Raw genomic sequence first — 144179 nt, forward strand, 5'->3', positions numbered from 1 at the left:
CCACCTCCTCCTCTTCTTCTTCCTCCATTGCCTCTTCTTGTGCTTTGTCCTCGGAACCAGCAGTGCTCCGTAGGTGTTCAAGTGGCTACGCAAGTACTCAAGCCAAAAGATGCCATGCGGTGCTTGAGCTGGTGTGCTTGGGGGACAGGAGCCACACTGGGGCAGAGATTCTGTCAGCTCTGCAGGGGCAGGTTCAGAGGTGGTTGATGCCACACCAACTTAAGGCAGGAATGGTGGTTTGCGACACTGGCACCAACCTCCTCTCTGCCCTCTGACAGGGACAACTGACCCATGTGCCCTGTTTGGCTCACGTCCTTAACTTGGTGGTGCAGCGGTTCTTGGGCAGGTACCCGGGCTTACAGAATGTCCTGAGGCAGGCCAGGAAAGTCTGTGTGCATTTCCGCCAGTCATATAATGCCAGTGCTCGGCTGGCAGACCTCCAAAAGGAATTTAACCTGCCCAAGAACTGCCTAATCTGTGACATGCCCACCAGGTTGAAATCAACGTTGGCCATGCTGCAGCAGCTGCACACGCAGCAGAGGGCCATCAATGAGTACCTGTGCAACTATGGCACCAGGACAGGGTCAGGGGAGCTTGTTTTTTTCCCCACCCCAGTGGGCCATGATCAGGGATGCATGCACTGTCCTGTCACCATTTGAGGAGGCCACGAGGATGGTGAGCAGTGACAGTGCATGCATCAGTGACACTGTCCCCCTTGTCCACCTGTTGGAGCACACGCTGCATGGAATAATGGACAGGGCACTTGAGGCAGAACAGAGGCAGGAAGAGGAGGACTTCCTTAGCTTTCAGGGCCCCCTTTATCCAGACAGTGTTCCTGCGTGCCCGCCAATCACACAGGAAGAGGACGAGGAGGAGGAGGATTGTGTCAGCATGGCGGTGGAGCCTGGCACTCAGCAACAGCAGCAGTCTTTAAGGGATCATTTACAGTCCCAAGAAACCCACTGACTTGTACGTGGCTCGGAGGAGGTGACTGGATCATGTCGTCCTTAGTGACCCAGAGGACTCCGGACTGAATGCCTCAGCAAATCTATGCTGCATGGCCTCCCTGATCCTGCAAAGCCTGCGGAACGATCCTCGTATTTGTGGTATCAAGGAGGGGGATCGTTACTGGCTGGAAACCTTCCTTGATCCATGTTACAAGGGTAAGGTTGCGGACCTTATCTTGCCATCGCAGAGAGAGCAGAGGATGAAACATCTTTGGGAGGCCTTGCAGAAAGGTCTGTGCAATGCATTCCCGTAGACTGGGAGGTTACAAACTCCTGTTCCTGGACAACGTGTTGCTGAGGCTTCGGTCAGTCAAAGAAGGAGCGGTGGAGAAGGTGGCCGTCTGACCGATGCGTTCAGACAATTTTTTAGTCCGCAGCCCCAAGGTATGATCGGTTCTATCAACCATCACCAGCGTCTGTTTTACATGGTGCAGGAATACCTAGGGGCAAGATCTGACTTGGACATCTTTCCCACCGAAAATCCGCTGGGTTACTGGGTCTTGAGGATGGATCACTGGCCAGAACTTGCACAGTATGCAATTGAGCTACTGGCCTGTCCTGCATCCAGCGTTCTTTCGGAACGCACATTCAGTGCTGCTGGAGGTTTTGTAACTGATCACAGGGTACGCCTGTCCACCGACTCGGTCGATCGACTGACCTTCATAAAAATGAATCAGTCTTGGATCACCACCAGATACCAAGCACCTTATGCTGATGTAACCAAATACATTTTTTTGAAATGTCAGATCCCTTCAAGACTGCCTATGCTGATGCTGAGTGACTATCCTGTTATGCTGAGTGACTATCCTCTTCCTCCTCAATGATCATGCTGATAGCTTGTAAGAATATTTTTGTTTTTGGGCGCTGCCACCAGTGGCTAAGGCCCAATTTTTCAGCCCCTGTTTAACAGGGGCGTGTAATTACAATTTATAATGCAATTCTTTGCAGGAGGGCTCATTCCTGCACTCCAATAGAGTATCTGTGAGGGGTTGCAGTGTTGTGGCACCAGCACCAGTGCCTAAGGCCCAATTTTTCAGCCGGGGCGTGTAATTACAATTTTTGATGCAATTCTTTGCAGCAGGGCTCGTTCCTGCATTCCAACTAGAGTATCTGTGAGGGGTTACAGTGTTGTGGCACCAGCACCAGTGTCTAAGGCCCAATTTTTCAGCCCCTGTTCAACAGGGGCGTGTAATTACAATTTTTGATGCAATTCTTTGCAGCAGGGCTAGTTTCTGCGCTCCAACTAGAGTATCTGTGAAGGGTTGCAGTGTTGTGGCACCAGCACCAGTGCCTAAGGCCCAATTTTTCTGTCCCTGTTCAACAGGGACATGTAATTACAATTCTTGATCTGATATTTCACAGCAGGGCCCGTTCCAGCGCCCACCAAGAGTAACTGTGAGGACTTACAGTGTTGTGGCACCAGCACCACCACCATCACCAAAGGCCCAATTTTTCTGCCCCTGTTCAACAGGGGCATGTAATTACAATTCCTGATCTAATACTTCACAGCAGGGCCCTGTGAGGGCTTACAGTGTTGTGGCAACATCAACACCTAAGGTCACAATTTCTGCAGAGTATATAGGGCAGGTGTCAGGAAATGTTCCATCTGCTGGTAATATCTGTTATTTGGCATGCAGTACTGAGGTCCACCAGCAGGTGTCTCCTGGCAGTTTGGAACTGTCAGGAGAGCTTTTCCCTGTTAATATTATGTCATCTTTGGGCCGCAGTACTGGCGTCCACCAGCAGATGGATCCTGGCAGTATGGAGCAGGTATTCCCCTCTGCAGACAGGTGTCACCTGACGCTAATTAGCAGAGCTGCAGTATAAATACCCGGCAATTGCACACTTATGTTGCCCTGGTATTGTCCTTGAGCCCTAACCTGCATCCTGTTACCCTGATTCCTGATCTTGTAGCCTGAACCTGAAGCCCGATTCCTGGAACCTGGAACCTGTTGATCCTGTTTCCTGTCCGTTACCTGGACCCTGAACCCTGGACTCTGGACTCTGGACTCTGAGCCTTGTACCTGACCCGTCCCTCCTGTGATCCATCCATCCTCTCTTGTCCTGTTTATCTCCCTTCCCAGCTACTGATTCCCTGTTTATGACCCCGGCCTGGCTTGACTACGATTCTGGTACACCCTCTTGCTACATATGCTGGTTGGTTTTATATCACTGATTATTTGGTTGTTCACTCTGTATTGGTGGTGTGTTCACATATGCATTTTCCTTAATAAACTTACTTTCACCTATTTATGTCTGGTTCACTCTGTCGCAGTCACACAGTTCTGGTTACATCTGGTTTATGACAGCAGGCCCCTACTTTCAAACAATCAACTTACAAATGACTCCTACTTGCAAATGGAAGGAGACAACAGGAAGTGAGATGAAATCTACCTCCAGGAAGGGAAATTCTCTCCTGTAAGAGTTAATATGGGAAAAACGTTTCTCCTTTCCACTGATGATTTATCACCAATCCTTGTTTCACTAAAAACCCCAAATGTTCTAAAAACATTTGTCATTGGGACAGAAAGTGAGGTGAAATCTTCTGAAGAGGAGCACAGACAGCAAAACAAATGTCACAGGGGTGATAACCTTTCCCTATGTTTTCCAAAAAGCTTAAAATTGATTTTTTGGCTGGAGCTAAACACGTTACAAATGTACCAGTTCAAAATTACAAACAGATTCTATTTAACAACAAACCTACAGTCCCTGTCTTGTTTGCACCGCCTGTATACTGCTGTTCAGAGTATACAGGGCCTGGTGGCCCCACGCCTTTCCTTTTTTTAATTTGGGTGCGGGGTTCCCTTTAGTATCCATACAGGACCTAAAAGGCCTGGTAATGGACTGGGGGGCACCCATGCCGTTTGTCTCACTGATTTTCATCCCTATTACCGGGATCCGACATTACATTAAAGCCGTAAGCAGTTTTAAATTACTTTTATTCCTTTAAAAATGTCAGTTTGTTGGAGGGACTGTTCTAAGCATGGGAAACACACGCCACTTTACAGGCATACTATAGACACCCCCCAGGTACGATATTTAAATTAATATTTCACTTTTTTTTCACTTTAAGCATCATTAAAATCAATGCTCCCGAAAAAACGTACATTTTTAAAACATTTTTTTTGCATTGATACATGTCCCCTGGGGCAGGACCCAGGTCCCTAAACCCTTTTTAGGACAATACCATACAAATTAGCCATTAAAATTAGCACTTTTGATTTTGAACGTTCGAATCCCGTAGACTTCAATGGGGTTCTAACGTTCGTGCAAATTTTCGGTCCGTTCGCAGGTTCTGGTGCGAACCGAACCGGGGGTGTTCGGTTCATCCCTATTCAGGAACTACAATTCCCATCATGCCCAGTCATGTTTGTGAAGATAAAGCTGGAGGTCCGTAGTTTGGAGATCCCTGCTCTAGATAGTCCACACTTGTTCTCACAAGTCCACACTTGTTCACTCCACACTACCTCATAGTTACCTTCTGACTCATTCCTGCTGCTTTTCAAGCCTTCTATGCAGTTGGGTTAACCCTTTCAGGACCTGTAATCAGAGATTCAAGGCCCTTCTCCACCCAAAGTCTCTTTGAGCCTCTAAATTCTGGGTCCCAAATGAGCACTTATTAATCCTGAGAGATCTGCCAGCCAGTCCTCTCCTCTCCAATTGGACTACCCAGGAACCCCTCACCCTTCCTGAATGAGAACCCCTGAGTACTCAACAATATCTTCAAACATCCCCTCAAAGAGACCACAACCCATATAGTGAGGAAATATACTTGGCATCCAGAAGCCGTTCCTGGAATACTCTACAATACAAACAATAGCTATTTCATAGTACACTAATATTTGCTGTCTCCCTAGAACCAGGATTTGGCATGTGGTGGAGGGGGGAGTGCTATGAATGACCCAGCTGTCTTGGTTCTGTCTTGGTTGGAACCATTGACAGAATGGAAGTTGGGCCATGGAAGATGCAGGATCCTTAAGAATCAATTTAAAGAACTAGGCTGCAAGTTGAAAGGAGCTAAAAGTTTGGAATATTGCTTGTGCCATGCACTGGGGAGAGGGAAGATTAGAAAACTGACAATATGGCTAAAGACCTGGTGTAAGAGGAAAGTGTTTGTTTGTTTTTGAGCAATGTGCTGACTTTTCATTGGGGTACAACATACACTATATTGTCAAACGTTTTGGGACACTTGCCTTGTTACACGTGAACTTTAATAGCATCCCAGTCTTAGTCCGTAGGGTTCAATATTGAGTTGGTCCATCCTTTGCAGCTATAACAGCTTCAGCTTTAACAAGGTTTAGGAGTGTGTCTATGGGAATGTTTGACCATTCTTCCAGAAGCACATTTGTGAGGTCAGGCAATGATTTTGGATGAGAAGGCCTGATTTGCAGTCTTCGCTCAAATTAATCCCAAAGGTGTTCTATTAGGTTGAGGTCACGTTCCTACACCCAAAACTCACCCATCCATGTCTTTATGGACTTTTCTTTGTGCATTGGTGCAAATCATTTGGTGGAACGGGGATTATGCTGTGGGGTTGTTTTTCAGGGGTTGGGCTTGGCCCCTTAGTTTCAGTGAAGGGAACTCTTGAGGCATCAGCATACCAAGACATTTTGGATAGTTTCATGCTCCCAACTTTGTGAGAACAGTCTGGGGATGGCCCCTTCCTGTTCCAACATGACTGTGCACAAAGCATTGTCCATAAAGACCATGCATGAAGGTAAAAAACCTTGTGTGTAGCAGCTCAGGAGCGCGCCTGCTTGGTGCCCCCACAACAAGCTGCCTGCTGTGGGGGCAAATGGCAGGAGGGAGGGACCAGGAGCACCAGCAAGGGACCTGAGAAGAGCAGGATCTGGACTGCTCTGTGCAAAACTACTGCACAGAGCAAGTAAGTATAACATGTTTGATATTTTAATGTGGAAAAAAAACAAGGGTTTAGTCACACTTTAAACAGACTCTGTCTGACCCAAGATGACTGCCATTGTCACATGGGGCAACAGCATCCAACCAGACTGCTTCCCCAGTAACCCAGGAAACCATAGAAGAATCAGGTTCCTCCTGACTTCCTCTCCAACTGCGGTTGAGCACCCCCTGCAGTGAAAGAAACAAACTGCACCTGCTTACTGGTGCACACAGAATCTAGTGCAGCTGTGCATAGTAATCAGCTTTTAGATTTTATTGTCAAAGCTTAAATGAACAAGCTGAAGTTAGTTGCTGATTAGTTACTATGCACAGCTGTGTGCACCAGTTTTAGTAAATCTCCTCCATTGAGTTACCCATTAACGTGCATAATGTTAAGACAACCCATTCATTTTATTAGAACATGTGACATTTTTTTCCCGTGGTTCTTTCTTCTGTAATCTTCTGTAATCTGACTTTATAGTCTTTCTTTTTTCTACTAAAATCACTATTAATAGCAGTTGTTCTTTAATAGACATTAGACTAGAATGTTTGAAATTCTTCAGTTTCGTCTCTGTTTTCCCTTTTTTCTATTTTCCTTCATAAAGAATGCATTTTCTGTTCTTTTATTACAGCTAGTCCTTATTTTCTGAGCTATTAAGTATTCTTTATCTTTCATATTTACTTGTTCTTTACATTTTGTGACCTAATCCTATTTCTGCTTGTTCATTTTAAATATTTTGCTTTATTAGATATTTCTGCTTATTAGATATTCTTTCACAAAAACAAGATATTCTGTATGCTTTTGTTTTTTTTCATAATCTTTATTTTCATTTTAAAATTTTAAACAGATTAACATCACAATAAGGTAACATTAATGGGGGGGTGAAGGGGAAGGGGGAGGGGGGAGGGGGGAAGGAGCGAGGGAGGGAGGGGAGACAAAAGGGAGGGGGTACATTTTACTTGGTCCGTGTGCAGACAACCGTGTCAACCAGGAGGCATATCTACATTTGGTCTATATGGACAGGCCTCCCTTCCAAACTGGAAAGGGGTAGGGTGTTCGTAAGCTATAAATCCAGAGTCCTTGTATACATGGCTCCCACATTACAAACATCATAGGTTAACTCGGAGTACCTGGGTCGGTCAAAAACTTGGTGACGGTCCAGGTAGCTCAAAAGGCGGATACTGGGTATCCTGGGGTTGTAACACAGCAAAAAACACATAACCAATAAGAGAGAGGGGAGAAAAGGAGTAGTAGGATAGGAAGGCTAGGGGAGGAGGAAGAAGCATGTGTAATGAGTCTCACCGGTTTTGCTGATGCCTACTTTTAAGTAGAGCCTGTAGTTGTTGACAGAAGGTTCGGAAGGTTCACCTGAACAAGTCTCACAAAGGATGGATCTGCTAAAGCAAGAAGTGCAACATCTAGACTGGATGAGGCCATAGTTATGTCATGTACAGTGCCTTGCAAAAGTATTCACCCCTCTTGGCATTTTTCGTGTTTTGTTGCCTCACAACCTGGAATTAACATGGATTGTTTGAGGATTTGCATCATTTAATTTACAGAACATGCCCACAACTTTGAAGATGTTTTTTTTTATTTATTATGAATCAAACAACAAACAGGACAAAATAACAGAAAAAGTCAATGTGCATAACTATTCACCCCCCTAAAGTCAATACTTTGTAGAGCCACCTTTTGTGGCTATCACAGCTCCAAGTCGCTTTGGATAAGTCTCTATGAGCTTGGCACATCTTACCACTGGGATTTTTGCCCATTCCTCCCTGCAAAACTGCTCCAGCTCCTTCAAGTTGGATGGTTTACGCTTGTGAACAGCAATCTTTTAGCCTGACCACAGATTTTCTATTGGATTGAGGTCTGGGCTTTGACTAGACCATTCCAACACATTTACATGTTTCCCCTTAAACCACTCAAGTGTTGCTTTAGCAGTGTGTTTGGGGTCATTTTCCTGCTGGAAGACAAACCTCTGTCTTAGCCTCAAATCACACACAGAGCGGTACAGGTTTTGTTCAAGAATATCCCTGTATTTAGCATCATCCATCTTTCCCTCAACTCTGACCAGTAGGGATGAGCCGAACACCCGGAATCAGAACCTGCAAACGGACCGAAAATTTGCACAAACATTAGAACCCCATTGATGTCTATGGGACTCGAATGTTCAAAATCAAAAGTGCTCATTTTAGAGGCTAATTTTCATGGTATTGTCCTAAAAAGGGTTTGGGGACCCGGGTCCTGCCCCAGGGGACGTGTATCAATGCAAAAAAACTTTTAAAAACTGCCGTTTTTTTGGGAGCAGTGATTTTAATGATGCTTAAAGTAACAAAAAAAAAAAAGGTGAAATATTTCTTTAAATATCGTACCTGGGGGGTATCTATAGTATGCCTGTAAAGTGGCGCGTGTTTCCCATGCTTAGAACAGTCTCTGCACAAAATGACATTTTTAAAGGAAAAAAAGTAATTTAAAACTGCTTGCGGCTTTAATGTAATGTCGGGTCCTGGCAATATGGATGAAAATCAGTGAGACAAACGGCATGGGTACCCTCCAGTCCATTACCAGGCCCTTTGGGTCCTGTATGGATATTAAGGGGAACCCCGCACCCAAATTAAAAAAAGGAAAGGCGTGGGGCCCCCAAGCCCTATATACTCTGAACAGCAGTATACAGGCGGTGCAAACAAGACAGGGACTGTAGGTTTGTTGTTAAGTAGAATCTGTTTGTCATTTTGAACTGGTACATTTTTAAAGTGTAGCTCCAGCCAAAAAATCTGTTTTTAAGCTTTTTGGAAAACATAGGGAAGTGTTATCACCCCTGTGACATTTGTTTTGCTGTCTGTGCTCCTCTTCAGAAGATTTCACCTCACTTTTTGTCCCAATGACAAATGTTTTTTGAAAATTTGGGGTTTTTAGTGAAACAAGGATTGGTGATAAAGCATCAGTGGAAAGGAGAAAAGTTTTTCCCATATTAACTCTTACAGGAGATAATTTCCCTTCCTATGGGGTAGATTTCATCTCACTTCCTGTTGTCTCCTTCCATTTACAAGTAGGAGTAGTTTGTAAGTTGGATGTTTGAAAGTAGGGGCCTGCCCTATATACTCAGCAGAAATTTGGGCCTTAGATGTTGTTGTGGCCTCAACACTGTAAGCCCTCACAGGGCCCTGCTGTGAAATATTAGGTCAAGAATTGTAATTACATGCCCCTGTTGAAAAGGGCCAGAAAAATTGGGCCTTTGGTGATGGTGGTGGTGGTGCTGGTGCCACAACTCTGTAAGTCCTCACAGTTACTCTTGGTGGGCGCTGGAATGGGCCCTGCTGTGAAATATTAGATCAAGAATTGTAATTACATGCCCCTGTTGAACAGGGGCTGAAAAATTGGGCCTTTGGTGGTGGTGTTGGTGCTGGTGCCACAACACTGTAAGTCCTCACAGTTAATCTTGGTGGGCACAGAAACGTGCCCTGCTGTGAAATATTCCATCAAGAATTGTAATTACATGCCCCTGTTGAACAGGGCCAGAAAAATTGGGCCTTTGGTGGTGGTGCTGGTGGCACAACACTGTAAGTCCTCACAGTTCATCTTGGTGGGCGCAGAAATGGGCCCTGCTGTGAAATATTCAATCAAGAATTTTAATTACATGTCCCTGTTGAACAGGGGCTGAAAAATTGGGCCTTTGGTGGTGGTGGTGGTTGTTGGTGCCACAACACTGTAAGTCCTCACAGTTAATCTTGGTGGGCGTAGAAATGGGCCCTGCTGTGAAATATTAGATCAAGAATTCTAATTACATGTTCCTGTAGAACAGGGGCTGAAAAATTGGGCCTTAGGCACTGGTGCTGGTGCCACAACACTGCAACCGCTCACAGATACTCTAGTTGGAACACAGGAACAAGCCCTGCTGCAAAAGAATTGCATCAAAAATTATAATTACACGCCCCTGTTAAACAAGGGCTGAAAAATTGGGCCTTAGGCACTGGTGCTGGTGCCACAACACTGCAACCCCTCACAGATACTCTAGTTGGAACGCAGGAATGAGCCCTGCTGAAAAGTATTGCATCAAAAATTATAATTACATGCCCCTGTTAAATAGGGGCTGAAAAATTGGGCCTTAGGCACTGGTGCTGGTGCCACAACACTGCAACCCCTCACAGAAACTCTAGTTGGAACGCAGGAACGAGCCCTGCTGCAAAGTATTGCATCAAAAATTGTAATTACACGCCCCTGTTAAACAGTAGCTGAAAAATTGGGCCTTAGGCACTGGTGGCGGCGCCCAGAACCAAAAATGTTCTTACAAGCTATCAGCATGATCATTGAGGAGGAAGAGGATAATTACTCAGCATAACAGGATAGTCACTCAGCATCAGCATAGGCAGTCTTTGAAGGGATCTGACATTTCAAAAAAAATTATTCAGTTACATCAGCATAAGGTGCTTGGTAGCTGGTGGTGATCCAAGACTGATTTATTTTTATGAAGGTCAGTCGATCGATCGAGTCGGTGGACAGACGCACCCTGTGATCGGTTACAAAGCCTCCAGCAGCACTGAATGTGCGTTCCGAAAGAACGCTGGATGCAGGACAGGCCAGGAGCTCAATTGCATACTGTGCAAGCTCTGGCCAGTGATCCATCCTCAAGACCCAGTAACCCAGAAGATTTTCGGTGGGAAAGGTGTCCAAGTCAGATCTTGCCCCTAGGTATTCCTGCACCATGTAAAACAGATGCTGGCGATGGTTGCTGGAACCGATCATACCTTGGGGCTGCGGACTAAAAAATTGTCTTAACGCATCGGTCAGACGGCCACCTTCTCCACCGCTCCTTCTTTGACTGACTGAAGCCTCAGCAACACGTTGTCCAGAAACAGGAGTTTGTAACCTCCCAGTCTCTGGGAACGCGTTGCACAGACCTTTCTGCAAGGCCTCCCAAAGATGTTTCATCCTCTGCTCCCTCTATGACGGCAAGATAAGGTCCAAAACCTTACCCTTGTAAAGGTGGATCAAGGAGGGTTGCCAGCCAGTATTGGTCCTTCTCCTTGATACCATGAACACGAGGATCCTTACGCAGGCTTTGCAGGATCAGGGAGGCCATGCAGTGTGGGTTTGCTGAGGCATTCGGTCCAGAGTCCTCTGGGTCACTAAGGATGACATGGTCCACAGCCACCTCCTCCCAGCCACGTACAAGTACATGTGTTTCTTGGGACTGATCCCTTAAAGACTGCTGCTGATGCTGAGTGCCAGGCTCTACTTCCATACTGACACAATCCTCCTCCTCTTCCTCATCCTCCTCATCCCCTTCCTGTGTGATCGGCGGGCATGCAGGAACACTGTCTGAATAAAGGGGGCCTTGAGAGCTAAGGAAGTCCTCCTCTTCCTGCCTCTGTTCTGCCTCAAGTGCCCTGTCCATTATTCCACGCAGCGTGTGCTCCAACAGGTGGACAAGGGGGACAGTGTCACTGATGCATGCACTGTCACTGCTCACCATCCTCGTGGCCTCCTCAAATGGTGACAGGACAGTGCATGCATCCCTGATCATGGCCCACTGGGGTGGGGAAAAAAAAACAAGCTCCCTTGACCCTGTCCTGGTGCCATAGTCGCACAGGTACTCATTGATGGCCCTCTTCTGTGTGTGCAGCCGCTGCAGCATGGGCAACGTTGAGTTCCACCTGGGGGGCATGTCACAGATTAGGCGGTTCTTGGGCAGGTTAAACTCCTTTTGGAGGTCTGCCAGCCGAGCACTGGCATTATATGACCGGTGGAAATGCACACAGACTTTCCTGGCCTGCCTCAGGATAAGCCCGGGTACCTGCCCAAGAACCGCTGCACCACCAAGTTAAGGACGTGAGCCAAACAGGGCACATGGGTCAGTTGTCCCTGTTGGAGGGAAGAGAGGAGGTTGGTGCATTGTCGCAAACCACCATTCCTGCCATAAGTTGGCATGGCTTCAACCACCTCTGAACCTGCCCCTGCAGAGCTGACAGAACCTCTGCCCCAGTGTGGCTCCTGTCCCCCAAGCACAGCAGCTCAAGCACCGCATGGCATCTTTTGGCCTGCGTACTTGCGTAGCCCCTTGAATGCTTACGGAGCACCGCTGGTTCCGAGGACAAAGCACAGGAAGAGGCCATGGAGGAAGAAGAAGAGGAGGGGGTGGAGGAGAGAGGTGTGTCACAATCATTAGTAGTGGCATTTTGGAGGCGTGGTGGCGGAACAACCTCCAACACTACTGCACCTTGTCCTGCATCCTTCCCAGCTGCCAGCAGAGTGACCCAATGCGCCGTGAAACTTATGTAACGTCCCTGTCCATGCCTGCTGGACCATGAGTCAGCGGTAATATGCACCTTACCACTGACCGCCCTGTCCAGTGAGGCCAAGACATTGCCTTGCACATGCCGATAGAGAGCCGGAATCACCTTCCGTGAGAAAAAGAGACGTTTGGGTACCTTCCACTGAGGAACCGCACATTCCACAAACTCACAGAAGGGGGCAGAGTCTACCAACTGAAAAGGTAGCAGTTGAAGTGCTAGCAATTTAGCCAAGCTAGCATTCAACCGCTAGGCATTTGGATGGCTGGGAGCGAACTTGTTTTGGCGGTGCAGCAGCTGGGGCAGGGAAATTTGCCTGGTACAATCTGACGTCGGTGTACAAAAAGCAGATTGCCCACAAGTACTTGGCTGTGACACACCTAATTCTACACCTTCATTCCTCTCAGTGCAGGTCTCAGAGAGGACTGAAGGTATAGTGGGGTTGGAGATCTCAGCTGATGAGGAGCAAGGAGAGGTCCTCTTTGTTCTTTGGTGTGGGTCTTTAAGATACGCTTGCCAATGAACTGCATGGCAGGTCAACATATGTCTGGTCAAGCATGTGGTTCCCAAGCGGGAGATGTTTTGGCCACGCAAGATACGCTTGAGACATATGTTGCAAATAGCAGTGGTGCGATCTGATGCACTCGTCTCAAAAAAGGCCCACACCAAAGAACTTTTAGAATAATGCACAGAGACAGCAGCGCCCTGCACATGCGGAGCTTTGGGGTGTGATGCAGTCACTGTGCTGCCCTTAGGCTGGCCCCTGAAGGGCATCCTGCTTCGTTGGTGATGTGCCTCCTCCTCCTCTCTCCTATCAGGCACCCACGTTGAGTCAGTGACCTCATCATCCCCTCCCTCCTCATCACTGGAGCAAACCTGGCAGTATGCTGCAGCAGGGGGAGCATGACTGCCAGATAGCTGTCCTTCTTAGGCACCCCCTCTGTCCGTACTCACGTTACTGCCTTCATCTAGCTCCGTATCATCATCAGAGCCTTCTAAATGCTGGGCATCCTCCTGGAGCATGTACCCAACACTGTGGTCAAACAGTTTGAGGGGCTCCTCAGGAGGACATGGTGGGGCTAGGGAAGGAGTAACTGATGATATTGAGCCAAGGGAAGAGGCCGCATTGGCAACTGCTTTGCCAGACAAAGTACCCTGAGCATTAGTGAGAGAGGATGAGGAGGATGAGGACGGCTTGGTCATCCACTCGACCAAGTCTTCCGCACGTTGCGGCTCAACACAGTCAGCTGCCAACGTACTGATGAGGATGCACCATCTCCACGACCAGCACTGTTGCCTCTAGACACAGAGTTTGCTTGCCCTCTTTTATTGGCTTGTGACTGTCTGCCTCTCCTTGTTGGCCTTCCAGACATACTAATGGCCTGTAGCTGCACTAAGCTGGGATATATATATATATATATATATATATATATATATATATATATATATATATATATATATATATATATACTGATACTGCAGCTAGCAAAATCAACTGCCTGCCTGTCGTATGAGAACACCACCAACCTTCTACAGGTATCTTTAGCTGAACACTGTGCAGAGGTCGCACTACACTAACGTGTAAATAATTTAGCTGCCTGCGGTAGTGATAAGATCAGGAAAACATCCACCAACCTTCTACAGGTAGCTTTAGCTGAACACCGTGCAGAGCTCGCAAAAAACTAACTTGTAGCTTATTTAGCTGCCTGCGGTAGTGATAGGATCAGGAAAACATCCACCAACCTTCTACAGGTAGCTTTAGCTGAACACCGTGCAGAGCTCGCAAAAAACTAACTTGTAGCTTATTTAGCTGCCTGCGGTAGTGATAGGATCAGGAAAACACCACCAACCTTCTACAGGTAGCTTTAGCTGAACACTGCAGAGCTCGCAAAAAACTAACTTGTAGCTTATTTAGCTGCCTGCGGTAGTGATAGGATAAGGAAAACACCACCAACCTTCTACAGGTAGCTTTAGCTGAACACTGTGCTGAGGTCGCACTACACTAACTTGTAGCTTATTTAGCTGCCTGCAGTAGTGATAGGATCAAGAAAACACCACCAACCTTCTACAGGTAGCTTTAGTTGAACACTGTGCAGAGGTCGCACTACACTAACTTGTAGTTTTAGCTGAACACTGTGAGGAGGACGCACTACACTAACTTGTAGCTTTAGTTTAACACTGTTTAGAGGATGCACTACACTAACTTGTAGCTTTAGCTGAACACTGTGAGCAGGACGCACTACACTAACTTGTAGCTTTAGCTGAACACTGTGCAGAGGTCGCACTACACTAACTTGTAGTTTTAGCTGAACATTGTGAGGAGGACGTACTACACTAACTTGTAGCTTTAGCTGAACACAGTGCAGAGGTCGCACTACACTAACTTTTAGTTTTAGCTGAGCACTGTGAGGAGGACGCACTATACTAACTTGTAGCTTATTTAGCTGCCTGCGGTAGTGATAGGATCAGGAAAACACCACCAACCTTCTACAGGTAGCTTTAGCTGAACACTGTGCAGAGCTCGCAAAAAACTAACTTGTAGCTTATTTAGCTGCCTGCGGTAGTGATAGGATCAGGAAAAAACCACCAACCTTCTACAGGTAGCTTTAGCTGAACACTGTGCTGAGCTTGCAAAAAACTAATTGTAGCTTATTTAGCTGCCTGCAGTAATGATAGGATCAGGAAAACACCACCAACCTTCTACAGGTAGCTTTAGCTGAACACTGTGCAGAGGTCGCACTACACTAACTTGTAGTTTTAGCTGAACACTGTGAGGAGGACGCACTACACTAACTTGTAGCTTTAGCTGAACACAGTGCAGAGGTCGCACTATACTAACTTGTAGTTTTAGCTGAACACTGTGAGGAGGATGCACTACCCTAACTTGTAGCTTTAGCTGAACACTGTGCACTACTCTAACTTGTAGCTTTAGCTGAACAGTGTTCAGAGGACGCACTACACTAACTTGTAGATTTAGCTGAACACTGTGCAGAGGTCTCACTAAACTAACTTGTAGCTTTAACTGAACACTGTGAGGAGGACGCACTACACTAACTGTAAATAGTCTAGCTGCCTGACTGTGGTACTAATAGGATCAAAAGAACACCAGCAATTTTCTTCAGGTAGCTGTAAATACTGTAACAAGACAAGCCTGCCTGTCAGTAGCAAGATAACAGGAACGGATCTAGCTAAACTGAACACAGTGTATATATATATATATATATATATATATATATATATATATATATATATATATATATATAAGCAACACCTGGGATGCATATATATACACAATACACTGTAAGTGCAGCTAACTCACTGTCCTGCCTAATCTATCTAACTTAAATCAAATGACACTGTCTCTCTGTCTATCTATCTCTCTCTCAACGCCAGAACACACACTACACAGGGCCGCCATGCAGACGGCCTTATATATTGTGGGGCGCGTACTAAATCCCCTGAGCTCATCCCTACTGACCAGTTTCCCAGTCCTGCCTGCTGAAAAACATCCCCACAGCATGATGCTGCCACCACCATGTTTCACTGTGAGGATGGTGTTTTGTGGGTAATGTGATGTGTTGGGTTTGCGCCAGACATAGGGGGGCATTTACTAAGATGAATGCACTGCGCTGGTTCAGACCTTAATTGGTGCGCTGGATAAATCCTTAATACAGCGTGTGAACCAGCGCAGACACAGGGGTACCTGCACGCAAGAATGGTTCTTGGTGAGGTACATCTCACGCTCGCTGCAATAGGAAAAATACTCTTCCTATTAAAGCAGCACGAGAAAAAACAATGTGGGTTCCCCCAGGGGCATACCAGGCCCTCCGTCTGGTATGGATTTTAAGGGGAACCCCCTACGTCGAAAAAACGGCGTGGGGTCCCCCAAAGTCCATACCAGACACTGATCCAAGCACGCAGCCTGGCCGGTCAGGAAAGGGGGTGGGGACGAGCGAGCGCCTCCCCTGAACCGTACCAGGCCACATGCCCTCAACATGGGTGATGGGTGCTTTGGGGAAGGGGGACACGCTGCTGCCCCCCCCACCAGAAAGCACCTTGTCCCCATGTTGATGAAGACAAGGGCCTCTTCCCGACAACCCTGGCCATTGGTTGTCGGGGTCTGCTGGCGGGGGGCTTATCGGAATCTGGGAGCCCCCTTTAATAAAGGGGCCCCCAGATCCTAGCCCCCCACCCTATGTGAATGAGTATGGGGTACATGGTACCCCTACCCATTCACCTAGGGAAAAAGTGTCAATAAAAAAACACACTGCACAGGTTTTTAAAGTAATTTATTAGACAGCTCTGGGGGTCTTCTTCCGGCTTCGGGGGTCTACTTCCAACTTCGGGGTCTTCTTCCGACTTCGGGGGTCTCTCAAGTTCTTCCCCACTGTCTCCAGCCTTTTCTCCCATTGTTCGACCTGTTCTCCGTGCTCTACAGGTCTTCTGCCGGGCTCCTCCTCTATCTTCTCCTCTTTTGCCGCTCTTTTGCTATAGCGGAGGAGCCCGGTCTGCTGTCTTCTGCCTTCTGCCCTCTTCTCTTCTTCTCTTCTTCCGATGTTGACACAATGCTCTCTCTGGCTGGAATGCTCTCTGACTTATATAGGCCCCGCCCTTTATGCCGTCACAGTCCCTGGGCATGCTGGGACTGTGATGTTTTAGGGGGCGTGGTCACCGGGTGATGTTGACCACACCCCCTAAAATGTCACTGTCCCAGCATGCCCAGGGACTGTGACGGCATAAGAGGGCGGGGTCACCACCTATATAAGTCAGAGCGGAGCGCTCAGAGAGCATTCCAGCCGGAGAGACCGTCGTGTCAACATCGGAAGAAAAGAAGAGGGAAGAAGGCAGAAGACAGCAGACCGGGCTCCTCCGCTAGCAAAAGAGCGGCAAAAGAGCAGAAGATAGCGGAGGAGCCCGGCAGAAGACTCGGAGAGCACAGAGAACAGGTCGAACAACGTGAGAAAAGGCCGGAGACAGTGGAGAAGAACCGGAAGAAGACCCCCAAAGCCAGAGCTGTCTAATAAATTACTTTAAAAACCTGTGCAGTGTGTTTTTTTTATTGACACTTTTTCCCTAGGTGAATTGGTAGGGGTACCATGTACCCCATACTCATTCACATAGGGTGGGGGGCCGGGATCTGGGGGCCTCCTTATTAAAGGGGGCTCTCGGATTCTGATAAGCCCCCCTGCCCGCAGACCCCGACAACCAACGGCCAGGGTTGTCGAGAAGCGGCCCTTGTCCTCATCAACATGGGAACAAGGTGCTTTGGGGTGGGGGGCGCAGAGCCCCCCCGCCCCAAAGCACCCATCCCCCCATTTTGAGGCTATGCGGCCTGGTATGGTTCAGGAGGGGGGGGCGCTCGCTCGCCCCTCCCTTTCCTGACCTGCCGGGCTGTGTGCTCGGATAAGGGCCTGGTATGGATTTTGGGGGGACCCCCACACTTTTTTTTTTTGAATTTTGGCATGGGGGTCCCCTCCGAATCCATACTAGACCCAAGGGCATGGTATGGACCTGGGGGGGGACCCCACGCTGTTTTTTTTCAAGAATTTTTTTTTTAACCGACATTTTTTTTTACATTGAGCGGGAAGTCAGCTGATGACTCAGAGGTTGTTAAGGACGCAGCGGCCGGTTTCCCGGCCCCCTTCTTAGCAACCAGCTATATACAGTGTAAAAAAAATAAATTAAAAAAAAGGTACTTGCATTTTGGATGCAGGTACATTAAAATCTATTACAAGCAAAACGCTACATTTTGCGGGAAAAAAGTCCCCGACCCTTTCTAAAAACACAGAGGCACAAAAATGCATTGATGTCAACATGTTCCATAGGAACCCATGTTAAAAAATTCCCATGCATTTCTGCAAAATGCATCAAAAAACGCATTAGTGTGAAAAGAGCCTAAGGCCCTTTTCACACTGGGGCGGGGGGGTGTCTGCGGTAAAGTGTTGATATTTTTAGCGCCGCTTTACTGTTGTTTTAGCGGCGTTATTCGGCTGCTAGCGGGGCGGTTTTAACTCCCCACGGGGCGGTTTTAACCCCTCTGTCAGCGGCCGAAAAGAGGTTAAATCCGCCTGCAAAACGCCACTGGATCGGCATTTTGCCAGCCATATCACAGCGCTGCCCCATTGATTTTAATGAGGAGGAGCAGTGAGTTCACCGCTCCAAAGAAGCTGCTGGCAGGACTTTTTGTGATGCCCTACCAGCGCACCGCTCCAGTGTGAAAGCCCTCACTGGAGTGAATGGAGCCACTTCTTTAGGGCGTTTTTCAGGCGCTATTTTTAGTGCTGTAGTGCCTAAAAACGCCCCAGTGTGAAAGGGGCCTAATAAAAGTCCTGCTAGCAGCATCTTTGGAGCGATGTATAAACCGCTCCTGCCCATTGAAACTAATGGGACAGCGCGGCTATACCACCAGCAAAACGCCGCTGTGGTGGCGTTTTGCGGGCGGATTTAACCCCTTTTCGGCCGATAGCCGGGGTTAAAACCGCCAGCGGCCGAATACTGCCGGTAAAACAGCGCAAAAAATAGCGAAGTTTTAACGCATGTGAAAGGGGCCTAAGGCTCCCCTCACATGAACGGACCTTATGGAGGGTCGGATGTCAGTGGTGACATGTCCGCTGACATCCGACCCACTCCAATCCTAAAAAGTTTAACGTAGGAAAAACCTATTTTTCCATCCATCTGCGGATCGGATCGGGTGACGACGGACTCTACGGTCCATCATCATCCAATCCCCCATAGCAAAGAGCGGCACTCTGACAGGTCTGTCCCTGCACAGTGTGCAGAGACAGACCTGTCATCTGCCTGCCCAGCGGGGATCGACGGAGCGATCCCCCGCTGAGCAGAGCGGGCTCCGTACACGGGGTACAAAGTCCCATCGTGTGTATGAGGCTTAAACACTAGAAATTCAAGTTTTCATATCTTTAAAGGTCACCATACACTGGCCAATCAGTTAGATCTTCCATAAATTAGATTCAGTGCAAGAACCGGTTTGATTTTTTACAATTAGAAGTAATTCTTCCAGTGCATCTTCCTATTACCGCTTTAGCCTAATGCTCTCTTTCCACTATTTCAACACCAAAGTTGCGTGATTTACAATGTGCTTTTTCAGCTTGTTTTCCACTATTGCAACTTGTCATGCCACTAGGGACTGAAAAGTTGCATCCCAAGTTCTACCCCATGATTTACAATGACTACCGTTCAGATGTCTGCAACTTCAAAGTAGTCCCTGCACTACTTTGGTCCCACTTTGATGCGACTTGAGGTCCATAGACCTCAAAAATACATAGGCATTGCTTCAAGTTTTGGCAAAAAGTTGGGGGAAACTTGTGGCAAAAAGCACGCAACTTTGGGCTTGCAATAGCAGAAACCGAGCCTTAATGCCGTGTCATGCAACAAATTCAAAACATCTGAGAAAAAGTCGCACTGAAGTTGGAACAAAGTACTGCAAGAACTTTTTTTGGAGTTGCGCCAAATAGAACGGGGGGAACATTGAAATACATGTGTTTTGACTTGTCCTGCGACTTCACATGTGTCACGTTGCACAACTCGCAGTAGTGGAGAGAGAGCCTAAGGCCACTTGGGACTGAAAAGTTGCATCACAAGTTGTACCCCATGATTTACAATGGGTACCGTTCATATGTGTGCGACTTGCTTATGCACATGCCATATACACAGCGGGCACACATCTTTATTACAGAAATCCATAGTTGGCATGGAAATTAACCACTTGCTTACTGGGCACTTAAACCCCCCTGCTGTCCTGACCAATTTTCAGTGCTGATCCATTTTGAATGACAATTGCGCGGTCATACTTAGCCAAATGTTTTTTATTTTTTTTTTAAGTTCCTACAAATAGAGCATTCTTTGGGTGGTATTTGATCACCTGTGTGTTTTTTTCTTTTGTTCAAACAAAAGAAAAGACAGATTATTAAAAATAATTTGGTATATTTTTGGATATTTTGATATTAAATTTTGCAAACAGGTAATTTTTCTCCTTCATTGATGTACGCTGATGAGGCGGCACTGATTGGTTACACTGATAGTCAGCACTGCTTGGGATCACTGATGGGCATTGATAGGTGGCACTGGAAGGGGGTACTCTTGGGCACAGATGAGGCAAGAATTGCCTCTTCGGGACCAATGTCCCTTGCACCTAAGCCGGTGATCAGCTTTTATTTCTATACTCATGCTGTCAGCGTAAGTAGAAAAAATAAACAGATCGGCCCTTACTTCGATCTGTGATCACCCGAGTCTCAGTGACTACGTCCTATGACAGCCTCCCAGAAATTCAGGTCCACGCTGTGGCTGTCGTTTGGCTATAGCACAGACACCAAGTGGTTAATAGAAAAACAGATGCAGATTTCTAGGACTGGCCAAAAATAATGTTTAGAGCAGGGGGTCTTCAAACTGCGGCCCGCCAGGTGTTCAGGAACTACAATTCCCATCATGCCTAGTCATGTCTGTGAATGTCAGAGTTTTACAATGCCTCATGGGATGTGTAGTTCTGCAACAGCTAGAGGGCCGTAGTTTGAGGATCCCTGGTTTAGAGTCAAAGGCAACTGATGACTTTCTATTAAAGGTCTAAATGGGCCATTAACATGCATCACAATTGAACTTAGGAATGTGTCTTTGCAAAGTTAAACTCATTAAAATCCTTTCTTATTTTTGCTTGGGGATAGACTGTAGAGGGATTATAAGTTTTGGGGGATGTCTACACCCCTGATCGGGTGAAGACACCTACCAAATTTTGCCAATTTCACATTCAAAATTATTCACTTCCTGTCACATAGCCAAACAGGAAGTGAGGGTAAAACCCTACCAATGTATGTCCTTGGGGACACACAGGTCAATCTAAATAGTTTCCCTATTCAGGAAATTGCACTCTAGCATTTTGCCATGTACATCCCAAATTATTATGTATCTTGGGGTTTATTTACTAAAAGGTAAATCCACTTTGCACTACAAGTGCATTTAGAAGTTCAGTTGCTGGAGATCCGAGGGGGACATGCAAGGAAAAGAAAAAAAAACAGCAACTTTCCCTCTACATGATTGGATGAAAAAAATCACCAGTGCTACCCTTCTGATTTTCATCAACTACACTTGTATTGCAGAAAGGATTTGCCTTTAATAAACCCCAAAATACCTAATAATTTGGGGTGTACGCAACAAAGTGCTAGAGTGCAATTTGCATAATGGGGCACTAGTTAGATTGACCTGTTTGTCCCCAAGGATAAATTAGGGTTTTACTCTCACTTCCTGTTTGGCTATGAGAGGAAATGAAGCCAATTTTAAGAAAAGGGACAAAGCCCAACTTTTAAAAAAATAAAATAAAAATCTTGATTTCCCTCAAATGTCCACAATTGGAAAAGGATTGGCTTCAGCTTGATTTTAGTTCAGTGCTTCTCAACCCTGTCCTCAAGTACCCCCCAACAGGCCATGTTTGCAGGTTTTCCTTCATCTTGCACAGGTGCTTTAAATCAAAGTCAATGGCTTTGTATTTTGGACAGCTATTTTAGAGAAGATAAAATTTCCTAAACATGTCCTGTCAGGGGGGGTACTTGAGGACTGAGGCTGAAAACCACTGCTCAAAAAGAAAATCGAATACTTACCACTCTGAAATGTTACTTTCCTGGTCACTATCCATGGCAGCATACACACAATCCATGCATGTGCTACCATGAAGGCACCAGGAAAGTGAAAAAAAAAAAAAAAAAAATGGGGAAAAAAAAAAAAAAAAAAAAAAAAAAACCCCCACACACACAGGACTTGGAAAAGAAGGAAAGCAAAATACACACGTTAATTTGAGACACTAACAGAATAAAGTTTGACCCATTTGCAGTGTAAATTAACAGGAGTTAAAAGGAGTGCACCCACAAATGGACATCTATTAAGGATTAAAACAACATTAGGCACAACATCTTGAGAAAGTTTCTTTTTTAAAAATAAGGCAGCACAGTTAAATCAAAGTGAACAATGTAAAAACAACAAAAATTGCCAACATAAAAAAGATTTCATGGCAAAATAACCACCACCCAAAAAAAAAAAACAGCAAACCAAAGTAACAAATAAATTGCATCTGTTTTGCAACAACATAACAAACAAAATACAAATAGAAAATACATGTGTTAGAAACTCGATAAGGACACCCAAATGTACTCTTTTGCTGTTCCCCCACCCACAATCTTGCCTCTTTTCAGGGCAAAGTAAAGATCACTATCTGCAAGCTTTATATAACATAGGTTTGTGTGCTAATGAGGCAATTGCAAACACATGGACAGTCCATTAAACATACAAAATGCAAGTTTGCCCAATGTAGAGACTGAACTTCAAAGTGGGTACACCTGTTAAGGATGTCCTTAAATTACTAACCCAAAAAACACACTCTGAGCATGCCCAGAAACATCCAAGTGCTGTTCACACACAAAAAGCACCACCCAAAAAAAAACAAAGTCCCTGAGCATGCTCAGAACAACCCAAATGCAGCTAGCACAAAATAAGCCACCCCACTGTCCAAAATTAAGCACATCATCCAGCATGCACCAAAATTACAGATGGGACAAAACACCCCCCAGTCCAAGGGGGAAACCATAGAGCCTAACGTGCAAAAGTTATACAACAAATATCACTGCAGTCTAAGGGAACTGACTTGGCAATTTTACTAGTCCCCACTTGGCTGGCTTATCTTCTTGGTTATTGGCCTTAAAATGAGTATGGGGCCCAGGTCCCACCCTAAGGGACATATATCAATGTCACCAATTGGACAACCCCAAAAATATTTTATGCATCAAAAATGCATGGAAATTCGGTTCTATGGTGTGCAATGGCATAGTTCACACCAGTGCTTGCCGTTCCAGTGCATTCCAGTTCCAGAAAAAAAAGTAGAACATGCTGCATTTTTTTTGCACTGGACTGTATTGAAAAGCTGTAAAACACATTAAAAACGTAATGGAACACACTTGTCCTTATTTAAGGTTAAGAAAAAAGAGTTGTGAAAAAAAGTACTGGACTGCATCAAAAACACACCAAAAATGCACTGGAACGCATCAAAAACGTGCATGCAGAAAAGAACCTGGAATGCATCCGGACTGCGTTTCTATGGTGTTAACTGGCCCTAAGGGCCCTAAGGGCAAGATCACACCATAGAAACGCAGTCTGGATGCGTTCCAGGTGCTTTTCTGCATGCATGTTTTTTATGCGTTCCAGTGCGTTTTTGGTGCATTTTTGATGCAGACCAGTGCTCCCCCCCCTCTTTTTCTTAACCTTAAGGCCTGATTCACACCTATGCATTTTTAGTGCTTTTTGCATTTTGCAGATCTGCACTACAGTCCATTTAACATGGTTTCCTATGGAACACGTTCTGTAGTGCAAATCTGCAAAATGCAAAAAGCACTAAAAATGCATAGGTGTGAATCAGGCCTAAATAAGGACAAGTGTGTTGCAGTGCGTTTTTGGTGCATTTAGGTGCGTTCCAGTGCGTTTTTGATGCATTTTACAGCATTCCAGTACAGTCCAGTGCATAAAAAATGCAGCATGTTAGACTTTTTTTTTTGGGAACTGGAAACGCACTGGAACTGCAAGCACTGGTGTGAACTATGCCACTGAAAACCATATAACCTACTTTCAATGCGTTTTTGATGCAGAAAAAAACGCACTGGACTGCATGTGGTGTGAACTGGCCCTTAAGGAATAAAAGTTATTTAAAACTACTCGCGGCTATAATGAAATGTCGGTCCGGCAATTAGGGATGAGCCGAACACACCCTGTTCGGTTCGCACCAGAACTTGCGAACAGGCAAAAAATGTGTTTGAACACATGAACACCGTTAAAGTCTATGGGACAAGAACATAAATAATCAAAAGTGCTCATTTTAAAGGCTTATATGTAGGGATGAGCTTCGAGTTCGAGTCAAAATCATGTTCGACTCGAACATCGGCTGTTCGCAAGTTCGCCGAACAGCGAACAATTTGGGTGTTCGCGGCAAATTCGAATGCTGCAAAGTTCATTGATAAAAACGGCATGGGAATTCCACACAGGGGAACCCCAAACCAAAATTGACCAAAAAATGACGTGGGGAGTCCCCCTAAATTCCATACCAGGCCCTTCAGGTCTGGTATGGATATTAAGGGGAACCCCGGCCAAAATTTTAAAAAAAAATGACGTGGGGGGTCCCCCTAAATTCCATACCAGGCCCTTCAGGTCTGGTATGGATATTAAGGGGAACCCCGCGCCAAAATTTTTTAAAAAAACGGCGTGGGGTCCCCCCAAAAATCCATACCAGACCCTTATCCGAGCACGCAACCTGGTAGGCCGCAGGAAAAGAGGGGGGGACGAGAGAGCGCACCCCCCTCCTGAACCGTACCAGGCCACATGCCCTCAACATTGGGAGGGTGCTTTGGGGTAGCCCCCAAAACACCTTGTCCCCATGTTGATGAGGACAAGGGCCTCATCCCCACAACCCTGGCCAGTGGTTGTGGGGGTCTGCGGGCGGGGAGCTTATCGGAATCTGGAAGCCCCCTTTAACAAGAGGACCCCCAGATCCCGGCCCTCCCCCCTGTGTGAAATGGTAAGGGGGTACTTTACCCCTACCCTTTCACTAAAAAACTGTCAAAAATGTTAAAAATGACAAGAGACAGTTTTTGACAATTCCTTTATTTAAATGCTTCTTCTTTCTTCTTTCTTCCTTCATCTTTTTCTTCTTCTGGTTCTTCTAGTTTTTCTGGTTCTTCTGGTTCTTCCTCCGGTGTTCTTGTCCAGCATCTCCCCCGCGGCATCTTCTTCCCTTTTTCTGCTCGGGCCGCTCTGCATCCATGGCATGGAGGGAGGCTCCCGCTCTTCTCTTCATCTTCTTCTCTTCTTCATCTTCTTCATCGTCTTCTCTTCTTCATCTTCTTCTCTTCTTCATCTTCTTCTCCGGGCCGCTCCACATCCATGGTGGCATGGAGAGAGGCTCCCGCTGTGTGACGCTTCTCCTCTTCTGACGGTTCTTAAATAACGGGGGAGGCAGGGCCACCCGGTGACCCCGCCCCCTTCTGATGCACGGGGACATGACGGGACTTCCGTGTGGCATTCCCCGTGACACCACAGGGAAGTCCCGTCAAGTCACCGTGCGTCAGAGGGGGGCGGGGTCATCGGGTGGCCCCGCCCCCGTTATTTAAGAACCGTCAGAAGAGGAGAAGCGTCACACAGCGGGAGCCTCCCTCCATGCCGTCATGGATGCGGAGCGGCCCGCAGAAGAAGATGAAGAAGAGAAGAAGATAAAGAAGAGAAGAAGATGAAGAGAAGAGCGGGAGCCTCCCTCCATGCCATGGATGCGGAGCGGCCCGAGGAGAAGAAGGGAAGAAAATGCCGCTAAGGAGATGCTGGATGAGAACACCGGAGGAAGAACCAGAAGAAGATGAAGGAAGATAGAAAAAAGAAGAAGCATTTAAACAAAGGAATTGTCAAAAACTGTCTCTTGTCATTTTTAACCTTTTTGACAGTTTTTTAGTGAAATTACCATCACACACAGGGGGGTGGCCGGGATCTGGGGGTCCCCTTGTTAAAGGGGGCTTCCAGATTCCGATAAGCCCCCCGCCCACAGACCCCCCACAACCACTGGCCAGGGTTGTGGGGATGAGGCCCTTGTCCTCATCAACATGGGGACAAGGTGTTTTGGGTGGCTACCCCAAAGCACCCTCCCAATGTTGAGGGAATGTGGCCTGGTACGGTTCAGGAGGGGGGCGCTCTCTCACCCCCTCCTTTTCCTGAGGCCTGCCAGGTTGTTTGCTCAGATAAGGGTCTGGTATGGATTTTTGGGGGGACCCCACGCCAATTTTTTTTTTTTGGCGTGGGGTTCCCCTTAATATCCATACCAGACCTGAAGGGCCTGGTATTGAATTTCGGGAGAACCCCACACATTTTTTTTTTCTGAACTGTGTTTGTTTTCTTAATGCTGTTTTTTTTTTTTTTTTTTAATTCATTATTTATATATATTTTTTAAATACAATAACAAAAGACAACCATTATTTAAAGGTATGTTTACAAAACATTGTCATAGTCAAAATACATTAATCCCCTTCTAAACTTATTACCCTCCCCCCTCCCGATCCCCCCCACCCCTTCCCCCTTCCTGCAGGTAGTTACAGCTGAGCTAGCCGGACTCTGTATATCCTTCCTAGCTTTCCCTAGACCCATACTCATAAGATTAACTTGTGATCTCCACTAGGTAACTCCAGGACCTCTTGAAGCTCCTCCACCCTGCCCATTTATCCATTCCAGCGACCCCCTCATCTGGCTCGTCTCCCGGATAATCCTCTATTCTATATTGTATATTTCGTTTATGCAAAGGAGCCAGTCCCGGGGATTGGGGCTCTCAGGCAGCAACCATTTCCTTTGTAACGAGCCCCTTTCTCGCTCGGTTCCACTCTCCCGACACTCCTCTGCAGCTATTGAATCAGACTGCAGATCGCAACATCTGATTGCTCGGTCATCCAATGCTCCGGGATTAGAATTACAGCTATGTGCCGTTCTAACCCAGTTGTGATAGCTCAGAACAAACACCAGGCAGGCTGTCACATCCTTGATATCTGTTTTTTAGCTGCATCTAATAATATGGGGACAATGGATGATTGGTACTGCTTAATAGGCTTCTCAGTTCCATGGAATAAACATATTCATGGATCATCTTCTACATATTCCTTAGTTATCGTGCCTAAATTTGTACACCCCCTCCAGCATCTATCCGTTTTATCTGGGTAGAATTTACTAAGTCTGTCTGGCGTGGCGTACCATCTTGCTAGACATTTGAAATTGGTCTCCGACCGCATAATATCGGCCGAGGATCCGTGTAGCATTTTCAAAATCCTCTCCACTGTGAATTTACTACATTGTGACCCCAACTCCCTTTCCCAATTCTTAATATATGGAGGTACAGCCAGTTCTTCCTTCGAAGACAGGATTTTGCAGAGATGGGAGACAATGTAGCCCGGTTTATCTCTCTTGCATAGCTGCTCTAGCGGCCTATACTCATCCTCTCCTCTAATTGGGTTCGGAAGTTTCTCAATAAACAGCGATTTTTTTCTCCCCTGCCCCAGTGGAGATAAGAAGCCCCCTGATATACGCTTTATGTGCTTCCCAAAGAATATATGGAGAAATATCTCCCGTGTCGTTGACTTTAAAAAATAAATTGATTTCATCCTGCACCTTGGCTGAAACTTGGGGCATACTAAGTAGACTTTCATTCAGCTTCCATGAAAATGGTTGTTTTTGCAACTCGGGAAACTTAACCCTCATAGTGACAGGGGAGTGATCTGATAACGATGTAATCTCTATTCTGGTGTCCACTACATAGTCCAGTAAACTGTGGTCTATCATGAAGTAATCCAGTCTTGAGTACGTCCCGTGCACAGGGGAGAAGAAGGTGAAATCTTTTGCTTTTGCAACCGCCACACATCCATTAGGTGGCATTAGTGCAGCTTTCTCCTAATCCTTCCTAATTGTACCTTACTTGTCTTGTACTATCTACAGAAGGTTCCATACAGAAATTAAAATCTCCCGCCAGTACCACCTCCCCCTCTTTAAACTCCGTCAATTTATCCAGAACCTGTTTTAAAAAGGCAATCGGGTTCCTATTCGGCCAGTACACATTTGCTAAAGTGAGCGTTTTACTCCCCACATTGCCCTTGAGGAAGAGATAGCGCCCCTCAGGGTCTGACATCCTATTTAATATAGAAAATTTTGACGTTTTAGAAAAACCAATTGCTACTCCTTTAGCTCTTCTGATGGGAGAATCACTATAAAACCAAAAGGGCAACTTTGGGGAGTACAGCTTAATATTTGAATCCAGGGTCAGATGGGTCTCCTGGAGAAATATTATGTCTGCTTGATAGCATTGCAGTTCCTTTAAAATTTTGTGTTTTTTACTCGGTGAGTTCAAGCCCTTCACATGATAAGATAGAAACTTTAATTCTGACATTATAGCTCCGAAAACATTTATCCAAACTCGTCCATCGTCCACTGTCCAGCTGTACCCCCCCTGCAGGATTTACTCCCCCCTCCCCCGCCCCCCCCCTCAGCCCTACAACGGCCTTAAGCCCGCTAGTATGGGACATACCGAGTCCCTACTGCAAGCTTCTTTTTTATTTTTTAAGTTTTGGGGGTGAGACTCCGAATGCAGCCACTGGTGTCCCCCCTGCCTCCTAAAACGGAGGCAGGGGGGCAGGGGGGGCAGGGGGGACAGGAGCGACAGAGACAGACCGTCCGGCCCAACATTACACCCTCTTCAGCTCCCCCCACCCAAAAGAAAAAAACTGCACCCACCCTCTGCTTATGTACCTGAAAAATTGAAAACCCCCACTCCCCCCCCCACAAACCCCTTAGATCTTTCAGTACAAACCATAGACCCCATTATAAAATCCCCTTCCCTACGGGGGGGGGGGAATCAGTCCCGCATTTCAAACAATGTTCAAAGTTCCTTGATATCTTCTCGGGGGCCCCCTTAATATGTAGTGGTCGGGGCAGGAATGCCTAACTTTTCGCAGAAGTCCTGAATCTCCTCCGGGAACCTCATCCTGATTGATCTGCCCTCCTTAGTCACTAGCAGGGATGTTGGAAACCCCCAACTATATTTTATATTGGCCCTTCTTAGTTGTTCCAGGAGCAGTCTAAGTTGCCTTCTCCGGACCAAGGTGCCTGCTGAGAGATCTGCAAAAATCTGTAGGTCTTTGTTTTCTAAACGGACTGGGGGGGACCCCGTAAATTGTTCCAAATCTTCTCTTTGTCCTCATATGAGTGAAATTTGACTATCACATCTCTGGGAACATCTTCCCTCAAATTAGGAGGTTTTCTGATCCTGTGTACCCTGTCAATCCTTAACGCCGCTTCATCATGTCTACCCAAGATTGGATTGAAATTTTTTTTTATCTTGATCACTAAATCTTCGTTTTATTGTTCAGGGAGAGATCTAATGTGCAGATTTTGTCGACGGCTTTGGTTTTCCTGTTCTTCCAGCTTGTATGACAGTATGTGGTAGTTGCTCTGCAATTTACTCATCTGCGATTTAAGCTCCGAAATCTCCTTAGCCTGGTTACCTGACGTCTCCTCCACCTCTTCAACTCTGCGCAACAGGAGACCCATGTCCGTCCACACATTTAGTATTTCTGACTTTATAGCGGTTTCAAGATTTGAGAACATTTCTGGCATTTCTGCCTTGGTGGGGAGTGAGACAGTATTTCTTTGGCCCTCCATCTCGCTCGTGGCGGCCACGGAGGGGGACGCTCCACACCGTAGCAAGAAGAGAGCGGAGTATCGCTCCAAGCCCGAGCCAATGCCGCCTGCAGTCGGAGTAATGCGAAGAGGCTCGTGCTTCTTATAAAGCCGACCTCCGCACCAGCCCGCGCTCACCTCGGGCTCCAGACCGACCTCCAATCCACCGCCAGCGTCAACTCCTCACGGGGGGTGCTCTTCCTTCACGTGGTGGAGCAGAGGCAGGGGGATCCAGGGCGTCTAACAGGCTCCTATCCACGAAGCGGCAGCGGGCTCCCACCCCGTGCCGTGCTTAAACTGCCTGGGCCATCCAGCCTGCCTCCAATCCCTCACTCCAGTGCCGCCAGCGGGCCCCCCCCCCCACACAGACGTCTCACGTCTGCCTCACCTCCCCCCTAGGTGTGTTCTAACTGTGAGGGGAAAGTACTGACTGGGGCTCTTAATGCTGTTTTTATCAATGAACTTGTATGTGTTTTGCCAGACCGACATTTCATTAGACCCACACGAAGTGAACCAGCGTTAAAAAAAACAAAAAAAAGTCTAGAGGTGCGCCAGTTCAACCTATGCAAATGCTTTTACGTTGCCTGACATTTACTTTTTTTTAATATTTTGTCGGCGCACTGAACTAAAGTATTTGAACAAGCGCAAATGCCGTTTGAGCATGCGCAGTGTATAAATTCACCTCCCGCAGTTTATGGTTCAATTAGTTTTTATTAATTTTAGACAGGTTTATAACAAAAGAAGAAATAACAACAAAATTAGAGACCTGACATGAAGTCACTTGGTTTACCCAGGTGCACAAATATATAAAATTCAGACTAGTGCAATCAATTGACCAAACATAGATCCTTTACATTGTTTCATTCTCTGTGGGTCCTGAGTATGAGATATTAGTCTGTAAGGCGTTGAATGCCCTGGTCTAGGAAGCCCCAATGGGGATCTTCTGCTTCCTTGGACTCAGGGCACTGTGCAGTAGGGATGAGCTTCGTGTTCGAGTCGAACCCATGTTCGACTCGAACATCGGCTGTTCGATCGTTCGTCAAATTGCGAACGATATGGGCCATTCGCGCCAAATTCGTGTGGCGCGTCACGGCCCATAATTCACTGCGGCATCGCAGTGCATTGCTTGCTGATGATTGGCCAAGCATGCACTATGACCCGCATGCTTGGCCAATCACAGCGCCGCCTTAACAGAGAGCCATAATTGGCCAAAGCCAAGGAGGCTTTGGCCAATTATGGCTCAGGGGATTTAGTACACGCCCCACACTATATAAGGCAGCCTGCGCGGCGGCCCTGTGCAGTGTGTTCCGGTGTGCTTAGAGAGAGAGAGAGACAGTGTCATTTCATTTGAGTTAGCTAGATTAGGCAGGACAGTCAGTCAGTTAGCTGCACTTAAAGTGTATTGTGTATATATATGCATCCCAGGTGTTGCATATATATATATATATACACTGTATTCAGTATAGCTAGATCCATTCCTGTTATCTTCTAGACTATTTACATTTAGTGCAGTGCGTCCTGGTCACAGTGTTCAGCTAGATCCGTTCCTGTTATATTCCTACTGACAGGCAGGCTTGTCTTGTTACAGCATTTTGAAGAAAATTACTGGTGTTCTTTTGATCCTATTAGTACCACAGTCAGGCAGCTAGACTATTTACATTTAGTGCAGTGCGTCCTGCTCACAGTGTTCAGCTATCTGTTATCTTCTTACTGACAGGCAGGCTTGTCTTGTTACAGTATTTTAAAGAAAATTACTGGTGTTCTTTTGATCCTATTAGTACCACAGTCAGGCAGCTAGACTATTTACAGTTAGTGCAGTGCGTCCTGCCCACAGTGTTCTGCTAAACCTACAAGTAAGTGGGGTGCGTCCTGCTCACAGTGTTCAGCTAAACCTACAAGTTAGTGGGGTGCGTCCACCTCACAGTGTTCAGCTAAACCTACAAGCTAGTGGGGTGCGTCCTGCTCACAGTGTTAAGCTAGATCCGTTTCTGTTATCTTCTTACTGACAGGCAGGCTTGTCTTGTTACAGTAAATACAGCTACCTGAAGAAAATTGCTGGTGTTCTTTTGATCCTATTAGTACCACAGTCAGGCAGCTAGACTATTTACAGTTAGTGCAGTGCGTCCTGCTCACAGTGTTCTGCTAAACCTACAAGTTAGTGGGGTGCGTCCTGCTCACAGTGTTCAGCTAAACCTACAAGTTAGTGGGGTGCGTCCACCTCACAGTGTTCAGCTAAACCTACAAGCTAGTGGGGTGCGTCCTGCTCACAGTGTTCAGCTAGATCCGTTCCTGTTATCTTCTTACTGACAGGCAGGCTTGTCTTGTTACAGTAAATACAGCTACCTGAAGAAAATTGCTGGTGTTCTTTTGATCCTATTAGTACCACAGTCAGGCAGCTAGACTATTTACAGTTAGTGCAGTGCGTCCTGCTCACAGTGTTCTGCTAAACCTACAAGTTAGTGGGGTGCGTCCTGCTCACAGTGTTCAGCTAAACCTACAAGTTAGTGGGGTGCGTCCACCTCACAGTGTTCAGCTAAACCTACAAGCTAGTGGGGTGCGTCCTGCTCACAATGTTCAGCTAGATCCGTTCCTGTTATCTTCTTACTGACAGGCAGGCTTGTCTTGTTACAGTAAATACAGCTACCTGAAGAAAATTGCTGGTGTTCTTTTGATCCTATTAGTACCACAGTCAGGCAGCTAGACTATTTACAGTTAGTGCAGTGCGTCCTGCTCACAGTGTTCTGCTAAACCTACAAGTTAGTGGGGTGCGTCCTGCTCACAGTGTTCAGCTAAACCTACAAGTTAGTGGGGTGCGTCCACCTCACAGTGTTCAGCTAAACCTACAAGCTAGTGGGGTGCGTCCTGCTCACAGTGTTCAGCTAGATCCGTTCCTGTTATCTTCTTACTGACAGGCAGGCTTGTCTTGTTACAGTATTTTAAAGAAAATTACTGATGTTCTTTTGATCCTATTAGTACCACAGTCAGACAGCTAGACTATTTACAGTTAGTGCAGTGCGTCCTGCTCACAGTGTTCTGCTAAACCTACAAGTTAGTGGGGTGCGTCCTGCTCACAGTGTTCAGCTAAACCTACAAGTTAGTGGGGTGCGTCCACCTCACAGTGTTCAGCTAAACCTACAAGCTAGTGGGGTGCGTCCTGCTCACAGTGTTCAGCTAGATCCGTTTCTGTTATCTTCTTACTGACAGGCAGGCTTGTCTTGTTACAGTAAATACAGCTACCTGAAGAAAATTGCTGGTGTTCTTTTGATCCTATTAGTACCACAGTCAGGCAGCTAGACTATTTACAGTTAGTGCAGTGCGTCCTGCTCACAGTGTTCTGCTAAACCTACAAGTTAGTGGGGTGCGTCCACCTCACAGTGTTCAGCTAAAGCTACCTGTAGAAGGTTGGTGGTGTTCTCATACTACAGGCAGGCAGTTGATTTTGCTAGCTGCAGTATCAGTACATATATATATATATATATATATATATATATATATATATATATATATCCCAGCTTAGTGCAGCTACAGGCCATTAGTATGTCTGGAAGGCCAAGAAGGAGAGGCAGACAGTCACAAGCCAATAAGAGAGGGCAAGCAGGCTCTGTGTCTAGTGCTGGTCGTGGAGACGGTGCATCCTCATCAGCACGTGGCCATGGGACACGCTTGGCCTTTTTTTCGGCAGCTGGCCATGTTGAGCCGCAACATGCGGAAGACTTGGTCGAGTGGATGACCAAGCCGTCCTCATCCTCCTCATCCTCTCTCACCCATGCCCAGGGTACTTTGTCTGGCAAAGCAGCGGCCTCTTCCCTCGGCTCAATGTCATCAGTGACTCCTTCCCTAGCCCCACCATGTCCTCCTGAGGAGTCCCTCGAACTGTTTGACCACAGTGTTGGGTACATGCTCCAGGAGGATGCCCAGCGTTTGGAAGGCTCTGATGATGATACTGAGCTCGATGAAGGCAGTAACACGAGCACGGACAGAGGGGGTGCCCAAGAAGGACAGCAATCTGGCAGTCATGCTCCCCCTGCTGCAGCATACTGCCAGGTTTGCTCCAGTGATGAGGAGGGAGGGGATGATGAGGTCACTGACTCAACGTGGGTGCCTGATAGGAGAGAGGAGGAGGAGGAGGAGGAGGAGGCGGCACATCACCAACGAGGCAGGATGCCCTCCAGGGGCCAGCCTAAGGGCAGCACATTGACTGCATCACACCCCAAAGCTCCACATGTGCAGGGCGCTGCAGTCTCTGCGCGTTATTCAAAAAGTTCTTTGGTGTGGGCCTTTTTTGAGACGAGTGCATCAGATCGCACCGCTGCTATTTGCAACATATGTCTCAAGCGTATCTCGCGTGGCCAAAACATCTCCCGCTTGGGTACCACATGCTTGACCAGACATATGTTGACCTGCCATGCAGTTCGTTGGCAAGCGTATCTAAAAGACCCACACCAAAGAACAAAGAGGACCTCTGCTTGCTCCTCATCAGCTGAGATTTCCAACCCCACTAGACCTTCAGTCCTCTCTGAGACCTGCACTGAGAGGAATGAAGGTGTAGAATTAGGTGTGTCACAGCCAAGTACTTGTGGGCAATCTGATTTTGGTACACCGATGTCAGATTGTACCAGGCAAATTTCCCTGCCCCAGCTGCTGCACCGCCGAAAGAAGTTTGCTCCCAGCCATCCACATGCCCAACGGTTGAATGCTAGCTTGGCAAAATTGCTAGCACTTCAACTGCTGCCTTTTCAGTTGGTAGACTCTGCCCCCTTCCGTGAGTTTGTGGAATGTGCAGTTCCTCAGTGGCAGGTACCCAAACGCCACTTTTTCTCACGGAAGGTGATTCCGGCTCTCTACCAGCATGTGGAAGGCAATGTCCATGCCTCGCTGGACAGGGCGGTCAGCGGTAAGGTGCATATTACCGCTGACTCATGGTCCAGCAGGCATGGACAGGGACGTTACCTAAGTTTCACCGCGCATTGGGTGACTCTGCTGGCAGCTGGGAAGGATGCAGGACAAGGTGCAGTAGTGTTGGAGGTTGTTCCGCCACCACGCCTCCAAAATGCTAATGATTGTGACACACCTCTCTCCTCCACCCCCTCCTCTTCTTCTTCCTCCATGGCCTCTTCCTCGGAACCAGCGGTGCTCCGTAGTTGTTCAAGGGGCTACGCAAGTACGCAGGCCAAAAGATGCCATGCGGTGCTTGAGCTGGTGTGCTTGGGGGACAGGAGCCACACTGGGGCAGAGGTTCTGTCAGCTCTGCAGGGGCAGGTTTGCGACAATGGCACCAACCTCCTCTCTGCCCTCCGACAGGGACAAATGACCCATGTGCCCTGTTTGGCTCTCGTCCTTAACTTGGTGGTGCAGCGGTTCTTGGGCAGGTACCCGGGCTTACAGGATGTCCTGAGGCAGGCCAGGAAAGTCTGTGTGCATTTCCGCCGGTCATATAATGCCAGTGCTCGGCTGACGGACCTCCAAAAGGAGTTTAACCTGCCCAAGAACCGCCTAATCTGTGACATGCCCACCAGGTGGAACTCAACGTTGGCCATGCTGCAGCGGCTGCACATGCAGCAGAGGGCCATCAATGAGTACCTGTGCGACTATGGCACCAGGACAGGATCAGGGGAGCTTGGTTTTTTTCCCCACGCCAGTGGGCCATGATCAGGGATGCATGCACTGTCCTGTCACCATTTGAGGAGGCCACGAGGATGGTGAGCAGTGACAGTGCATGCATCAGTGACACTGTCCCCCTTGTCCACCTGTTGGAGCACACGCTGCGTGGAATAATGGACAGGGCACTTGAGGCAGAACAGAGGCAGGAAGAGGAGGACTTCCTTAGCTCTCAAGGCCCCCTTTATCCAGACAGTGTTCCTGCGTGCCCGCCGATCACACAGGAAGAGGACGAGGAGGAAGAGGAGGAGGAGGAGGAGGAAGATTGTGTCAGTATGGAGGTGGAGCCTGGCACTCAGCATCAGCAGCAGTCTTTAAGGGATCAGTCCCAAGAAACACATGGACTTGTACGTGGCTGGGAGGAGGTGGCTGCGGACCATGTCGTCCTTAGTGACCCAGAGGACTCCGGACCGAATGCCTCAGCAAACCTACGCTGCATGGCCTCCCTGATCCTGCAAAGCCTGCGTAAGGATCCTCGTATTCGTGGTATCAAGGAGAAGGACCAATACTGGCTGGCAACCCTCCTTGATCCACGTTACAAGGGTAAGGTTGCGGACCTTATCTTGCCATCGCAGAGGGAGCAGAGGATGAAACATCTTCGGGAGGCCTTGCAGAAAGGTCTGTGCAACGCGTTCCCAGAGACTGGGAGGTTACAAACTCCTGTTTCTGGACAACGTGTTGCTGAGGCTTCGGTCAGTCAAAGAAGGAGTGGTGGAGAAGGTGGCCGTCTGACCGATGCGTTCAGACAATTTTTTGGTCCGCAGCCCCAAGGTATGATCGGTTCCAGCAACCATCGCCAGCGTCTGTTTTACATGGTGCAGGAATACCTAGGGGCAAGATCAGACTTGGACACCTTTCCCACCGAAAATCCTCTGGGTTACTGGGTCTTGAGGATGGATCACTGGCCAGAGCTTGCACAGTATGCAATTGAGCTACTGGCCTGTCCTGCATCCAGCGTTCTTTCAGAACGCACATTCAGTGCTGCTGGAGGCGTGGTAACCGATCACAGGGTGCGTCTGTCCACTGACTCGGTCGATCGACTGACCTTCATAAAAATGAATGAGTCTTGGATCACCACCAGCTACCAAGCACCTGATGCTGATGTAACCGAATAATTTTTTTTGAAATCTCAGATCCCTTCAAAGACTGCCTATGCTGATGCTGAGTGACTATCCCTGAGTAATTATCCTCTTCCTCCTCAATCATCACGCTGATAGCTTGTAAGAACATTTTTGGTTCTGGGTGCCACCACCAGTGCCTAAGGCACAATTTTTCAGCCCCTGTTTAACAGGGGCGTGTAATTACAATTTTTGATGTAATACTTTGCAGCAGGGCTCGTTCCTGCATTCCAACTAGAGTGTCTGTGAGGGGTTGCAGTGTTGTGGCACCAGCACCAGTGCCTAAGGCCCAATTTTTCAGCCCTTGTTTAACAGGGGCGTGTAATTACAATTTTTGATGCTATACTTTGCAGCAGGGCTCGTTCCTGCATTCCAACTAGAGTGTCTGTGAGGGGTTGCATTGTTGTGGCACCAGCACCAGTGCCTAAGGCCTAATTTTTCAGCTCCTGTTCAACAGGGGCATGTAATTACAATTCTTGATCTAATATTTCACAGCAGAGCCCTGTGAGGGCTTACAGTGTTGTGGCCACAGCAACACCTAAGGCCCAAATTTCTGCTGAGTATATAGGGCAGGACCCTACTTTCAAACAACTAACTTACAAACAACTCCTACTTGCAAACGGAAGGAGACAACAGGAAGTGAGAATAAATCTACCCCTAGGAAGGGAAATTCTCTCCTGTAAGAGTTAATATGGGAAAAACATTTCTCCTTTCCACTGATGCTTTCCAATCCATTGGGACAAAAAGTGAGGTGAAATCTTCTGAAGAGGAGGAAAGACAGCAAAACAAATGTCACAGGGGTGATAACCCTTCCCTATGTTTTCCAAAAAGCTTAAAAAAGATTTTTTGGCTGGAGCTAAACACGTTAAAAATGTACCCGTTCAAAATTACAAAGAGATTCTACTTAACAACAAACCTACAGCCTGTATACTGCTGTTCAGAGTATATAGGGCCTGGTGGCCCCACACCTTTCCTTATTTTAATTTGGGTGCGGGGTTCCCCTTAATATCCATACAAGACCCAAAGGGCCTGGTAATGGACTGGGGGGTACCCATGCCGTTTGTCTCACTGATTTTCATCCATATTGCCAGGACCCGACATTACATTAAACCCGCAAGCAGTTTTAAATGAGATTTTTTCCTTTAAAAATGACATTTGGTGCAGGGACTGTTCTAAACACGGGAAACACGCGTCACTTTACAGGCATACTATAGACACCCCTCAGGTACGATATTTAAAGGAATATTTCACTTTTTTTTTTTTTACTTTAAGCATCATTAAAATCACTGCTCCCGAAAAAACGGCCGTTTTTAAAAGTTTTTTTTGCATTGATACATGTCCCCTGGGGTAGGACCCAGGTCCCCAAACCCTTTTTAGGACAATACCATGCAAATTAGCCTTTAAAATGAGCACTTTTGATTTCGAACGTTCGAGTCCCATAGACGTCAATGGGGTTCTAACGTTCGTGCGAACTTTCGGTCCGTTCACAGGTTCTGGTGCGAACCGAACCGGGGGGTGTTCGGCTCATCCCTACTGTGCAGGATAACTAAGGAGAAAATGTGCAAACGTAACATCTGCCTTAAATTGCACATACTTGTAAAGTGTAAGGAGTGAAAGACAAAAATAATCCTCCACTGAGGGAGGGGCGGTTATTGAAATAGATTGCATTTGTATAGGTCTTGTAAAATCTGGAAAAAGAGGTTAGAAGTAAGAAGGGAAAAGAGAAAGAGGAAAGAACAGATATGTTCAGTAGGAGAACAAGAGAGGGGGGGGGAGACAGCGAACCTCGCTCTGTAAAACCAACCATGGGGTACAGCCCATGTTTTACTGGTATACCGTGTGTGACCATTAGGGGGGGTTCGTATTCTTCATTCTCTGTTTAAGTTTGTCTGAAGTGGAGTAATGCCTCCAGACACTCCAGATATATGAAAATTTAGCTTGCTTGTCCAAGACATTGGCCTGCATTTCCTCCATTAGCATTATATTATTTATTTCATTGACCCATTCCAATATAGAGGGGGAAGTGGTAGATTTCCAGTGTCTGGGAATAAGCTGTCTCCCTGCACTCATGAAAAACTTCAAAAGACTGTTTTTCTGTAATTTTACAGCTCCGGGAAAAATAGATAGGAGGGCAATGGTGGGAGAAGGCATCAGGGTTTTATCATAAATCTCTGAATAAATGTGAAAAATCTGCGTCCAAAATGGTAAAAGCCTATCGCATTCCCACCAGATGTGCAAATAAGTACCTTTCTTGGAGTTGCATCTCCAGCACGTGTCCGAATTGGCAGGGAACATCATCCTAAGTGTTGTGGGGACTCGGTACCACCTTGATAGGATTTTATAGTTCTTCTCCTGCATATAGCTCGAGATCGAGGTCTTGCTTGTGAAAAGAAAGGCCTTACTCCAGTCCGCCTCAGATATATCAATTCCAACCTCTGCTGACCATTTTGTTGTGTAAATAGGAAGGACATCGTGAATGTGTTCTAAGATTTGTTTGTGTATAAGTGATAATGGGTGTCTTGGGGTCTCCGGTAGGATGCAGAGTTGTTCAAATCCTGTTAAAGGTCTGTGAATTAGGCTAGAGTCGTGTAGTTGTTTGCAGTATTCGCTCAAGTGTCTACGGGTGAGCCAGGTCACTCTAGAGGTTGTATCTGGAAGAGCAGAAGCAAATGTACCTAAGGTGGGGTCCACAAATTGTCGTGCGGTGGGCCAAAGCTCTCTAAAATAGTTGTCTATGGAGTTTATGAAGTGGCCCTCCGGGAATTTAGGGTTATCAAACAAAGGGGTGAGTGGGCTGGGTTCCGAGGATAGAGCATAGGTAAGTTTCCTACGATACCAGATCGTCAAAGCGTCTCTTGTAAGGGGGGACAATGCCGCTATCGATTTAAATGAATGGTCGTGTCCCCAGAGAAGGGCTCTGAGATCGTATGTGGATAGGTCTTGCTCCACGAATGTGGTAGCCTTGGTCATAGGTCGAGGAAACCACTCAAGGATACGGGAGATTACTGTAGATGTATGATATAGCTCAAAGTCAGGTAAACCCAACCCACCTTTTGTAATGGGGGAGCTCAGAAGTTTATGTTTCAGCCTCGGGTGTCTGCTCTTCCAAACGAAACGGGTAGCCATTGATCTTAGGGAGCGGAAAAAGGCAGGGGGAAGGACTATAGGGAGGGCCTGAAACAAGTATAGGAGTTTGGGAAGGATGTCCATTTTTAGTGTATTGATACGGCCCATCCAGGATACCGCTAACTTCATTCGTTCTTCCATTAATTGTCTGAGTTTTAGGAGGAGGGGGCTAAAGTTCAGGGCGTAAATATCCGAAAAGTTTTTCGGGATGGCTGTACCTAGATAGGAAATGGAGTTCTGTTTCCATTGAAATGAAAAATTTGATTGGAGGGTTGAGAGTGTGGGTTGTGGTAAAGAAATGTTTAGGGCCTCAGTTTTGGAGATGTTTAATTTATAGTTACTAAAGCGACCGAATCTGTCTATCTCTGCTAGTATAGAAGGTATGGATATGTGGGGTTTGGTTACGTATAGGAGTAGGTCATCAGCGTAGAGAGAGAGTTTACAGTGAGATGAAGGGGTCTGGATGCCTTGTATGTTGGGATTCGATCTAATGGCTTGGGCGAGGTGTTCTATGACTAGGGCAAACAGGAGAGGGGAAAGGGGGCAACCCTGCCTGGTGCCGTTAGTGATCGTAAAGTTTTGTGATTGGGTGCCATTCACTAGGACAGTAGCAGAGGGTCCAGAGTAGAGTGCCATAATGCGTGCCAACATTTTCGGGCCAAGGCCTATTTGGGAGAGGGTGGATTGGAGAAAAGACCAACTGACCCTATCAAAGGCCTTCTCCGCGTCGCAAGAGAGAAGGCAGGTTGGTATGCGGTGGCGCTGGGCAAAAGTAATTAAGTGTATGGTCTTGGTGGTGTTGTCCCTGGCTTCTCGGCCCGGGTCAAAACCAACCTGATCTTTATGTATTAAATTTGGTAACAGGGGGGAGAGACGGTTAGCAAGTATTTTGGCATATAACTTTAAATCAATATTTAGGAGAGAAATCGGTCTGTAGTTGGAGCATATGGACGAGTCCTTTCCAGTCTTAGGGATGACCACTATTTGGGCTTGGAGGCTAGATGTGGAGAGGGCAATATTATCCTCTAGAGCGTTAAAAGCTTTCGCTAATAAAGGGGAGAGTTGTGTTGCAAAGAGTTTATAGAAACGAGAAGAGAACCCGTCGGGTCCAGGGCTCTTACCATTCTTGAGGTTTTTAATGACAGAGAGGAATTCCGTATCGGATAAGGGCTCCTCTAGGTCTTGTGAATCTGATGTGGGGAGAGTTGGGAGAGCTGTCTCTTGAATATAAGAAGCTAAGTCAGGCGGTGAGGATGAGGATAGCGGTATCTGGGGGGTAAGGTTATACAGTGCTGAGTAGTACTGGCGGAATTCTTCGGCAATAGCCGAATTCTGCCTGATTTTACCTTTAGTGGGAGAGTTTATGAATGGAATGGGCGTTCTCTTTTTGCGGGGTTGAAGGGTGGATGCGAGATGTCTACCGCACCTATTGGCTTGAGAATAATAAGTGAGTCTGCCTTTGTCCCTAGCTATGAGAGATTTCTCCGCGTAAATGCGCAGGAGGTCCCCCCTGGCATTGGTGAGGTCAAGGAGTGTCGAGTCAATGGGATTTTGTTTGTGCGATTCTTCTAGAGTGGCCATGGTAGTGAGAAGACGCTTCGTGTCTGCTATACGCGCGTGTTTAAGTCTGGAACCGTGTTGCATAAATTTACCCCTGAGCACACATTTAAAGGCTTCCCATTTCGTGAAAGGATTGGTGGGGTCGTGAGTGTGGTCTGTCACAAAGTGTTTAATAGTCTGTGTTATATCTTGAGAACATACCAGGTCGTTTAAGAGATTGTCATTCAATCTCCAGGACGAGTTTCGGTTGCGTGAAGGTGTGCGTCCCAAGCTAATGTGGATAGGGGCGTGGTCAGACCATAGAGAGATACCAATAGACGCGGACGGCGAGAAGTCTAATAGGGATTGTGAGATAAAGAGATAATCCAGTCTCCCGTAAGTGGCGTGTACGGGTGAGTAGAAGGTGTAATCTTTGGTGGAAGGGTGTAGCATACGCCATACGTCCACCAAAGATAAGTCAGATAGGAGGGTTCTGATTTTGGTCAGAGAGGTTGGAGAGATCGAGGACTTACCGGTTGAGGAGTCAAGACGAGGTATCAAGGTGGCATTCAGGTCCCCTCCCAGAATCATGTTGACTGTACCAAATCTTTTCAGACGGGCAATGACGGAGGTGAGGAATTGTTGCTGGTTCTGGTTAGGAGAATACACGTTAATAACAGTGTATATAACATTTTTGTATGACAGTTTGAGAAAAATATATCTGCCTAGCGGGTCGATATACGAGTCAAGCACACCTGGAGTAAAGGATGCGTGAAAGGCTATAGAAACCCCTTTAGATTTTGCTGAGGGATTGGAGCTATGAAACCAAGTGGGATATCTTTTATAAGGGATTTGCGGGATTTTGTCTGACCTAAAATGGGTTTCCTGTAAAAGTAGGATTTGAGTCTGTATTTTGTGGAAGTGAAAAAGAATTTGTCGTCTCTTCTCAGGAACATTAAGACCCCTGCAATTTAATGAGGAAATTTTCAAGGCGGTTTCTGATGCCATAAGAAAATTGTTCTAGTTGACGAAAAAAAACAGATAAGAGGGAGGTTTGCTGTCTTCATAGATGGAGAGTAGGGGGTTGGGGGAGGAGAAGGGGGACATCTGGTGGTGAGTAAAAGAAGAGAGTTGAAGTTGAGAGAATTGAAAGGGAAAAAGGAAAAGAGAAGAGAAAAAAGGAAAAAAGAAAAAAAGGGCCAATACGGCTTCACTAATGGTGTTGTCAGCAACGTATCAGCTAACACCCCGAGGGGCGCTGAATGACCTAAATGGGGGAACAGTGGTCAGCGCAGGGGGGAGCCCACACACGCCGGGCTATAGAGTGTGAGATAACAAAAGAAACATGATGGCTCTGTGTATTAACATAAACTGGTAACAATGAACATAACATTGCAGGGCCCTGCATGTCTAAATAAGCTAAAGACTGTACTGTTGACCTCCTAGGAGAGAATATCCCCAAAAGATTTCAGATTAAATGTATTGCATACAGGGCCTTTACTCCAGCAACAAGGGGGAAAGGGAGGGGGGGGGGGAGAGGGATGGGAGAGGATGGGACAATACATGGAGTTTGAAGCGCAGTATCTTTGTGACGGGACACCGCACGTCAAAGATATCAGGGAACATAATCTGTAATATAAATCCTACAGTAAGGAAGTAAAACATATTGTGTTAGTTATTCATATGTTCCAATTAAATTGTAACCGGGGACGCCGCCACCGATTAGGAACCTGTGGGAGAGATGGAAAAACAAAAAAAGGAGAATTGAGGAGAAAGTTCATCCTTCGGTCGTCGAAGAGAAGTCCGACTTGGGTCGTTTGTTCTTCTTCGAACGTTTCTGCCAACCTGGCGCGGCTTTGAAACCCGGAGTGGCGGCATGGAGGGGCCAATCTGGGATGGAAATCTGTGGCAGTTCAAAAGTTCCAAGAAACTTAGGTAGATCACCTAACGTGCGGAAAGTCGCAGATTTTCCTTCATGGGATGCAAACAGGTTGAAGGGGAAACCCCAGCGATACTTAATCTGCTTGGCTTGAAGGGCCCCGGTGAGAGGCTTCAGAGCTCGTCGCATGTCCAGGGTCAGTTTAGATATATCAGGGAGGAGAGACACTGGGGTTTTGTTGAAGTAGATGGCAGCTTAAGCACGTGCGGCTTGCATGAAGCGTCTTTAACTGCATAGAAGTGTACTCTGCAGATCACGTCTCTGGGGTGTTCCAGATTTGGCTTTTTAGGGCCTAGGGCTCTGTGGACCCGGTCTAGCTCCAGCGGGTCATCTTTATCTTTCTGAAGTAGGTCATTAAAGATGGCTGTGACAGCCGGTGCTAGGTCCTTGGTTTCAACCGATTCAGGCAGACCGCGTATGCGGATGTTGTTGCGTCTGGCCCTATTCTCTTGGTCATCCTGATGATACATCAATTGCTGTATCTGAAGAGTATGCTCATGTAGAATAATGTCATGCGTTTGTAAAGTGGTTGCAGTTTCCTCCATGGTGTGTTCTACCTCCTCAATTCTGTTAGTGATATCTCTGCGGAGCTCAGACATCTCTTGTTTATATGAGCGCTCTAAGCATTGCACGTAGGCCTCAAAATCATGTCTGGTGGGGAGTGCTTTGATATATGTTTCCATGTCCCATCCTGTGTAAGATCTGTGGGATTCAGGGGAATGGCAGGCTGAACGGGTGGATCCAGCTTCAGAATCAGGGGGAGATCGGGCCCTTTGCCTGGTTTTCATGTGTGGTGTGGAGCGCTGTGAAGCAGCTCCCTGTGAGGCAGCATGTGAGCCTGGGGTCCAGGCGGGCACCATCTTGGATGAGGGGGGGCCGGAGCAGTTGTGGCCCAAGTGTGTGAAGAACCGATCTATGTCCCCTTCAGGATGTGGATTGGGGGTTCGGTGCCTGTCTCCCCCACCCTTCCTCCCCATAACAGACCTGGATGGCGGTGCTGGGAAGCGCTGAGAGCCTCGTTTGTGCCGGCGTGTGCGGGAGCTCCTAAGGAGAGCGACTTACTCCTCCATGCGTCAGGCCACGCCCCCACCTCCCGCAGTTTAAATGTATTTGCCGGCACTGCCGGCTTGTTCCGAGAAAGTCACTTTCTCGTTCTATATTGGCCATATTTGTGATTTGGCCAGTTAGTACAATTCTTCCCCACATCACCCCACATCAACCCCATATTATTGCCACTTCCAGCTTGTTTAAATTTGAAGTTAAACATGCTGTGCACCAGGTCTATAGTGGAGTACAGATCACCTCTTCCCGTGCGCCGGGAAGAGAATAGTAAATGGGGGATCGCGCCGTGTTACCAGCACAAATGCTTTGTAAATACGAAAATGTCATTTGAGCATTGGTGTGCACAGCAAGTCATGGCGCAAATGCTTTGTAAATCAGCCACATAGTGTTTCTTTGATGGCCAAAAAGTTCAATTTTAGTCTCATCAGACCAGAGCACCTTCCTCCATACATTTTGGAAGTCTCCCACATGCCTTTTCGCAAACTCAAAACGTTCCATTTTGTTTTTTGCTGAAAGTAATGGCTTTCTTCTGGCCACTCTGCCATAAAGCCCAACTCTATGGAGCGTACGGCTTATTGTTGTCCTATGTACAGATACTCCAGTCTCTGCTGTGGAACTCTGCAGCTCCTCCAGGGTTACCTTAGGTCTCTGTGCTGCCTCTCTGATTAATGCCCTCCTTGCCCGGTCCGTGAGTTTTGGTGCGTGGCCGTCTCTTTGCAGGTTTGCTGTTGTGCCTTGTTCTTTCCATTTGATTATAATAGATTTGATGGTGCTCCTAGGGATCATCAAAGATTTGGATTTTTTTATACCCTAACCCCGACTTGTACTTCTCAAAAACATTGTCCCTTACTTGTTTGGAGAGTTCCTTGGTCTTCATGGCAGTGTTTGGTTAGTGGTGCCTCTTCCTTAGGCGTTGCATCCTCTGGGGCCTTTCAAAAGGGTGTGTATATGTAATGACAGGTCATGTGACACTTAGATTGCACACAGGTGGACATCATTTCACTAATTATGTGACTTCTGAAGGTAATTGGTTGCACCAGAGTTTTTTTATGGGCTTCATAACAAAGGGGGTGAATACATACGCACATGCCAATTTTCATTTTTTTTATTTCTGAAAAATAGTTTTATGTATATATTTTTCTAATTTTACTTCACTAACTTAGACTATTGTGTTCTGATCCATCACATATAATTCAGATTAAAAAAAGATTGAACTAAAGGCTATAATGTAACAAAATTGGTAAAAAGCCAAGGGGGTGAATACTTTTGCAAGGCACTGTACGTGGGTTCTCCAGGTTGCCCATGTAAGCTCAAATCGTTCACGGGTGTCTTGACAAGTGGCTAGCCAACTCTCTGCCTCCATGATCTCCCCCACCTTCCCCAACCAGTCCCGCTCGCTCTTCCAGTGTATTGGTATAAGGCGCTTTTCTGTATTAAGGAGGTGGGGGAGAGCACTTTGTTTATATTGAGACAGGGGCATGGGGGGGATGTGGAGCAGAAAATGTTTTGGTAGAGCCGGGATATCTATACCCAGGCTGAAATGTGTTTGCCAACTATGGCCCAAAACGGTGTTAACACAGGACACTCCCACCAAATGTGGAGGAATGTGCCTTTCATTCCACACCCCCTCCAGCACCTGTCAGAAGCGGTGGAGAAAATTCTAGCCAGGGTAGTGGGCACCCTGTACCATCTCCATAGGATTTTGTAGTTGTTTTCTTGGGTCTTAGAGTCTATTGAGCTCGAGTGAGTCAGGCGGTACAGATGATGGAGCTGATCCTCTGTGAATTTGTGTTGAAGGTCTTTTTCCCACTCTTTAATATAGAGGGGTTTGGGGCTGGGTGTAGCTGTCTCTAGCATCCTGTATAGTGCAGAGATCATATGGGGCAGTGGATCTGTAGTTGCCCACATACTTTCAAATTCTGTCAGCGTGGTTCTGATTCGTGCTTGTCTGTGACATTTGGCTATGAAGGTCTTTAATTGACGGTGTCTCCAAAAGTCAAAGGGGAAGCTACCGTATCGTTCTCACAAGATGGAGAGTGTCGTCACCGAACCCCCCTCCACAAATCTTGCCAGGCTAACAATCCCATCGCTCGTCCATGTTCCGAGGGAGGCTACCTGTTCCCACGGAGGAAACCACGGGTATCCGCTCACTGGTGACAGTGGGGATGTCTGTGGTGCCAGAGCTAAGCATGCGTTCATTCTGCCCCATATTTTCAGGGAGTGAACCGTCAGTGGGAAGACCGAGTCAGACTGTATGCTTTTTTTAATCGTCTTTTACTGTGCAATCGCTGTTTAGCTTTAGGACATGTGATTCAAGCTTGTGATTTGATGTGTCACATGGTTTTTACTTCTTGAGTCTTTTATAATAATAGATGAATATAGCCACACAGACATTGCTGTTTTCATCAGTTTTTTTTTCATTTTTAAATCAATATTTCTAGTTTCATTTTTTGACACGCTCTCTGATCATTTGACATCACCTCAGGAAATGAAGATATTAATTCCAGAATGAATACACAGAAGTTACATAATGGAATATTTGATCAAATTTCAGTATTTTATTGTCAAAATTTGACATAATAGCCTCAATTCAATATCACTTAATCTGAAATATAAAAATAATTATTTGAAAATGTATGTATTATTCTATAATTAATAAACACTGTTATATCCATTAAATATACGAATGAGCAAATTAGAAATGTGAAATTTTGCAATGCTAGCAAAATGATTTGGAGTCACTATGGAAGGTGTTATTACTATCCTTTCAAGATGAATACAATAGCCAGATCATCAGTGACTCTTTTCTTGACCTTATAATCATGTGTCTAAGTGTTGGAAACATTCCTTAGATATTTTGGTCAATATTGACATGATAAGATTATGCATTTGCTGCAGATTTGTCAGCTGCATATCCATGATGCAAATCTACCGGTGGTACATTATCATGCTGGAAGAAGCCATCAGAGATGGGTACACTGTAGTCATAAAGGGATGGACACGGTCAGCAACAATACTCCGGTAGGCATTTAAACGATTCTCAATTGGAACTAAGGGGCCCAAAGTGTGCCAAGAAAATACCCCCATACTATTACACCACTACCACCAGCCTGAATAATTTATACAAGGCAGGATCGATCCATGCTTTCATGTTGTTTACGCCAAATTCTGTCCCTACCATCTGAATGTCGCAGCTAAAATCGAGACTCATCAGACCAGGCAACATTTTTCCGATCTTCTGTTGTCCAATTTTGGTGAGCCTGTGCGAATTGTAGCCTCAGTTCCCTGTTCTTAGCTGACTGGAGTAGCACCCAGTGTGGTCTTTTACATCTACTTCAAGATGTGTTGTGCATTCAGATATGGTATTCTGCATACCTTGGTTGTAACAAGTGGTTAATGAGTTCCTGATGTCTTTCTGTCATCTCAAACCAGTCTGTCTATTCTCCTCAGACCAATAAGGCATTTTTGTCCACACAAGTGCCACTAATTGGATATTTTCTTTTTTTTCGGACCATTCTCTGTAATCCCTAATAATAGTGGGCCAAAAATCCCTTAAATGGCATAACTGGTGTGGACTTTACTCACTGGTAAGCTCTACACTAAGCTAAACAACCCCCAAATATTACACTTAATTGAAAATAACTTTCCAGGTGGTTGTGGATGCACCTTACAGGTAACTGAAATAATTTGACCAGTAGGAGTAGCGTGCAGTCAGAACAGATCTAAAAGCTATAGGAAATTGTACTCTTCAAGAAAATTAAGCTTAAGCCCTGAACTTTGTAAAAACTGTATAACAGTATTATAGTATAGATGATGTGCTTTTTCATATTATTGCAGCACCACACTGCTGTTGAATAAAATGTAAAAACAGAAAGCATCAAAACATTTCAACATTTCCTCCCCACATTCTTTGAATCCCCCTTTCCATATCTCTGTTTCCAATTATTCCCATAAAAATAAACATATAGACTTCAGGTATGTTGGAAGGAAACATGGATTTTTTCTAATGTCAGGTGTTTCTGAACCATGAAATCTGGTTACACTTACCCTGGATACTGTTGGGGGTCAGGCTGGCATGCCAGTAAAGCAGGTTTACCCAGCAGAGTGTGTGTCACTGAATGCATATCAGAAACTTCATCTGGAAAAAAGGATTCACGCATACCCCCTGGCAGTGGGATATGGGGACAGATGAGCTCTGCTTCAGACCACCTGGTGATGGGAAAATTAAAGGTGCCTAATTGCCTGGCCTGCACCCAGGACATGAAAGGCCAACTGTTGCTGGAGTGTCAGGACAATGTTCTTTGAGCAACAGGGTGAAAAGGACAAAATGTGCCATCCTATGAGCTATAAACAAATTCAGAAGTATAATTTTCAGGTCCTGCCCCTTTTACACCCTATTCCCAGCCAGGATATGGCCTATGCTGCACTTTAGAGGCAGCTACCCAGACACAATATTTTACTCAGAAACCATGCCAGCCTCCCACCAGCATGTTCAGAACTAAGGTATCTTTTTCCCTGGATCATGCTGTCAGTGTTAGGGTCCACATGACTACTCTCTCTAGTAAACATGCTTTCATATTGTGCAATGAGTATATTTGTCTGCCTTTTTTGGTGGAGTAATATACTCTATTGTTGATTTTTTTTATTATAAGCTACCTAGTGTATCTGATCAAAATGTACAATATATATTTTTTTTGCTTTATACAGGGCCAGCATAAAAATTAGCTGTCTATTTTATGCAAAATAAATACACTCCCAAGGTTTTTTTCCTTTTTTTAAAGCTGACTGCTGTTCTTCCGGTTCCAAATACAGACTACCAAATGTGCTTAAATACTGTCTATGGGGTTACTTAAATATTTTTGAACTGAAAAACTGCATGCAATCTGTCATTTTCACAATGCTGTAGAATGCTGTCTTTTCAGTATGTACAAGTGTCATTTATTTTAGCAGTCGCAAACAAATACTTTATTTGCCTGCATAAACAAAATGTTTTATCAAGTGAAACTTCCCACAAATGTATAGAAATGCAGTGTGTACCCTATTACTTCTATTTTAACATGAGAAATATAAGCTCAATATTTTGGGTGCTATCCACAGCTAATTAGGGATGTGGTTTAGCCAATGATATCTACAATAGATAGCAGAAATATAAAGTATGCTGTAAGTAGCATATTACTTACATTGCAATCCATATATTTAAAACTTGAACTAGCACAGGGAAAAGCTTTACACTGAGTTGCAAAACTTTATTTCAATCAACGTTTTGCCTTTAGATGGTGCACTTTTATGAAATTCACTTTGCCAGACTCAGAAATAACGGCTATTTTGTCCTCTTTCAGATATACAGAATTGTATGTCCGAGCATTTCCTAAAATCTCCTAAACTAGATGGTTTATATTATTTCATCCTCAAGCCAACCTGCTTATTTATTAGTGAGTTTATGAATCCTATCTCTATATTTGAGTTCATTCAGGACTGCAGTCTCTAAATCTTGGTTGCTTCTTTATGCATTGCCTTTGTAGTTTATTTGTACAATTGGTTGTTTGGTCCAAATTATCCTTGAATAAAAAACATTTGGCATTATCAGTCATATTTTCAATAATCGCCAATGGATTCCATCGTAAACTATAATATAACCCTATTAATTCATCATTAAATTAGTCATCTAAACCTAAATAAATTCAGGAATAATAAGAAGCCAATATTAAAAAAAAATAAAAAACTCCAAGCTGTGTGAACCGGATACAGTACTAAAGACTACCACAGGGACATATATATGGTGTCTATGGTGGCCCCCAGTGGGCAACCAAATAAATACAAGAAAAAATAATCATGCCCATCAATCCAAATTTTTTATATAATGTGCTCACACTTGTGCATGTAAAAGTGCCAAACATGTGGCTCTACACAGTGCTAATTCCCCCATATGCAGGCCCTCTGACTTCCAGATCCACATACAAGCCCACTGCTGTCATCTGTTAGCTCAGCTCAGAGTGTGGCCTGTCTGCCCCCACCTTGTGTGCAAGTGCATGGTTGAGCAGAGCTAACCAGCAAACATGTCATGTAATGAAAACATATGCTGGGGTGGGGATACAGGAAGCTAATTGTGCTGAACAAGAGCCTGACACCTGGGAGTGGTGAGATAGTAAGAACTGACTGTGCTCGCACTGATAGATGGTGGAACTGGCCAACATTATCAGAGTGCAAGGGGAATGCACTATATAATACGAGCACATTTATTGATGGTTTTGAGAATGTATTAAAATAAAAAAAAAAGGTTTTACACTATCAGATTTCTCTCTCTGTTTTATGATGATAATTATCCTGGAGTGAAAAAGCTGCTGCCTTGGATGTATTACCCCTTGGGGGAAAAGCATATTTTGACCATATTCTTTCCGGGGGGTTATGGTCATCTGGTGGCATTTACTGGAAATTATCCCTTTTGCTCCTGCAACAGCTGAATGTTGGTGGGAGGGAGAGGAGAAGAAGCCAGCCTTCAGCTGTTGCAAGAGGGAAAGGGGATCAGTTTCAGTAAATCCCTCACCAGCTTCTGTCCAGGTTCCAGGGTTGGTAAGGAAGGGACGCAATGTGCCTTTTACCTGCCTGCGTTTGACGGTTTCCCGACTCCGGGTATAAAAGTTAATGTGACAGGGAGGCTGTAAGTGCTCCCTGGAGCATGGACGAGGTCACCATTGCGGCCCCTGCAACCCCTCAAGCTCCACCCACAGATGTAGTCAGTGAACAATGTAGTGAGTGACAGCAACTTTCTGGCTGTATGCATTGCATTAGGGCACCCTTTATGCAGAAGACAAATTATGCAACCAATAGCAAGGGGCCTAGTAGCAAAGATTTTCTGTCCAGACCTTGACAACATATCAAAAAAGTTGCTGTAGTTAGTTTGGCGCAAGGTTACTAAATTATGCCTACATAAACATGACATGAAATTTGGATGCATTTTAGGATTGTTCTCTGATTTTATTCATTTGAACACAAAGAATGATCCAATCCTATACCTAGAGAACACAAAGAATACTTGCATTAGGTAATCTATATTTGGAAATATTCCCATTACAATAGTGGTGTGTGCAGTCTGCTTTGACATGTAATGAAGAGCAATACAATCAAGCAATGGACTGCAAACAACTTTGCTTTCCCCTGGGCACTTAAGCTAAACACTAAATCTAATGATCCTAACACAGAATCAATGACAGATCATAATATATCTTTGAACTAGAAGAGAATTTTTTCTTTGCTGTTTTTTTATTCCCTCTCCCATAATTCTTCCCTAGAGAGCCTCAATAAAAAGGCAATTACAATGTGCTTAGTAAAGACCCACAGTTCTAGGTATCAACCAGCATTTCCTGGATTTACAATTGTAATTTTATTTATTTATAGCATATGGCAATCCTAAGATCCATAATTAGTTAAAAACATGACTTTTTATCTGTATATATTATTGGCTTTGGGGATATCCTTTTCATGGTCTAAAACAAATTTGTTTTAGTTCAGCGTTGCATTTAGAAAGTTGATAAAATGACAATGATATTTATTTCCTTATTTAGGACACTTAAGAGTTTACAATTAATAAATATCTTTCATTCATGTTACATATACAGTATATTTACGCACATATACAGTTAAATATTTTAAAAAAGAGCTTTGAAACTGCCTAATCCATTCAAGTCATATAATACTTGTATGATGCATCTACTGTGGTACAAAGAAAAAAGACATTAGTATTATTAGGCAGTCAATATTCTGTGAAAATGATGTTTAGTCCAATTCGATCAAAGCCCGCATAGATACCGTAATTCGAATTTAGGCCAGTCCAGCAGGGATTTGGCCTGCATCTTTGGGCAGGCTGATTGTACTCAAGTCGATCCATCGATCTACTTGGGTACAACCAGCATGTTGGATTTGTTTTTTTTTTTCAAATATTTTATTTAAACCACCAAAAGGTGAGTCCAGGTCACCACAGGAACAATGTAAAACAAATACAGTACATACATTACAGTTGCACAGAATTAAGACAACATAAATCGGAAAGGTTTAAGGTGAAATATATGCAACAATGGCAGCGTACATTCCGTATGGGCAGCGTACATTCCGTATGTAGTCCCTAAAAAATAGTTTGTTTAGTAGCAAGTCCCAGACTCACCTTTATTATTTTCCATTATCTTAATTGTACAGGAAAAGGAGAAAAAAGGAGAGTAGGTTAGAGCAGCCGGAAGAAAAAAAAAGGGAAAGGATGAAAGAGAAGGAGGGTAGGTGAGGAAGGGGGGAATGGAGGGGGGTGGTGGGAGAGGGAGGGGTTCCTGGGTTGGAGGCCGCTAGGTAGCTATTCATAGAGCCACTCAATAGTCAAGGGCCAAGCAGAGTTAGACCTTCTTCAGAGAGAATAAACAAATTCCATAATCTCCACAGCTCAGAATATTTTTCTTGTTTATGTTGTGCTCAGAGTGTGAGATCTTCAAATTTATTGATCTCTTCCAATTTACTTAGCCAACAGTGGACAGTTGGGGGTGATGCTTCCTTCCATTTGAGAGGGATGCATGATTTAGCTCCATTCAGCAGATGCTCAATATTGAATTGTTATATTTTTTGCTGGAATAGATGTAGCATGTAGCAAGAAAAATGTTGGATCGTCTGGGACGTTATGGTCAGTGAATTTTTGAATAATAGGGCACTATCCTAGGACAGGACCAGAAAATGTGCAGCATCATACCTCCCTCCTCCTGGCATCTCCAGCAGAGATCGTGTCATGAAGATCCTGCCAGTAATCGGCGCTCCAGGCGGACTGGAACACAGCCACGGGCACTACCGCGCATGCGCGCACGTTCACGGGTGCTGTCACGCACGGGCACGCGCGCGCGCACTCCCGCTGGCGTCAGGCGGGCTATTTAAACCTGCCTGTCACACTCAATCCCCGCTGTCTGCTCTACAGTGTTCTGTGTGCCAAACCTGATCTGATCTGAATCCTTCTGTTATCTGACCCGGCTTCCTGTTGTGACTATCCAGTTATCTGCCTGCACCGACCCCTTGGCTTGCTTGACCATTCTCCTGTGTTATCCCTGGTACCTCTGCTGTCCGCCCAATACCAACCACCGGCTTGTTTGACCATTCCTTTGCCTGATACCAGTATCCAGTCTGTTACCTGCTGCTTGTTCCTGGTTCCAGTCCAGCGCTCCAGTATCCAGTCTGTTACCTGCTGCTTGTTCCTGGTTCCAGTCCAGTACTCCAGTATCCAGTCTGTTACCTGCTGCTTGTTCCTGGTTCCAGTCCAGCGCTCCAGTATCCAGTCTGTTACCTGTTGCTTGTTCCTGGTTCCGGCCCAGCGCTCCAGTATCCAGTCTGTTACCTGCTGCTTGTTCCTGGTTCCAGTCCAGTACTCCAGTATCCAGTCTGTTACCTGCTGCTTGTTCCTGGTTCCAGTCCAGCGCTCCAGTATCCAGTCTGTTACCTGTTGCTTGTTCCTGGTTCCAGCCCAGCGCTCCAGTATTCAGTCTGTTACCTGCTGCTTGTTCCTGGTTCCAGTCCAGCGCTCCAGTATCCAGTCTGTTACCTGCTGCTTATTCCTGGTTCCAGTCCAGCGCTCCAGTATCCAGTCTGTTACCTGCTGCTTGTTCCTGGTTCCAGTCCAGCGCTCCAGTATCCAGTCTGTTACCTGCTGCTTGTTCCTGGTTCCGGTCCAGCACTCCAGTCACTGCCTACTTACCTGCCATGGTTCCTGGTTCAGTCTGCATTCCAGTCTCCAATCTTCTCTTCAGCTCCTGGTTCCAGAGGTTTCCACCACTCCTGAACTTCTGGTGACTGTTGATCCTGCCAGGCACCCATACCACTCCTCACTCCTGTGTCCTCTGTCTCCAATCCAGAGGAACGAGAGTGGGAGCTGTAGGGGAGGTCTCTCTCTGCACTTCAGGCTCAAAACCTACCAGGTACGTGACAGATCGGCTACTTCGGTATAGAATTTTTGTAATTGCTGCGGGATATGGTACCACTGCGTCAGTACTTTATAATTGGTTTCCTGGATTTTTGTGCAGATGGATGACTTCAGCGAAAACCTACTAATGTTTTGTCTTTGGTCCGGTGAAAATGGACAATTCAGTTGCTTTTCCCATTTAACCATCCACGATAAATGCGGCTGTTCTATAGAAGTATTTAGTAGGCTATATGTTTTCCAGAGTACTTGTGGTAACACACCCTCATCTGTGCAGTATTCCTCAAAAGTGGTCAGTTGGCGACCGAATCTCCTTGGGTTTTGTAAAGAATTGAGAAAGTGGTGGAGTTGTAAGGCACTCCAAAATGGTAGGTAAAAGGAACCGGATGGGTCCATTAAAGAAGAGATGGAGGGCCAGTTCACTGATAGCAGGAAGTGTGATGTTCCGAAGCAATTGTTTTGTCCTAAAGTATTAAAATGATGGCCTTTTAGGCCCGGGAGGAGCCGGGGGTTTCTAAGAATAGGCATTAGGGGCAAATCCACGGTTGAGAGAGTGAATATTTGTGAGCATGTATCAACAGTGGGACCTATTAAGGGGTGTTCCAGAGAGAGGGCAAACAGCAGTGGGGACAGTGGGCATCCCTGTCATGTCCCATTCTTGATGGGGAAAGGGTTCGACAGAAACCCATTTGCCTTGACCTGTACAGTCAGATGTGAATAGATCTAGGTGATCCATTGAAGCATGTGTTCCCCTAGGCCTGTGGCATAAAACAGCAAACATGAAGCGCCAATTTTCACGATAAAATGCTTTTTCAGCGTCAGTTCCTCCAATTACACATGGAGTTCCTGTCTTTTGTGCTGTGTATGTAAGATTAAGATAAGATAAGACATCTAAATGAATCACCGTTTGTAAATGTTGTACAATTCTCAGAGCAATTATCTTTGTAAATAATTCAACCACTTAGCAACCGGCCCATATCCGAATGATGGCTACAGGGCGGTTGCTTAACTCTGGGAGGGCGTACATTGATGTCCTCCCAGAATCCCGCTCTCACGTGTGCCCTGGGGCGTGAACCCAAGAACATCCGTGACCGCCGGGTCCAGAGGACCCGGCGCATCATGGTAAATGGCCGCTGATCGCGGCCGTTTACCATGTGATTGCTCCGTCAAATGACTGAGAGATCACATGTAAACAAATCGGCATCATGTCATGACGCCGATGCCTCTCTCCCTTCTGTGTACCGATCAGTACAGTGTGGGAGGAGAGGGGGAGAGAGCGGATGGCAGCAGTGTTGTGGGCTGTATCTGTAGTGCAGTCATATCCAGCCATCCATCCATCCATGCTCAGCCATCCCTCCATGCTCAGCCATATTCTAATAACCTGCACTACTCTGCAATACTCTGCAATTAGCCCGCAATGCTCTGCAATACTGTGCAATACTCTACAATACCCCGCAATACCCTGCAATACTCTGCAATACCCTGCAATACCCTGCATTACTCTGTCTGCAATACCCTGCAATACCCTGCAATACTCTGCAATACCCTGCAATACTCTGTAATACTCTGCAACACCCTGCAATACTCTGCAATACTCTACAATACCCTTCAATACTCTGCAATACCCGCAATACTCTGCAATACCCCGCAATAGTCTGAAATACTCTGCAATACTCTGCAATATCCCGCAATACTCTGCAATACTCTGCAATACCCTGCAATACCCCGCAATACTCTGCAATACTCCGCAATACTCTGGAATACTGTGCAATACTCTGCAATACTGTGCAATACTCTGCAATACCCCGCAATACTCTGCGATACCATGCAATACTCTGCAATAATCTGCAATACCCTGCAATACTCTGCAATAAAAGAAAAATAAGTGCGCACTTATTTTTCTTTTATACTGTCTGTTCAAACCTCATGTTCAAGGTTTTTTTAGGTTGCAGCACCCGTGTTCATATTTCTATTAAAAAAAAAAAAATTTCTCTCACATTTTTTCAATTAATTTTTCACATTCATCAATTCGTTTTTTCACATTTTTCCCACATTGTTTTATTTAAATTGGGGGTAGCGCGGAGTGTCTACTCTACAATACTCTGCAATACTCTGCCATACCCAGCCATACTCTGCAATACCCAGCCATACTCTGCAATACTCGGTGATACCCAGCCATACTCTGCCATACCCAGTCATACTCAGTCATACTCCGCGATACCCTGCAATACCCTGCCATACTCAGCCATACCCAGCCATGCTCAGCCATACTCGGCCATGCTCAGCCATGCTCGACCATACTCTGCCATGCTCAGCCATACTCGGCTGTACTCGGCCTCTGTATTTGGCCAGGCTGTGGAAGTCTCACACATGTGGTATCGCCGTACTCAGGAGGAGTAGGAGAATCTATTTTGGGGTGTCATTTTTGGTATGTATATGCTATGTGTTCGAAATATTGTAAAAATGGACAACCTTGTGTTAAAAAAAAAAATGCGTTTTAACCACTTCCCGCCGCCATCATACGTCGTCCTTGACTTTGTGCGAGGATATCTGAATGGTGCCTGCAGCTACAGGCATTATTCAGATATCAGCTTTTTCAGCCGGCAATTCCCTACACCATAAGAATGATCATAGCGGCTGTTCCACTGCTTGATCATTCTTACGGGAGGCGAGAGGGGACGCCACCCCTCCCGCCGCCCTCTGGTGCTTCTACCAACTCACCGCTACGATCGAAGCCAGGATTGTTTTTTTTTTTTATTTCAGGCTCCTCAGCCTAGAGGTGAGATGTGGGGTCTTATTCACCCCATATCTCACTGTAAAGAGGACCTGTCATGCCATATTCCCATTACAAGGGATGTTTATATATAATGTTTTGGGGTTCTATGTAATTTTCTAGCAAATAAATAATGATTTTTACATGTAGGAGAGAAATGTCAGAATTGGCCTGGGTGCTCCAGAACGCCTGAAGGTGCTCCCTGCATGTTGGGCCTCTGTATGTGGCCACGCTGTGTAAAAGTCTCACACATGTGGTATCGTCATACTCGGGAGTAATAGCAGAATGTGTTTTGGGGTGTAATTTGTGGTATGCATATGCTGTGTGTGAGAAATAACCTGCTAATATGACAATTTTGTGGGGAAAAAAAAAGAAAAACAAATCTTGATTTTGCAAAGAATTGTGGGAAAAAATGACAACTTCAAAAAACTCACCATGCATCTTTCTAAATACCTTGAAATGTCTTCTTTCCAAAAAAGGGTCATTTGGGGGGTATTTGTACTTTTCTGGCATGTTAGGGTTTCAAGAAATTAGATAGCCCGTCAGTACTTCAGGTGTGATCAATTTTCAGATATTGGCACCATAGCTTTTGGACTCTATAACTTTCACAAAGACCAAATAATATACACCGATTTGGGTTATTTTTACCAAAGATATGTAGCGGTATACATTTTGGCCAAAATATATGAAGTAAAATTACTAATTTGCAAAATGTTATAACAGAAACGAAGACACATGTATTTTTTTACAGAATTTTCAGTCTTTTTTCTTTTATAGCGCAAAAAATAAAGAAGCCAGCGGTGATTAAATACCATCAAAAGAAAGCTCTATTTGTGTCAAAAAAAGGACAAAAATTTCTTATAGGTACAGTGTTGCATGACTGAGTAATTGTCATTCAAAATGTGAGAGCACTGAAAGCTGTAAATTGGCACCCCCTATGTCTAATGCCCCGTACACACGGTCGGATTTTTCGATGGAAAATGTCCGATCGGAGTGTGTTGTCGGAAATTCCGACCGTGTGTGGGCTCCATCGGACATTTTCCATCGGATTTTCCGACACACAAAGTTTGAGAGCAGGCTATAAAATTTTCCGACAACAAAATCCGTTGTTGGAAATTCCGATCGTGTGTACACAAATCCGACGGACAAAGTACCACGCATGCTCAGAATAAATAAAGAGATGAAAGCTATTGGCCACTGCCCCGTTTATAGTCCCGACGTACGTGTTTTATGTCACCGCGTTCAGAACGGTCGGATTTTCCGACAACTTTGTGTGACCATGTGTATGCAAGACAAGCTTGAGCCAACATCCGTCGGAAAAAATCCTAGGATTTTGTTGTCGGAATGTCCGATCAATGTCCGACCGTGTGTACGGGGCATTAGTCACCCTGTGTCAATCAGGGGCACAGGGTGACTGAGAAAATGTGACTTGGATTACTTAAAATAGAGACTGTAATATTTATCCACAATATCTCCCAGGATATATATAAAGACTATTCCTGGTTTGTTTTATTCTGAACTCGACATGTTAATTAAAAGAGCTGATCACAGGCCTCTAGAACTGTGTAGGAGCTGGACAGTATACTCCTGCTATAGTTTGTTGCCTACTAGGCTGAGGAGGGGGGAGATCACTGTTTTTTTGGTAATTGTAATTAGGTCATCTGCTATTGTTTGAAGGTGTATTCACGCTTATGATAATGTGTGTTGTCTGCAGTTAGCTTGAAGTCGGCAAGGCTGGTCTGCAATGTGACATTTGAGTTATCCAGGTGCTTAATAAAGTGATGTGATGGGATTAGCCAGCCCTACCTTGTTAGCCAAACCATTGTGTGATGTTTTGGGTAAAAATTTGGGGTTATTGTGTATGTGAGGGACTGACATACTTCTCAAATGTATAAAAGGCTGAATTCTTGTCCAATAAATCATTCCATGTTCAAGCTGTGTAACTGAGCTAGTCTCATCTGGTTCTTACAATATATTGGCTGTAAAATCTGATATCTGAAGGTCCAGATTGGAGGATGCAGTGTAATGACAGAAGCACTCAAGAGTAGGGAGTAGGGATGAGCTTCGAGTTGAACCCATGTTTGACTCGAACATCGAGTGTTCGACCATTCATTAAATTACCAATGATATGGGCCGTTCGCGCCAAATTCGAGTGGCACGTCACGGCCCATAATTCACTGCGGCATTGCAGTGCATTATTGGCTGATGATTGGCTAAGCATGCACTATGACCCGCATGCTTGGCCAATCACAGCACTGTCTGTACAGAGAGCCGTAATTGGCCAAAGCCAGGCTGGCTTTGGCCAATTATGTCTCAGGGGGTTTAGTACACTCCCCACACTATATAAGGCCGTCTGCACGTCGGCCCTGTGTAGTGTGTTCCGGTGTTGAGAGAGAGAGAGAGAGAGAGACAGTGTCATTTGATTTAAGTTAGATAGAGTAGGCAGGCGAGTCAGTTAGCTGCACTTACAGTAACTGTAAATACTGTAGCTAATAGGACTAATAGGATCAGAAAAACACCAGCAATTTTCTTCAGGTAGCTGTAAATACTGTAAAAACACCTGCCTGCCTGTCAGTAGGAAGAGAATAACAGGAACGGATCTAGCTAAACTGAATACAGTGTATATATATATATATATATATATATATATATATATATATACAACACCTGGGATGCATATATATACACAATACACTGTAAGTACAGCTAACTGACTGACTGTCCTGCCTAATCTATCTAGCTTAAATCAAATGACACTGTCTCTCACTACACAGGGCCGACGTGCAGACGGACTTATATAGTGTGATGCGTGTTATAAAACCCCTATTCAGTTTAGCTAGATCCGTTCCTGTTATTCTCTTCCTACTGACAGGCAGGCAGGTGTTTTTACAGTATTTACAGCTACCTGAAGAAAATTGCTGGTGTTTTTCTGATCCTATTAATCCTATTAGCTACAGTATTTACAGTTAGTGTAGTGCATCCTCTGCACAGTGTGCACCTAAAGCTACCTGAAGAAAATTGGTGGTGTTCTTCTGATCCTATTAGTACCGCAGGCAGCTGTAGTATTTACAAGGTAGTGTAGTGCGTCCTCTGCACGGTGTGCACCTAAAGCTACCTGAAGAAAATTGGTGGTGTTCTTCTGATCCTATTAGTACCACAGCCAGCTGCAGTATTTACAAGTTAGTGTAGTGTGTCCTCTGCACAGTGTGCACCTAAAGCTACCTGAAGAAAATTGGTGGTGTTCTTCTGATCCTATTAGTACCACAGGCAGCTGTAGTATTTACAAGGTAGTGTAGTGCGTCCTCTGCACAGTGTGCACCTAAAGCTACCTGAAGAAAATTGGTGGTATTCTTCTGATCCTATTAGTACCGCAGGCAGCTGTAGTATTTACAAGGTAGTGTAGTGCGTCCTCTGCACAGTGTGCACCTAAAGCTACCTGAAGAAAATTGGTGGTGTTCTTCTGATCCTATTAGTACCGCAGGCAGCTGTAGTATTTACAAGGTAGTGTAGTGCGTCCTCTGCACAGTGTGCACCTAAAGCTACCTGAAGAAAATTGGTGGTGTTCTTCTGATCCTATTAGTACCGCAGGCAGCTGTAGTATTTACAAGGTAGTGTAGTGCGTCCTCTGCACAGTGTGCACCTAAAGCTACCTGAAGAAAATTGGTGGTGTTCTTCTGATCCTATTAGTACCACAGGCAGCTGCAGTATTTACAAGTTAGTGTAGTGCGTCCTCTGCACAATGTGCACCTAAAGCTACCTGAAGACAATTGCTGTTGTTCTGCTCCTATTAATACCACAGGCAGGCAGCTACAGTATTTACAGTTAGTGTACTGTGTCCTCTGCACAGTGTGCACCTAAAGCTACCTGAATAAAATTGGTTGTGTTCTTCTGATCCTATTAATACCACAGGCAGGCAGCTACAGTATTTACAGTTAGTGTACTGCATCCTCTGCACAGTGTGCGCCTAAAGCTACCTGAACACAATTGCTGTTGTTCTGCTCCTATTAATACCACAGGCAGGCAGCTACAGTATTTACAGTTAGTGTACTGCGTCCTCTGCACAGTGTGCACCTAAAGCTACTTGAACACAATTGCTGTTGTTCTGCTCCTATTAATACCACAGGCAGGCAGCTACAGTATTTACAGTTAGTGTACTGTGTCCTCTGCACAGTGTGCACCTAAAGCTACCTGAAGAAAATTGGTGGTGTTCTTCCGATCCTATTAATACCACAGGCAGGCAGCTACAGTATTTACAGTTAGTGTACTGTGTCCTCTGCATAGTGTGCACCTAAAGCTACCTGAAGACAATTGCTGTTGTTCTGCTCCTATTAATACCACGGGCAGGCAGCTACAGTGTTTACAGTTAGTGTACTGTGTCCTCTGCACAGTGTGCACCTAAAGCTACCTGAAGAAAATTGGTGGAGTTCTATTGATCCTATTAATACCACAGGCAGGCAGCTACAGTATTTACAGTTAGTGTAGTGCGTCCTCTGCACAGTGTGCGCCTAAAGCTACCTGAACACAATTGCTGTTGTTCTGCTCCTATTAATACCACAGGCAGGCAGCTACAGTATTTACAGTTAGTGTACTGTGTCCTCTGCACAGTGTGCACCTAAAGCTACCTGAAGAAAATTGGTGGTGTTCTTCTGCTCCTATTAATACCACAGGCAGGCAGCTACAGTATTTACAGTTAGTGTACTGTGTCCTCTGCACAGTGTGCACCTAAAGCTACCTGAAGAAAATTGATGGTATTCTTCTGATCCTACTAGTACCGCAGGCAGCTGTAGTATTTACAAGGTAGTGTAGTGCGTCCTCTGCACAGTGTGGACCTAAAGCTACCTGAAGAAAATTGGTGGTGTTCTTCTGATCCTATTAGTACCACAGGCAGCTGTAGTATTTACAAGGTAGTGTAGTGCGTCCTCTGCACAGTGTGCACCTAAAGCTACCTGAAGAAAATTGGTGGTGCTCTTCTGATCCTATTAATACCACAGGCAGGCAGCTACAGTATTTACAGTTAGTGTACTGCATCCTCTGCACAGTGTGCACCTAAAGCTACCTGAACACAATTGCTGTTGTTCTGCTCCTATTAATACCACAGGCAGGCAGCTACAGTATTTACAATTAGTGTACTGCGTCCTCTGCACAGTGTGCACCTAAAGCTACCTGAACACAATTGCTGTTGTTCTGCTCCTATTAATACCGCAGGCAGGCAGCTACAGTATTTACAGTTAGTGTACTGTGTCCTCTGCACAGTGTGCACCTAAAGCTACCTGAAGAAAATTGGTGGTGTTCTTCCGATCCTATTAATACCACAGGCAGGCAGCTACAGTATTTACAGTTAGTGTACTGTGTCCTCTGCATAGTGTGCACCTAAAGCTACCTGAAGACAATTGCTGTTGTTCTGCTCCTATTAATACCACGGGCAGGCAGCTACAGTGTTTACAGTTAGTGTACTGTGTCCTCTGCACAGTGTGCACCTAAAGCTACCTGAAGAAAATTGGTGGAGTTCTATTGATCCTATTAATACCACAGGCAGGCAGCTACAGTATTTACAGTTAGTGTAGTGTGTCCTCTGCACAGTGTGCACCTAAAGCTACCTGAACACAATTGCTGTTGTTCTGCTCCTATTAATACCACAGGCAGGCAGCTACAGTATTTACAGTTAGTGTACTGTGTCCTCTGCACAGTGTGCACCTAAAGCTACCTGAAGAAAATTGGTGGTGTTCTTCTGCTCCTATTAATACCACAGGCAGGCAGCTACAGTATTTACAGTTAGTGTACTGTGTCCTCTGCACAGTGTGCACCTAAAGCTACCTGAAGAAAATTGGTGGTATTCTTCTGATCCTACTAGTACCACAGGCAGCTGTAGTATTTACAAGGTAGTGTAGTGCGTCCTCTGCACAGTGTGGACCTAAAGCTACCTGAAGAAAATTGGTGGTGTTCTTCTGATCCTATTAGTACCACAGGCAGCTGTAGTATTTACAAGGTAGTGTAGTGCGTCCTCTGCACAGCGTGCACCTAAAGCTACCTGAAGAAAATTGGTGGTGCTCTTCTGATCCTATTAATACCACAGGCAGGCAGCTACAGTATTTACAGTTAGTGTACTGCATCCTCTGCACAGTGTGCACCTAAAGCTACCTGAACACAATTGCTGTTGTTCTGCTCCTATTAATACCACAGGCAGGCAGCTACAGTATTTACAATTAGTGTACTGCGTCCTCTACACAGTGTGCACCTAAAGCTACCTGAACACAATTGCTGTTGTTCTGCTCCTATTAATACCGCAGGCAGGCAGCTACAGTATTTACAGTTAGTGTACTGTGTCCTCTGCACAGTGTGCACCTAAAGCTACCTGAAGAAAATTGGTGGTGTTCTTCCGATCCTATTAATACCACAGGCAGGCAGCTACAGTATTTACAGTTAGTGTACTGTGTCCTCTGCATAGTGTGCACCTAAAGCTACCTGAAGACAATTGCTGTTGTTCTGCTCCTATTAATACCACAGGCAGGCAGCTACAGTATTTACAGTTAGTGTACTGTGTCCTCTGCACAGTGTGCACCTAAAGCTACCTGAAGAAAATTGCTGGTGTTCTTCTGATCCTATTAATACCACAGGCAGGCAGCTACAGTATTTACAGTTAGTGTACTGTGTCCTCTGCACAGTGTGCACCTAAAGCTACCTGAAGACAATTGGTGGGGTTCTTCTGCTCCTATTAATACCGCAGGCAGCTACAGTATTTACAGTTAGTGTACTGTGTCCTCTGCACAGTGTGGACCTAAAGCTACCTGAAGACAATTGCTGGTGTTCTCGTACTAATAATACTACAGGTAGGCAGTTGATTCTGCTAGCTGCAGTATCAGTATATATATACATCCCAGCTTTGTGCAGGTAGATCTCACTGCAGGCCATTAGTATGTCTGGAAGGCCAACAAGGAGAGGCAGACAGTCACAAGCCAATAAAAGAGGGCAAGCAGGCTCTGTGTCTAGAGGCAACAGTGCTGGTCGTGGAGATGGTGCATCCTCATCAGCACGTGGCCGTGGCACACTCTTGTCCTTTTTTCGGCAGCTGGCCATGTTGAGCCGCAACATGTGGAAGACTTGGTAGAGTGGATGACCAATCCGTCCTCATCCTCCTCATCCTCTCTCACCCATGCTCAGGGTACTTTGTCAGGCAAAGTAGCTGCCAACGCGGCCTCTTCCCTCGGCTCAATGGCATCAGTCATTCCTTCCCTAGCCCCACCATGTCCTCCTGAGGAGTCCCTCGAACTGTTTGACCACAGTGTTGGGTACATGCTCCAGGAGGATGCCCAGCATTTTGAAGGCTCTGATGATGGTACCCAGCTAGAGGAAGGCAGTAACGTGAGCCCAGACAGAGGGGGTCCCTAAGAAGAACAGCAATCTGGCAGTCATGTTCCCCCAGTTGCAGCATACTGCCAGCTTTGCTCCAGTGATGAGGAGGGAGGGGATGATGAGGTCACCGACTCCACATGGGTGCCTGATAGGCGAGAGGAGGAGGAGGCACATCACCATCAAAGCAGGATGCCCTCTAGGGGCCAGCTTAAGGGCAGCACACCGACTGCATCACAGCACAGAGCTCTGCATGTGCAGGGCACTGCTGTCTCTGTGCGTTATTCCAAATGTTCTTTGGTGTGGGCTTTTTTGAAACGAGTGTATGAGATCCCACCGCTGCTATTTGCAACATATGTCTCAAGCGTGTCTCGAATGGCCAAAACATCACCCGCTTGGGCACCACATGCTTGACCAGACATATGTCGACCTGCCATGCAGTTCATTGGCAAGCATACCTAAAAGACCCACACCAAAGAACAAAGAAGACCTCTCCTTGCTCCTCATCAGCTGGGATCTCCAACCCCACTATACCTTCAGTCCTCTCTGAGACCTGCACTGAGAGAAATGAAGGTGTAGAATTAGGTGTGTCACAGCCAAGTACTTGGGGGCAATCTGCTATTGGTACACTGACATCAGATTGTACCAGGCAAATTTCCCTGCCCCAGCTGCTGCACCGCCGAAAGAAGTTCGCTCCCAGCCATCCACATGCCCAGCGGTTGAATGCTAGCTTGGCTAAATTGCTAGCACTTCAACTGCTACCTTTTCAGTTGGTAGACTCTGCCCCCTTCCGTGAGTTTGTGGAATGTGCGGTTCCTCAGTGGCAGGTTCCCAAACGCCACTTTTTCTCACGGAAGGCAATTCTGGCTCTCTACCGGCATGTGGAAGGCAATGTCTTGGCCTCGCTTGACAGGGCCATCAGCTGTAAGGTGCATATTACCGCTGACTCATGGTCCAGCAGGCATGGACAGGGACGTTACCTATCTTTCACTGCACACTGGGTGACTCTTCTGGCAACTGGGAAGGATGCAGGACAGGATGCAGTAGTGTTGGAGTTTGCTCCGCCACCAAGCCTCCAAAATTCTACTAGTGGTAATTCTGCCACACCTCTCTCCTCCATCCCCTCCTCTTCTTCTTCCTACATGGCCTCTTCCTGTGCTGATTTGTCCTCGGAACCAGCGGTGCTCCGTAGGCATTCAAGGGGCTACACAAGCAGGCAGGCAAAATGATGCCATGCGGTGCTTGAGCTGGTGTGCTTGGGGGACAAGAGCCACACTGGGGGAGAGATTCTTTCAGCTCTGCAGGGGCAGGTTCAGAGGTGGTTGACGCCACGCCAACTTAAGGCAGGAATGGTGGTTTGCGACAATGGCACCAACCTCCTCTCCGCCCTCCGACAGGGACAAATGACCCATGTGCCCTGTTTGGCTCATGTCCTTAACTTGGTGGTGCAGCGGTTCGTGGGCAGGTATCCCGGCTTACAGGATGTCCTGAGGCAGGAAAGTCTGTGTGCATTTCCACCGGTCATATAATGCCAGTGCTCGGCTAGCTGACCTCCAAAAGGAATTTAACCTGCCCAAGAACCGCTTAATCTGTGACATTCCCACCAGGTTGAACTTAATATTGGCCATGCTGCAGAGGCTGCACATGCAGCAGAGGGCCATCAATGAGTACCTATGCAGCTTTGGCACCAGGACAGGGCCAGGGGACCTTGTTTTTTCCCCATGCCAGTGGGCTATGATCAGGGATGCATGCACTGTCCTGTCACCATTTGAGGAGGCCACGAGGCTGGTGAGCAGTGACAGTGCATGCATCAGTGACACTGTACCTCTTGTCCACCTGTTGGAGCACACGCTGCGTGGAATAATGGACAGGACACTTGAGGCAGAACAGAGGAAGGAAGAGGAGGACTTGCTTACCTCTCAAGGCCCCCTTTATCCAGACAGTGTTCCTGCGTGCCCACCGATCACACAGGAAGATGACGAGGAGGAGGAAGAGGAGGAGGAGGATTGTGTCAGCATGGAGGTGGAGCCTGGCACTCAGCATCAGCTGCAGTCTTCAAGGGATCATTTACAGTCCCAAGAATCCCATGGACTTGTACTAGGCTTGAAGGAGGTGGCTGGAGAGGGATCAATACAGGCTGGCAACCCCCCTTTGATCCACGTTACTAGGTAAGGTTGCGGACCTTATCTTGCCGTCACAGAGGGTGCAGAGGATGAAACATCTTCGGGAGGCCTTGCAGAAAGGTCTGTGCAACGTGTTCCCAGAGACTGGGAGGTTACAAACTCCTGTTCCTGGACAACGTGTTGCTGAGGCTTTGGTCAGTCAAAGAAGGAGCGGTGGAGAAGGTGCCCGTCTGACCGATGCATGCAGACAATTTTCTAGTCCGCAGCCCCAAGGTATGATCAGTTCCAGCAACCATCGCCAGCGTCTGTTTTACATGGTGCAGGAATACCTAGGGGCAAGATTTAAGTTGGACACCTTTCCCACAGAAAATCCTCTGGGTTACTGGGTCTTGAGTAGGGATGAGCTTCGTGTTCGAGTCGAACCCATGGTCGACTCGAACATCGTCTGTTTGGTCGTTCGCCGAATTGCGAACGATATGGGCCGTTCACTCGAATTTGGCGCGTCACGGCCCATAATTCACTGCGGCATCACAGTGCATTGCTGGCTGATGGTTGGCCAAGCATACACTATGACAGCGCCGTCTGTACAGAGAACTGTAATTGACCAAAGCCAGGGTGGCTTTGGCCAATTATGGCTCAGGGGGTTTATAACACGCATCACACTATATAAGTCCGTCTGCACGTCGGCCCTGTGTAGTGTGTTCCGGCATTGAGAGACAGAGAGACAGTGTCATTTGATTTAAGTTAGATAGATTAGGCAGGACAGTCAGTCAGTTAGCTGTACTTACAGTGTATTGTGTATATATATGCATCCCAGGTGTTGTATATATGTATATATATATATATATATATATATATATATATATATATACACTGTATTCAGTTAGGTAGATCTGCTCTTGTTATTCTCTTCTTACTGACAGGCAGGCGGGTGTTGTTACAGAATTTACAGCTACCTGAAGAAAATTGCTGGTGTTCTTCTGATCCTATTAGTACCACAGCCAGGCAGCTACAGTATTTACAGTTAGTGTAGTGCGTCCTCTGCAAAGTGTTCAGCTAAAGCTACCTGTAGAAGATTGGGGGTGTTTTTCTGATCCTGTCACTACCGCAGGCAGCTATATTATTTACAAGTTAGTGTAGTGTGACCTCTGCACAGTGTTCAGCTAAAGCTACAAGTTAGTGTAGTGCGACCTCTGAACAGTGTTCAGCTAAAACTACAAGTTAGTGTGGTGCGACCTCTGCACAGTGTTCAGCTAAAGCTACAAGTTAGTATAGTGCGACCTCTGCACAGTGTTCAGCTAAAGCTACAAGTTAGTGTAGTGCGACCTCTGCACAGTGTTCAGCTAAAGCTACAAGTTAGTGTTATGTGACCTCTGCACAGTGTCAGCTAAAGCTACAAGTTAGTGTAGTGCAACCTCTGCACAGTGTTCAGCTAAAGCTACAAGTTAATGTAGTGTGACCTCTGCACAGTGTGCAAACTAAAGCTACCTGTAGAAGGTTGGTGGTGTTTTCCTGATCCTATCACTACCGCAGGCAGCTACATTATTTAAAAGTTAGTGTAGTGCATCCTCTGCACAGTGTTCAGCTAAAGCTACGAGTTAGTGTAGTGTGACCTCTGCACAGTGTTCAGCTAAAGCTACAAGTTAGTGTAGTGCGACCTCTGCACAGTGTTCAGCTATAGCTACAAGTTAGTGTAGTGCGACCTCTGCACAGTGTACAAGCTAAAGCTACCTGTAGAACGTTGGTGGTGTTTTCCTGATCCTATCACTACTGCAGGCAGCTACATTATTTAAACGTTAGTGTAGTGCGTCCTCTGCACAGTGTTCAGCTAAAGCTACAAGTTAGTGTAGTGTGACCTCTGCATGGTGTTCAGCTAAATCTACAAGTTAGTGTAGTGTGACCTCTGCACAGTGTTTCAGCTAAAGCTACAAGTTAGTGTAGTGCGACCTCTGCACAGTGTTCAGCTAAAGCTACCTGTAGAAGATTGGTGGTGTTTCTCTGATCCTATCACTACCGCAGGCAGCTACATTATTTACACGTTAGTGTAGTGCAAACTCTGCACAGTGTTCAGCTAAAGCTACCTGTAGAAGGTTGGTGGTGTTTTCCTGATCCTATCACTACCGCAGGCAGCTACATTATTTAAACGTTAGTGTAGTGCGTCCTCTGCACAGTGTTCAGCTAAAGCTACGAGTTAGTGTAATGCGACCTCTGCACAGTGTTCAGCTAAAACTACAAGTTAGTGTAGTGCGACCTTTGCACAGTGTTCAGCTAAAGCTACAAGTTAGTGTAGTGCAACCTCTGCACAGTTTTCAAGCTAAAGCTACCTGTAGAAGGTTGCTGGTGTTTTCCTGATCCTATTACTACCGCAGGCAGCTACATTATTTACAAGTTAGTGTAGTGTGAACTCTGCACAGTGTTCAGCTAAAGCTACCTGTAGAAGGTTGGTGGTGTATTCCTGATCCTATCACTACCGCAGGCAGCTACCTTATTTAAACGTTAATGTAGTGCTTCCTCTGCACAGTGTTCAGCTACAGCTACCTGTAGAAGGTTGGTGGTGTTTTCCTGATCCTATCACTACCGCAGGCAGTTACATTATTTAAACGTTAGTGTAGTGCGTCCTCTGCACAATGTTCAGCTAAAGCTACGAGTTAGTGTAGTGCGACCTCTGCACAGTGTTCAGCTAAAGCTACAAGTTAATGTAGTGCGACCTCTGCACAGTGTTTAGCTAAAGCTACCTGTAGAAGACTGGTGGTGTTCTCATACTAATGATACTACAGGCAAGCAGTTGATTTTGCTAGATGCAGTATCAGTATATATATATATATATATATATATATATATATATATATATCCCAGCTTAGTGCAGCTACATCTCACTGCAGGCCATTAGTATGTCTGGAAGGCCAACAAGGAGAGGCAGACAGTCACAAGCCAATAAAAGAGGGCAAGGAGGCTCTGTGTCTAGAGGCAACAGTGCTGGTTGTGGACACGGAGCATCCTCATCAGCACGTGGCCGTGGGACACCCTTGGCCTTTTTGTCGGCAGCTGGCTGTGTTGAGCCGCAACATGCGGAAGACTTGGTTGAGTGGATGATCAATCCGTCCTCATCCTCCTCATCCTCTCTCACCCATGCTCAGGGTACTTTGTTTGGCAAAGCAGCTGCCAACCCGTCCTCTTCCCTCGGGTCAATGGAATCAGTCACTTCTTCCCTAGCCCCACCATGTCCTCCTGAGAAGTCCCCCGAACTGTTTGACCACATGCTCCAGGAGGATGCCCAGCGTTTTGAAGGCTCCGATGATGGTACTCAGCTAAATGAAGGCAGTAACATGAGCCCAGACAGAGGGGGTGCCCAAGAAAGACAGCAATCTGGCAGTAATGTTGCCCCTACTGCAGCATACTGCCAGGTTTGCTCCAGTGATGAGGAGGGAGGGGATGATGAGGTCACTGACTCCACATTGGTGCCTGATAGGAGAGAGGAGGAGGAAGAGGAGGAAGAGGAGGAGGCACATCACCAACAAGGCAGGATGCCCTCCAGGGGCCATCTTAAGGGCAGCACACTGACTGCATCACATCTCAAAGCTCCACATGTGCAGGGCGCTGCTGTCTCTGCGCGTTATTCCAAAAGTTCTTTGGTGTGGGCCTTTTTTGAGATGAGTGCATCAGATCGCACCGCTGCTATTTGCAACCTATGTCTCAAGCGTGGCCAAAACATCTCCCGCATGGGCACCACATGCTTGATCAGACATATGTTGACCTGCCATGCAGTTCATTGGCAAGCGTACCTAAAAGACCCACACCAAAGAACAAAGAGGACCTCTCCTTGCTCCTCATCAGCTGAGATCTCCAACCCCACTATACCTTCAGTCCTCTCTGAGACCTGCACTGAGAGGAATGAAGGTGTAGAATTAGGTGTGTCACAGCCAAGTACTTGTGGGCAATCTGCTATCGGTACATGTCATATTGTACCAGGCAAATTTCCCTGCCCCAGCTGCTGCACCGCCGAAAGAAGTTTGCTCCCAGCCATCCACATGCCCAGCGGTTGAATGCTAGCTTGGCAAAATTGCTAGCACTTCAACTGCTACCTTTTCAGTTGGTAGACTCTGCCCCCTTCCATGAGTTTGTGGAATGTGCGGTTCCTCAGTGGCAGGTACCCAAATGCCACTTTTTCTCACGGAAGGTAATTCTGGCTCTCTACCGGCATGCGGAAGGCAGTGTCCATGCCCCGCTGGACAGGGTGATCAGCGGTAAGGTGCATATTACCGCTGACTCATGGTCCAGCAGGCATGGACAGGGATGTTACCTAAGTTTCACAGTGCATTGGGTGACTCTGCTGGCAGCTGGGAAGGATGCAGGACAAGGTGCAGTAGTGTTGGAGTTTGTTCCGCCACCACGCCTCCAAAATGCTACTACTGGTGATTCTGACACACCTCTCTCCTCCACCCCCTCCTCTTCTTCTTCCTCCATGGCCTCTTCCTGTGCTTTGTCCTCGGAACCAGCGGTGCTCCGTAGGCGTTCAAGGGGCTATGCAACTACGCAGGCCAAAAGATGCCATGCAGTGCTTGAGCTGGTGTGCTTGGGGGACAGGGGCCACACTGGGGCAGAGGTTCTGTCAGCTCTGCAGGGGCAGGTTCAGAGGTGGTTGACGCCACGCCAACTTAAGGCAGAAATGGTGGTTTGCGACAATGGCACCAACCTCCTCTCCGCCCCGTGCATTTCTGCCGGTCATATAATGCCAGTGCTTGGCTGACTGACCTCCAAAAGGAATTTAACCTGCCCAAGAACCGCCTAATCTGTGACATGCCCACCAGGTGGAACTCAACGTTGGCCATGCTGCAGCGGCTGCACACACAGCAGTGGGCCATCAATGAGTACCCGTGCGACTATGGCACCAGGACAGGGTCAGGAGAGCTTGCTTTTTTTCCCCACGCCAGTGGGCCATGATCAGGGATGCATGCACTGTCCTGTCACCATTTGAGGAGGCCACGAGGATGGTGAGCAGTGACAGTGCATGCATCAGTGAAACTGTCCCCCTTGTCCACCTGTTGGAACACACGCTGCATGGCATAATGGACAGGGCACTTGAGGCAGAACAGAGGCAGGAAGAGGAGGATTTCCTTAGCTCTCAAGGCCCCCTTTATCCAGACAGTGTTCCTGTGTGCACACCGATCACACAGGAAGAGGACGAGGAGGAGGATGAGGAAGAGGAGGATTGTGTCAGCATCGAGGTGGAGCCTGGCACTCAGCATCAGCAGCAGTCTTTAAGGGATCATTTGATCATTTACAGTCCCAAGAAACCCATCGACTTGTACGTGGCTGGGAGGAGGTGGCTGCAGATCATGTTGTCCTTAGTGACCCAGAGGACTCCGGACCAAATGCCTCAGCAAACCTACGCTGCATGGCCTCCCTGATCCTGCAAAGCGTGCGATAAGATCCTCATATTTGTGGTATCAAGGAGAGAGATCAATACTGGCTGGCAACCCTCCTTGATCCACGTACAAGGGTAAGGTTGCAGACTTTATCTTGCCATCGCAGAGAGAGCAGAGGATAAAACTTCTTCGGGAGGCCTTGCAGAAAGGTCTGTGCAATGCGTTCCCAGAGACTGGGAGGTTACAAACTCCTGTTCCTGGACAACGTGTTGCTGAGGCTTCAGTCAGTCAAAGAAGGAGTGGTGGAGAAGGTGGCCGTCTGACCGATGCGTTCAGACAATTTTTTAGTCCACAACCCCAAGGTATGATCGGTTCCAGCAACCATCGCCAGCGTCTGTTTTACATGGTGCAGGAATACCTAGGGGCAAGATCTGACTTGGACACCTTTCCCACCGAAAATCCTCTGGGTTACTGGGTCTTGAGGATGGATCACTGGCTAGAGCTTGCACAGTATGCAATTGAGCTACTGGCCTGTCCTTTCAAATTTTTTTAAAATGTCAGATCCCTTTACGACTGCCTATGCTGATGCTGAGTGACTATCCTGTTATGCTGAGTGACTATCCTCTTCCTCCTCAATGATCATGCTGATATCTTGTAAGAATATTTTTGATTCTGGGTGCTGCCACCAGTGGCTAAGGCCCAATTTTTCAGCCCATGTTTAACAGGGGCGTGTAATTACAATTTGAATGCAATATTTTGCAATGAGGGTTCATTGCTGCACTCAACTAGAGTATTTGTGAGGGGTTGCAGTGTTGTGGCACCAGCACCAGTGTCTAAGGCCCAATTTTTCAGCCCCTGTTTAATAGGGGCGTGTAATTACAATTTTTGATGCAATACTTTGCAGCAGGGCTCATTCCTGCGCTCCAACTAGAGTATCTGTGAGGGGTTGCAGTGTTGTGGCACCAGCACCAGTGCCTAAGGCCCAATTTTTCAGCCCCTCTTTAGCAGGGGCGTGTAATTACAATTTTTGATGCAATATTTTACAGGAGAGCTCATTCCTGCGCTCCAACTAGAGTATCTGTGAGGGGTTGCAGTGTTGAGGCACCAGTGCCTAAGGCCCAAATTTTCTGCCCCTGTTCAACAGGGACATGTAATTACAATTCTTGATCTAATATTTCACAGCAGGGCCTGTTTCTGCGCCCACCAAGAGTAACTGTGAGGACTTACAGTGTTGTGGCACCAGCACCACCACCACCAAAGGCCCAATTTTTCTGACCCTGTTCAACAGGGGCATGCCATTACAATTCTTGATCTAATATTTCACAGCAGAGCCCGTTCCTACACCCACCAAGAGCAACTATGAGGGCTTACAGTGTTGTGGCAACACCAAGACCTAAGGCCCCAATTTCTGCAGCGTATATAGGGCAGGCCCCTACTTTCAAACATCCAACTTACAAGCAACGAAGAGACAACAGGAAGTGAGATGAAATATACCCCTGGGAAGGAAAATTTCTAGGAGTGTAATGCCCCGTACACACGGTCGGACTTTGTTCGGACATTCCGACAACAAAATCCTAGGATTTTTTCCGACGGATGTTGGCTCAAACTTGTTTTGCCTACACACGGTCGCACAAAGTTGTCAGAATTTCCGATCGACAAACACGCGGTCACGTACACCACGTACGACGAGACTAGAAAAGGTCGGTTCAGAACCAAGCGCGGCACCCTTTGGGCTCCTTTTGCTAATCTCGTGTTAGTAAAAGTTTGGTGAGAGACGATTCGCGCTTTTTCAGACTCGTGGCTTTCAGATCGTTTTCTGCCGTTCAATTTGTGCCTGTGGGTTTGTATCTGCTCTTCAGTGCGTGCAGCAAGTTCCGCATGACTTTAGGTAGTCATTGTATTCTTGTTCGTTCGTTACTGGTTTTCAGGTCACTCTTCACAGGCCTTGCTGTTCTTCAGTGCGTTCTGTTACTTCGTTCTGAGCAGCCGACCATTTTCTAGCCATGTTTCGTATGCGTACTCCTCGTACAGTTCGTGCTGTGCGGGGGCTTGGTGTTGGGGTCCTGACCTTGACACAAGTCCAGTCCATGAACAGGGTGGGGAGGAGTTCATGGACCAAGAATTGGTTGCTTCAGCGTGACCAGTTCTCTCATATGCCTTTGCTCCGTGAGATCTGTGAGAATAATCCTGATGATTTCAGGAACTTTCTCCGGATGACGGACCCCGTGTTTCACAGTTTGTTGGCTTCGCTGACCCCCTATATCAGCAGGCAGGATATCTGCATGAGGCAAGCCATCACTGCGGAGCAGAGGTTGGTCGCTACCCTGCGGTATTTGGCCACAGGGAGAAGTCTGCAGGACTTGAAGTTCTCGACAGGCATCTCCCCCCAGGCTCTTCTTTGTGGACATTTACTGCTTGTGTTTGTTTGAGCTGACCCTGACAGAAATGTGTTGAGTGCAGAAAATGGCATGATTGTGTAACCTTACAAAGCACTGTTGGCTGTTATTTACTAAATGCAAAGACACTTTTCACTACAAGTGCACTTGCAACTGCACTGAAACAGCACTTGTAGTGCAAAGAGGATTTGCCCTTAGGAAATTACCCCCATTTTCTCATAAAACAACAATTACATCACCCCAAAAGTGTTGTAGCGTTGAGACAATAATCCACACATTCTTGATGAACAATCTTTTTAATACCAGCACAATCACATGTGCATTTACCAAAGGTTTTTCTTACAAACCAACATGTTTGTTGTATAACAATTTTTGTGGTGTCATTATCCAAAATCAAAATGTGCATTTTATAGAAAACAGGCCTGTGTAAAGCCCACAAGAAAGACACAAATCTTGATCTTACAAAGTTCACATTTGGTAGAACTGGAAGGCAATATCAGACATGAGTATTTAGGAACTGTGTTTGATATTGCGTTCAGATGGGGGGAAATCACCCCAGGAAAAGCCAAATTTGGAAGATGCACACAAATTTCCCAATGTCAACATGTGCTATCTGCCATCAGGGGGGATCAAGGGACGTGTTTTGGGGGAGAAAGCCCTTCCTCACCGCTACTTTATTATTGAGGAAGGGGTCGCACCCCCAAAACGCGTCCATTGATCTCCCGTGATGGCAGATAGCACATGTTGACACACTGTGTGCATCCTCCAAATTTGGCTTTGGGAAAAATCACAAAAAGATTTAGCACATTGTAGCACACAAAAGAAGAAAGTGATTTGGAGGGGCTTTAAACTCGCCCCAAAACATCAATGATGTTTTTATATTTTGGAATAACATCATTGATGTTTTGCTTGATGTTTTCCAATTGTAAATTACACCCCATGATCTCCCCGATCAGGATCTGGGCACTTTCGGATGTGAAAGGATCTTCATCCACAACCTCACGATCACCTAAAAAGAGAGGAACCCCAAAATAAATTAGGTTTGCAAAAAAATGCCGCCATCCATCTCTTACGTGAGCCTGTGGTTGCAGACACTCACCTGTTGTGGTGACTAGTTCCACCACGTCTTCAGCCTCCTGCTCATCTTGTGTTGTTGGGATTTCCCCTTCTTCCAGGGGGGGGGCTCTGGTCTCCTGGGATGAGGGGTGTCCTCCGAGTCTTTTCTCCCCTATGTAAAACAAAAATGGTATAATTAGCACACAGATATTTAATGTCAGAACTATAAAGATGAAACATTGTTTGGAAGTGGGGTACAATGATCTATTTTAGCCGAGTTCCAAGATGTAGCTTTTTTAGTGTCCTTTGTCAAGCTGCAATACTTTACCTGTTTGGTACAAGCTTCACAGATGTAGCCCCCCCTATAGTATACACTGGAGCACCTGTGTGCCCCCCCTAATAAAAATGGTGTTCTGGGGTCCCACACTAGTGCTCCAGTGTCCAGATGTGAAAACAGCTGCTGAGTGTCCTCTCCTTACACACAATCTAGTTTGCATTTCATTCTAGTAACAAACCCATCTACACAACCCAATTCTTTGAAGCCAAGTATAGGGCGTCAAAATGGTGGCCAAATGCATATGGGCTAAACAATGGTATTTTATCGTCCGAAATAAAAATGTGTGATCCGAACGAATAATGTGCCCATGAACATGAAAGTTGCCATTTTAAACTGTACAACAGTTCCTAAAAGCACATGGAGCAGCACGAACGTAATAAACACAAAAAGAATAGGAACACAGCACAACTACTTACTTTTTTGCAGCGCTCTCCGGATCTTTCTGTACTGCTCATGTTCTCGTAATTTCAGGTCCAACCACCGCTTCCTGAGCTGATCTTTCGATCGTCGTACCCTGAATTTCCGGTGCAGACTCCTGACCACTTTCGCCATGATCTTGGTCTTTCGGACATTGGGGTTGGGGTAAGGCCCATACTTTCCATCATAGTCGGCCTTCTTCAGGATGTCCACCATTTCCAACATCTCCCCAAAGGACATATTTGAGTCCTTTAATCTCCTTCTGGATCGGGACGTTTCAGGCTCCGGCCTTTCCTCCCCCTCCTCCTCGTTGCTACAATTAGCACGATCCTGCTGTCTATCCGCCATGTGCTCTTCCCCCACTGCGCCGAACGAAAAGGGGCGGGGAATAGACTAGAAAGAACGTCAGGGGCGGGCGGAGTTATACGCATGCGCAGTGTGTATAAATCGTAACGCACGCATCTTACATACGATCTGTGAGCGGAGGAAGGAGCATCGGAGACGCCGATCGTGCTAACGAAGGTAGGATCTAAACTTGGGCCTATACTGCTTCGAAATGGAAGCCTATATTGTAACAAGATTAGGGGAGTTTGGCCTGACATTAGGGTTTGTCTTGTGTTGTGTCTTGCAGAGAAAATGGATGGGTTCAACGACCACAATTTCTTGCCCCTGTTTATTGACAAGTACAGGGAGCTGCCCTGTCTGTGGCAAGTGAGACACCCCCACTATAACCATAAACAAAAGAGGCAGGCAGCGCTGGAGAAACTGCTGGAGTTAGTGAAGCCGGTGGTCCCCACAGCAACCATCCCTTATTTAAAAGCAAAAATTGGTGGCCTGAGGAGCACTTATCTTAGGGAGCGCAAGAAGGTCACAGATTCCCTGAAGTCCGGAGCTGCAGCAGATGACGTTTATGTCCCCAGGCTGTGGTACTATGAGAGACTGCGATTTCTGTCAGACCACACTGAAGTCAGGGAATCCCTCTCTACTCTTCCTTCCACTCTTCCTTCCATACCAGCTGAGGCTTCCGATGTCCAACCTGGGCCTTCCAGCCAGGAAGAAGTGGAGGAGCCCAGCTGGAGTCAGGTATAGCATTCTTCTACAGATTTCTGGGCAATAAATAAATGATGTTTACTAGATGTTATTATTGATCACTAATTGCTGATTAAAAAAAGTGTTTTACATATCAATAGACAGTAGTGGGCACCCAAAATTGGGACAAGAATGCAAAATGCTGGGCTCAGAAGGATAGTCTGTTATATTTGTTAACATTCAATTTGCAGCAGTCAGGAGGTGAAAATTGTGTGTGATTGATGAATTAAAAACTCAAACTATGTCCTTTTTTCATACACAGGAAGACCTCAGCCAGGAGGAGGCTGTGGAATGTGGCAGTCAGGAGGAGGCGGGGATTAGTGGCAGTCAGGAGGAGGCGGGGATTAGTGTCAGCCAGGAGGAGGCGGGGCTAAGTGTCAGCCAAGAGAAGCCTGGGACAAGTCGCAGCCTGACTGAGTCTCAGGTTCCTCCCCTCCGCCTGCCATACAAAAGGGCCAGGAAGGCCACTCCCAGTCCTGTGTAGGATTCAGCATACAGGCTGATCCAGGAGGCTTCAGCGTCCCTCAGAGCCTTCCCCAGTCCTGCAGAGGCCTTTGCCTGCATGGCTGCCACCAAATTGCAGGGCATGCAGGAGGGCCAACCCAGGATCTCTGAGGACCTGATTTATAAAGTCCTACGTAAGGGGGAGAGTGGGGAACTGACACCCAAGACAGATGTCATTGAGATCGACGATGCTCCTCCTCCTCCTCCTCCTGCTGCCACAACTCCACCACCACAGCCAAAGCCTGGAAGGAAGCGTGGAAGGAAGACCAAAGAGTGATGACCCTGGGTTCAGTCTGGTCTGACAGAAAATGCAGTCTCTCGTATGACCACAGCCTGGGGACATAGATGTCATCTGCTGCTTTCCGGATCTCTGGGACTTCTTGACCAGACTGCCCTCCCTTAGATAAGGACTCCTAAGGCCACCAATTTTGCTTTTAAATAATTGATGTCTGCCCTGGGGGTCCAAGGCTTCGCCCACTTCTGCAGTTTCTCCAGCGTTGCCTCCCTCTTTGTTTTTTTATAGTTGTGACCCCTTAATAAAATTTTTTTAGGTAAATTCTACTCTCCTGTGTGTGTTTTCATCCAAAAAGGACAGTTTGTTGGTGACGATTCAGGTACATTTCTAACATAAAATGTGAAATTAACAAGGGACAACAACACCAAACAATCTCCTACAGATTAAATAGAACAACATATCAATGGTGTTGTGGGAACTTGTCACAAAAAACACACAAACATATTCAGGAGTACAAATCAAAATCACCAAAAAAAAAAAAGAGAAACACAAAAAAAGATTATACATTAAAGGCAAAAAAAAAAAAAAAAAAGATACAAAAATATGTTGTCAGATGTGAGAAATCAAAATATATTGAGGGAATCCCGATAAATAGTAACGAAAGAAGTTTGTGAGAAGTGTGTGTGAATATGAGCAGCAAAACTACTTAATTCTTGTCACATTATAAAGAAGAAGAGAGTGCGCTGTATTAAACCATTTTGAACATTGCAGCGTGACGAAAGTGCTGTATCCATTGCGAACGCTAAGTTTTACCAGAACGAGCTGTCCCGTGTCGGAATTTCTTCTGAGCATGCATGGCACTTTGTGCGTCGGAACAGGCCACACACGGTCGGAATTGACGCGATCAGATTTTGTTGTCGGAAAATTTTATCTCCTGCTGTCCAACTTTGTGTGTCGGAAAATCCGATGGAAAATGTCCGATGGCGCCCACACACGGTCGGAATTTCCGACAACACGCTCCGATCGGACAATGTCCATCGGAAAATCCGACCGTGTGTACGGGGCATAAGAGTTAATATGGGAAAAACGTGTCTCCTTTCCACTGATGCTTTATCACCAATCCTTGTTTCACTAAAAACCCCAAATTGTCAAAAAACATTTGTCATTGGGACAGAAAGTGAGGTAAAATCTTCTGAAGAGGTGCACAGACAGCAAAATAAATGTTACAGGGGTGAAAAATAGATTTTTTGGCTGGAGCTACACTTTAAAAATGTACCAGTTCAAAATTACAAACAGATTCTACTTAACAACAAACCTACAGTCCCTGTCTTGTTTGCACCACCTGTATACTGCTGTTCAGAGGGCCTGGGGCCCCAGGCCTTTCTTTTTTTTAATTTGGGTGCGGGGTTCCCCTTAATATCCATACAAGACCCAAAGGGCCTGGTAATGGACTGGGGGAGGGGTTGTACCCATGCCATTTGTCTCACTGATTTTCATCCATATTACCAGGACCGGACATTACATTAAAGCCGTAAGCAGTTTTAAATGACATTTATTCCTTTAAAAATGTAATTTTGTGCAGGGACTGTTCTAAGCATGGGAAACACGTGCCACTTTACAGGCATACTATAGACACCCCCCAGGTACGATATTTAAAGGTATATTTCACTTTTTTTTTCACTTTAAGCATCATTAAAATTACTGATCCCGAAAAAACGTCCGTTTTTAAAACTTTTTTTTGCATTGATACATGTCCCCTGGGGCAGGACCCGGGTCCCCAAACCCTTTTTAGGACAATACCATGCAAATTAGCCTTTAAAATTAGCACTTTTGATTTCAAACGTTCGAGTCCTATAGACTTCATTGGGGTTCTAAAGTTCGCGCAAATGTTCAGTCCGTTCGCAGGTTTTGGTGCGAACCGAACCAGGGGGTGTTCGGCTCATCCCTAGTCTTGAGGATGGATCACTGGACAGAACTTGCACAGTATGCAGTTGAGCTACTGGCCTGTCCTGCATCCAGCGTTCTTTCGGAACGCACATTCAGTGCTGCTGGAGACTTTGTAACCGATCACAGGGTGCGCCTGTCCACCGACTCGGTCGATCGACTGACCTTCATAAAAATTAATCAGTTTTGGATCACTACCAGCTACCAGGCACCTGATGCTGATTAAGGATGAGCCGAACACCCTCCTGTTCGGTTTGCACCAGAACTTGCGAACAGGCAAAAAATTTGTTTGAACACGCGAACACCATTAAAGTCTGTGGGACACGAACATGAATAATCAAAAGTGCTAATTTTAAAAGCTTATATGCAAGTTATTGTCATAAAAAGTGTTTGGGGACCTGGGTCCTGCCCCAGGGGACATGGATCAATACAAAAAAAAAGTTTTAAAAACGGACGTTTTTTCGGGAGCAGTGATTTTAATAATGCTTAAAGTGAAACAATAAAAGTGTAATATCCCTTGAAATATTGCCGGTCCGACAATACACATAAAAGTTCATTGATAATAACGGCATGGGAATTCCCCACAGGGGAACCCCGAACCAAAATTTGAAAAAAAAATGACGTGGGGGTCCCCCTAAATTCCATACCAGGCCCTTCAGGTCTGGTATGTATATTAAGGGGAACCCCGGCCAAAATAAAAAAAAAAATGGCGTGGGGTCCCCCTCAAAATCTATACCAGATCCTTCAGGTCTGGTATGAATTTTAAGGGGAACCCCACGCCAAATTTTTTTTAAAAAAGGGCGTGGGGTCCCCCAAAAATCCATACCAGACCCTTATCTGAGCACGCAACCTGGCAGGCTGCAGGAAAAGAGGGGGGACGAGAGAGCGGCCCCCCCTCCTGAACCGTACCAGGCCACATGCCCTCAACATTGGGAGGGTGCTTTGGGGTAGCCCCCCAAAACACCTTGTCACCATGTTGATGGGGACAAGGGCCTCATCCCCACAACCCTTGCACGGTGGTTGTGGGGGTCTGCGGGCGGGGGGCTTATCGGAATCTGGAAGCCCCCTTTAACAAGGGAACCCCCAGATCCCAGCCCTCCCCCCTGTGTGAAATGGTAACCTACCATTTCACAAAAAAACTGTCAAAAATGTTAAAAATGACAAGAGACAGTTTTTGACAATTCCTTTATTTAAATGCTTCTTCTTTCTTCTATCTTCTATCTTCTATCTTCTATCTTTCTTTGGTTTTTTCCTCCGTCTTCTGATGGTTCTTCTGGTTCTTCCTCCGGTGTTCTTGTCCGGCATCTTCCTCCGCGGCGTTTTCTTATCTTCTTCTCCTCGGGCCGCTCCGCATCCATGATGGCATGGAGGGAGGCTCCCGCTGTGTGACGCTTCTCTCTTCATTTTTTTCTCTTCATCTTTTTCTCTTCATCTTCTTGTCTTCATCTTCTTTTCGGGCCACTCCGCATCCATGATGGCATGGAGGGAGGCTCCCGCTGTGTGACGCTTCTCCTCTTCTGACGATTCTTAAATAACGGGGGGCGGGGCCACGGGGACTTGATGGGGACTTCCCTGTGGCATTCCCTGTGATGTCAGAAGGGGGCGGAGTTACGTAACGGGTAACGTTACCAGTGCCTAAGGCCCAATTTTTCAGCCCCTGTTTAACAGGGGCGTGTAATTACAATTTTTTATGCAATACTTTGCAGCAGAGCTCATTCCTGCGCTCCAACTAGAGTATCTGTGAGGGGTTGCAGTGTTGTGGCACCAGCACCAGTGCCTAAGGCCCAAGGCACCGCCTGTATACTGCTGTTCAGAGTATATAGGGCCTGGTCCTTTTTTTAATTTGGGTGCGGGGTTCCCCTTAACCCCTTCCCGCCGACCGAACGCATATATGCGTCCTCGGCTTTCCGGGGTTATACCGGGATGATGCCCGCAGCTGCAGGCATCATCCCGGTACCGTTGTTTTCAGCGGGCGATCGGCTACCCGAATATAACAACCGATGCGGCTAAAAGCCGCTCGGTTGTTATACCGGAGGAGCGGGAGGGGACATCCCCCCCCTCCCGCCGCCTCCCGCCGCTGTTACCGGGCCTCCCGTGCGATCGGGAGGCCCGGTGTCCGGTCCGCTGCCTTCGGCGGCTGGGGGCGGACTGGAACGAAGCTGCGAGCGGCTTCGTTCCAGCCTTCTTCTTGTAAATGCGGAAGCGACGTCATGACGTCACTTCCCGTTTACTCGGCTGCCAATGGCGCCGAATTTAAAAAAGTATACAGTATTCAGAATCGCCGTTTTCGGCGATCTGAATACTTTGAAGTGTAAAGGAGGGATGGGGGGTCTTTTAGACCCCCGATCCCTCCATAAAGAGTACCTGTCACCACATATTACTGTCACAAGGGATGTTTACATTGCTTGTGACAGCAATAAAAGTAAAAAAAAAAAAAAAAAAATTTAAACACAATTTATAAAGTACAAAAATAAATAAATTAAATAAAAAAAAAAAAAAAAAAATTTTTAAAGTGCCCCTGTCCCCGCGAGCTTGCGCAGCGAAGAAAACGCATACGGAAGTCGCGCCCGCATATGTAGACCTCCTCTGTAGCTCAAACCTGGTAACCGTAAAATTTTTTTAAAGCGTCGCCTATGGAAATTCAAAGGTACCGTAGTTCGTCGCCATTCCACGAGTGCGTGCAATTATAAAGGGTGACATGTTTGGTATCTATTTACTCGGCGTAACATCATCTTTCACATTATACAAAAAAATTGGGGTAACTTTACTGTTTGGATTTTTTAAAATTCATGAAAGTGTCACTTTTCCAAAAATTTGCGTTTAAAACACAGCTGCACAAATACCGTGTGATAAAAAATATTGTAACAATCGTCATTTTATTCTCTAGATTCTTTGCTAAAAAAATATATATAATGTTTGGGGATTCTAAGTAATTTTCTAGCAAAAAATATGGATTTTAACTTGTAAACACCAAATTTCAAAAATAGGCTTAGTCATGAAAGGGTTAATATCCATACAATTATCCAACATTAATATCTGACATTACATTAAAGCCACAAGCAGTTTTAAATGACTTTTATTCCTTTAAAAATGTCATTTTGTGTAGGGACTGTTCTAAGCACGGGAAACATGCGCCACTTTACAGGCATACTATAGGCCAATGTTTCTCAACTCCAGTCCTCAGGGCGCCCCAACAGGTCATGTTTTCAGGCTCTCCATTATTTTGCACAAGTGATTTGATCAGTTTCACTGCCTTAGTAATTAACACAGCTGTTTCATCTGAGGAAAATCCTGAAAACATGACCTGTTGGGGTGCCTTGAGGACTGGAGTTGAGACTGCTATAGACACCCCCCAGGTACGATATTTAAAGGAATATTTCACTTTTTTTCACTTTAAGCATCATTAAAATCACTGCTCCCGAAAAACCGGCTGTTTTAAAAAAATTTTTTTGCATTGATACATGTCCCCTGGGGCAGGACCCGGGTCCCCAAACCCTTTTTAGTACAATACCATGCATATTAGCCTTTAAAATTAGCACTTTTGATTTTGAACGTTCTAGTCCCATAGACTTTAATTGGGTTCTAAAGTTTGCGCAAACTTTCGGTCCGTTCGCAGGTTCTGGTGTTCGGCTCAACCCTACTCAAGAGGAGTGCAACGGGGATCCATTACAACTGTGACATGGGCTTTTAAGGAATTTCTCGGGAAAAGCGTTGTTGATCCTAGTTTATTGAACAGTTCTGCCATATGAGGGCCTATAAGAGGGAGGAATCATTTATAATACTGTAGCGAGAAGCTGTCTGGGCCTGGAGCTTTGTCTGTCTGCAAGAGTCTAAGGGCAATCTGAAGTTCATCTAAATTTATCAGGGCTTCCAGGTCCTCTTGTACCTCATGGGTCAGTTGAGGAAGCTGGGATGCTGCAATATAATCTTCTATGTGGGTCTGGGGTGGAAATTGTTCCAACAGTTTATATAGAGAAGAATAGAACTCCTGAAAGCCTTGGACAATCTTTTGAGGAAGTACTGCTTTGTGGCCCTGAGGGGTAATGATTTAAGGAACATAAGAAGCTAGTTTTTGTTCTCTGATCGAGGGGGCTAACAGTCTCCCAATTCGTAACTAAGTCTGTGACATCGTTGTATTTCCGCTTTGAACTGATATTTTAGTAGGTCTGATATTTGTTTGCGAAGGGACACAAGGTCTCTGCGCACTGGAGTAGGAGTCTCTTTATGTTGGTATGCTAATTTGTGGATTTTGTTAAGGAGAGATGAAAGTTTCTTCCCCCTTTGAGTTTGAGCCGTGACCTATGTTTGATAAAGATACCCCTGATAACCACTTTGTGGGCTTCCCAAAGGATCCCCCTATCACAGTCGGGCTGGTCATTGGTCTGAAAATACAAGGCGAGTTCCCTTTGGACATCTTCTACCACTTCAGGGCTCTGTAATAGGCTTTCATTTAGTTTCCAAAAGCTAGTCTTGGAGGAGGAGGGGTCAGAGAGTTTGTAAGTCAGCTCAATCGGTGAATGGTCTGACCATGTTATTGTGCCTATAGTGGAGTTGAGTATTGCATGTAACTGGGTATGAGGTATGAAAAAATAGTTTATGCGGGTATAGACTTTGTGATGGAAGGAATAGAAGGAGTAGTCTTTCTCACCCGAATGCTGCAGCTGCCAAACATCTATCAGCTGGGCTTCGTGTAGAGATTGCTTCACGCGTTTGCGAACACCAGGAGGAAAAGAGGACGAGCCAGAGGAAGTATCCACAGTGGGAAGCAACAGGACATTGAAATTGCCCCCCATTATCAACTGACCTTCAGAGAAGTCTAGGAGTGAGTTTAACGTGCAGTTAAGGAAATTATCTTGACAATCGTTAGGGGCATAGATTGTGGCAAATCCAATTTTAACTTCCCCAACTAACAACTTGATAAACAATAAATGTCCTGCATCATCTGCAAGGGTATGTCGGCATGTTCAGGGTATTCTCTTGGAAAATAGTATGGAGACGCTTTTGGATTTGGCAAGGTTGTTAGTAGAATGATAATTAATTGGGAAAAACCTACTTTTTAGAATGGGAAGTTTATCGCCTCTGAAATTAGTTTCTTGAATGAACGCCACATCCGCATGTGAGCATCATAGGTCATTCAACAGTATACGCCTTTTTTCGGGGATATTGAGCCTCCTGGCATTGAGCGATACTATCCTAATAGAGTCCATCCCAGGATAGGGAAGGGGGAGTTGGAGACAGGTGGGTGAGAGGGGTGTGGGAGGGAGAATACAAAAAAATAGAAAAAAAAAATAAAAGAAGGAGCAAAACAGAGGTAGGAGTGGAAACAGAAACGAAGTAAAAAGATGTAAGAACTAATTCAATAAGTAAACCCAACAGGTCATGCATGGAAGTACACTGCCCCTGGACCTACAGCGGCAAAATATTGCCGGAAGTGCACATCCACCAAGAAAGTTCTCGAGGAAGTGCACTATCCTAAGTGGGGTAGGGGGTAGACAGAAGCTCAACAGGGTCGGCTCCTACCTATCCCACCCACCCCAGCATGAAACCATGGAAACAGCACCTTAACATATATAAAAATAACAACAATAACATTCTAATCAGCATATACACAATCCCCTGCCCGCAACCCAGTACATAGGACTACCCAGCCACTAGGATTATGACTACCCAGCCACTAGGTGGCACATCCTGCACCATTTTGTCAGGGCATACAGGATGCTCATATAACATGATGACCGCACAGAAGATATTTCAGCTGTACAGAATTTGGAACAATTGAAGACATAAGGGATAGCCACATCTGCCGAACTTAAGCCACCCCAGGGCTGGGAAGCAGCCCCAGGATCCCTCACTTGTCCCCTGGGGAGGGGGCCCACGCAGAGAACTGGGCAGAAACTGGGCAGGAACTAACCACCTCAGCTTCCCGGCGTGACCCCACCTCAGAATGGCACAGTCCTCCCAGCAAAACCACTCTCCAGCAAGCCGCACTCGACCCCCAAGGAGGAGGGTGGATATTTGGTGGGGAAGGAAAAGCCGGAAGGGGACACCCCCTAATGCCCTCAAGGTCACCCCCTCACTCCGAACACTCTGGAAGGGGCACAACATAATACGCTGTAAGCCATAATAACAATCTCCTCCCTCCCCCTCACATGAAATAACAAATCAAGTTCTACAGCATGTGTCACTGACCAGCCTAGTCAATAAGTCTCCTCATCTCCAGTTTGCAATGATGGTAGCACTAGGTCTGCACAGCCAGCAGCAAACCAGCAATCACATGACCAGCTCCACAGATCTGCAAAGCAACATACAGCACCATGCAGCAAAGACCTCTAGGAAGGTATTAGATGTTAAATCATACTACAATGTAGGTATGGTTAATGCTGAAATTATAAGCAGAGACAGATGAACGAACTTAACAGTTACACATGGCAAATATGTATTCTATGATTCCACTGGCATCAGGAGGGGGCACAGGAAGTTCAGTCTGAGCCAATCGGAAGTCAAGACATTAAGAGGGGGGGTGGGGGCAGGCTGCCATACAAGAAATGCAAAGAAAATCATGAAGAAGTGCAATAAGCACTAAAAGTAAAGATGGCGGCCCTCTGTAAATATAGCCAGGGTGGAGGAAAAACAAAATAAAATAAACAGGGGCAAAAAACAAAATCAACAATAAGACACATTACACAAGGCTAGTTTGACTGTAGGTAGGGACATGTTGCCGCACAGTGTGAGCCTTGAATCGACTACGGGTTGTCATTAGCTATGGGATGGCAGTGAATGATTGCAGCTGTTATCTGTAGCACCAAGGGAACTTAGCTTCACATCAGAGTGTCATCTGTGCCAGTTAAATTATGGGGTGGCTTCAGGGTAAGCACAGAAAGGGAATCCATAACAGATGATTGGGCAGGGAGCAGAGCCGGGGAGCATCAGGTACAGTTCAGGACTCATGTGGATGCTCCGGTGACTGCAAGGGGGACCGCCTTCTGGTTCTTTGTATAAAAATACAAGGAATAGTGGCGCATACTGTAGTATATGAAATGTAACTTAAGTCCATACAAGAGTCCTTTGAGCTGTATAGCTCTGTGTGAGATGACAGTCTGTGTAACCAGGGCAGCCTTGCAGAAGAATTGAAGCACACTGCAAAACATGTGGAAAGAAAACAGGAAATAGGCGCTGCTTAAATAAGTCTGTATTTGTTTAATAAACAAAGTATATTAAAAGCTCACATTGAAGTATCTTTACAAAGGCACAGTGGAGTCTAGTGAAAACGTCCAATCTCCGTATCAAGTGTTAGAGCTGATCTCATCCTGTTGTGCTGTGTGAGGCCGGCGTTCTATCCAACAGGGATCTTTTGGCTTCTCAGGCGAGATCCAGAACAAGGTGGTGGTGCCTATTTCCTGTTTTTTTCTGGTTCTTTGTGGCCGGGGTTGAGTGGTTCGCTAAGGCATTCCCGATCCTGCATGGCCTGCCAGCCGGGGAAGGAACATCAGCCAGTTTTGAATTGGCACTGGGTCTGAGACCAGAAATGTAAAGAGGGCAGGAAGATCCCCCAGCATGCACAGGGTGAAGGAGCATTGTTCCTTACAAAAGGTGGCCGAGAGAGGGAATCCCCATCTGTAGGTAAAGTTACTCTGTCTGGCAATATCCAGGATTGGTCGAATCATGGACCGGCATTGCAAAGTAGCCCTGGATAAGTCTGGGAGGATTTGAACTGTAGCACCATCAAAATTCAATTCTCTGAATTCCTATGCCTTGCGCAGTATGGTCTCCTTGTGGGTATACTGATGGAGTCAGCAGATCACATCCCTCGGCCTGGCTGGGTCAGTAGGCTGGAGGCCCAGTGCTCCTTGTATGCAATCGAATTTCACTCTCTCAGGGAGGGCTGCACCTTTTGGAATATTACAGCCACAGACTCTGCCAGGTCTTCCGGGCCCATTGCCTCAGGTAAGCCCCATAATCACAGGTTGATGTGCCTTTTCCAGTCCTCCATCTCCTCCATATGGAGTTGCAACGCTACCGTGGAAGCATGTCGGATTTCTAGTGATTTTTGCCAGCGGCTCCCCCACCCCTTCCGCTGGGAGAACACAATAGCTCTGAGGGAGGGATTTCCCTATCAACACTGACTATGTTGATAGGGGAATCCATCTATTTTCTTTCCTGCAACCTTTAGAAGATCGCATAATCTGTGAGGAACTTATTTATCCTTGTTTTGTTTTAGCTTTTTTGGGGTTTTTTTAAGCAATATTGTTTATTGAACATTTTGTTTTTGCATATAAAGTGTAAAACAGTGTAAATGAAATTGAAGCAGGTAGGGCGCACTTTGACATGTGAATACATGAGAACATATTTGTACATAGAAAAAAAGCTGGAACAGGTTGTATTGTACTTTTCAACAATAATGAATACAGAGTCAAAAATGCCATTAACTTGTTCGCTCAGGGGACCCTGAGGGGGTGGGGGGGAGATCATTGGCTGAGGAAAGAGGAAGGATATAGGGATAGGAAAGCTAGGCCAGCTATTTTGTTCCAAGGTATAAAATAGCTGATCAATATGATTTTGTTAGTGGATAACCATAAAACCCGGATGGCTCTATATGGTCCAGCTATAGGTAAATGGAGGAGGAGTGTGAGGAGGGTTGAGGTAAGGGTTAACTAGGCAGAAGGCTAGGTGTAAAGTTGTGTTCTGAAAGTAAAGTTGTGTTCTGGGGTCCATTAACCAGAACTGCCATTGTCGGTAGAATTTATCAATATTCATATGGATTTTGGCAAAGAGGTATTCCGTACGAGCATGAACATTGAGTATGTCAATGGCCATACCAAGGGTGGGAGAGGAGGTCTGTTTCCAGAGTTGGGCTATGGCAAGTGACCAGCAATGAGTACATGTGTAATTACAGGGTGAAATGTTGAGGGCCAAGCTGAGAGTCCTAAACCGAAGAGCACTATCTGTGGGACTAGTACATTAGGAGTTTGGGTAAAATCACGAATGAGAGTGGAAATGTTCCTCCAATATGGAACAATGGAGGGGCATTCCCACCATATGTGGAGAATATGACCATCTATATCACAGTGTCTCCAGCATTTCCGTGATAGAGTCGGGAAGATGTGGGCCAGTTTACAGGTGTGTAGGTGTGTAGTACCAGCGTTACAAGAGTTTCATCATCGTTTCCCAGTGGGAAATGTTTCTGGAAAAGGTAGTGGGAGCACGAATTGCCTGGTGCCAGAGGGAGGTGGGTATCAAGATCTGTAGGGTGGTTTTTCAGTAGAAAAAAAGAAAGGCTGAAAACTGCTCCCTGAACATGAGACACCTCCATCCCTATATTGAACAAAAAAAAAAAAAAATTCACCCATGGGACTTAAAATGAAGTGTCCGTGATGATCACAGGTAAATAAAAGTATGAAAAATATCAAAGTTTATTGGAATCATTGTCGTCCAATACAGGTCATACATATAGATGGCAAATTCATGAAAACAATGGCATAACATGATAGTCCTAAAAACATAGCCAAAATGACATACATCAAAGTATTGTATGTACAGATATACATGATACATCTCTAACCCAACGCGTTTTGCGAGCTCTCCTCGCATCATCAGGGGTTGATGTGTATATCTGATGTCTGTAACAACAAGTAAAAAAGTAGATTGGAGTATAGGTTATGACTGGACAAATATATGAAGCCAGAACTAGTGATCCCATACTCACTTGTCAGGTAGTTGGCTCCGGGGACCGACTCCCGGCACGGCCCAGCGGAATGCATCTCCCACGGGAGCTGAAGGGACGAAGGCCAAAGCAAGGAGGACCGAGATCAGGTGTAGGGCAGGCATGGCAAAGAGATGGAAAAAAGGGGAGGGGAGGATTGGACCCAAATGTCACCTAGGATCGTTGTAGAGCGTGCTCACTATAATAAAATATATGAGTATAAATGTATATATGTGGATCTACAGTAATGAATGTAGCAGTAGCCTAAAAATATGAAATAGTATACTCTAATACAAAGGGTACAGAGGTGTCCAACAATGCATGAAAGAGAAAAAGAAGAAAAAGAAAAGAAAAGAAAAAAGAAAGACGAAAAAGAAAGGGGACTCAGACGTTGCCCGTAGGTCTTGCAGGGTGTATTCACTGTAATGAAATGTACGAATATGTGTATATGGGTGGTTAATATAACAATGATCATGGTTTCCTGAGTTACCCATAAATCTTGTATGGTGTACTCACTATGAGAAATTGTAAATATGTATATATAACTCGAATAATTGGTATCCAGATAATATAGGAGTATAAGATGTTGTACTGGGGTACATGGAGTACAAGAATGTCCTGGAAGACATGGGGGGAAAACAATGTAAAGTGAATAAAGGGAGTGTGAGAAAAAGAGGAGTGAAAGGTGGAAAGGCAGAAAAGAGAAGGAGAAAAAATGAATAGAAATGGTCACAGAGGGAAAATTGAAAAACCGAAAAATCAAATAAGAAAATAGGGGAAGTGAGTTGAATGAGGGAGTGAGGATATATGTAAGTGACACTCCACAATGTACGTGGATGGTAAGTGCACTAAATAAAATGGCATATAACAAATGTAGTAGTGAAGATGATGCTTACCAATGTGCGCTCTCATCAATGTGTAAGAAGGACCCAGCAGGGGAGAAAGTTTGCCATGCCAAAACCCCCGCCTAATATACCCGGACATCCGCCGTGGCCTCTGCCCCTAACGTCATGCGGCTGGCAGTGAGGAGGAGGACCCACAGCATGCCCGCCGGGATACGGCAGAGCACAACGGAGATCCCTGCCCATCGCCTTGGATGACACGCTTTTCCACCAGGAGTGGGGACACCGCTGAATGCTGAAGTCCACCACTGTGCACGAGGCATGGCGCCGATGCACGTGGTGGCTCCGCCCCTCCTGGAGTGGGGAAGCGGAGACAGCAGGGGAATAATATCCCCATTTAGTGCATCGCAGCTCCCGGGGAAATGGACCACCACCCTCAACCGAGGGGCAGAGCTAAGGGGGTCCAAGTCCGCAAGCAAGGAAGGGAGTCATCTAAGAATGGCTTCTGGCTTCATATTTTTGTCCAGTCATAACCTATACTCCAATCTACTTTTTTACTTGTTGTTACAGACATCAGATATACACATCAGCCCCTGATGATGCGAGGAGAGCTCGCGAAACGCATCGGGTTAGAGATGTATCATGTATATCTGTACATACAATACTTTGATGTATGTTATTTTGGCTATGTTTTTAGGACTATCATGTTATGCCGTTGTTTTCATGAATTTGCCATCTATATGTATGACCTGTATTGGACGACAATGATTCCAATAAACTTTGATATTTTTCATACTTTCACATTTATTTACCTGTGATCATCATGGACACTTCATTTTAAGTCCCATGGGCAAATTTTTTTTTTTTTTGGTGGTGGTTTTTCAGTAAGTCATGACTGAGGACTTTTCCTTCTTGGCAGGGCCTAAATGCAAATCATAAAAATGGTATATACCTCAGAGTTTGGAGACCGTTAGATAAAAGTAAGTGATGACTTCCTTAGTTAGCGTTTGAGATGTATAGCAAATGTTCGAGAGGATATGACATATTCTTAGGTACAAATAGAAGTCTTTGTTGGGGATACCATAGTTACATAGTTACATAATTACATTGTAGGCGAGGTTGAAAAAAGACACAAGTCCATCAAGTCCAACCCATGTGTGTGATTTTATGTCAGTATTACATTGTATATCCCTGTATGTTGTGGTCGTTCAGGTGCTTATCTAATCGTTTTTTGAAAATATCGATGTTCCCTGCTGAAACCACTGCCTGTGGAAGAGAATTCCACATCCTTACCACTCTTACAGGAAAGAACCCTCTAGGCAGTTTAAGGTTAAACCACTTTTCTTCTAATTTTAGTGAATGGCCACGTGTCTTATTAAATTACCTTTAACAGAAAAGTTTTATCCCTACTGTGGGGTCACCAGTACGGTATTTGTACATTGAAATCATATCCCTGTCTCTTCTCCAGAGAGAATAAGTTCAGTGCTCGTAACCTTTCCTCATAGCTAATGTCCTCCAGTCCCTTTATTAGTCATGTTGCCCTTTTCTGGACTCTCTCCAGTTCCAGCACATCCTTCCTGAGGACTGGTGCCCAGAACTGAACGGCATACTCCAGGTGAGTCTTGTAGAGTGGGAGAATTATTGTTTTATCTCTGGAGTTAATCCCCTTTTTAATGCATGCCAATATTCTGTTTGCTTTGCTTGAAGCAGCTTGGCATTGCATGCCATTGCTGAGCCTGTCATCTACTAGGACCCCAGGCCCTTTTCCATCCTAGATTCCCACAGAGGTCCCCCCCCCCCCCCGTGAGTAGATTGCATTCATATTATTGCCACCCAAATGCATTGTTTTACATGTTTCTACATTAAACCTCATTTGCCATGTAGTTGCCCACCCCATTAATTTGTTCAGATCTTCTTGCAAGGTTTCCACATCCTGCGGAGAAGTTATTGCCCTGCTTAGCTTAGTATTGTCCGCAAATACAGAGATTGAGCTGTTTGTCCCATCCTCCAGGTCGTTTATGAATAAATTAAATAGGATTGGTCCCAGGACAGAACGCTGGAGGACCCCACTTTCCTCCCCGGACCATTCGGAGTACTCCCCATTTATCACTACCCTCTGAACTCGCTCCTGTAGCCAGTTTTCAATCCATATACTCACCCTATGGTCCATGCCAACGGACCTTACTTTGTACAGTAAACTTTTATGGGAACTGTATTAAATGCTTTTGCAAAATCCAGATACACCATGTCTACAGTCCTACCTTCATCTAGATAGCAGCTCACCTCCTCATAGAAGGTTAATAGATTGGTTTGAAAAAAAACAATTCTGCATGAATCCATGCTGATTACTGATAATGATACCGTTGTCATTACTAAACTTCTGTATATAGTTCCTTATCATCCACTCCAAGAGCTTGCATACAATTGATGTTAGGCTAACTGGTCTGTAATTCCCAGGGATGTATCTTGGTCCTTTTTTAAATATTGGTGCTACATTGGCTTTTCTCCAATCAGCTGGTACCATTCCAGTCAGTAGACTGTTCATAAAAACTAGGAACAATGGTCTGGCATTTACTTGACTGAGTTCCTTAAGTACCTTTGGGTGCAAGCCATCTGGTCCAGGTGACTTATTAACCGCTATATATAATATATATCTATATATAGATATATATACATATATACGTACGATATACGTCGGCAGAATGGCAGGGGTGGGCAAAAGGGCGAACAGGTACATCCCCTTTAAGAAGCCATGCTGCGGGCGGGGGTGCCGTGTTCTCCGTGACCGTGACCGCAGGTTCCACGGACTCGATGTCCGCTGGGTGCCCACGATTGTGTCGCGGAGAGGTAGAATGGGGATATGCTTTTGTAAACAAAGCATTTCCCCGTTCTGCCTTGTGTCATGACAGAGATCACTGCTCTCTGTCATCAAGAGCAGTGAACGCTATCATGTGTGCTGAAGCCCATCCCCCCACAGTTAGAATCACTCCCTAGGACACACTTAACCCCCTCATCGCCCCCTAGTGGTTAACCTCTTCACTGCCAGTGTCATTTACACAGTAAGCAGTGCATTTTTATAGCACTGATCGCTGTATAAATGACAATGGTCCCAAAATGGTGTCAAAAGTGTCTGATGTGTCCGCCATAATGTCGCAGTCACGATAAAAATCACGGATCGCCGCCATTACTAATAAAAAAATAATAATAAAAATGCCATAAAACTACCCCCAGTTTGTAGACGCTATAAATTTTGCGCAAACCAATCAATATACGCTTATTGCGATTATTTTTTTACCAAAAATATGTAGAATACATATTGGCCTAAATTGAGGGAAAAAAAAAATTTTTTATATATTTTTTGAGGATATTTATTATAGCAAAAAGTAAAAAAATATTGCTTTTTTTTCAAAATTGTCGCTCTTTTTTGTTTATAGCGCAAAAAAATAAAAACCGCAGAGGTGATCAAATACCACCAAAAGAAAGCTCTATTTGTGGGAAAAAAGGACGTGAATTTTGTTTGGGTGCAACGTTGCATAATCATGCAATTGTCAGTTAAAGTGACGCAGTGCCAAATTGCAAAAAGTGCTATGGTCAGGAAGGGGGCAAATCCATCCAGGGCTGAAGTAGTTAATGTTAAGTTTTTCAAGTCTATTTCTAATTCTGTCCTCTGTTAGCCATGAGAGTGTTTCCTGTGATGCGTCATGATAAACATTGCAGTTTTGGTTACTGACGCCCTCCCATTCCCTCGTGAAGACTGAGGAGAAGAATAAATTCAATACCTTCGCCATCTCTCTATCCTTAGTAACCAGATTTCCTTCATCATTCTTTATAGGACCAATATGATCTGACCTCTCTTTCTTACTATTTATGTACTTAAAGAATTACTTGGGATTTTTTTACTCTCCTCCGCTATGTGCCTTTTGTGTTCTAGCTTAGCCGCCCTGATTGCACCCTTACATTTTTTATTGCATTCTTTCAGTCTTCTCTATACAAGACTGAGGATGATCCCTCAGTCTTGTATAGAGAAGTTGAAGGGCTGAAAGTGGAATGTGAGCCAATACTTGAGGGTAGAGGCCACTAGAGAGTTGTTGTAAGGCTTTCCATGTTGAGACCATTGCGTTGATGTTATTTATACTTGTTTTATACTCCACTCAAAAAAATACGGTTTTTACATCTAGTTGTGATTAGATTAAAGCGGAGTTCCACCCAAAAGTGGAACTTTGGCTTTGAGGTCTCCTCCCCGCCTCCTGTTTGTGAAACTGAGATTTTGGGAAGGGGGGAGAAGGTACAGTGGGGACGGAAAGTATTCAGACCCCCTTAAATTTTTCACTCTTTGTTATATTGCAGCCATTTGCTAAAATCCTTTAAGTTCATTTTTTTTCCTCATTAATGTACACCCCATATTGACAGAAAAACACAGAATTGTTGACATTTGTGCATATTTTTAAAAAAAGAAAAAATGAAATATCACGTGGTCCTAAGTATTCAGACCCTTTGCTCAGTATTTAGTAGAAGCACCTTTTTGATCTAATACAGCCATGAGTCTTTTTGGGAAAGATGCAACAAGTTTTTCACACCTGGATTTGGGGATCCTCTGCCATTCCTCCTTGCAGATCCTCTCCAGTTCTGTCAGGTTGGATGGTAAACGTTGGTGGACAGCCATTTTTAGGTCTCTCCGGAGATGCTCAATTGGGTTTAAGTCAGGGCTCTGGCTGGGCCATTCAAGAACAGTCACGGAGTTGTTGTGAAGCCACTCCTTCGTTATTTTAGCTGTGTGCTTAGGGTCATTGTCTTGTTGGAAGGTAAACCTTCGGCCCAGTATGAGGTCCTGAGCACTCTGGAGAAGGTTTTCGTCCAGGATATCCCTGTACTTGGCCGCATTCGTCTTTCCCTCAATTGCAACCAGTTGTCCTGTCCCTGCAGCTGAAAAACACCCCCACAGCATGATGCTGCCACCACCATGCTTCACTGTTGGGACTGTATTGGACAGGTGATGAGCAGTGCCTGGTTTTCTCCACACATATCGCTTAGAATTAAGGCCAAAAAGTTCTATCTTGGTCTCATCAGACCAAAGAATCTCATTTGTCACCATCTTGGAGTCCTTTAAGTGTTTTTTAGCAAACTCCATGCGGGCTTTCATGTGTCTTGCACTGAGGAGAGGCTTCTGTCGGGCCACTCTGCCATAAAGCCCCGACTGGTGGAGGGCTGCAGTGATGGTTGACTTTCTACAACTGTCTCCCATCTCCCGACTGCATCTCTGGAGCTCAGCCACAGTGATCTTTGGGTTCTTCTTTACCTCTCTCACCAAGGCTCTTCTCCCCCGATAGCTCAGTTTGGCTGGACGGCCAGCTCTAGGAAGGGTTCTGGTCCTCCCAAACGTCTTCCATTTGAGGATTATGGAGGCCACTGTCCTCTTAGGAACCTTAAGTGCAGCAGAATTTTTTTGTAACCTTGGCCAGATCTGTGCCTTGCCACAATTCTGTCTCTGAGCTCTTCGGGCAGTTCCTTAGATCCTCATGATTCTCATTTGCTCTGACATGCACTGTGAGCTATAAGGTCTTATATAGACAGGTGTGTGGCTTTCCTAATCAAGTCCAGTCAGTATAATCAAACACAGATGGACTCAAATGAAGGTGTAGAACCATCTCAAGGATGATCAGAAGAAATGGACAACACCTGAGTTAAATATATGAGTGTCACAGCAAAGGGTCTGAATACTTAGGACCATGTGATATTTCAGTTTTTCTTTTTTAATAAATCTGCACAAATGTCAAAAATTCTGTGTTTTTCTGTCAATATTGGGTGTTGTGTGTACATTAATGAGGGGAAAAAATGAACTTAAATGATTTTAGCAAATGTCTGCAATATAACAAAGAGTGAAAAATTTAAGGGGGTTCTGAATACTTTGCATCCCCACTGTACCTCATTTTGACAGGTATCTGCTCCCACTTCTGTTCCGGTCACCTTAGATGATCGTAAGATGAAGTTCCCTCCCGCAAGCTGTCACAGCTGGATGCCCATAGTAGAGATGCCGACACTGCCGTGGGAGAACACAGGGAGAACACAGTGTGAATGCACCGCTGGATCATGGGACAGGTGAGTGTGTGTTAATTAATAGTCAGCAGCTACAGTTTTTGTTGTTGCTGACTTTTATTAAACAAAAATATGACTGTAACTCCGCTTTATTTCTATAGCACCATTTGAATTGTAGATTCCTGGTGGCATGTTTAAAGTGGTTGTAAAGGAATTATTTTTTTTAAATAACAAACATGCACAGAGTGGCCCCAATCCTCCTCTTCTCGGGTCCCCTGCTGGTGCTCTTTCTCTCTGGCTAGTGCCCCCAATAGGAAGCCGCTTCCCTTGGGGGCCCTCATGATTCACTTTCACTTTTTTTTCTACCAAACTAGTGAATGAAGACATAAGGTTCTATTTTATTTAAAACAAATGTAGGTTAGGTACAGTACAAGAATCATGGTGGCCATTGACTATACTACTGAAAAAAAAAAACATTTTAAATGTATTCTTGAATATGGTGCTGATAAATAATGAGCCTAAAGCTGGCCATAGAGGTTGCAATTTTCTTTCCTGCAACCACAATCAGTGTTGATGGGGAAATCTCTCCTGCAGCGCTATTGTGTTCTTGTGTTCTCCTGGGGGTGGAGAAGGGGGGGGGGGGGCATCCCGGCCAGGAGAAAACACAGTATGGTTGTACCTAAGTTGATCAATCGAGGTATAATCAGCCTGGCCATACATGTTTAGAATCCCGGCTAGTCCCTTCTGAACCAGAGGAGATTTGAACCGTCTATGGCAGGCTGAAGATTAATTGAGTTCATATACTGTATAAACTTACTTCTACTCAAGAGGGAATTTATGGGTATGCCACATGGTTTACAAAAAGAGTGAACATACATTTGGGTACCATCATCCTAAATATGACTAAGATCAGAAAATAGGGTGAAAAGAGGGATCAGAGCAAGGACCTCTCCAATAATGTCCTGCCTCTTTTACAAAAACAACGGACTATTACGGTACCATAAGAAAAGACTTGAGTTAAAAAAGCATAAATTTATTTCAAAACATGATAAAAAAGTCCAAAAGGGGACATCATTTGTACATATTCATAACATGACATGCATAGACAATAATAATTGTTTTACAGCATTGTTGATACTAGGTTGGTATAGCTAATGCCCACACAAATATATGGACAGAAATTGTATGGTGTGATACTTGCAGACGTGACCTCTACGTTTCGCGGTCACAGCCGCTTCTTCAGGAGGCGTCTAACAGTATATAGTCTATGAGAGTAAAGAACAATACAGTATCAACATAGTAAAAAACATACATAATTTTACAAAAAGTACATAGTTGGTATTGGAGAATATATCTGAAATTTGAAGTTTAAAAATTGCACTCACCAAACTATAACCATAACGGTTCTCTGGAGCGATATTTGTGAGACGCCCTCACGAGGCGTTCCCCCGGGGGCGGGCCAGGGAGGCAAATTAAGGTAATGCTATTATGAAAAATTCAATGGGATAAGGTTTTTAAATAATCAGTCGGTATGTCACACCCGGATCCTCGGATCCAATTGTTCCCCAATTTGCCCTGGGGTCTTTCCCTCCCCTCCCCCTTTCCCCTTTGCCACTTGCTTAATTGATGTTATACTTCTAATTTATGGTACTTCTGGTTTTGTAGCAGCCGCTTAGTTAACTAATTACTTGTATTGAGTTCTCCTTCTCTATGGTCCAGGTTCCTATCTGTTGTCTTGTATATTTATAGTCATGGATGTTTTGGGCACTGCCTGGGGGGATTTCATGTCCACCATACAGGCAGGATGTTTAGCCAACCAACAGTTAGAGGACGAAACTAAGACGTTCTTAGATAGGCTGTTTAATCTCCTAAAGAAAAAATCCCATCTACACTGGCATATTCAGTATTTTGAATTATACATCACTGAAAAAGTCTGTCCTTTCGGACTTCGTGTCCAATTATTTCCCACCATTAAAGACCCCTCTGCGGATTTCAAAAAATCCTGGGAAAATACGTTAACTAAATGTAGTATTGAACTCATGTCAAAGCTGACGGCTCAGTATCGCTCTGACATGATGTCTCTGGATGCAGACATTGATAGACTCTTGAATCAATTTCCCAACATTCAAGAGTCAGGTTCTTTCACCAATAAATGGAGGGAAATACGAGACAAAATTGAAGGTCTTAATAAAGACATTATAATTAAAAAACAAAGAAAATTTTCCCAGGATAAATTGGCATTTACGGAGGGTTATGCATATAAATGGTCTGGCAAATCATCTTCTCATAAACATAAACGTCAAAATCGACAATTTTCAGCCTCAATGGCAACAGATTATACGGAATCTGATTCATCAATATCCTCTGTATCTTCACAGATCACTACCCGCCCCACTTTATCACGAACACTAGGTGCCCCTCGTAAGAGGTCTCTTACTGGGGACAACCCAACCACTAAACACCCTAAAAGAGGAAAATCACACGGTAAAGCACCAAAAGCACCACAAACGCCTAGGCCAAGTGGACAGACCCCCTCTACGGGTTCTCTCCACTCTACCCTACATAACATTATCCCTAAACTCCTACAACCGAATATTCAAACACTCCTATCACAGCCCGGTTTTTTAGTACAACCAGGTCCGGAGCCCTCCAAACAAGGGAATCTGGACATGTTTGTGCAGAAGACCCCAACCCCAAGCACATCTCACGAGTACTCACTCCCACCAACGACAATGAATCTCATTCCTTGAATATTATAAATCTTACATCTTACCGACTGACTCCGGAGGAGGAACAGGTCCTTCATTTGGGCCTGGGTTTCTGTCCCTCGGAACCAATCGATATATACGAGACAATCAAAGATCTTTATCTGTTTGCCCGCAAATTGACTTTCAATTACATGTTTGACCCTGATCGCAAACGTGCTAACCTGGAAAAGGAATTAGCCGAAAGGACCAAAAACTTCACAATAGCAGAGTCCAGAGCACTAAGAGATCTCATGCTACTCCTTGATGAGGGAATGGTCGAGTCGGATCCCTCAGATGGCAATTCCGACCCCCCCCCGATCTGTCAAACGACTAGTACTTCTCAATCTCAATATCCTATCCCCAAAACTCCTCTAAAAATAAAGTCCAAAGCTTTTCCTGATTTATTGACCTGTCCCTCCATCTGGGCTTTTTTGCATGAATGTATTCTTTCCCTTAAAAAAGAACGATGGCAGACATCATCCTCTAATTTGACCCGACAACAATTTCGAGTGGTTACCAAATTACAAAAAAACACCAATTTAGTCATAAAGCAATCTGACAAAGGTGGCAACCTGGTGTTGATGACTCACCATCAATATCAGACCATGTGTCTTGATATCCTTTCTAATTCCAACTGGTATCTACCCATTGAAGATCACTTCATTCAACAAACCATTGATGAATTTAGGGGACTCATCGGTGGGGCCTTCCTTGAGGGCCTCATCGATGACGACACCTATAAATTCATCAATGTACAATATCCACGTACTCCCACATTTTATGCCTTACCAAAAACTCATAAAAACCTTTCCGTACCCCCAGGTCGACCCATTGTCTCTGGGAAGGGTTCCCTAACGGAAAACGCCAGCAAATTGGTGGATACTTTTCTTTTACCTCATGTTATGAGACTACCTTCTTATATCAGGGACACAACCGACCTGTTGAAACACATCGAGGGGATCCAGATCCCTCCGGACGCCCTCCTCGTGGCTATTGATGTTGAGGCTTTGTACTCAAGCATCCCCCACGAGCAGGGCGTCCGGATGGCTGGCTCCTTTCTGATGGAACAAGACCATCACACCTGGCCCACCAATACCTTCATCTTAAAACTCTTAGAATTTATTTTGACCAGAAATTACTTTTTATTTATGGATCAAATGTATCTTCAAATCCAAGGCGTTGCAATGGGCACATCTTGTGCCCCCTCATACGCGAATTTATATCTTGGCGGTTGGGAACGAATGGTCTTCAGTGACGACCTCATGGAACCATTTTTGGACCATGTTTTGGGATGGTTTAGGTTTATTGATGACCTTTTGGTCATTTGGACAGGCACTGAGCAACTTTTACAGACATTTATTGCAGAGCTAAATATCAACTCATTTAATCTCCATTTTACCTTTTCCCATGATAGACTAAGCATTCCATTTCTAGACGTTTTGATTACCAAGGATTCCACCGGTCACCTAACTACAGACCTTTATCGTAAACCCACCGCAGGCAACACCTTGTTGCACGCCTCTAGTCTTCATCCCCGTCCTCTGGTCCGCAGTATTCCTTTTGCTCAGTATCTTAGACTGAGAAGAAACTGCACAGAGGACGGGGATTTCTACAAACAGGCGAATGCTCTCCGCACACGATTGTTGGCGAGAGGCTATAAACGTACCGTACTAAGAACAGCTTTCAACAAGGCTTTGGCCTTAGACCGACAAACATTATTATATGGCCCTCCTCGTCCTAAACAACCTTATACGACCAAGATTATTACTAAATTCTCCACCCACCACCAGCAATTACGAAAAATACTGTCAAGCCATTGGCATATCTTAACTGACCACCATGTCCTCAAAAAATATATTAAACCCACCCCTGACCTGGTTTTTAAAAGGGCCACTTCTCTAAGGGATAGATTAACACACAGTCATTACAGGGTTCCTTCCCCTGGTCCATCGCAACCCAGAGGCACATACAAATGTGGCAACTGTCCACATTGCCCCTGGATCCAAGAAGGACAACATTTTTTACTTCCCAATGGGGAAATGTTTGTCCCCAAACATTCGGCCCATTGTGGCACACGTGGTGTCATCTACCTTATGACCTGCGTGTGTAGCGCCTTCTATGTGGGGAAGACAATTAGAGAACTGCGACAGAGACTGGGGGACCATCTATATGCCTCTACGAATGGTAAGCTCACCACCGTGGGCCGCCATATAGGCATTTATCATCGTTTCAATTTGGATTATATCCGGTTTACAGTATTAGACGTTGTCCCGAAAGACCCCCGAGGGGGCAACTGGGACCGCGAAATTTTAAGACGTGAATCCTTGTGGATTGAGCGACTTAATGCATGTGTCCCTCCTGGTATCAATGAGACACATTCATATAAATATTTCCTTGAATAATCTAGTTATAATTCGTTTCTTTTTCCCCAGTCCCTGCCGTAGCTCAACCATTTACACATAAGGGATCTCCAACAATAACAAATCAAAAATCAAAAATCGTTTGTGTGTACATTCATATAACTAAGTACATCAATTATCGCATTCAGCAAAATTCTTTGAACTTTATCAGACTCCAGGTTCTTTCCTTAGGACCATATACTGGTGGACTCTTTATTTATATAGTCAATGTTTTTTAATGTCTTTGTTTGTGGCTGACTTCATTATTCCAGTAGATGACTTGCTGTTTCAGTTAAAGTTATGTATATTTAGATTGCAATTGTTATATATTGTCCTGGGACGGGCTGCGATGCATGCCTCCGCAGCTGTGGGCGGTCCCGCTGCTGGAGACCATGCACCGCCTCCCCCCCTCCCAGTTTATTGTTTTGAAACATCATGTGCACCTTAATGATTACTTAATTGCACCTGCCATTCTGCTCTGGGGGGATGTGAGGAGTTTATTCTCCCCCTGTGGCGGGTTTGCGTTCCTCCGGCGGTAGCCTGGGCTCTTCTGAGCTCAGCCGCCGCTTCGTTTTGACCAGTGCCTATGCACTGGCCGATGTTGAGCTATGCGCCTGCGCTGGACGCAGTGCCCGCGCCTGCGCAATAGTGGAGGATCGGACCCGGAAGTGTATGCGACGGTTCTTTCCGCCGTTTGAACTTCCGGGTTGGAGGCATTTAAGATGCCCAGACCCAGCTGCTTACAGCGTCTGATGGACACCCAGCACCGCATCAACGCTACCTGGAAACCCTGTAAGTACTTATTGTACAGTCTTTATGCAGGATAGGATTGCCCATCACCTCTGTGTGTTTTCCCTCCCTGCTAAACACGAAAAAGAGTTTACCATATGTGCCTACTTTTAACCTCTCTTCTATGGGTTTATATCCCTTATAGTGATTTTTTGCGACGACATGGTGTGGCGTTTTGGCCACCCATGTTAATCTGAGTGTCAGCAGCCTTTAGGTCTGGGTTCTTCACAACAACGATAGGTAAAAATGCTTTTACCATCTTAAACTTTCTCTCTGTTTACTTTGTGTGTTTTTTAACTAGGTATGTAGGGATACTTGCTGCATTTCACATCCCTCACTCCCTTCCCCTTCCCTACCCCCTTCCCCCCCTTTTCCTCTCCCTTTCCCCCCCCCCTTCCCTCCCCTTTCCTCCTTTTTCCCTCTCCTCTTGTTGTTCCCCATTCCCTGTTTTCTCCTGCCTTTCTCTTTTTTATTTTCTCTCTACCCTTTCTATTTGTGGTTCTTTCCCTTCTTTCTCCTTCCTTTCCCCTCCCTCCTCTTTCCCCATTTTCCCTCCCCCCATCCCTTCCCCTTTTTTCCCTTTCCCTCCCCTCTCCCCGCTCTCTCTCCCCCCTCCCCCTTCCCCACTTCCACCACAGTTCCTGTCCCTTCCTACCTCATCCCTCCTTTCCTTTTCCCCCCCCCTTTTTCCCCCTCTTTTCCCTGTTCACTTTTTTCTCTTTTCCCTCTCTGTCCCCCTCTAAGAATCCTCCCCCTCTTTCTTTGTCCTTCCAGCCATTCCCTTAGCACTCATCCCTCCACCTTCACTCCAACACTCCCGGGTGTTCTTTATCTAGACATACCGACTGATTATTTAAAAACCTTATCCCATTGAATTTTTCATAATAGCATTACCTTAATTTGCCTCCCTGGCCCGCCCCCGGGGGAACGCCTCGTGAGGGCGTCTCACAAATATCGCTCCAGAGAACCGTTATGGTTATAGTTTGGTGAGTGCAATTTTTAAACTTCAAATTTCAGATATATTCTCCAATACCAACTATGTACTTTTTGTAAAATTATGTATGTTTTTTACTATGTTGATACTGTATTGTTCTTTACTCTCATAGACTATATACTGTTAGACGCCTCCTGAAGAAGCGGCTGTGACCGCGAAACGTAGAGGTCACGTCTGCAAGTATCACACCATACAATTTCTGTCCATATATTTGTGTGGGCATTAGCTATACCAACCTAGTATCAACAATGCTGTAAAACAATTATTATTGTCTATGCATGTCATGTTATGAATATGTACAAATGATGTCCCCTTTTGGACTTTTTTATCATGTTTTGAAATAAATTTATGCTTTTTTAACTCAAGTCTTTTCTTATGGTACCGTAATAGTCCGTTGTTTTTGTAAAAGAGGCAGGACATTATTGGAGAGGTCCTTGCTCTGATCCCTCTTTTCACCCTATTTTCTGATCTTACTTCTACTCAAAACAACAAAAGGCCTGTGTACAGTTAGTTCAAACTGGCTATATTTTATTTTATTCAAATAGGAAATAATGGCCATCAAAACAAAGGTGGTTTACTAAGGTCAAATGATTAACGCTGATATAGAAAACATAAAAGACACAAATTAATGCAGCTTTAGCTACAGGCATTATCCCACTATCTTTTTTTTTTGGGGGGGAATTAGAGGTATCCCTTCACCTTCCTGGGCTCACCTGTCCTATCAGGGACCCAGGGACTACAGCCGACAGTTCCGCCAGCTGACCATAGAGATGATCAAGGACTGGAACATCCCCGATCATCCCTATGGTCCAAGAAATCGGAAGCAATGAGTATTTTGTAGAGATTACCCCCTTTAAATATATTGCCTGGGGGTCCCCTTAGTCTGCTTGTAATGTGGCACATCTGTACCATGTATAGAACATGCTGCAGAAATAATGACATTTATAAAGCCAAAAAAATGACATTTTCCCTGCAAGCTTTCTTTATTTTGTCAACAATGGCTTGGGGAGCCAGTCTGTATGATGAGGCCACAATTTAGTGCACTTGGAACAAGATTAGAGCTTTTTTGGATAAAAAAGTATTTTTCAGACTTTGTATAGAAGTAACAGGTGTGGAAAAAAAAATGGGTTTTGGGTGCTGGTGGTGCCTTCACACTGTAACCCTATGGAGGTACTCTTGATAAAAGCAAGAATTAGCCTTGCTGTCAAAATTTAAAATGATATGCCCCAGCCAAACAGTGGCAGAAAAATTGGTCTTTGGGTGTCAGTGGCACCTTCACACCGTAGCCCTATAGAAGTACACTTGATGAAAGCAAGAATTGGCCTTGCTGTCAAAAATTTAAATGATATGCACCTGTCAAACAGGTGTGGAAAAATTGGTCTTTGGGTGTTGGTGGTGCCTTCACACCGTAACCTTATAGAGGTGCTCTTGATGAAAGCAAGAATTGGCCTTGCTGTCAAATATTGCAATGATATGCACTTGTCAAACAGGTGTAGAAAAATTGATATTTGGGTGTCGGTGGTGCCTTAACATCGTAACCCTATAGAGCATGAGTGCTCAACCTGTGGCCCTTCAGCTGTTGCGGAACTTCAAATCCCATGAGATATTGCAAGGCTGACAGTAGGGATGGGCTATCTGTTCAAGTCGAACATGAGTTTGACTCAAACATTGGCTGTTCGCTGAAAAGCGAACAATTTGGGAACACCCTTTAAAATTCTATGGGAGAAATCTAAAGTGCTAATTTTAAAGGTTAATATGCAAGTTATTGTCATAAAAAGTGTTTGGGGACCTGGGTCCTGCCCCAGGGGACTTGTATCAATGAAAAAAAGTTTGCTAGCGCTAGTGCTGGCTATTAATGAATTGTTGGTCCCGACAATACACATAAAAGTCATTGAAAGTCATTGAAAAATTAAAAAAAAAAATGGTGGGGGGTCCCCCAAAATTTTATTACCAGGGCCTTCAGGTCTGGTATGGATATTAAGGGGAACTCCATGCCAAAATTTAAAAGAAAAATGGTGTGGGGTTCCCCCCAAAAATCCATACCAGACCCTTAAGGTCTGGTATGGATTTTAAGGGGAACTCCGCACCAAAATTGAAAAAAAATGGAGTGGGGTTTCCCCAAAAATCCACACCAGACCCTTATCTGAGCACACAACCTGGCAGGCCACAGGAAAAGAGGGGGGACGAGAGAACGCCCCCTCTCCTGAACCGTACCAGGCCACATGCCCTCAACATGGGGAGGATGTCCCCATGTTGATGGGGACAAGGGCCTCATCCCCACAACCCTTGCCCGATTGATGTGGGGGTCTACAGGCGGGGGGCTTATCGGAATCTGGAAGTCCCCTTTAACAAAGAGAACACGCAGATCCCAGCCCCCCCTATGTGAATTGGTAAGGGGTACAAATGTACCCCTACCATTTCAAAAAAAGAAAGTGTCAAAATGTTAAAAAACCACAGGAGACGGCTTGGGACAAATCCTTTATTAAAAATAAAAAAATAAATAAGAGATTCCAGCAATGTAATCCAATAAATCCATGCTCCTACTCCAGCGATGTAATCCAATTCTCGATCTCCAGCAATGGATGATCTCCAGCGACTCCAGCGAGGAACACGCACAGGATCCTGCCTCCACTGGAGGCACCCAGCGAAGCGGAGGCACCCAGCCTAGCGACGCTAGCTTAACAGCTCTTATGTAGCTGAGGGCAGGGCCACCTGTCATGTGACCCCGTCCCCCTCTGACAAGGGGAAACGCTGGGGTTTCACAGTGATGTGTACGGGTGACCCAGCCCCCCTCTGATGCAACAGGAATCCTGCGTTGCATCCCTGAAGGGTCTGGTATGGATTTTTGGGGGAGAACCCCTCGCCATTTTTTTTTACATTTTGGGGTGGAGTTCCCCTTAATATTCATACCAGACCTGAAGGGCCTGGTAATGTAATTTTGGGGGACCCCCACACATTTTTTTTTTAATTTTTCAATGACTTTCAATGACTTTTATGTGTATTGTCGGGACCAACAATTCATTAATAGCTGACAGTAGCGCTAGCACTTATAAATTACTTTTTTTTTCCTTTAGAAATGTCATTTTGCTCTCGGACTGTTATAAACATGGGAAACATGTGCTACTTTACAAGCATACTATAGAAACCCCCCAAATATGAAATTTAAAGGAATATTTCACTTTTATTGTTTCACTTTAAGCATTATTAAAATCACTGCTCCTGAAAAAACTGCATTTTTTAAAACTTTTTTTGCATTGATACATGTCCCCTGGGGCAGGACCCAAGTCCCCAAACACTTTTTATGACAATAACATGCATATTAACCTTTAAAATTAGCACTTTAGATTTCTCCCATAGAATTTTAAAGGGTGTTCCCAAATTGTTCGCTGTTCAGCGAACAGCCAATGTTTGAGGCAAACCCATGTTCGACTTGAACAGATAGCCCATCCCCTCTGTCAGCCTTGCAATATCTCATGGGACTTGAAGTTCCACAACAGCTTATATGCAAGTTATGACAATAACTTGCATATAAGCCTTTAAAATTAGCACTTTTGATTATTCATGTTCGTGTCCCATAGACTTTAACGGTGTTTGCGCGTTCAAACAAATTTTTTGCCTGTTCGCATGTTCTGGATGCGAACCGAACAGGTGGGTGTTTGGCCCAACCCTAGCTGACAGTTACAAGCATGACTCCCAAAGGCAAAGGCATGATGGAACTTGTCATTTTGCAACAACTAGAGGGCCACAGGTTGAGCACCCATGCTATAGAGGTAGTCTAGTTAAAAGCAAAAATTGACCTTGCTGTCAATAATTGACATTATGTCAAACTGGTGCGGTAAAATTGGCCCTTAGGTGTTAATTGTGCCCATGAAACCTATACCAAAAACATTCTTCCAGATGAAATAATTGAACACCCTCAAAGATAGGCAGCCTCGAAGTCCTGCAGAGATTCCTCATCCCAAAAAGACTTAATCAGTGACAACGGTATCAGGGGCTTCATAGCTGGTAATCCAGGACTGATTAATTTTTATAAAAGTCAAACGGTCCATGGAGTCTGTGGACAGATGCATTCTATGATCAGTGACGAAACCTCCTGCAGCACTGAATGCCCATTCTGAAAGCACGCTGGATGCAGGGCAGCCCAAGAACTCAATAGCATACTTTGCAAGTTCTGGCCAGTGGTCTATTCTCATGACCCAGTAGGATTTGACTTGTCTGTGCTGCAGCTTCAAAAGCCAAGGGGGGGTCCTGTCCTCACTGCCACATACGAAGGGGAGTCTCACGGGCCTCATGGGTTCAGCAGCAGCTCCTGACTGGTGCCCACATCAGACCCCTCCCTCCGACCCGAAATCTGAGTACTTTGAATGGTCTAGGGTTATCAGTGGTGTACGCCAAGGTTCAGTGTTGGGACCCTTACTTTTTAATATCTTTTTTAAATGATATAGAAAGTCTGGGATTAAAAGTATAATTTCAGTCTTTGCAGATGACACCAAGCTATGCGGTGGAATAATGTCCTTACAGGATGTTTCCAACTTACAAGCTGACCTCAATGCACTGTTTAGTTGGTCGACTATGTGACAGATGAGGTTTAATGTTGATAATTGTAAAGTTATGCACATGGGGGCAAAGAATATGCATGTAGCATACATACTAAGGGGAGTACAACTGGGGGGGGATCCATAGTGAAGAAGGATGTGGGGGTTTTGGTAGATCATAAGCTTAATAATAGCATGCAATGCCAAGCTGCGGTTTGCAAAGCGAGCAAAATCCTTTCTTGTATTAAGAGAGGTATGAACTCCAGAAAGAGAGAGATCATTTTGCCCCTGTACAAATCATTAGTAAGACCTTATCTGGAATATGCAGTTTAGTTTGGGTTCACAAAAAGGATATTGGGGAACTGGAGAAAGTGCAGAGAAGGGCAACCAAACTGATAAGAGGCATGGAGGAGCTCATCTATGAGGATAGATTAAAGGAAATGAATTTATTCTCTCTTGAGAAGAGAAGATTAAGGTGGGCTATAATCAACATGTACAAACACAAGGGGTCCATATAGTGAACTTGGTGTTGTGTTATTCGCTTTAAGGTCATCACATAGGACAACGGGGCACTCTTTACGCCTCGAGGAAAAGAGATTTCATCTCCAAATACGAAAAGGTTTCTTCTCAGTAAAAACTAGGTGAAAACGTGGAAGAGGTGGTTCTGTCCAGCTCGGTAGATTGCTTTAAGAAAGGCCTAGATAAACATAATATAACTGCGTACTGACATTTAGAGGTAGAGTTGATCCAGGGAATATCCGATTGCCTCTCGGGGGATCAGGAAGGATTTTTTCCCCTGCTGTAGCAATTTGAATCATGCTTTGCTGGGATTTTTGCCTTTCTTTGCATCAACTGTGGGTATTGGATTGTGTATATGGGATTGTATGATTTTTTACATTTTTATTGGTTGAACTTAGATGGACTTGTGTCATTTTTCAACCTGACTAACTATATCTCACTATATGTTTTTATTACTTTTTGACACGTTTTTGGTGAATAGGTAGGGGTACTATGTACTCCCTACTCATTCACATGGGGGGTGGGATCTGGAGACCCCTTGTTAAAGGGGGCTTCCAGATTCTGATAAGTCCCCTACCCACAGACCCCCACAATCACCAGCCATGGATGTGGGGATGAGGCCCCTGTTCCCTCTGCCCCAAAGCACCCACACCCCCATGTTGAGGGCATGTGGCCTGGTAAGGTTCAGGAGGGGGGGGCGCTCACTCATCCCCCCTTTTCCTGACCTGCCAGGCTGCATGCCCGGATAAGGGTCTGATATGGATTATGAGGGGACCCCTGCAGTTTCTTGTATGGACTCAGGGGGGAAACCCATACTGTTTTTTTCTTTATTTTTTGCCGAATGCCAGAAATTGCAACCATGAGTAATTTTATTATTTTTTTATTTCATTTTTTCTGCAGCATATTCTATGCATGGTACAGATGCTCCACTTTACAGGCAGACAAAGAGAACCCCCCCAAGCACTATATTTGAGAGAATGTTTAATTTTTATTGGTACACTTTAAGCATCTTTAAAATCACTGCTCCTGAAAAAAACGTTTGTTTTTAAAATATTTTTTGCATTGATACCTTAACTCCCATACACTTTTTATGGCCAACTACTTTCATATAAGCCTTCAAAATGGACACTTTTGATTTTTTCTGTTCTGCTCCCATCGACTTCAATTGAGTTTGCCGTTTGGGTTAGAATTTTTTCCCTGTTCGAGAGTTCTGCTGCAAATCGAACATTGGGGTGTTCGGCCCATCTCTAATCTGGATACCTGACTATCCAAAGGCAATCACTTATCATACTGTTCATCATCAAACCACTGAGTTCAAAAATCCACTTAGATTCTTCCCTAAACATCTTGCAAACAATTTCCACCTCTCCAGTTGTATTTTATCAATTTTAAAGCTCAGAAAGAAGTGCCTTTAGTGTTATGATATTGCCCAAAATGTTTTGATAATGATTATTTGTTGATGCCAGATAAGATCTTTTAAAAAAGGTTCACATAGTCAAACATTGAGTTACATTTTAATAAAACCAACATATAGCTTGATACAGGGCCATTTGAAAAAAAATTACTGAACATTAAAAGTTCAACTGACATTTGCCTTGGCAATGTTTAAACCAATGGAATTCAGTCATTAGCTGCCCCCATAATATTAATTGCAGACAGAAACTGATGCAAATTCTGACAAATTTGTGGCCAACTCTTGGGTGAAAATTCAATTGGCTATTTACCAAGTAAATCTTTGATAAATAGATCTTACGTTTTTCACTAGGCTAAACCTTGTCTTTGAAAAATGGTATGCATAAATTCACGCAGAAAAATGCAGGTATATCTTTTTGTTTGAAAACATATTTTATATTGCGATAATCGTCCTTTTACTATAAACACATAGTTAAATGCTCCACAATTCAATAGCTGAAAGCTGGGCAACATAAAAAAGGATTTTTTGTTATCTATTTTATTTTTGGGACTTTGGCTTGGATAAAATATTAACAATTAATTGTTTATTCTAAATATACATTTTTATCTGTTGCTTCTAAAGCAGCTTAGATGAGTGTTCCAAAATGCAGAAGATCTCTACCACACAATCTGACTTGCAAACCACTAAGGTCTGTATTCTGTGTGTACAAAGCTTTACAAACATCATATGTATGCTCCTTTATGTTCTGTTTTTCAAAGCCTACAATTCTCTTCTTGAAGTGCCCTGAGTGCACTGAAGTTCAAAAAGACAAGTATCTTATATTCCCTTGTATGCTAAAATTATGTATTCTGTGTATATAGAAAGTATATAAAATATATAAATATATAGAAGTGAAAATATAACACTTTAAAACATCCATTCTGCAAAATACCAAATATAAGGTTGATACATAAAGGATTTATAAGCCCAACTTTTTATAGTCTTTAAGAATAATGCAAATAATTAGATGTCATGAAAGGCTCATTGAAATAAACATTTACTAAATCATAACCTAAGTGTAGTGCAATCTTTGGGTTCTCAACATGCAATTTCTCTGACAAACAAAGGAAAAGGTTTAAAAAATGTGAGTCCCATGAAAAATAAATGTAGAAAATAAGATTTTGTGCTTACTGAAATACACAGTACTTCATTGTTTCCCTTTAAATATTGTATCCCCTTGGTCTTAGATATTATCACTTTCATTCAGCTTTTTACACACACCTGGAGTTTAAAAACCATACCAAACCTTTAGGGACACGATACACCTTTTGTGGACAAACCTTTACCTTCTACAGGAGGCTGGATTCCTGGCTCACATTCACAAGGCAGCTGCTGTCTGTTCAAGTGAGGTACTGGACAAAGATGGACTGGGAGGGAGCATCTACCCACCATAAGACATGAGGGCACAGAGCCACTGGATCATCTGCACAGCCACTGCCAGCCCCCTCTCTGTGTATACACAGAGCAAAGGTCTCAGTACTGTTGGTCACTAGTCAGCCACATTTTGTTGACTTCTAAGTGGACAGCAGATGTTTCCTCATGCTTGAAGCAGAGAATCCTCCAATATACCCCTTCCCTGCTGTTTAAATAGACCCTGTGCTTTTGACCTTTTATAACTTTAAAGTCAATCACAGAAGGTGAGAGTTTGTCCTGAAGAGTTGGTGGTGGTGGAGTGAATATTATCGCACCTATTTTTTCCTTTCATATATAATTTTGGATGGTCACCATTGAAGATTTGCTGAATGAACTTTAGCTGTTGTTTTATTACCACATGCACTTTTATTAAAGGCACTGTTTACCTTATATGAGTTTGATCATTATGTTTACTTTTGTTGTTGGGTATGTTTGTTTTTTGATTATAGAACAGTTTTTGAGTGTGATACAAATTACCTTTACATACTTTGGCAGAGTTGATTAAAACTCTGGTTACTGCATCTAGTTAAATTTTAATGATGCATTTTTTTCAGTTAATTCATACCTTTGTTTGAACTCTGAATGTTCTTCAGCACATCTCACATATTTCACAGTACAGTGCTGCACAATAAACATAGCAATTACATCTGTGCATTGTGGTGTTGTTGCCTTTGGTGTTTATTTGTAATCTCCAATTAACAGCTGTAAATAATATTGTAAGTATGAATATATTTCATTTAGAGTTGTATTGATGTGGGTGTGTAATATGGCTTCCCAGAAGTCCCTGTTATACAGACAATTTGGTGCCTAAGCTTGTTTATCTAAACAATGGGACCCAAACCTCTTTATTCTACAAATATTATCTTCAAAGGATCCATTGTTTAGCATATGCAATGAAGGTAGCCAGCCCATCATGAATACTTTATTTCCCTGAAAATGTCATGTACTTGTAATTTGTGCCAAGGATTTACATTAAAGGGGGCTGACTTATGCAAAGTATAGGGATTGAAGATTAGCCAATCTAATGCCCCGTACACACGGTCGGACATTGATCGGACATTCCGACAACAAAATAATCGGATTTTTTCCTACGGATGTTGGCTCAAACTTGTTTTGCCTACACACAGTCGCACAAAGTTGTCGGAATTTCCGATCGCCAAGAACGCGGTGACGTCAAGCACGTACGACGAGACTAGAAAAGGCCGGTTCAGAACCAAGCGCAGCACACTTTGGGCTCCTTTTGCTAATCTCGTGTTAGTAAAAGTTTGGTGAGAGACGATTCGCGCTTTTTCAGACTCGTGGCTTTCAGATCGTTTTCTGCTGTTCAGTTTGTGCTTGTGGGTTTGTATCTGCTCTTCAGTGCATGCAGTCAGTTCGTATTGGAGTTTCCTGTGCGATCTTGTCCGCTCGTTGCTGTTTTTCAGGTCGCTCTTCACAGGCCTTGCTGTTCTTCAGTGCGTTCTGTTACTTCGTTCTGAGCAGCCGACCGTTTTCTAGCCATGTTTCGTATGCGTACTCCTCGTACAGTTCGTGCTGTGCGGGGGCTTGGTGTTGGGGTCCTGACCTTGACACAAGTCCAGTCCATGAACAGGGTGAGGAGGAGTTCATGGACCAAGAATTGGTTGCTTCAGCGTGACCAGTTCTGTCATATGCCTTTGCTCCGTGAGATCCGTGAGAATAATCCTGATGATTTCAGGAATTTTCTCAGGATGACGGACCCCATATTTCACCGTTTGTTGGCTTCGCTGACCCCCTATATCAGGAGGCAGGATACCTGCATAAGGCAAGCCATCACTCCGGAGCAGAGGCTCGTCGCTACCCTGCGGTATTTGGCCACAGGGAGAAGCCTGCAGGACCTCAAGTTCTCGACAGGCATCTCCCCCCAGGCTCTTCTTTGTGGACATTTACTGCTTGTGTTTGTTTTAGCTGACCCTGACAGAAATGTGTGGAGTCCAGAAAATGTCGTGATTGTGTAACCTTACAAAGCACTGTTGGGTGTTATTTACTAAATGCAGACACTTTTCACTACAAGTGCACTTGCAACTGCACTGAAACTGCACTTGTAGTGCAAAGAGGATTTGCCCTTAGGAAATAACCCCCATTTTCTCATAAAACAACAATTACATCACCCCAAAAGTGTTGTAGCGTTGAGACAATAATCCACACATTCTTGATTAACAATCTTTTTAATACCTGCACAATCACATGTGCATTTACCAAAGGTTTTTCTGACAAACCGACATGTTTGTCGTATAACAATTTTTGTGGTGTCATTATCCAAAATCAAAATGTTCATTTTATAGAAAACAGGCCTGTGTAAAACCAACAAGAAAAGACACAAATCTTGATCTTACAAAGTTCACATTTGGTAGAACTTGAAGGCAATATCAGACATGAGTATTTAGGAACTGTGTTTGATATTGCATTCAGATGGGGGGAAATCACCCCTGGAAAAGCCAAATTTGGAAGATGCACACCAATTTCCCAATGTCAACATGGGCTAGCTGCCATCACGGGGGATCAAGGGACGTGTTTTTGGGGGAGAAAGCCCTTCCTCACTGTTACTTTATTATTGAGGAAGGGGTTGCACCCCCAAAACGCGTCCATTGATCTCCCGTGATGGCAGATAGCACATGTTGGCACACTGTGTGCATCCTCCAAATTTGGCTTTTGGAAAAATCACAAAAACATTTCGCACATTGTAGCAGACAAAAGAAGAAAGTGATTTTGAGGGGCTTTAAACTCGCCCCAAAACATCAATGATGTTTTTATATTTTGGAATAACATCATTGATGTTTTGCTTGATGTTTTCCAATTGTAAATTACACCCCATGATCTCCCCGATCACGATCTGGGCACTTTCGGATGTGAAAGGATCTTCATCCACAACCTCACGATCACCTAAAAAGAGAGGAAACCCAAAATAAATTAGGTCTAAAAAAAATGCCGCCATCCATCTCTTATCTGAGCCTGTGGTCGCAGACACTCACCTGTTGTGGTGACTACTTCCACCACGTCTTCATCCTCCTGCTCATCTTGTGTTGGGTGGATTTCCCCTTCTTCCAGAGGTGGGGGGGCTCTGGTCTCCTCGGATGAGGGGTGTCCTCCGAGTCTTTTCTCCCCTATGTAAAACAAAAATGGTATAATTAGCACACAGATATTTGATGGCAGAACTCTAAAGATGAAACATTGCTTGGAAGTGGGGTACAATTGTCTATTTTAGCAGAGTTCCAAGATGTAGCTTTTTTAGTGTCCTTTGTCAACCTGCAATACTTTACCTGTTTTGTCCAAGCTTCACAGATGGAGCCCCCCCCCATAGTATACACTGGAGCACCTGTGTGGCCCCCCTAATAAAAATGGTGTTCTTGTGTCCCACACTAGTGCTCCAGTTTCCAGATGTGAAAACAGCTGCTCAGTGTCCTCTCCTTACACACAATCTAGTTTGCATTTCATTCTAGTAACAAAGCCATCTACACAACCCAATTCTTTGAAGACAAGTATAGGGCCTCAAAATGGTGGCCAAATGCATATGGGCTAAACAATGGTATTTTATAGTCCGAAAAAAAAATGTGTGATCCGAACGAATAATGTGCCCATGAACATGAAAGTTGCCATTTTAAACTGTACAACAGTTCCTAAAAGCACATGGAGCAGCACGAACGTAATAAACACAAGAACAATAGGAACACAGCACAACTACTTACTTTTTTGCAGCACTCTCCGGATCTTTCTGTACTGCTCATGTTCTCGTAATTTCAGGTCCGACCACCGCTTCCTGAGCTGATCTTTCAATCGTTGTACCCCGAATTTCCGGTGCAGACTCCTGACCACTTTCGCCATGATCTTGGCCTTTCGGACATTGTGGTTGGGGTAAGGCCCATACTTTCCATCATAGTCGGACTTCTTCAGGATGTCCACCATTTCCAACATCTCCCCAAAGGACATATTTGAGTCCTTTAATCTCCTTCTGGATCGGGACGTTTCAGGCTCCGGCCTTTCCTCCTCCTCCTCCTCCTTGCTGTAATTAGCACGATCCTGCTGTCTATCCGCCATGTGCTCTTCCTCCACTGCGCCGAACAAAAAGGGGCGGGGAATAGAATAGAACGAACGTCAGGGGCGGGCGGAGTTATACGCATGCGCAGTGTGTATAAATCGTAACGCACGCGTCTTACGTACGATCTGTGAGCAGAGGAAGGAGCATCGGAGACGCCGATCGTGCTAACGAAGGTAGGATCTAAACTTGGGCCTATACTGCTTCGAAATGGAAGCCTATATTGTAACAAGATTAGGGGAGTTTGGCCTGACATTAGGGTTTGTCTTGTGTTGTGTCTTGCAGAGAAAATGGATGGGTTCAACGACCACAATTTCCTGCCCCTGTTTATTGACAAGTACAGAGAGCTGCCCTGTCTGTGGCAGGTCAGACACCCCCACTATAACCACAAACAGAAGAGGCAGGCAGCGCTGGAGAAACTGCTGGAGTTGGTGAAGCCGGTGGTCCCCACAGCAACCATCCCTTATTTAAAAGCTAAAATTGGTGGCCTGAGGAGCACTTATCTTAGGGAGCGCAAGAAGGTCACAGATTCCCAGAGGTCCGGAGCTGCAGCAGATGACGTTTATGTCCCCAGGCTGTGGTACTATGAGAGACTGCGATTTCTGTCAGACCAGACTGAAGTCAGGGAATCCCTCTCCACTCTTCCTTCCACGCTTCCTTCCATACCAGCTGAGGCTTCGGATGTCCAACCTGGGCCTTCCAGCCAGGAAGAAGTGGAGGAGCCCAGCTGGAGTCAGGTATAGCATTCTTCTACAGATTTCTGGGCAATAAATAAATGATGTTTACTAGATGTTATTATTGATCACTAATTGCTGCTTGAAAGTGTTTTACATATCAATACACAGTAGTGGGCACCCAAAATTGGGACAAGAATGAAAAATGCTGGGCTCAGAAGGATAGTCTGTTATATTTGTTAACATTGAATTTGCAGCAGTCAGGAGGTGAAAATTGTGTGTGATTGATGAAAACAATACTAAAACTATGTCCCTTTTTCATACACAGGAAGACCTCAGCCAGGAGGAGGCTGTGGAATGTGGCAGTCAGGAGGAGGCGGGGATTAGTGGCAGCCAGGAGGAGGCGGGGCTAAGTGTCAGCCAAGAGAAGCCAGGGACAAGTCGCAGCCTGACTGAGTCTCAGGTCCCTCCCCTCCACCTGCCATATAAAAGGGCCAGGAAGGCCACTCCCAGTACTGTGCAGGATTCAGCATACAGGCTGATCCAGGAGGCTTCGGCGTCCCTCCGAGCCTTCCCCAGTCCTGAAGAGGCCTTTGCCTGCATGGCTGCCACCAAATTGCAGGGCATGCAGGAGGGCCAACGCAAGATTTCTGAGGACCTGATTTATAAAGTCCTTCATAAGGGGTTGAGTGGGGAACTGACACCCAAGACGGATGTCATGGAGAGGGACGATCCTCCTCCTCCTCCTCCTCCTGCTGCCACAACTCCACCACCACAGCCAAAGGCTGGAAGGAAGCGTGGAAGGAAGACCAAAGAGTGATGACCCTGGGTTCAGTCTGGTCTGACAGAAGATGCAGTCTCTCGTATGACCACAGCCTGGGGACACAGATGTCATCTGCTGCTTTCCGGATCTCTGGGACTTCTTGACCAGACTGCCCTCCCTTAGATATGGACTCCTCAGGCCACCAATTTTGCTTTTAAATAATTGATGTCTGCCCTGGGGGTCCAAGGCTTCGCCCACTTCTGCAGTTTCTCCAGCGTTGCCTCCCTCTTTGTTTATAGTTGTGACCCCTTAATAAAATATTTTTAGGTAAATTCTACTCTCCTGTGTGTGTTTTCATCCAAAAAGGACAGTTTGTTGGTGAGTATTCAGGTACATTTCTAAAGTACAATGTGAAATTAACAAGGGACAACAACACCAAACAATCTCCTCATACAGATTAAATAGAACAACATATCAATGGTGTTGTGGGAACTTGTCACAAAAAACACACAAACATTTTCGGGAATACAAATCAAAATCACCAAAAAAAAAATAAAAAGAGAAACACAAAAAAAGATTCTACATTAAAGTAAAAAAAAAAAAAAAAAGAAATATGTTGTCAGATGTGAGAAATCAAAATATATTGAGGGAATCCCGATAAATAGTAACGAAAAAAGTTTGTGAGAAGTGTGTGTGAATATGAGCATCAAAACGACTTAATTCTTGTCACATTATAAAGAAGAAGAGAGTGCGCTGTATTAAACCATTTTGAACATTGCAGCGTGACGAAAGTGCTTTATCCATTACGAACGCTAAGTTTACCAGAACGAGCTGTCCCGTGTCGGAATTTCTTCTGAGCATGCGTGGCACTTTGTGCGTCGGAACAGGCCACACACGGTCGGAATTGACGCGATCGGATTTTGTTGTCGGAAAATTTTATCTCCTGCTGTCCAACTTTGTGTGTCGGAAAATCCGATGGAAAATGTCCGATGGTGCCCACACACGGTCGGAATTTCCGACAACACGCTCCGATCGGACAATGTCCATCGGAAAATCCGACCGTGTGTACGGGGCATTAAGGTACAGAGATGCCCATTAATCAGAGCCACACCATGCCAACCAATGAGGCACTGGTCTATAATGATATACATGGGAGGGGAGAGAAGGCTCTGAGAGACCAGTCAGCAGAATGGGGCTCTCATGGGCAGTAGCATGGTAACTATGGAATATCTCTCCTAGCACTTATTTGTATACATGCTTGTCCTATTGTATTGTCTGTCTTGCTGTATTTTAATGTTTTAAGGAATATAATCTGTATTCCTTCATTTAACCTATGAGTTTCTTTCTTTGTCTGTATTACAGATAGATTGCTGTGTATTAGTTTAGACCTTCTTACTACTTACCAATAAATTTTGTTATGGTGTTAAAGCTTTCCCTCATGGTCAAGGAACTCTCATTTTACCCAAATCATATACTGTATGAGAGATATTAAATCTCAAATAGCACACCTGTTACCCATACGTTATAATAAACAGGTGCATTTATTTTCTTTTACTGTGCATATGCCATTTTTGAATGGATGGCAATACACTGAAAGGCACATATATACCTGCATGTACAGTGCCTTAAAAAAGTATTTATACCCTGACATTTTCCACATTTTGTCATATTACAACCATAAATTTAAATGTATTTTATTGGAATTTTATGTGATAGACTAACACAAAGTGGCACATAATTGTGAAGTGGAAGGAAAATGATAAATGGTTTTCAAAATTTTTTACAAATTGCATTTGTATTCAGCCCCTCTGAGTCAATACTTTGTAGAACCACCTTTCGCTGAACTTACAGCTGCAAGTCTTTTTGAGGATGTCACCTGATCTAGTGACCCTAAAAGTTATCACTTCCCCTTCCTGTCTTCACCCTAGTATAGGTCCTGTTTCCTGGTGTTTAACAAATTATAGTTCTGCTGCTGACTTCTGCTTGTTCCCGACTACGCTTTTTGGACTATTCCTTTAGACTTCGCTGATAACTGTTGCTGACTCTGCCTGTTCCCGACCTTGCCTCTTGGACTACTCCTTTGGACTTTACTGATCACTGTTGCCGACTCTGCCTGTTCCTGACCTTGCCTCTTGGACTATTCCTTTGGACTTCAATGATCACTGTTGTCGACTCTGCCTGTTCCTGACCTTGCCTCTTGGACTACTCCTTTTACTCTAATCGGGGTTTGCTGACTTCCCTCTCTACCAACTGTGAGTTATTTGTTTGGTTTCCTTGATATAGTCAGTTTGCACTTCCCATTGTGGTCCCATATTTCTGGCTGCAGGATCTCAACCGCCCTTCCACCTGATACTGGGATAACAAGACTACTGGTCAAGAAACTGGAGGGACGGTTAGAGTCTCCTGGCAGACCTGACATTATACTAGGGCCAGATGGACCTCAGCGAGTTGGTGCATGCAGTCTCTCTTCAGGGACAACTGTTGGGAGAGCAGGCCAATCAAGTGCAGTCATTAGAGGAGAAATTAGATGCTATCAAGGCTATGTTATCCTCTTTGTCTATGGCACATGGTTCTACTCCTGCTACATCTAGTAACCAAGAGACTGGGGCTAGGGAACCTGTTGTTTTGTCTAACCCCCAGGGTCCTCCTGCTCCTAAGATACCTCTCCCTGAGAAGTATGATGGTAACCCTTTGGATTCAGGGGGTTTCTCAACCACTGCCGGTTGCAACTTACCTTTGGTGTTTGCCTCTGCTCAACCCAAGGTGACATTTATTATTTCCTTACTAAAGGGCAGAGCTTTGTCCTGGGTGTCACCTCTTCTTGAGAAAAATTCTCTTATACTTACCAACTACCCCACGTTCATGAAAACCTTTGAGAAAATATTTGACGTTCCCGGCAGAGTATCTGCAGCCAAGTCCTGTATTCTCGATTTGCATCAGGGTAAATGCACGGTAGCATCTTATGCCATTAAATTCTGCATGTTTGTGGCAGAGACTACCTGGGATAATTGCACCCTTAAGGCTGCCTTCCGCAGAGGGCTTGCGGAGCGCATAAAGGACGAATTAACTTACCGTGAGGTCCTTTGTGTATCCTGGTGGACACTCGCTTCTTTGAACGACAGTTAGAGAGAGGGCACCAAAGACAATTTATTTCTCACAGGTTTGGTGCTAAATCTCCCCCTCTGCAATTACTAGCCCCTTCTGTCCCTACTACTGTCGGGTCTGAGGAAGAACCCATGGATGTAGGGGCTGTGCGTTTGTCTGACAATGAAAGTACCAAACGCAGGACCCTAGACCTCTGTCTTCATTGTGGAAAGCCGGGTCATCTCCTGCGTTCTTGTCCGGTTCAGCTGGAAAACTTTTGGGCTTAATGGGTGATCAAGAAGCCCCCATCAGGCCATGCTGTTTTCAATCCTCCTCAAGGCAGACTAGTAGTCCTGATATCCCTATCCTGGAATAAGTGCTGTTCCACAGTTACTTTTATAGATTCCGGTGCTGGTGGGGTATTTCTCGATGCAGCGCTAGCTAAGAGTCTTCAGATCCTGACTGTTCATAAAGACCCACCGCTCTGTGTAACTACTCTTGGTGATAAACTTTTTTACTCACGAATCCAAGCCTCTTTTCATCCTGGTGGGGGCTCTGCATTTTGAAGTCTTATCGTTTGACATCATTCCATCTCCTAAGTACCCAGTGATTCTCGGGTTTCCTTGGTTATGTAAACACAACCCGTCTATTCACTGGTCCTCTGGCCAAGTTTCTGCCTGGAGCACATCCTGCCATGTCAACTGTCTCCAAACGGTAGTACGTGAGGATGTGTCCATTCATACGGTGACTACTGACCCTAAATTACCTTAAGCCTAAGCAGATTTTTCTGATGTGTTTTCTGAAAAGGAAGTGGAGGTCCTCCACCCCCACTGCCCTTACAACTGCTCTATTGATTTGCTACCCGGGGCTCCCCTACCTAAGGGGAGAACCTATCCTCTCACCCTTGCGGAGACTAAGGCGATGAAATAGTACATCAAAGACAGGCTTAGAAAGGGTTTAATTCGTCCTGCCACCTCTCCCGTAGGGGCAGGGTTCTTTTTTGTGGAGAAAAAAGATGGAGAACTTAGGCCCCGCATTGACTTCCGGGCTCTCATTCGTATCACTGTAAAAAATCGCTATTTGACCGTCTTCAAGGATCAAAGATCTTTACCAAACTGAACCTTCGTTCTGCCTATAATCTCATTGGAATCAAAGCAGGAGACGAATGAAAGACCGCTTTCAATACTCGTGGGGGGGCATTATGAGTGTCACGTGATGCCATTTGGCTTTTGCAATGCCCCTGCTGTATTTCAGGAGTTCATAAATGACATTTTCATAGACCTTCTCAACACTTTTGTTGTCGTATACTTGGGCGATATACTCATTCACTCTAAGGATATACAGCATCATCGTTGCCATGTATGCACTGTTCTCCAAGGTTTAAGGGATCATAGGTTATATGCAAAACTTTCCAAGATTCCAAGAAGCTCAATGCCATCGTACTATGGCCCAGACCTACCAATTTAAAAGAAATTCAGTGTTTCATTGGGTTTTGTAATTATTATCGGAAATTTTTCCAAGATTTTGGCTCCCATCACTGCTCTCACTAAAAAAGGGACCAACTGCTCTGTGTGGCCTTCGGAAGCTCTGGGGGGGTTCAATCATATAAAGTCTGCCTTCTGCTCTGCTCCTGTACTCCGCCATCCTCAGCCATCTGCTCAATTTTTCTTGGAGGTTGATGCCTCCAAAGTTGGTGCTGGAGCAGTGTTATCTCAATGAGAACCTACTTCCAACAAACTATATCTGGTTGCCTTCTTCTCCAAGAAATTCTGTCGCAGAACAGAACTATGTCATAGGGAACAGAGAGCTTTTGGCTATAAAGCTAGCGTTCTCTGAATGGAGACCCTTGTTAGAAGGTATGGAAATTCCGGTTGTGGTTCAGACTGATCATAAGAACCTGACCTACCTGGAGAAAGCTCAAAGACTGAATTCCAGACAAGCTTGCTGTGCACTTTTTTTCTCCCGGTTCAACTTTGTAGTAACGTACATTCCTGGCACCAAGAACACCAAGGCCGATGCCCTGTCTCAGCAATTCCCTTGTAAGAATCTGCAAATACCTCCAGATCACATTGTTCCTTCTAAATGAATTATTGCTCAACTGGACACTACTCTACAAAGGAACTTGTTGGCTGCACAATCTCGGGCACCTTCTAATCTCTCGATTTTGCCCAATACCTTGTTTGTTCCCCTAGAACTATGGAAAGAAGTTTTACAATGGGCCCATGGGCAAAACGTATCGGACACCCTGGTATCAATCAAACCTTCCTAAGCTTGAAGTACCTGGTTTGATGGCCTACTCTAAAAAGATATTTTATAGCCTTTGTTAGAGCTTGTTTGGTTTGTGCGGCCATCAAAATGCATTGTTCTGTTCCCCAAGATCTACTACAACTGTTACCTGTTCCTCATGCTCCCTGGACTCATATCAGCATGGATTATATAGTGGACTTACCCACCTTCAGTGGGAATACCGTAATTTTGGGTGGTAGTAGACCACTTTTCTAAGTTAGCCCACGTCATTCCTATGTCCAAACTACCTTCTGCCCCCAGCTTGGCTCTATCCTTTATTGAGAATGTCATTCATTTACATGGCATTCCTGTCAATATTGTTAGCGATAGAGGCCCTCAATTCATATCCTCATTCTGGAGGGCCGTTTGCAAACATCTGGGGATCAAGAATACCCTGTCCTCGGGATACCACCCCCAATCAAATAGCCAGACAGAAAGGGTCAATCAAGATTTGGAGATCTACCTATGAGCTTATATTAATTCTGAACATGTCAACTGGAGTGAGATGCTACCTCTAGCTGAATTAGCACACAATTCGCAATGGCATTCTTCTCTAAGATGTTCCCCTTTCCAAGCTGCCTTTGGGTATCAACCCAGGGTTCTTCCCTTCCAGTCCTCTCTGGTAGAGGTACCTGCGGCAGCCAACATGGTGTCAAGATTAACAAAGCACTGGAGGAACATAATAAAGGTTCTGCTGCAGTCTGTACGCAGATACAAGGGGTTTGCGAACCGTCGCAGAAAACCTGCACCCTGCTTTCGTCTTAATCAGCTGGTATGGTTGTCCACCAAGAACATTAAGCTGCGGCAAACCTCTCCCAAATTTAGGTCCTAGATTTATAGGACATTTTCGTATCCTTCAGCAAGTCAATCGGGTAGCTTATAAACTTTGCTTGCCCCCTCACCTTCGAATTCCCAATACATTTCATCTATTCTTGCTTAAACCATTTTTCAAGAATAGGTTCTCTCTACCCTCTAGACGTCCCTCTCCAGTCTTGGTGGATGACCATCAGGAATACAAAGTTAGTAAAATTCTGGATTCCCGACATAGGGGCAGACAATTGCAGTATCTAGTGGACTGGAAAGGCTACTCCATTGCAGAAAGGACTTGGGTGCCTGCTCATGATGTTAATGCCCCATGGCTGTTCAAGTCCTTCCATGATAGGCCAAATCCAAATAGGTCGGGGGCATCTTTGTGTGGGGGGTATACAAAGTTAGTAAAATTCTGGATTCCCGACATAGGGGCAGACAATTGCAGTATCTAGTGGACTGGAAAGGCTACTCCATTGCAGAAAGGACTTGGGTGCCTGCTCATGATGTTAATGCCCCATGGCTGTTCAAGTCCTTCCATGATAGGCCAAATCCAAATAGGTCGGGGGCATCTTTGTGTGGGGGGTACTGTCAAGCTGTGTCCGGGATTCAAGCCTGGAACCTGGGGTTCTTTGGATGGTTTCCTATTGCCTGAGCCACCAGGGAATTTTCTTTAAGATAGAATCCTTGTTATGTTTTACTCCTTGAGTTTGGATGCTGGCCCCACCCTGTGACCAGCTGTGGGCAGTCACCTGATCTAGTGACCCTATAAATCATCACTTCCCCTTACTGTCTTCGCCCTAGTATAGGTCCTGTTTTCTGATGTTTAACATATTTTCCTGGTCCTTCATGGTTAATCCGCCCCCAACCAACCCACAGGACCAATTTAACTCTATAAATAAAGAGTCAGGCCCCCCCTTCGCCATTCTTTTTTCTGTCCTTAAACCTGCAGGATCGTGGACCACCGGATACAGCCCTTACCATACCACTATGTTGGTACACCATTGCAGGTTCATGCTCACCTGTATATGGAGTCCCAGTACCTAGGCTGCTAAAGGCGCCAAAAAGTTTGGGAACCCATTTGTCTGTGGATCTTTTTAGGGGTCAGGAGCCCAGGCATTCCCTCATAGGACTTTGCAAATAAAGCTAGATTAACACAGCCCCTACCTGTTTGGCCTCTCTTCAGCTACCTGCCTCTCCACTTTTTCTCCTTGCTGGCAGTGGTCATGGCACCTGGGACATGGCAGTATTTGTGCTACTGAGCCTGATCAGACTGTAAACAGCTGCTGTATGCTTCACCTCATTTACATCAGCGGCGCTTAGCGTGCGCCTCCTGAGCTTGATTTCTCTCCTTCAGAGGTGTAGCCGCGTAGCCGGGGGTGTGGCATCACGGCGCATGCGCGGTAGCTTTATGAAGCCAACAGTGGCCATCCTGGTACACCCTGGCCATAGCTACCTATATAAAGGAGCTATGTGCGTTCAGTATGGCAGAAGCTCTCAGTGAGAAAGCATCTCCTGTCAGTCTCGTGCTCTGACAGTATGGAGCCAACCCATGGCTGGTAAGAATAGGGAATATTCAAATGATATTTATATTTATTTTATTATATTATATATATATATATATATATATATATATATATATATATATATATATATATATATATATATATATATAAAATATTTATTCAAAAATATTTTTTTTTATTAAAAAAAAGAAAAAAAAAAAAATTTTGGCTTTCCTTTGACAGCCGCCTCCCGCATCCCAGTGTCACATAAAGATCCTTAGCATACCACTAGGTAAGTGGCTGCAACTCTAGGTAAGTGCAATAAAAGAGCATTCAGGTATGTTTGGAAAAAAACAGGATTTCCTGTTTTTTTCTTCTTACAGCCCGCAACGTCAATCATCCCACAGAAATTCGCCAGATAGAAGGTCACAGTACCTCTTCTTCAACTCATGGTTCTCATAACCGCAGAGCTCCCTTACATATGGCTAGAGGAGCTTCCTTTTCACATTGATCCACCCGTCCCAAAGACAAAAATTGTTGGGTCTGCGGAAGAGAAGCACTTCCAGAGAATTTGGTCTGTAAGGCGTGTTTTTTGGAGGCAGCAAGGGATAAGGAGAAGAAAAACAAGAGTCCATAGACACTATGAAAAGATTAATAAAGGACCCAATTTAGGAGCTAGCTTCATCTCAGGATTTGGCAACTCCTTCAACGAGTGAGTTTTCCGCAGAGATCCCGGTTCAACAAACGAATCCTGATTTCAGTTCAGATGACGAAAAAGATGCAATTGAAGAGCATTGTTCCTCTTTTGACCTTGGGTTGATTGAGCAGTTTGTAGTCGCAGTGAAAGATGCGATCCAATGGGAAGAAGCTCCCAAACCTCCTGCCAAGTCTAAAAAATACTTTCCTCATTTAAAGAAAAAAGCACCGACCTTCCCACTTATGGAAGAGATAAGGGAGGTAGTTACAGAGGAATGGCAGAAGATGGAAAAAAGGCTAGTCGCCTATAACCGCCTTCACAAGTTATATCCCCTATCAGACTCAGATATGTAGCTATTTGATTCTTTACCTTCAGTATACGCTTCTATTATAAGGCTAGCAAGAAATACCACACTACCCTTGGAAGATGCAGTCTCCTTTAAAGACATGCTCGATCGCAAGATTGACACAGACCTCAAAAAAGCTTATCAAGCGGCTGGAGGGCCCTGTAAACCAGCAGTGGCTCTAACTTCAGTTTTCAGAGTGACAAAGGCTTGGATAGATAATATCGAGTTAGCTTTGAGGCAAGGTATCGAGTCAGACGAGATTATCAAAGCCCTTGATAAGTTGAAGTTAGCTTCAGATTTTATGGCGGAAGCTGCCATCGATACATTGAGATGTTCTGCACGGGCCATGTTATACTCAGTGACTGCCAAACGAGCGTTTTGGTTAAAACCATGATCAGCGGATCCCTCCTCCAAACAAACATGGTGCCGCATACACTATGATGGAAAAGCACTTTTTGGTGAAAAACTTGATATCGCCATTAACCGAGTAACAGGAGGAAAGAGTTGCCTAATACCTCAGGATAGGAACAGGAGAAAAAGTTTACAGCTTGCCCTTCTTTTCAACAGAGGAACAAGGACACTAGGTCATATAGGCCAAGGAGAGAATATAGAAGAGGCTAGAGAGGTTCCCAGGTGACTTTCTTAACAATGGGAAAACAGAAATCTACATCTACTACGCCTGAAAACCAAAAGTCTTTTTGACTCTCTGACCACCCAAACCGGTCCAGTGGGGGCTCGTCTCAGGGCTTTTGCTCAAGTTTGGGTGGAATCTTGCACAGATCAGTGGGTCACGTCCACGGTTCTCCATGGCCACTTCTGGAGGTTCAGGTGCCACCCACCCCATTCTTCATTTCTGCCCACCAAGATCCCGAGTTTCAGAGAAAAATGGGAAATTCTCATCCAATATGTTCAAACACTAATACATCAAGAGGCGGTAATATCAGTTCCAGAGTCGGAAAGATTTTTGGGGTTTTATTCCCCAATCTTTTTAGTTCCCAAGAAAACAGGAGGCTGGAGACCGGTTTTGGATTTAAAGCGTCTAAACAAATTCATCAGTCTAGAACATTTCAAAATGGAATTGCTCAATATGGTAATTCTAGCAGTACAACCGGGGGATTGGATGGTCTCTATAGACCTCAGAGACGCGTACCTACATATTCCAATTCATCCTAATTTCCAGCCCTTTTTACGGTTCAAAGTGGGGGAACTCCATCTTCAGTTTCAATGTCTGCCATTTAGCATATCAACAGCCCCCAGAACCTTTACAAAGGTATTGGTGGCAATTCTAGCTCCTCTTCGGGAGAAGGAGATATGTACCTCACTTTATCTAGACGACATACTGATTCTTTGAAATATATACTGGGGTATGGCGCTCCCTTTAGGATAATGGGATGGTGTGGTGGTGGGGGGGTGGGTGTATGGTTCCTAGCACCTAGAACCAATTTATAACTCCAATTATACCCCTGTTGGTGGTACAGAGTACCATCAACCCTAAAAGTACAGAAAACCTATTGTGCAGCAGTGCAATCTTCAGTGAGACATTTCATACCTCATACATGTGGTCACATTAGAAATATATAAAAACCAAACTAAACCATAAATCACACATGTGACCACCCTTAGGTGAAAAAAAGAGGGTTAAAGTGCTAAAACCCTTAATTATATGTTAGATCTTCACCACCAAGCCAGCGTGTAGTGGCTTGTTCGCAAACACCATACATACACCTTAGAGTATGCCAGTGAACATAGTTCTAGATGTGCAAATAAATAATTTTCCCTATATCCCATAAACTCAGTCCAAATGTGTACAAATCAATTAGTAATAAAATTATAGTCCATATAGTAATCAAAAAATCTTCAGGTCCAATGTTGAGAATTTCCAAAACTGTGACTGAAGTGCTTTCAGATGATAATAGTGACTTGTTGTGCTCCCCCTCATGGGTCCCCACTCACCGAATCCCGCAACCCCAAAAAGGGGCAAACAGCATAGGGTATCACGGGCACAAGCTCCTCTCCACCACGATCATCTGGGGTTTCCGGATTGATCTCCGCTCACTGTGTTGTATTTACGGTATGCTCCCAGTGGTTCCCTTGTACAAATTGGTGACAGATTCCAGGGCTCCAAGGATTGCCTCAATGGTAGCAACAGATCCACAGCAAGAACAGCAATCCTTGGAGCCCTGGCATCGTTTTTCTCATGCATCCCAATAGTAAAATGGGCCCGGGGGCACCTCCGCACCTTTCAGCGAGGGTTCCTCTCCCAGTGGAAGAGGGGGTCCCTATCCCAGAAATTATAATAACATGTTCGTTGAAATCCAGTCTATGGTGGTGGACAAGACCCCACAACCTGTCAAATCACTGTTACCTTGGCCCCATCTCCTGGACCACTCTTACATCAGACTCAAGTCATCTGGGTTGGGGCGCCCACTTCAAAAATCAGTTGGTCCATGGAAAATGGCAGTTCGACATGGAAGGCATAGTGTCCAATATTTTGGAGCTAAGAGCAGCCTGGAATGGCAATATCTCATCTAGCGCCCTCTCTGAAAGGCAAGTCCATCTTGCTACAGATGGACAACAAATCGGCAGTAGCCTATGTTCAGAATCAAAGAGGGACACACAGCAGGTCATTGTCCAATGAGGTGGCCCCGATAATACACTGGGCTGAGGAAAATCTCACCAACCTCAGAGCGTCTAACATTCCAGCTCCCGAGAATCACCTAGCAGATTGCATGTCAAGGAAATGCATCAACAACAACGAGTGGTCCTTGAACCAGGAAGTTTTGCAATGGATCTGCCACCAATGGAGCAGCCCTCAAGTGAACCTTTTTGCATCCCCTCTCAATGCCAAAACACCCCCTTTCTTCACGAGGTTTCCAGTCGGGGTTCAGCGGGGGTGGATGCCCTCGTCCAACCATGAAACTTCCAAGTAGGATATGCATTCCCTTCGACTCCTCTGATACTAAGATTTCTTCAACGCCTAACAGAAGAACAGGTCCCTTTTCAACCCCTTAACACTTCCGGTCACACACAACCTTCTGTCCCAGGGGAACCTCTTCCATCCACATCCAGATGTCCTGGATTTGAGGATCTAGAGATTGAGCGGGAGAGGCTGGAAAAATTGAGTTGCTCCCACAGAGTAATTTAAACATTACTTCAAGCCAGAAAAGCTTCCACCAATAGCACCTACTATAGGGTTTGGCAAACATTTTCAGAATTTGCAGAAGCTAACAATTTCAATCCATTAAAACAAGGAACCCATGAAGTTCTTTTGTTTCTTTAAAAGGGATTAGATCTGGGCCTGGGACTTAGCTCACTGAAGGTTCAGGTCTCAGCTTCATCAGCCTTAACAGACACCAGATGGGCTCTCGACCCACTAATAGAACATTTTCTAAGGGCAGTCCTTAGATTAAGACCTCCAAGAAAGCCACTGTATCCAAAGTGGGATCTTCCTTTGGTACTCACTATGCTCGCTGAAGGGATATTTTAGCTTGCTGTCCACCATTTTAGCTATACACCCCTGTAAAAATGTGTATCCATTTTAGAATAAATGGGTATACGTGATGCTTATGAGAAGTTAAGTTTTATGTTCTTGTAAATGGTCTGATTTCCCCGAAATAACGTGCTAGCCCTTTTCCTGCTAGCCTTTTCCTGTTATTAGTTTCTATATGAGTTATTGGGGCGTTATATTGTTTTCTGCATGTACTCAGTAATGTTCTATTTTTGCTTGTTTTAAAACATCCTGTATGTCTGTATCTTTACTATATATTAATGAAAGGGTTGGACCTTTGTTGTGATGTCATTTTGCTTATATAAGTTGAATTCTGGAAATACAATCCTCAGATCATTCTGAGAACTGCATATATTGACTGCGTGTCATAATTTTCTATCAGAGTGGTCTCCAGGCCTGATGGGTTTGAAGGAACACTCTAGGCAGGATATCATACGAGGGTTCTCTTGCTTCTAGAACACCTTACACCCCAACAGCTTTTGGTGGCAGTGGTGGGATGTTCATATCTAAGTCCGGTAAGTCTAATCTAATTATTATTATTTCTCTTGCCGTGACCTCTAGTTAAAAGACCCTTTCCCTATATGGGATTAGCAGAAGGTGTAGTGTTAAAAACATTTATGTAAATGTATAAACCTCGGTAGAAGTCCGTTCGTGGTGACGGCAGCATAAGCAACTCAAAGATAGTTCCGGGGTTCTGAGAAGCCCCAAAGTAATATAGTACAGTACTGTAAGAAGTTTGATAAAGATATCTGATAGAGTGTTCCAGAAAAACCCAACCTCTTTGCTTGTCTTTCCTTTTGCCTAGAATTGAATAAGATAGTAAATAAGATAATCTGTACGTGTATTGTGTGGATTTTGTTGGACGCCGCAAGGTAAGGTAGCTTCCACCATGGTGTTATTATGGGTCAGCTTTCGGGGAAGAAGATTCCCCCTCCAGATGTAGGAGAGACATGTAAATGTTATGTAGCCCGAATATGTGGAACTGATTATGTGTATATTAACCCTTGGGTAGATAATCTGGCAGGATGGACTGAAACCATGAGGAGTAGTAACCCGTTTCCCCGACAGGGTGATAACGATACATTCCATATGGATATGATCAAGGGTCTCAGTTTGGGAGATAAGGAAGCTTTTCCATATTACACGGGAGACCCCCAATGGGACAATGAATATATGAGGAAAGGCGGGGAAAATTGGTTATTGTATGCCCCCTACTGGTATGAGAGAGCAGATAAGAAAATAAGAAAGAAAAGTCCAAATTCAAGGGACAAGGAAGCCCCGGGGTTACATGCTTGTGAGAAGAGACTTAAATCCCTAGTTCCATGTGCACTAGCTCTTGCCCCAGTTCCCAGTTCCACAGTTCCCTGTGCCCCGCCACCTCCACCTTACATACCGCAATCACCTAAACAAATATACCCCTCATTCTCAAAAGAGGACTTGTAGTTTTTGGCTGCAGTTGCAGCAGTCCACCCATTTGAGAATAGGGTGTCACCTGCAGAGGCACCTTCCCTCCCTGCCCCCGTTCAATAGCAGGGTGGAGTGGTGGATCAGGCACTGCCTGTGGTCCTACCAGAACCACAGGTTGCTGTCCCAATAGATAAGCCACCGCCTATAGTTTCACAAATACAACAGCCGACCAGTGCTGCCTCCTCCACTATGGATGAGGAATTACCCAAGGCTGAAAAGACACCTGCCGAGGAACATAAACCAAAGATGCCCCACGGACCCCATAGAGAAGATCCTGCCCAAACTAGGAGTGCAACACAGAAGTTAAAACAGGCTGCAGAGGCTGCACACGCTGCAGAGGGTCAGAGTACAAAACACGCAGTTTTAAAACAGGCAACTGACAAAGAGAAGCCAGAAGAAGAAGAACAAGTAACTACGCAGTTAGTTATGCAGAATTTTCCTTTCATGAGTGTGGCTGACGTTTTGGTAATGAAGTCTATTGATATTGAGGATATTAATCGTATTATCAAACATTGCCCCAAACCCTCCACATCAGCTTAGAAAGCTTTTAAGGGTAGAAATTATACACAAGAAGATATAAGGATCATTATAGACAGTTTGGTGGGAACTACCTCCCCTTGGGATTGGACTAAAGTGCCCACCATAAATGTCCTAGAGGCACCCACCACCAAGACAGAGGCTTTTTCACTAAACGCTGTTGAAGGAAAGAACCTTATGTGGAAAGAGCTAAAGAAGTAAATGAAAAGAGTTTTCATTAACAAGTCATCACTCCCTACTGCAGTAGCCTGCAAACAAAAATCATCAGAGTCAGTGTTGGAAAAGATTTCAGGAAGTCTGGACACAAGATGCCAGACTTACCACTCAAGATGAAATGCACAGTCTTCTAATACAGACTTATCGTAGCAACCTGACCCCAACCAGACCCCAACCCCTAAATATGCACTCACCGTGAGACAGCAGATATCAGACTGGGCTACAAAGAGTATGACTGACTTTCAAAAAACATTGACTGAAAAAAGACGCAGCGGGATGTTTTGACATCCCCAAACAAACACCAGTACCAACACATTACCAGGATAATTTTTCAGGAAATCAAAGGGGAAACTTTTACAAGAAAATGAGACAGAACAGAGGGGGTTATGCAGGTGGATATAGGGGAAGAGGACGGCCACAAAGAGGGGACTTCCAGCAAAGGCAACCTAAGACAGGGTGTTTTAACTGAGGAGACCCCGGACATTGGAAAGCCCAATGCCCCTGGTATGACCAGGAGTGTACAAATTCAGGGCCACCCGCTGCCCCCCCCCCCCCCCAGGCACCAACCCCAGTACAGCAGTAACATGGTGTTAAGTACCCCATTACTTGGAAACAACAGCAGTCACAATGATGGTGCCTGGAAGGTGGTATCCCGGCATTTCCACTTGTCTCTCATTCTTATCATGAACAGCCTATAATTTCATTGCTTGTAGACGGTAGGAATGTGCTTTGGGTTCGAGTCAAACTCATGTTCAACTCGACCATCAGCTGTTCGCAAGTTCGCCGAACAGAGAACAATTTGGGGTGTTCGCGGCAAATTCGAAAGCCGCGGAACACCCTTTAAAAGTCTATGGGAGAAATCAAAAGTGCTAATTTTAAAGGCTTATATGCATGGTATTGTCATAAAAAGTGTTTGGGGACCTGGGTCCTGCCCCAGGGGACATGGATCAATGCAAAAAAAATGTTCCCGTGTTTAGAACAGTCTAACAGCAAAATTACATTTCAAAGGAAAAAAAGTCATTTAAAAGTACTTGCGGCTATATGAATTGTCGGTCCGACAATACACATAAATGTTCATTGATAAAAACGGCATAGGATTTCCCCACAGGGGAACCCCGAACCAAAATTTTTTTTAAAAATGGCATGGGGGTCCCCCTAAATTCCATACCAGGCCCTTCAGGTCTGGTATGGATATTAAGGGGAACCCCGTGCCAAAATTAAAAAAAAAAGTGTGGGGGTCCCCCTTAAAATCCATACCAGACCCTTATCCGAGCACGCAACCTGGCAGGCCGCAGGAAAAGAGGGGGGGAGGAGAGAGCGCCCCCCCGAACTGTAGCAGGCCACATGCCCTCAACATTGGGAGGGTGCTTTGGGGTCCCCCCCAAAGCACCTTGTCCCCATGTTGATGAGGACAAGGGCCTCATCCCCACAACCCTTGCCCGGTGGTTGTGGGGGTCTATGGGTGGGGGGCTTATTGGAATCTGGAAGCCCCTTTTAACAAGGGGACCCCCAGATCTCGCCCCCCCGTGTGAAAGAGACAGTTTTTGACAATTCCATTATTTAAATGCTTCTTCTTTCCATCTTCTTTCTTCTATGTTCTTTCTTCTATCTTCTATCTTCCTTCGGTTTCATCCTCCATCTTCTTCTTCCTCCGATCCTCTGCTTCTTGCTCGGCCCGAGAAGGAAGAAGGGAAGAAGACGCTGCGGAGGAAGATGCCGGATGAGAACACCGGAGCAAGAAGCAGAGGATCGGAGGAAGAAGAAGAAGAAGATGGTGGAAGAAACCGAAGGAAGGTAGAAGATAAAGGAATTGTCAAGAACTGTCTCTTGTCATTTTTAAAATTTTTGACACTTTTTTTGTAAAATGATAAGGCCCTTACCATTTCACACGGGGGCGGGATCTGTGGGTCCCCTTGTTAAAGGGGGCTTCCAGATTCCGATAAGCCCCCCACCCGCAGGCCCCCACAACCACCAGCCAAGGGTTGTGGGGGTGAGGCCCTTGTCCTCATCAACATGGGGACAAGGTGCTTTGGGGGGGACCCCAAAGCACCCTCCCAATGTTGAAGGCATGTGGCCTGGTACGGTGCGGGGGGGGAGCACTCTCTCATCCCCCCCCTTTTCCTGCGGCCTGCCAGGTTACGTGCTCGGATAAGGGTCTAGTATGGATTTTGAGGGGGACCCCCACGCTTTTTTTAGAAAAAATTTTGGCGCATGGTTCTCCTTAATATCCATACCAGACCTGAAGGGCCTGGTATGGAATTTAGGGGGACCCCCACGCCATTTTAAAAAAAAAATTTGGTTCGAGGTTCCCCTGCGGGGAAATCCCATGCAGTTTTTATCAATGAACTTTTATGTGTATTGTCGGACTGACAATTCATATAGCCGCGAGTACTTTTAAATGACTTTTTTTCCTTTGAAATGTCATTTTGCTGTCAGACTGTTCTAAACACGGGAAACATTCGGCCCTTTACAGGCATACTATAGACACCCCCCAGGTATGAAATTTAAAGGAATATTACACTTTTATTGTATCACTTTAAGCATTATTAAAATCACTGCTCCCGAAAAAACGGCCGTTTTAAAAACTTTTTTTGCTTTGATCCATGTCCCATGGGTCAGGACCCAGGTTCCCAAACACTTTTTATGACAATAACTTGCATATAAGCCTTTAAAATTAGCACTTTTGATAATTCATGTTCGAGTTCCATAGACTTTAACGGTGTTCGCGTGTTCAAACAAATTTTTTGCCTGTTCGCATGTTCTAGTGGTAGACGGGCATGAGGTACCATTTGTGCGTGATTCTGGGGCACGTGTAGTACCATAAGCAAGGGTTTTTATAGGGGAGAGGTCGTGGATGCTGAGCCTTCAATGGGAATAAATGGCATACTCACCAAAACTTTTAAAACACCCCCGCTTTCACTAAGCACCCGTACTGGTGCTGATTGTGATCTGCAACTTTGTTTTAGAATTATTCCTGATTGTCCCTTGAGTCTCTTGGGAAGTGATTTGCTGGGAAAATTAGGCATTACAATGAAAATGACTGCAAAAGGAGGGTTATATGTAAAATCTGACAAGGTTCACCTTTTCACATTGCATCACAGTGAATCCTCTTGATGTAGGGCTCATTTCCTGTACGCCCTATAAAGCCACTTTGAAACCAGGAGCAATACCTGTGTATCATAAACAGTACCCCATATCCAGAGAAAAAGAAGAGGGTATAAAGCCCATTGTGGAGGACTTCCTAAAGAAAGGTATTTTAAAAGAAATCATCTCTCCCTACAATACTCCTATCAACCCTGTTAAAAAGCCAGATGGCAGTTACAGGTTTGTACAGGACCTTAGGGCCATAAACAACTTAGTGGTAACAATTGCTCCAATAGTGCCTGATGTGCCATCTTTGCTCACCTCCATACCACCCAATGCTGAATATTTTTCTGTTATTGACTTGTCAAATGCATTTTTTTCCATCCCTGTGGATGAGGAGACACAGCCACTCTTTGCATTCCGCTTTAAACGGCAGTTAACCTGGTGTAGATTGCCCAGGGCTATATAGACTCACCTGTGGTCTATTCTATTGTCCTCCAAACAACTCTCAGAGCTTGGACACCCAGACATAGTTCAGTCCTGCTGCAGTAAGCGGATGATCTCCTCCTCTGCAGTTTCACAAGGGAGGCTGCCCTGAAGGATGGGGGGGGATCTTTTGAAATGTCTTTTTGAAAGTGGTCATAAAGTGTCAAAGAAAAAGTTACAATGGTGTCAGAAAACAGTTGAATATCTAGGCTTTGTGCTCACAAAAGGAGAAAGAAGAGTCAGTCACAAAAGAGCTGCGGCTCTGATGGGTCTGCCCCGCCCACTCTGCAGAAAGGATATGCTCACCTTTCTAGGTATGATTGGTTACTGCTGCCAATGGATACCTGACTGCTCTCACTATAACAATCTCCTGAGACAGGCCACAGGTTCAAATATGCCAAACTGTGTTAAATGGACAGATGAAATGTGTAATGCTTTTGTGTATTTGAAAAATGCTATGGTAACAGCCCGAGGACTTGGCCTCCCCAACTATAATGTGATGTTTTATTTGTATGCCAGGGACAATTGCACAACTTTGGCAGGTGTCCTCGCTCAGGAGCATGGAGGCAAGCTCCGCCCTGTTGCTTTTTTCTCAAAGGTGGTACCGGTACAGGTTCAGGGCATGGCCGCGTGTCTCAGAGCTTTAGCATCTTGTTCTATGGTGGTGGAGATGGATGCAACTTTCACTTTGGGCCATGATACTACCTTGTATACTACTCATAATGTATCTACATTTTTGAGGAATATACATACGCAACACATGTCCGCCCAAAGGTTGAGCGGCTATGAGGTGGTACTGTTGTCAAATCCAAAATTGCATATAAAATATGCTTCCCCTAATGCGGGCCCAGCTCCAGTTTTAAATGCCATACTAGGATTGAAAGGTGAACAGGATGAGGTGGTGCCACAGCATGATTGCATCAACCTCATCCACCAAGACACAACTACAAGTCCCATGAGGCATTACAAGGCTGACAGTTACAAGTATGACTTCCAAAGGCAGAGGCATGATGGGACTTGTAGTTTCACAACAGCTGGAGGGCCCCCAGTTTGAGACCCCTGCACTAGAGCATGCCAAATATTTGAAGGTCAAGATGTGAATATTTACACTGACTCCAAATATGGGTATGGGGTGGTAGACGATTTCAGGGTCATATGGAGTAGGCGTGGTTTCATTGCAACTGATGGAAAAAGCATCTCCCAATTCTCTCTGGTAGTGTTATTGTAAAAAGCCATTCAGTTGCCTAGAACTCTTGCCATAATACATTGCAGAGCACATACAGGCCAACAAACAGAGGTAGCTAGAGGAAATGCCCTAGCTGACTCAGCAGCCAGACAAGCAGCTATCTCTCAACCAGCTCAAATCCAAATGCCAGTGTTAGAGCCTGAACTACCTTGTTTTGACCATGTACTGTCTGACCTACAAGATTATGCCTCAGAAGCCGACATGAGAGATTGGGAAAAAGTAGGTGCACAAATAGATCCAAAAACAGGACTTTTGTGCAAAGAGGGGAAGGTATGTATACCAATGGCAAGTGCATCACTTTTTATTGCCCAGTATCATGAAATAGGTCACAGAGGCTGGAAGGCAAATTGTGAATTACTAGGCAAGGATTTTTACATTTCAGATCTCTCCTGGTTGACAAGGGATTATGTGTCCAGGTGTATTACCTGCATTAGGAACAACCCAAACATCCTAAACAAAGTGAAACACATTTGATATATCCCAGTACACCTTTCACCCACCTCCAAATAGATTTCACTCACATGCCCAAGTTGGGAAAAAGACAGGAATATCTTTTGGTAATTGTGGACATGTTTTCAAGATGGGTTGAACTTTTTGTAACTACAAAGGAAGACGCACAAACAGTAGTGAAAAATTGAAAAATCTCTCACAGGAAATTATTACTCGATGGGGATGCCCACTTCAAATAAACTCAGACAGAGGTCCTGCATTCACCTCAAAAGTATGTCAGGACTTAGTACACTCACTCCAAATAGAATGGAAGTTTCACATTCCATACCATCCCCAAAGTTCAGGGATAGTGGAAAGGGTAAATAGGACCGTGAAAGATAAAATAAGGAAAGCCACGGGAGGAACTTTTGTCCATTGGAAGAAGGTTCTCCCAGCGGTCTTGGCAGAGATAATACTCCTTGCAAAACTACAGGCTACTTTCCTTTTGAAGTGCTGATGGGTCGTCCCTTCCCCACTCCCTGGGCCACACCCCACTCCCTGGGCCACAGCACCTCTTATGATGGAGCAGGGGGATCTGGATTTAGTACAGAGTATGTTAGGAAACTAATCAAAATTTTGGATACAGTTGAGAGAAATGTCTCTCGCACCTCTCCTTTTTCTTCACAGGAACCTACCCATCCTTTTAAAGTAGGAGACACGGTGGTGGTCCAGCAGTTGAATAGAAGCAAGAAGCGGGAATATCCTTTTGGACCTTTTACTACGGTGATTGCAGTGACCAGAACGGCTGGTGGAAAATTGCCAGTCCTGGATCCATGCCAGCCGAGTGAAAAAGGTTATCCAGAGATTGGGAAGCAAGAAGGAGATCTTGGACATAGCAGACCCTCAAGCAGAAGTCCAATCAGACAAAGGAGGAGTTCCTGGAAAAGCAGGTCCGGCCAGAGAAGATGACCTCGCTTATTTCACCACAGACGTCTGGCAAGGCATTTTGCCTCCTGATCCTGATTTCTCTGACCGTGTTTCTGCCCACATGGATCATCTCTAACTGTATTTACCACCCTGAAGATTTGGGTGCCATTGGAAGTATTTGTGGGAACACATATACACAGGAGAACGTTACAGTGATACAAGTTAGAAATAAGAGAGACATTGAAGATAATTTTGCTGATAAACTGCTTTTGCTAAAATTTAAATATGCTTATGCTCAGAAATCAGGATTTGAGAAATGTTGGATCTGTAGCAAACTGCACCCTAGCACATCATCAATAGAAGCCATAATTCTACCTGGTGTTTTAATTTAGGGAATTCTAATAGAAATGCTCATACCTGTAGTAAATCAGTTTTGAACATCTCTGACTGCTATGCCCCTAGTGGTGAGTCCTGTTCCTTGTATCAGGCTCATCCAAGTAAGACTGGAGTAAAAACAGACTTAAATAAAACTCTTGCCTCTAAAAATGATAATAGTAAACCTGTACAGGAGTTGTTTCAGGTTCTGGCAATAGTTACAGCAGTAGATCAAGAGACTGCTGTGAATATGCCCTTCTAGTTTGGTAACCGCACTTATGTTTGTTGTGGAAAGACTTGTTATCCCTGGATTCCACAAGAGGCCCAAGGCTGGTATTACCTGGCCTCACTGGTGCCCATAATGGGGGTGATAGGCGATAGTGATGGTAGTCATTTTCTTGAAGCTAGCATACACCCAAGGTATCCATTAAAATATCGTAATAAGAGAGAGCTATTCCTTGAAAAAGATATGGCCTGGGCATGGTTTCCTTCCTGAACAGGATGGGGAATAGATTTGATGAAAAGGTTAAATACAGTAGGTGACCACGATATTGTGTCAATCTCGCCGCATTTCTCGGCGAGATTCGACACCTGCAAGCCCCATCGCAGGAGCCAGCGCCGAGATGGCTCACTCACCGGGAAAGGAAAACTTTTTTTCCTTTCGCGATGAGTGACAGGCAGTGCTAACAGCTGTCTGATATGAATCCTGAGGGGGAACACCGCGCCAAATTTTAAATAAAAAAACGGCGTGGGTTCCCCCCCAGGGGCATACCAGGCCCTTAGGTCTGGTATGGATTGTAAGGGGAACCCCCTACGCCGAAAAATCGGCGTGGGGGTCCCCCCCAAATCCATACCAGACCCTTATCCGAGCATGCAGCCCGGCCGGCCAGGAAGGGGGGGTGGGGACGAGCGAGCCGTACCAGGCTGCATGCCCTCAACATGGGGAGGTGGGTGCCTTGGGGGAGGGGGGCACCCTGCGGCCCCCTCACCCCAAAGCACCTTGTCCCCATGTTGATGAGGACAAGGGCCTCTTTCCGACAACCCTGGCCGTTGGTTGTCGGGGTCTGCGGGCGGGGGACACTTTGACAAGGGGACCCACAGATCCCGCCCCCCGTGACCCCAGAGTCCCTGCGCATGCTGGGACCGTGACATCACAAGGGGGCGGGGTCACCGCCTATATAAATGGCTCCGCAGCTCGCACACAGCATTCTGGCCGGGGAGAGCGTCGTGTCAACATCGGAAGAAGAGAAGAAGCGACGAGTAAGCAGCGACAAGACAGCGGCAGCAGACCGGGCCCCCTGCTGGCAAAAGAGCTGGAGGAAGATGGCGGAGGGGCCCGGGAGAAGAGGCCGAACACCGGGAGAAGAGGCCGAGCACCGGGAGAAGAGGCCGGACACTGGGAGAAGTCGGACGGAGACCCCCCCGAAGTCGGAAGAAGACCCAGGAGCTGCCTAATAAATTACTCTTAAAATCTGTGCACTGTGTTTTTTTTTTTTATTGACACTTTTTCCTAGGTGAATGGGTAGGGGTACCATGTACCCCATACTCATTCACATAGGGTGGGGGGCCGGGATCTGGGGGCCCCCTTATTAAAGGGGGCTCCCGGATTCCGATAAGCCCCCCGCCCGCAGACCCCGACAACCAGCGGCCAGGGTTGTCGGGAAGAGGCCCTTGTCCTCATCAACATGGGGACAAGGTGCTTTGGGATGGGGGGGCCGCAGGGCGCCCCTCTCCCCCAAGGCACTCACCCCCCATGTTGAGGGCATTGGGCCTGGTATGGCTCGGGGGGGCGGTCGCTCGTCCCCACCCCCTTTCCTGACCGGCAGGGCTGCGTGCTCGGATAAGGGTCTGGTATGGATTTTGGGGGGACCCCCACGCCTAAGGGCCTGGTATGCCCCTGGGGCGGAACCCACGCCATTTTTTTATTTAAAATTTGGCGCGGCGTTCCCCCTCAGGATTCATACCAGACAGCTGTCAGCACTGCCGGTCACTCATCGCGAAAGGAAAAAAGTTTTCCTTTTCCGATGAGCGAGCCAGCGCGACATGCACAGTACCCTGTCGCCGAGAACCAGCACGATGGTATCGCGCTGGAAACACAATCTCGCGGTCAGGTACTATAACTATTCAAGAATTATTGATGAGATGATGGAAAAGAACTCTGATGACATTTCTAAACTTAACGTTGAAACTAGGGCTATTAGAAAACAAGTAGAATTGCATGACTTAGCCATTGAAAGCATGAGTTCAGCCCTTACAGGATTATGTGAAATGACTGAGGATTATGAATGTTGTACTTGGGTACACAATACTAGTATAGAGGTACCAGACTATTATGATGTGATAGCTCAGCATAGGAAAGACGTGGCCAAGCTGCAAGAGGCTCGCAACATAGCCCAGACCTGGAGTCCTTTTGGAAATGTTGATTTTGGATTTGGAGGGATATTCTCTTGGATAAGGGATATTGCCATAATTTTAATCATGATTGTGCTTTTTTCCTTTTCCTTTATCTTGTGTATAAACTTATTATGTGCCTTATTAATAGAGCCACTCGCATTTCAGATCCCTCATCTCCCAATAAAACTTATCTTAGGAGTGCGCATGCGCGGTCATGCACTGACTGGGCTCCGCTTACCTCCGGCCAGAAAAGCCTTTTAATAAGCGATAGGGGACGATCGGACCATCACCCGACCGATATCACACTCGGGAGCAGATAATGCAGCGGAGAGCGGCGGGGAATATTAACAGCAGCCGCAAACCCCCCCAGCAACTTAGAACAACCCAGGCTTCCAAGGCCCAGCAGCAGCCCTCCTCACCTAAGATGGTGCCGGGGAAGGGAGACACTGCACGTGGCGGCACTCAAACACAGCGGCGGACCCCGCAGACCACAACACAGCAAGGAGGGGGATACACAGACTGCAGCAGTCCTCCAGCCCACCATCAGAACTGGGCAACTCAGCAGACGAACCGGGGAGCCACAGAGTAGGTTAGTCCCCAGACACAGCAGTGGCCCCCCAGACCAAGCTGGCGCCTGATGCAGGAGATATATCATATGGGGGAGGCCAGAAACAGCAGACGGAGCTAACCTTCCCAGCAATTACTTTTCTAGCAGAAGTACACAGAGACCCCTTTTCATCCCAATCCGAGGAAGGGCCTTCATCCCCACAGAGTGAGCACCCACAGCTGTCCCCCTTGTCGGGCTCTTTGGACAGACCCTTACTATTTACTGACTCCCCAGCCTCATCCACAGATAGTCAAATAGCAGAGATTGCTGAAATAGCCTTAAGCCAAAACAGTGTGGCCTGTTCACAACCACCTGCCCCTACAACTGGATACTCAGGAGACACAGTTCTTCTCGCTAGATTTTCAGCACTTCTGCAACAGGAACAATCTAAAGCATGCACCATAATCACTACGGGTATGAAAGATGATTTTCAAAACATAGGGGAGAGATTGGACACAATCGAGTCAAAGATGGATGGGACAGTAAAGCGAGTGAACCAAAACTCCAAAATGATCACATCCCTACAGGACCAATTGGACCAAGCAAACGCAAAAATAGATGACTTAGAAAACAGGTCTAGGAGGTATAACTTGCGCATGCGGGGCCTCCCAGAATCAGATATGGACCTAGAAGAATCGATCCACACCTTAATGAAACAACTGATACCGGACATCGCCCCCCACCAGTTAGAATTAGACAGGGTGCACTGTGCCCTGACGGCCCCCAGACCAGATGGCCTACCACGCGATGTGATAGTTAAATTTCATTTCTATCGCATCAAAGAAAAGATTATGCTAGAGGCAAGAAACTGAGGAGACATAACTATCTCAGGACATCCGATCCAGATTTTTGCGGACATAGCCCAGATAATGATCCAGAAAAAGAGAGCACTGAAGCCGCTTCCCAATCAACTCGTCAACCGACAGATTAAATACCGGTGGTTGTTTCCATTTCGTCTGTCATTTTCCTACAAGGGCAAATCCCATTCTTTTGCTACCTTCCAGACCAGCGAAGCTTTACTCCAGGACTTGGGTCTTATTTCATCAGAACCACAAGGGACAAGTACCCAGATTGACGAGGGAGGACCTATCTCCCTCTTATGGTCCCAACAGAGAAGATCAAGAACCAGGAAATCTCCATCAGGCACCTGAATCCCGCCTAAGAAGTAGCTCAAAAATTTGGTCCTAGAGACCGCGACCCTAATAGATGGTCAGCGACCACCTTTTGAAAACCCAGATACCTATATCTGGTTGTTCTTGTTGTTCCTGTTCTACACAGACTTGAATGTAGACATTGTTTGAGGTTACAAGTTATGATGAATATGTTTCTCGGGAGGGATGTCTACTGCTGGGTGCGACGTTGCCCCCCTTTCTTCTCCCGTTTTTATTTGGTGTTTTTTGTTTTTCATTTCATACTACTCATTTTGAGGAGGGGGAGGAGGGGAGGATGGCAGCGCCCACTGACCTCTTTGTTCCTCTATTCTTTTTTTTTCCCCCTTTTTTTTTATATAATCTCACGACGGGTGAATCCCGCTCGTCCTTTCCTGAAGATAGGAAAATAGAGCCGGAGGTGAACCACATGCCACTTGAGGTGAACTTGTCTCCACTGCGAGGGGGGAGACAACTTTACAACAGCCACACAGGGGCTTAGTACCCCTGGAGCCACACTCTGATGCAGTGTGCAGGTACCTTTTTGGGGCCCCTTTTTTTTTTACTTAGTTTTTTTTCCTCTTCTTTCCTATTTGTCTGGATTTTTTTTTTTCACGGGTTCTACCTGTTAATACAACTAAACATAATGCTACATTATAAATATTTTAATAATTCTAATGCCCCGTACACACGGTCGGATTTTCCGATGGACATTGTCCGATCGGAGCGTGTTGTCGGAAATTCCGACCGTGTGTGGGCTCCATTGGACATTTTCCATCGGATTTTCCGACACACAAAGTTGGACAGCAGGAGATAAAATTTTCCGACAACAAAATCCGATCGCGTCAATTCCGACCGTGTGTGGCCTGTTCCGATGCACAAAGTGCCACGCATGCTCAGAAGAAATTCCGACACGGGACAGCTCGTTCTGGTAAACGTAGCGTTCGGAATGGATACAGCACTTTCGTCACGCTGCAATGTTCAAAATGGTTTAATACAGCGCACTCTCTTCTTCTTTATAATGTGACAAGAATGAAGTAGTTTTGATGCTCATATTCACACACACTTCTCACAAACTTATTTCGTTACTATTTATCGGGATTCCCTCAATATATTTTGATTTCTCACATCTGACAACAACATTTTTTTTCATTTTTGGACTTTAATGTAGATTCTTTTTTTGTGTTTCTCTTTTTTCTTTTTTTTTTTTTTGGTGATTTTGATTTGTACTCCCGAAAATGTTTGTGTGTGTTTTTGGTGACAAGTTCTCACAACACCACTAATATGTTGTTCTATTTAATCTGTAGGAGATTGTTTGGTGTTGTTGTCCCTTGTTAATTTCACATTGTACTTTAGAAATGTACCTGAATCGTCACCAACAAACTGTCCTTTTTGGATGAAAACACACACAGGAGAGTAGAATTTCCCTAAACAAATTTTATTAAGGGGTCACAACTATAAACAAAGAGGGAGGCAACGCTGGAGAAACTGCAGAAGTGGGTGAAGCCTTGGACCCCCAGGGCAGACATCAATTATTTAAAAGCAAAATTGGTGGCCTGAGGAGTCCATATCTAAGGGAGGGCAGTCTTGTCCAGAAGTCCCAGAGATCCGGAAAGCAGCAGATGACATCTGTGTCCCCAGGCTGTGGTCATACGAGAGACTGCAGCTTTTGTCAGACCAGACTGAACCCAGGGCCATCACTCTTTGGTCTTCTTTCCATGCTTCCTTACAGGCTTTGGCTGTGGTGGTGGAGTTGTGGCAGCAGGAGGAGGAGGAGGAGGAGGATCGTCCCTCTCAATGACATCCGTCTTGTGTGTCAGTTCCCCACTCAACCCCTTACGAAGGACTTTATAAATCAGGTCCTCAGAGATCTTGCGCTGGCCCTCCTGCATGCCCTGCAATTTTGTGGCAGCCATGCAGGCAAAGGCCTCTTCAGGACTGGGGAAGGCTCGGAGGGACGCCGAAGCCTCCTGGATCAGCCTGTACGCTGAATCCTGCACGGGACTCGGAGTGGCCTTCCTGGCTCGTTTATATGGCAGGCGGAGGGGAGGGACCTGAGACTCAGTCAGGCTGCGACTTGTCCCAGGCTTCTCTTGGCTGCCACTTAGCCCCGCCTCCTCCTGGCTGCCACTAATCCCCGCCTCCTCCTGACTGCCACATTCCACAGCCTCCTCCTGGCTGAGGTCTTCCTGTGTATGAAAAAGGGACATAGTTTTAGTTTTTTATTCATCAATCACACACAATTTTCACCTCCTGACTGCTGCAAATTCAATGTTAACAAATATAACAGACTATCCTTCTGAGCCCAGCAGTTTTCATTCTTTTCCCAATTTTGGGTGCCCACTACTGTCTATTGATATGTAAAGCACTTTTTTTAATCAGCAATTAGTGATCAATAATAACATCTAATAAACATCATTTATTTATTGACCAGAAATCTGTAGAAGAATGCTATACCTGACTCCAGCTGGGCTCCTCCACTTCTTCCTGGCTGGAAGGCCCAGGTTGGACATCGGAAGCCTCAGCTGGGGTGGAAGGAAGAGTGGAAGGAAGAGTAGAGAGGGATTCCCTGACTTCAGTGTGGTCTGACAGAAATCGCAGTCTCTCATAGTACCACAGCCTGGGGACATAAACGTCATCTGCTGCAGCTCCGGACCTCTGGGAATCTGTGACCTTCTTGCGCTCCCTAAGATAAGTGCTCCTCAGGCCACCAA

This window comes from Aquarana catesbeiana, linkage group LG02 (genome assembly GCF_042186555.1).
Source record: "Aquarana catesbeiana isolate 2022-GZ linkage group LG02, ASM4218655v1, whole genome shotgun sequence".
Classification (NCBI taxonomy): Eukaryota; Metazoa; Chordata; class Amphibia; order Anura; family Ranidae; genus Aquarana; species Aquarana catesbeiana.